This window comes from Chenopodium album, chromosome 15 (genome assembly GCF_948465745.1).
Source record: "Chenopodium album chromosome 15, dcCheAlbu1.1, whole genome shotgun sequence".
NCBI classification, from domain to species: Eukaryota; Viridiplantae; Streptophyta; class Magnoliopsida; order Caryophyllales; family Amaranthaceae; genus Chenopodium; species Chenopodium album.
Window position 1 is genome coordinate 49527797 of NC_137848.1, and position 125489 is coordinate 49653285.

Below are 125489 nucleotides of genomic sequence, written 5' to 3' on the forward strand. Positions count from 1 at the left end.
TTAAGTGGTCGTATAACATCCCATTGTTGATGAACTCGTACACCAATAGTGGTACTTCGGTCTCAAGACAACAACCTAGTAACCTCACCACATTTCTATTGTTGATTTGTGATAGAATAAGAATTTCATTGATGAATTGTTCTACTTGGTTTGGATCCACCTTTAGAGATTTTTTTATTGCCACAGCATTATTATTTGGAAAAATTCCCTTATAAACAACTCCGAAACCCCCTCTTCCAATTATGTTTTTGTCACTATAATTGTTGGAGGCAGCTTCAAGATCTTGTGTAGTAAAGATTTTTAATGTATCAACATGTCGTCCAGAGAGTTTTTCATGTAAAAGCACGCCACCATTTTGTCGAAAAAAATTTTCTCGCATTTTTCTAATTCGACTTTTCCCATGTTTATTGTGCAAAATAAATCCAAACAGAAGCAAAATTATCATGCCACCACCAACACCTAGGAGCGAGATAAAAAAAAAATGTCAGTAGCAACAAGTTTAGAGTAATTTGAAACTTGAAATAGGGGCCGGGGCAGGGGTATATGCCCCTACTTGCCATTTGCCATCCTAGAAGGCTAGGACCCAAAACTACACGTCCACACTATTTCTTTGTACCAATAACAAAAACCTTAAATAATTATGCTTTCTATGTCCGTCTTAAATAATATGGAGGTTTTATACGGATTATAAAATTTAGGCCCTCAAATTTTAATACATAATATTTTTTAAAAAAAACGAATTAATTACAATTACAATCTACTAATTTGGCATCATACAGAAGACAAAAATCAAACTCACAAAATCATAAAATTAGCAGTTTAGCATCAAAATTAATACTTGTAACAAACTAATTGGTTGACAAAAACACAAAAGATTTGTTAGTAAAAAAAAACCTTTTAGTTTGAATATACACATTACAGAATAGTGCCTACTCAATTTGCTAGGGATAGAGTTTATTAGACTCCCAAATAAATATAGTAGATCTAATGGGACCTAATATACTCATGTAAAATATAGTTATAAACTCAATTAAAAAGCTATAATAAGAGTATTAAGCTAATACTTCACACTCAAACACACAAATATAACCAATCACATATATATGTGCTTGACAAAGGCAGTATAAATAATCGCAGTAAATAAGATAATAATAGTACGGAATAAATTTAGGACATAAATTTGTATAAGCAGTTATAATTTGTTCCGGTATAAGCCAAGGCTTTATATTAGAAATGCAACCATGAGTTTTGGTTCCATTCCCATGGTAACCCCTTGGACATTTGCAATCATAACCTCCAACTGTGTTGCTACAATACTCTGCTTTCTCACAATCATTCTCTCCCTTGCACTCGTCAATGTCTAATAAAACAAAAAACAATCAACCTCAAAATCTTAAGTAACATTACTGTAGTTAGCCACTGTCTTCGCTTCTTATTATTTGCGAGACATAAAATATTATATTGTTGTAAAATAATAAGAAACGGAGATAGTAGTTAAAACAAATTTTGGTAAACAATAAGTTAATCTTATACCTGTGCATCCATTAGGAAGGTAAGGGTTGCCTGAATAACCATCTCTGCAGTTGCAACGATATCCATTTTCATGTACCGGATTATAACAAACTGCGTTTTCCTTACACAGGCAACTCCCATCTTTTATCGCTGCTGCACAATTGTTTCGTCCAATAGTCCAATTGAATACTATTGGAAAATGCAAGTTTTCGTAGTACTCCACAGATTGACTTAAATTTCGATAGTTAAATGTAAAAGCATCTTTAGCCACCGGAAATGCAACACTACATGGGTTAAAAGTATAAACAGATACATGGTTGTTAAAGCTTTTTAATACCACTTGAGTGTTTCTTATGCCACTGGGTATGGAGGCTTGACAGCACCCGATGCCAGAACATTCATCACCGATCGCATCTTCTAGCTCCACGCATTTAGTCATACATCCCGTTTCATATTTCTTACCACCTCGATCTCCCGTAAACCAGGCAGAGGTGTCACACCCTATAGCAACTAACATGTTTTTGGTGCTTGACAGTGTAAATGTTGACAAGTTGAACCCGACTTGACTGTGTTGAAGCCTCTCGCTATGGTTGTAACAATCGTAAGAAACATGACCAAGTTGAGTGCGGAGTTCTCCCTCTATTACTGATATGTTAAGTACCTCAAAGTTGGCACCTAAAATTGGTGTAGTAGTATTACATTTAATTCGGAAGGATGTATCGTTATTTGGTGGTTTATAGTAACAACCGTCTTCAATACCGAAGGGGTAAGGAATGCTCATATTTCCACACTTCTCTGAACAGTTTGGGGCGATTACGAGGGGTGACACTACTTTGTCTCCGCTGATGACTGGTGTCATCAACACCCAAACTGTGAGTAGAAGAGCATAACTTGAATAAGTCATGCCTACATATAAGGGTATTATCATGTAAAGGAGCTAGTTTTATCAATTTAAAAGGTAGAAAAGAGTGTTTTTTTGTAAAAGTTTTCAAAATATTAGAGGAGCTAGTTTAATCAATTTAAAGGGTAGAAAAGAGAGAATGTTTTTTTGTAAAGGTATTAGAATATTATAGGAGCTACTTTAATCAATTTAAAGGGCAGAGAATTGCATTGAGCGCAAAATATCAAAAGAACCGCAATAAATATTTAAAGAGGAGAAGTCACTTTAGAAAAAAAAGAATATTAAAACATATTCCTAGACCTCAATTATCAGATTAAGTTTTTTGTTCACTTGGTCCTTTAACATAATATCAAAGCCAGCGTGACACAAGGTCACAGGTTCGAAAGAAATATTTCGTGCTGGATATGCGGAGGACCTATGCTGCATCCACATTTAAGCCCAAAGGGCTTCATATGAAGAGTCGTGATAGTTTATTTAAAATATATTTCTGAACCCCAACCATCAGATTAAGCTTTTGGTTGAGTTGGTCCTCTAACAAAAAACGTTTTTGTGCTGGGTATAGCATTTCCAACTTTGATAAAATGTACGAATTAAATTTACACCAGTGAATTAAAGTAATTTACTTTACTTTAAAATCTGTAAAGCTAGTAGAGCCCATTTATACTCCTTAGCTTCCAATAATAATGCAATATAAATTAAAGGTGGTATTCAAGCTCGCTCCCTACAATATCCAAAGGGCAACTTTGATCCATGTTTCATTTTCTTTAAAATGTTGGGTTGTGCAAAAGACAGACAGTACAATAATGGAATTCAAAAAAGGAAATGCACCATTTATTCAATTATTATTAGGAAAATTTGACATGAATTGTCCCTACTTTTAGTGAACACAAAATAATCTAGCTCATTTTTTTTATTATATGTAATAATATAATCTCAACTTATATAGATATTTTCTTAATAAAACTCGAATTTCTATTTTTATTATGGATCTTGTTTACGAATGCCATTAGGGCGTTAGGTAAACATTTACTTGTAAAATAATTCTTAAAATGGTATTAATTTAGTAATGTATGCCAAACTTACGTGTCGATCGGTGCTATAAATTGTTCATTTTAATTCATTATCTCTATTTTTAGTTATCTTATCCAACGCCCTCGGGGCGTTCGTTAACTTTTGTCTTTTATCATATATAATTAATCAACTCCTTTTGCATGCCCCCGGTTTACAGTAATTTTATTGTACATCGAACATTTTTACGAAAAAGTGACCCTTTTTCTTTATAAAAGTGACCCTTTTTCTTTACAAAAGTGACCCTTTTTATTATAAAAGTGATTCATATTTTCACAAAAGTTACCCCTTTTTTACAAAAATGACCCTTTTTTTCCACAAAAGTGACCCTTTTTCTTCACAAAAGTGACCCTTTTTTTCACAAAAACAGAGTATTAAAATAAAAAAAATAAACACAAAATACAAAGGTTACCCCAATGGCTCTACTTTCATCCCGTATCTTTATCTCTCCTCAAAACTAAACATTTCCACCATTAACAAACCTTCAAATTCTCTCTCCTCCATCAAAACCTCAACCCCCTTCTCCCTCTCCGTTACCAACTGCAAGCCCTCATATTTTTCCCTTCATAGTTGTCGTCATCGTCACCTCTGCCGCCATAGTCATCACCACCTCCGCCGCTGCCATGTTTGCCACCATCAAAGTAGATGAGGCGAAATGATAAAAACCCACAATAAGGTATATATGCAATTGGGGTCGAGGTATTCGGAGTTGTTGTAATTCCGGACTTCAAACTCGACAAATCGGGGGATGGGGGGAGGTCAGAAGCGCAGGAATCAGGGGATTGGGATGGTTAGCAAGGTCGAAATCGGAGGGGGACGCCGGATTCTTAGGAGAAGCTAAGGGAGTGGCGACAGGAGTGGTGGTTTGGCAGTTGTTGGTTGTCCCAACTTCCGCCATTCACTAATTTACTGAACACCGGCTTTTTTTAAAAATTTGTGATAATTAATAGTCTCAAACGAGATCAACAAAAGCAACAAAAATAACACTTTGGATTATTTTAGGATGATACCTACTTAAGTTGGGATGATTATTCAAGAATAATTAATTTTTTTTTTTTTTGAAAAAATAATTAATAGTTATGATTATTTATAAAAAAAAAAAAGTAAAAAAAACAATCCTTATTATTATACAACTTCTAACCTTTATCTTATTTTGTTTGTCCTATTTGAAATTTATACGGAAATTCCAATGGAAATAGAATATTGTACTTTTAACGGTATTACATTATTGAAAACATAGCTATTTGAGATCCTGTTAGATTAGTCTTCAAGTTTAATTTTCAAATATTATGCAATTGTTAGAATATTTTGTATAACACAATTTGAGATATTTAATTTATTGTATTGAAAAACGTGTAGATATTGAATGGGACAAACATTTCGAAATAACTAGATGGAATAATATTTTGGAAGATCGTCAAAAACCTTGACGTGGGTGTGTGAGAACGAGGAGAAGCGATGAATAGGGGCTTTTTTTAAAGAGAGGAAAGTGCCCAAGTAGGTTGTTTTCGTTTTCTTCAGTGTGAGTGAAGATTTGAGATGGAGGACAAACTTTTAAATAAATCGGATGTACACTAAATATTGTATATCCGTTATAAAGTTATACCTAAAATGAGTAAAAGTTATCCTAATATAAATAAAAGTTATCGTGACATAAATAAAAGTTATGAAGTATTTATACTATATTGATAAAAGTTAATTAAAAAATTATAAAAGTGACCCTAAATTTAATAAAAAGTGACTCCGATCTATAATAAATTACTGTACACCAAATATATACAAAAGTTATTCCGGAGAAAGATGAAGGTGGGATGTTAGTAACATGGAAAAACGAGAAAGAAAAAGATAGTGGTTTATATTTTGGGATAAAGGATTAAAGTAACATCAATTGTTTTTTCGAAAGCTGAGAAAGTCAGTTACCTTTAATATTTTTGAAAGAGAAATTACTGTTACTATAAAATCTGCAGTTTTTTGGAAGAGAGATTACTTTTACAATACAAAATCTTTAATGTTTTTGGATAGTCATTATACTCCCTCCGCTTTATAATATAACTTTTTTTTTTTGGGGTAAATTAAAATACATTGTTTCTTTCTATTTAAAAGTTGTACTTTTTAACACTATTAACCTTTTTCGATAAATTTTTTTTTTTTTTAATTTTTAATTTTTTTTTATTTTTTTAACATCAATTTTCAATACTTTCTCTCTATCTATCTCTAACTCCACATGCACATATTAACTTATAATCATTAGTTTTAAAGGATTTACAACTTTCTTAATGACATTCCTGCGTAAAAATTCAAAGAGACATCGTATTATGAGTTGGAGGGAGTATTGTATTATTTTATCGCCTTGATAAACAAAAAAATTGTTTATTAAATGACAAAATTGTAATTAAATCAATAAAAATTGTCCAATTAACATGACATTTTCATAATTATAGCAACAGTTATGGGTCCATATTTAATTACAAAGTTGTAAAGGTGATAAAGTTGTATGTTTTCTTTCTTACCAAGGCCTTAGGATGCTAATTAAAGTTTCACTCATTGAATTTTCAAGTAAAATGGAGTTGTCATGAGCTAATTATTGTAAAATGTAATCTTTTGAATGATATAATTCCTAAAAATGACTTCATTAAAAAAAACTAGCCAACGCATAATTAAAAACATTTATGTACCTATACTAAAGTAAAGGTTTTAGGACGAAATTTTCTTCCTAAATCATTACAGATATAAAATATAATTAATATCGGAAAATATGTGTGTCATGTCACAACTGTACAAAGAAGAAATTCTTGAATAATCAAATACTTGTAAATGTATATCAAAGTCAAATGCATCGACAATATATGACCATAGTTACCGGATAGATCTAATAGTAATTAACACACACTAATAAAAGAAATTATGTTTGATTAGTGATGCCTCCAACAATTTGCTTGAATAGCCCCTTCGCCATGACTCTGTAGGCGTGTTGAGTCATATGCACTCCATCCCAACTCACTAACTTAGATGGATCGTGACAGACTGGAACTCCATTATTTCCACACATTCGAGTTATGTTAAATTTGTACTCGTTATCACCAATTCCACAGCAAGTCTTTTGTACTTCGTAGGGTGGGGGAAAGGGAGGAGGGTGGGTTCGCGCCGGCGCTGGCCGAAGTTATGGGCGCCGGCCGCCGGCGGGGGGAAGGGGTGGCTGTTTTTTTTTTTTTTTTGGAATAAACTTAACGGAACCTTAACGGATTCCGTTAAGTGGTAGTGAAATTTTAATTATTTGATTTTAGGTGGTAGCAAAATAAAATAAAAAATTAAACGGGTAGCAAATGTAACACAAGGTATTTTCGCCGATAGTAAATGTCAATTTTTCCAAAAAAAAAAAAAAAAACTACTACGTCCTTTTTCAGTTTTTTCTTTGTTTACCTAGTATTTTTTTTTCCCTTTACTTCTCTTCAATCTTTCTTCATTGTTTTCTTTGTCTTGAAGTGGATACAAATAATTTAATCTTCATTGTTCTTTTGCAAACCACTTGTCTACATTTGCAGTTAAAGTATTTTTAAAGACCAAAGTATATCTTTTCAATATTGCCGCATGTATCAAGTACCTGTAAATCTGTAATCAAGAAGAAAAAAAAATAAAGCAATCTTGAATTCAAGCAACTCTATATGAATGGTTGGACTTGGAGCCAATTGTTATCTATAATCAATATATATGGATCACTAACAAAGATCGAAGAGAAGTAATTAAAGAAGAAACTGATAAGAATGTGAATTTTTTTTTTGATTTTTTTTTTGTCAATTTTTTTAAAGATAAAATAAAAGTAAATCATATCAAAGATCCACATTAGTCAATAAAAATGAACGCTCGTGATTTGATTTAATACAATGGCCACAATTTTATTGTGGCCATCTGAAAACTGTCCGATATTTTAACATTTATAATTCGTAAATTTAATACAATGGCCACAATTTTATTGTGGCCACAATTTTATAATTCGTAATTTCATATATATTAACATTTGGCATGACTATATATAATTCGAATCTATTAGTTTTTTGATAAGCAACATACTCCTTGCATTCCAATTTGATTTTAATGGCTTAATTACACACGTGTTGGATCAATGCACAATTATCACCATCAATAATTCCATACTTGTTTGTATCTTTTCTTTAAAATATATTATCAAAACTATACATAAATAGTACAAAAAAAAAACAAATTATTACAATTATTTTGAAATAAAAGATTAATCTTAAAGATAAGCAAATGTTAATGATTATAAATACACATATAGGGCACGTACTTTCCTTAAAAAAAATAAAGGATAATTAGTACTCCTTAGATATACAAATAAAGTCACGTACCAAAAAATCCTTAAAAAAAAAAAAGTCACGTACCAAAAAAATCGATCATGAGAAGGTCATTGGAGCAACGACCAGTAGGCTTATGAAAGTAAGTTTGGCCATAAGGAAGTCTTGCAAAAGTTGTATGTTCTCCAATGGGGGATTCACGTATCAAGTTACCGGTGTCGGATATCGAATCACCAAATTGATAGATTGCATCTACTTTCGGAATTTGTTGAGATAGTGCATGAAGACGAAGAGGAAAGGAAGAGCAAAGAGCAACAACAACAAAGAATACTAGTTTCATGCTAGCCATGATAACCAAAGTCTTTAGTTACGTACTTTTTATCGGGGTTTTGTTGTGAATGAAATAATGAGTGGAAAGTGAACGTATTTATAGATTTTAATTTAACGATAGAAAATACAAGTCTTAGTCGGTTATTCGATTAAGGATTAAATTCTTTAGCCTTAGACCAAGGCCCTTGTAGAAGATTAGGTTTTACTAACTTGCATTATAAGAAACCCTATTGGTATTGTATTCGGATTAATATTTCCTAAATTAACGTGTTGTACTAAATTCTTAGATTATAACTAATTAAATTTCATTAAAAAGAAAAGCCCTAAAGATAAAGTTGCCTTAAAATTATTATTTTTCCCCAAGTATATATAGTGAAATCACCTATTTGTTATTGATAAAGTTGTTCTCTTTATTACAAATTTATAAGCTTACTTTATCTCTTGAAAATAAAAACATTTAAAATTTATTACGATAGCCATATTATCTTTAAAAAAATTTACACTTTACAAAACAAACTCACTTCTTAGTATATAAAGATATCATCAACACAAATTAAAAATCACCCTAAAACTAGCTTAATAAAGCAAGATACCTAAAATTGGAAGTTGTATAGTAAATTTACTTATAAAAATATTTCGCAAACTACTTGAAATAAAATTGTTAATTATGAAATTAAAGAGGAAAGTGGGATGATAGAGGAGATCGATAGATAAAGAAAGTGGGATGATAATCCAAAAGCGGATATATTACACATTACTTTTCTAACATGTATATTATTAAATTGCACATACATGACAAAATTATGTGTCGATCTAATGTTTAATTTATGTGTATTTTTTTTTTTTTTTTTTTTTAGCTTCTTGATCAAATGCAACCTTAAGACCACATTCCACACATATCAATTTCCTTAAAATTAGGCCGGCATTGAGGATTAATGGCTTTAATAAGCTATTATAATTTTTACATTCATTCTTGGATTGGAGATTATTACAAGGGAACGGATTTCATAAATTTGATGAACAAGTCATTGACTAACTTAATTTGTTTTATTGGTTCACAAAGCATGGCTAGAAGTATGCCTAAATTTTTTTAATTGGTATGGTACTACTCCACGATAACTTTTTGTTTTTGAGAGATACACTGTAATAACTTCGTTAACAAAAATATGGCATTAAAATCGATCATAAAATTGTTTTTCTACCCAATTTTTGGGCTATATCTACTCTTATATTGGGTTTAATTTCTATCTTTATAAGAGTTTGGGACTTTTTTTTATAGGGAAATTTGAATTTTTTTTTTTTTTAATGAAGATTTATACAATGTTGAAGTGAAGGTCAATTCTACATTTGCACTAATTGCATCAAGTATTGTTCGATTTCAAAACTATAATAGATCGAAAGACCCTGTAGTGTGGAAGGCTACATCAAACACCTATGTGAAAGAGAATATTCAACAATGTCATATATCATCTACAGCAATCGTGGTTATGATTATTTAATCCAATTGCTGTTGTATTTGCTAATTCTGATTAATATTGTAAATGTCGTATGACTTTTCTATCAATGAACTATTTTACTATTGATTTTTCCATAAAGGTTGATCATGTTCTTATTAAAATTTAAAATCTGCATTTGTTAGTTTATCTTTATTTCTGTATTTGGCCATTTTGGTGTATTAATCTTTTTAAAATACCAAACTGTGAATAAAATTCAATACTCCGCTCAATTTAATTTGATTGTGTTTGTGAAACTTTTAGCTCGGTTTTTTTTTTTTTTTTTTTTTTGAGGAAAACGGATGGCGTGCCATATGTTATTAATATTATTATTTAGCTCGGTAAATTGAACTTTATATTACTTGTTGATTTTTTTAATTGTGTTAAATGATTTGACTATATGGGTATATACTTCATGATGAGTAATGTAAGATTGTGATAACTTTTTTTACTCGCAAATCGTAACTTTTAGTATTTTTGGATTTTTTTACAAAAAAAAATTGTAATAAAGTTTCTCGTTTATGAAAAGGGATATACAAAGTAGTTTTTTTTTTTGTGTCATTTACAATACTTTGAAAATAAAATGTCGCAAATTAAATTAATCAGTAATAAAAATTACTTAAGAAAAATAATTTTGCTAAAATAATTATTACTATCTACAATATTTAAGACATTTTTAATATTCTAACTAGTAAATAAATTGTTCATAATAATATCATAAATTATGAAATTCTTACCTTTGTAATCTAAGAAACTAAAAATAGAAGATAATATAGATCATGCATGCATGATTTTACTATGTATTCTTAATTATATGCTTTAAGGGACATAATGCTTTATAATAAAGGAAAATTTGATTTAAATAATCCAACCTTTGACGTATTTATTTTTAATAATCCAACCTTTTGTTTATTTTACAATAATCTAAGCTTTGGGGAGTGTCTTAGATTATCAGGCCTAGCAGGTCATTTAACCTAAAAGTGCAGGTCACCTTCCATGTGTTGGATTGTCATTTGTCCAATAAATATTTTTAAATTTTTTTTTAAAAAAATTTTAATTTAAAAAAAAAAAATCCCCTTGTTTTCCCTCCTTCTTCTTCCCTTCAAACCTCCATGACAGCACTACCACCACTGCTTCCCCTCCAAAAATCGACCACCACCACTCCCTCCCCTCCAAAATCCGATCACCAGTCACCACCACTAGCTCCTTCCCCTCCAAAATCCGACCACCACCACGCACGACACCAGCCCTCCCCTCCAAAATCCGACCACCTACCGTCGGTCCCTCCAATTGCCGAGCACCCTACCTACTTCCTTCTCCTCCATAATTTCCGACAGCTCATTCCTTCCTCCTTCCTTCTTACTTCCTTTCTCTTTCCTTCCTCCCTCATTCCTATCTCTTTCCCTTCACTCTCCATTAATCTGATCCCCTCCACCTAGCCACCCACGACTGACCACGCACCGCCAACCTCCCTTTATCGTCCTCAATTTCTCTCTTCGTTCTCAATTTTCGGCCGCCGCCTACCCTCTCTCAACACCAAATAACAGAATACTTTTTCAATTTATAGGTTTTCGATGTTTTAGGTTCAGGGTTTTAGGGAATTGGGTTGGATTTCGAGGGTAGTCGGTAACTGGACAAGGGAGATAGAGGGGCAGCAGCTGCGTTGAGGTGAGGGGAGGGGGAGGGTCGGCAGGGGGGTAGGGGTGGTGGTGGTCGAAAACTGGAAAAGAGAGTGGGAAGGGCGGCAGAGAGGTGGGTGGCTAGGTTTTACCTTTTTTAAAAAAAAAAAAATTTTGTCAAAAAAATTTAAAATGAAAAAAAAAAAAAAATTACCTGAGAAACAGGTTGCAGGTCACCTTGGCCTGATTATCTAAAACACTCCCAAAGCTTGGATTATTGTGGAATAATTAAAAGGTTGAATTATTAAAAATACGTCAAAGGTTGGATTATTTAAATCAAATTTTCCTATAATAAATCCCTTTCTTTTCTCTCTCTCCTCTTTAATCTCATACTGTAATTGACAATTACAATAAATCAATGAAATACACCACTTTTTAATGAACGTAGCTATGGTGCCACTACATGATTTTAGAAATTCGAACATAAAATCTATTATCGGATTTCATGATATATTTTTTAAATTAAGTAGTTAATGTATAATCTATGAAATTAGTTTAGCACGGTAATTTAGGAAACATTAGTCCTATATACAATAGTCAATAGCTAGTTTTTCTTATGTTGTAAGTTAGTAAAACCTAGTTATAAACCGACTAGGATATTTATTTTTCGACCCTTAAATCCTAATCTTCTAAGACTTAACCTTAACCGAATTAAATAACCTATTAAGGCCCCGTTCTCTTCACCTTATTTTTGTTGAACTGAAATTATTTTTACTGAAACAAAATTATAATTGCTGAACTTAAATTAATTTTACTGAACTGAAATTATTTTTGCTAAACTGAAATTATTTTTACTAATTTTCTATTATAATTCTTCTTTAAAAAAACTGAATTTTACTGAACTGAACTTATTTTTACTGAACTAAATTATTTTTACTGAACTGAAATTAATTTTACTGAACTAAAATTATTTTTACTTAATATTATTTTTTTAAGGTGAAGAGGGCCTAAAACATCGATTTTTCTAACTTTAAATCCTATAAATACATACTCTTCCCCTCCCTATTTATTCATAACACAACCCAAACACACACACACACAAAAAAAAAAAAAAACAACAACAACAACGTAGTAACAAGAGAATCATGGCTAGCATGAAACTAGTATTCTTTATTGTTGTTGCTCTTTGCTCTTCCTTTCCTCTTCGTGCACTCTCTCAACAAATACCGAAAGTAGATGCGATCTATCAGTTCGGCGATTCGATATCCGACACCGGTAACTTGATACTTGTATGTCCTTATGCACAAACTTACTTTCATAAGCCTACTGGTCGTTGCTCCAATGGTCTTCTCATGATCGATTTTTTTGGTATGTCACCTTGCATTGTTAATAGAGTCACTAATCACCTTTTATGTTTATTTGTTATTTTTAACATTTTTTTTTTGTTGTTGTTGTTGTTGTTGTTCCAATATAATTGCACCAATTTAATTTTTGCATTATTCATATTAATTGACAACATATTTTTAAAAAAAATATACAAACAAATCAAATATTATTAAATTTATAAATGGTTTAATTATGCATTCATTTAACACGTATACAAATGTGATTGTTACATAATCCTGTATAATTAAATCGAATTTATTTGAGTGACAAAATATTCCAAAAAATCTATTATCTATAAATCACTAAAACCAATTTATAAATATATGTATGACTAATAAATTTTGTTTATTGTATAAATTGCAGCAAGATACTTGAATTTGCCCTTGCTTGATGCATATCTTAATGAAGCCGGTAACTTCACTCATGGTGTGAACTTTGTTGTTGCGGGATCGACGGCTCTCGACACTTCATGTTGACTCGAATGAACAATACAAGAGGGGGGTGAATTGTATTGTTGAGGAACTAGGGTAATTTTTTCGAATTTATCAAGGAACTCAAATAAAAACTAAAAGTGCAAAGAGAGATTTTAAACTCAACTCTTAATAATAATAGAGCAAACAATTATTACAAATTAAGACTCTAAACTCAAGTTCCTCAACGAACTTAAGCTCCCTTCAACTGATCCCTCAATCAGTTGATCTCTCTAACTCTCTCTTACTCCTTGCTTCACTCAAAGCACTAAAACACTCTTAGAGTTTCCCCAAACTCTATCCCAATACAACTCAAGATTAAACTCTAAATTGCTAAGTACAAATATACTCGAGGACTTAAGTGGATTATGACTCTTTTTAAAGTTAAAAGACTATGATGCTCAAGTACATCTTTCAACAGAAAACCGAAGCTATTTATAGAAAAATTAGGAAGTTAAAATAATCGTTGCCTCAATCACCACTCAACCACAATTCCCTTAAAACTAGGAAGTGCAAGGAGTGGGATCTTGGGCAGCAAGTAAAACAAAATACTAGGAAGTGGTTTTACTGCTTCCTAAATTATCTCAACTTCTTTTGACAAAGTAAAACACACGTTGAAGAGAATATTTTTCCAAAACAGATTTTTCAAAGAATAGGATAAAATCAAAACAGAAAATCTTTTTACAAAAGATATTTTTAAAAGATATTTTCGAAAATTAACAAGTTAAAATATGGAAAATAAAATCTTTATCATAAATAAATTTAAATCCACTTAAAGCCTAAATTATCATTGTACTTGGCATAAATACAAGAATCCTAAAATAAAGATAAAACACATTAGACTCCTTGAACTTCTGAGAAGCTCGACTCTGAAGCTTCAGTTCCTCACTAAAGGAACTTGCCTTCGAAACTTCAACTCTGGAGCTTCAGTTCCTTTCTAAAAGGAACAGGACTTGTGATTGACTTCTTTATCCTCCCAAAGCTGACTTAGATCTTGTTTCATACTCCCTTCTTACTCAAGAATTTCATAGCATAAACCTGTCATTAATCAAAGCTAAAAACGAAAGTTAAACTTATATAGGTTTGCTTGGGTTCTTTGAGTCATCATCAAAACTTAAGGTCAACAATATTCCCCCTTTTTTGATGAATGACAAACCTAAGCAAACTCAGTAAAATAAAGAAGTGACAATTAGAAGAAAAAAAACAGAACTAAAGTTAGGAAAAAAAAACCGAACTAGAAATATCAATTTAGAAAAGGAACTGAGACTAATGAAAAGGAACTGAGACTAATGATATACCTCAGCATGAAGATGGATGGAGAGCTTGTCAACAATTGAGTTTGCTGCTTTGCCTTTCTTTTCCCCCTTTTGGCTTTCATCAAAAGTAATGCACATATATATCTAAACGCAGCACCATTATAATGGTTTGTGTCCAAAGCACAAAACAAAGCACATATAGGCAGAAATAGTATGCAAATAGTCACAAAGCAATCAAGAAACATCCATAAAAACAAACTGATGTTCCTCCAGAACATCAAAACAAAAGAAAATACCCTGTTTAATTGTGTACAGACCAAAAGAAGCAAAATAAAACAAGTTCAATCCGGACCAAGTTCAAAGATAGAAAGTTTTTAGAGCTAAGACAGAAATAAAGAGATCACGCTTTAGGGGCTAAGGACTGGGTCTCTTCTTCAGCATCATTCACTGGCACCTCTTCAATGAGCAAGTCCTCTAGTTTCTTCAAAAGATCATCCTGCCCCTGAGAGAGAGTTGATGTGCTTTGTTGCATTGCTGAGGTAAGCTCTGTGGAAGCTTGCACCAAGTCTGACACTACCTTCTCAAGAGCTTCAATCCTCTAAACCAGAGCTGGTTGGACATCTACTAACTTTTGTACTGTCTCCTTGAGAGCTTTAAGTTCCAAGGTGGAACTCACAGTGCTGAAGGCAGCAAAGCCTGAACTTGTAGGAAATGACTTTTCAACAGAGGTTTGTTGAAGCATGCCCTGTTCCCTCTGAGAACCAGCTTTCTCTTCAGGGATCCCCTGATCCCCTGGTGCACTGTTTCTCTCCTCACTAAGATCAACAACTACGGCAGACTCAGCTTTATCCTTCCCTTTTGGCCTAAATGCCAACCTAGTACTCTTTCGCTTCCCAGAACTTTGAGTTCCTTTCTTGTTTGACACCACAATCACCTCTTTCTTTTTCTGTTCTCCTTCTCCCTCACTGTCTTCTTCCTCCAACCATTTATCTAACTCTACATCTTCCTTTTTCTTCACACTACTTTCATCCTGCTTAGGCTTAGGAAGGGATTTGGAAAGGAATTGGGTAGTCCCTTCAACAACAGTTAGGTTTCGGGCCTCAAGAGTTTTGGGTTGGACATAATGGTTAGTTTTAAGCTTGAGGCATTCATAGTTTGTCATGGAGATGCCACAGCTTTCAAGAAGAGTAATAAGCAAATTTGCATACCCGACCTTCAAATGATTAGCAAGACAGTGAGTGAGGTGCTGGATCATCAAGGATGGAAAATTTATCTGAATTTTGTTTTCAAGGCAATACATAAGCACATCATCAAGGTGATTAGCCTCATGTCTATGCTGGGTTCTTGGGATGATAGCTAGGTGTACAAAGATAAATAGCAACTTTTGAATAGGTGAAAACAGATTATGGTTGGTTCGAACTTTGGAAGCTTTACCCCCAATTGATTCAACAATTTTTTCAATTGATACACCATCAATACTCAATTCAGTTTCTCCTTTAAAATACTCATCAAACCCCTCATTCGGAGTTCCAAACACAGCACACAAGTCATCAGCATCAAAACTAATTTTCTTGTCCTAACTTTGCTAGTACACACACCATTCACATTCTTAAAATTCGCACAAAATTCCTTTAGGGGAGCATGAGCAATCACATTATCATAACATTCACTAAACAGCTTAATCCAATTTTGTGCTTCAAGTATATCAAGCAGTTCAGAGTACTTACTCGACTCGCACCACTTTAGGTTTATACAAAACCCAGGAATGAATCGTTCAGAACTAGCTTCAAGCCTTTTGACAGCAACTGACTTCGATTTTTCCCCCTGAATTGGTTCACCAAGTTCCTCATAGTCCAATTCTTTTTCAACCTCCATCTTTCTCTTTTTCGAATCACTGCGAGCCATGGGTTTGTTTTGGGGTTTTTCAATAGCTGCTTTGACTAAGGTTTCATTCTCTATGTCCACGGGTGATTCCTTTTAAGGTGAGGTTTGAATTTTGGGTGAGATTTCCATGGGAATTGGAGAAGAATCACTGAAGATGAGTGTGTATTTTACGGAGTGAGGTGGTGAGGAACAGTGGTTAGGGTTTGGTTTCATTATATAGTGGTGGAATTTAGAGAGGTGAATTAGGTCGATGGAATCGTGTAGAAGGTTAATTGAATGGGTTAGGTGTCGATTGATGAAGGATGGCAAAAATACTTCTCACTTGGTCAGATTTAACTTTTACTAAATGTGATTTGACAGGGAAAAGTCTAGAAGCAATGCTTGATCAGAAAATTTGAATTGAATGCAAAGAGTCACGGGTATTTGATCAACAATTTTGAAGGATGAATTTGAAAATTTAAAGATAAACATTGTAGAGTAATTCAAAATCAAAATAAAAAGATAAGATTTTTGAATAGATAAAATTAATTAACTAACTAGTTAATTAATTCACACGGAGATAGAACAAAATCTTATAGAATATTTCGGAGGAACTTGGAACAAATCAACAGAGTTTGTTATAACATAGACATGCCCAATGCAATTTGATTTCTTCACATACAGCCACAATCCCATATGCAATGCCATACATTCTAATGCTCGGGACTATGTTTTCACATATTCAGATTGTGTAGACATACATTGCATACATAATTGACTTATACCTTTGGGGGAAACTTGAGGTCTTCTTAACTCAATTGTATCATACCAAGTTCCATGTGCATCTTTTCAAATTTATCCCTGCTCAAAGGCTTAGTAAGAATGTCAGCAATTTGTTCTTCAGTATCACAAAAGTCCAACTTAATTAAACCTTTTTCAACATTATCCTTAAGAAAATGATGCCTTATGTGAATATGCTTCACACGAGAATGATGAACTGGATCTTTTGAAATACATATGGCACTTGTATTATCACAATAAATAGGAATATAATTATACTTCATACCATAATCTCTTATTTGTTGCTTTATCCAAAGAACTTGGGAACAACAAGCTGCAGCAGCCACGTACTCAGCTTCAGCAGTTAATAAGGCTACTGTATTTTGTTTCTTGGAGCCCCAAGAAACTAGACATGGTCCGAGGAACTGGACCATTCCGGAAGTAATTTTCTGTTCACCAAATCTCCTGCATAGTCAGCATCTGCAAAACCTTTTAAATCAAAAGTATCACTTCTAGGATAGAAGAGACCAAGATTGTCAGTTCCTTTGAGGTATCTTAGAATCCTCTTAACTGCTGTAAGGTGAGACTCTTTAGGATTAGATTGAAACCTAGCACACAAGCTAACACTAAAAGCAATATCAGGTCTACTAGCAGTTAAATAAAGAAGGGATCCGTTCATACCTCTATACTTGGTTTGATCTACACTAGTTCCTTGTAGATCTTCATCCAATCTTGTGCCAGTTCACATTGGTGTATGGTTGGTTTTTGCTTGATCAAGGTTGTATTTTTTCAGAAGTTCCTTGACATATTTTTGTAGGTGTTGCAATTCCTTTTTCAGTTTGTTTGATTTGAAGTCCAAGGAAGAATTTGAGTTCTCCCATCATACTCATCTCAAATTCACCACTCATTAAATCAGCAAAATACTTGCACAAGATTTCGTTAGTTGCTCCAAAGATAATATCATCAACATATATTTGAACAACTAATAAGTCAGTTCCTTCATATTTCAAAAACAAGGTTTTATCAATTTTTCCTCTTTTAAAATCATTTTGAAGAAGAAACTTGGAGAGCCTTTCATACCAGGCTCTAGGTGCCTGCTTCAGCCCATAAAGAGCTTTATCAAGCTTAAAAACATGATTAGGAAATTGGGGGTTTTCAAAACCAGGTGGTTGTTCCACAAAAACATTTTCTTCAAGAAAACCATTTAAGAAAGCACACTTGACATCCATTTGGTATAACTTAAAACCCATAAATGAAGCAAAAGCAATTAACATTTTAATAGCTTCTAATCTAGCAACAGGAGAAAAAGTTTCTCCAAAATCAATACCTTCTTGCTTATTATAGCCTTTCACAACAAGTTTGGCCTTGTTCCTTACAATGGTTCCATATTCATCTAGCTTGTTTCTGAAAACCCACTTGAGCCCTATTACCTTTTTGTTCTTGGGTTTCTCTTCAAGATGCCAGACCCTGTTCCTTTCAAATTCATTAAGTTCATCTTGCATGGCAATTATCCAGTCGGCATCTTTGAGAGCTTCTTCATGATTTCTTGGCTCAATTATGGATAGAAAGGCTTGGAAGGCACAGAAGTTCCTCATCTGTGATCTGGTTTGAGTTCCTCTACCAATGTCACTTATGATGAGATCAGTAGGATGAGAGCCTTGATATTTGAAGGGCTTTGGATGAAACTCTCTGGCTGGAACTCCTATTTGAGGCACTTCTTCTTCGGCTTCCTCCTGTTCCTCTTCGTTGCCTATTTCTTCATGACTTTGTTCCTCCTGAATTTCAGGTGAAGGAACATCAGCATTTTCTTGATGATCTTGTTCAGGCTCAATTTGCTTTTCCTTAGGATGACTAGTTACCTCTTCATCATCCTCCCTGTCTCTAACCATTCCAATTTCATAATCATTAGAGTCTTGTTCCTGCACATTCATAAACATATTAGATTCATCAAATATCACATGAATGCTTTCTTCGACACACATAGTATTTTTATTACAAACTTTGTAAGCCTTGCTATTAGATGCATAGCCAAGGAACACAGCTTCATCACTTCTTTCATCAATTTTTCCAATGTTCCTTTTACCATTATTATGGACAAAGCACCTGTATCTAAAAGCTCTAAAGTGAGAAATATTGGGTTTTCTCCCCTTAAACAGTTCATATAGAGTTTTATTGATGATTGGTCTCATCATAACTCGATTTATAATATAGCATGCCGTATTTATAGCTTCAGCCTAGAAGTTCCTTGGAAGTCCACTAGCTATAAGCATTGTCCTTGCCATGTCTTCTAGGGTCCTGTTCTTCCTTTCCACAATCCCATTTTGTTGAGGGGTTCTTGGGGCTGAGAAGTTATGATCCATGCCATTCTCTTTGCAGAATTCATCAAATCTTGTATTTTCAAACTCAGTTCCATGATCTGACCGAATGTGGATAATTTGATTTCCACTTGTTTTCTGCACTTTCTTGGCGAATGACACAAATTCATCAAAGGTTTCATCCTTGCTAGACAGAAAAATCATCCAGGTAAATCTAGAAAAATCATCAATTATAACTAGAACATATTTCTTCCCACTTCTACTTTGAACACGCATGGGACCGCACAAATCCATGTGAATGAGTTCCAATGGCTTTTTGGTGCTCACCATGTTTTTACTTTTAAAAGATGTCCTGACTTGCTTGCCTCTCACACATGCATCACAGATATGTTGTATGAGGAACTTAACTGAGGGAAGTCCTATGACCAAGTTCCTCGCTCTAAGTTTATCCATGAGTGAGAAACTAGCATGTCCAAAACGCTTATGCCATAATAAAGGATCATCCTTAATGGCACTCAGGCATGTAAGGTTGTTCCTTGGGATAGAATTTAGATCCACAATATATGTGTTCCCTTTTCTAGTTCCTTCAAGAACAACCCTTCCTGTTTTGTCATTAATGATATTGCATGAATCAGAAGTAAAACTTACAGAGTTTCCCTTATCACAAAATTGTGATATGCTCAGCAAATTGTGCATCAAACCCTCGACCAAAAGTACATTTTCAATTGAATGGGAACTTGACCTTCATACCTTTCCTTTTGTAATAACTTCTCCTTTCTTATTGTCTCCAAAGGTCACGGTTCCTCCAGAATAGGCCTCAAGTGAGAGGAATTTTGATTTGTCTCCTGTCATATGCTTTGAACAACCGCTGTCGAGGTACCACGTGTTGTTCCCCCTCACTAGGACCTGCAAAAGAACTCATTGATTAGTTTCAGGAACACAGGTTTCCTTAGGTTCCTTGGACGTTGAAGCAATGTCAGATTTCCTAACCCAAACTTGCTTAACATTCTTACTAACAGATTGTTCCTTCTTATAACAAGTATTCACTAAGTGACCTGTTTTTCCACAAAAGGAACAAACTTTATAGCTAGGTTAATCAACGTATTTCTTTTTACCTTTATGTTTAGATCGGATGTATCCTAGTCCTTCAGTTCTTTTGGTTTGAGCATTCTCAATCCACTTAGGTATGCCAAGTTGACCAGTGCTTCTCTCTTTTCTGATTGCAAGTTCCTTTTCTAAATTTGCCTTTTCAATTCTTAACTCATCAAGATTGTGTTTTAATTTTTCAAAATCTTCATTAAATTTAGGCAATGATTCAGAAGAGGAACTTGACGATTTAAAGTCAGCACTGGCTAGCTTGTATTGAGTCAGTTCTAAATTAACCATAATATTTTCATACTTGAGTTTTTCATTCATTTCTTTTAGAAGAAGATTCTTGTCAAAAAGATCAAAGAATCTGCCTTGAACATCAGTGCGCTGGTTCTCAATCCAGGTACTATGTTCCTTGCAGATTTTAAGAGCTTTTTCACACTTATTAAGCTTTTTAATATCAATTCTCCAGTCATCTTCCATTTCTAAAATGAAATCAATAAGTACTTCTTTAGGAAGAGTTCTAAGGTGATTGGGATCGACAAATACCTCTTTAGCCAGTTCTTCATTTTAAGCCTTTTCATCACGTTTGGCCATCAAACATAGATTGGCTGTTTCTTCTTCAGGTTGTTCCTCCTCATCTTCACTCTCAGAATCTCCCCAAGCAGCAATCATAGCCTTCCTAATGTCTGTTTTGTTGAAAGGAGTTTTGTTGCTCTTGTTTTGTTCCTTAGCCTTCCCTTTCCCTTTCTCAGTTTCCCACAGAGGGCATTCTCGAATGAAATGATCTAGAGACCCACATTTGTGACAACCGGAGTCAGCTTTTGAGGTAGAGGACTTTTTGATGAAGTTCCTTGTTCTATTATTTCGATTGAAAATTTTCTTGAATCTTCTCACCAACATGGCAGCCTCTTCTTCATCCACCTCAGAATCTTCTGGATCACCTGCTTTGAGAGCCAAGCCTTTTCCTTTGTTCCCTTCACTATTGCTAGTTCCTAAGTGCAACTCATGAGTCATGAGGGAACCAGCAAGTTGCTCAATGTTGAACTTCGTGAAGTCCTTAGTTTCCTATAAGGCAGTCACCTTGGCTCTCCATCTTTCATCTTGGGGAAGGCTTCTTAGAACTTTCCTGACCTGCTCATCAATAGGGATTTGTTTTCCAAGAGAAACAAGCTCATTAATAATGTTAGTAAACCTAGTTAACATTTCCTGGATTGTTTCTTTAGATTGCATTTCAAAGCGTTCATATCTAGACATAAGCAAATCAATTTTAGAGCGTTTTACCTCGTTAGTTCCTTCATGTGTTACTTGTAGTAAATCCCAAATTTCTTTAGCATTTTTACAGCCCATAACACGATTGTGTTCATGGGGACCAAGTCCACAGTGAAGTAATTTAACAGCAAGTGCATTGATTTCCATTTTTTCAAAATCTTCCTTATCAAATTCAGACATGGGTTTAGGTACTACGTTATTTTCACCAACGGTTTTGGTGATTTCGAAATCACCAACTTCAATAACTCTCCAAACTTGGTAGTTGTCAGCTTTGATAAAGATTTCCATCCTGTTCTTCCAATAGGTGTAGAACTTCCCATTGAACATAGGAGGACGCAGCGTAGAGTAACCTTCTTCCAGTTTCTCGTGATTGTTCATTTTGCTTCCAGGACCTTAACTCGTCAGGGTTTCCTGATTTCTTCGAGGAACCTGGCTCTGATACACTTCATGTTGACTCGAATGAACAATACAAGAGGGGGGGTGAATTGTATTGTTGAGGAACTAGGGTAATTTTTTCGAATTTATCAAGGAACTCAAATAAAAACTAAAAGTGCAAAGAGAGATTTTAAACTCAACTCTTAATAATAATAGAGCAAACAATATATTACAAATTAAGACTCTAAACTCAAGTTCCTCAACGAACTTAAGCTCCCTTCAACTGATCCCTCAATCAGTTGATCTCTCTAACTCTCTCTTACTTCTTGCTTCACTCAAAGCACTAAAACACTCTTAGAGTTTCCCCAAACTCTATCCCAATACAACTCAAGATTAAACTCTAAATTGCTAAGTACAAATATACTCGAGGACTTAAGTGGATTATGACTCTTTTTAAAGTTAAAAGACTATGATGCTCAAGTATATCTTTCAACAGAAAACCGAAGCTATTTACAGAAAAATTAGGAAGTTAAAATAATTGTTGCCTCAATCACCACTCAACCACAATTCCCTTAAAACTAGGAAGTGCAAGGAGTGGGATCTTGGGCAGCAAGTAAAACAAAATACTAGGAAGTGGTTTTACTGCTTCCTAAATTATCTCAACTTCTTTTGACAAAGTAAAACACACGTTGAAGAGAATATTTTTCCAAAACAGATTTTTCAAAGAGTAGGATAAAATCAGAACAGAAAATCTTTTTACAAAAGATATTTTTAAAAGATATTTTCGAAAATTAACAAGTTAAAATATGGAAAATAAAATCTTTATCATAAATAAATTTAAATCCACTTAAAGCCTAAATTATCATTGTACTTGGCATAAATACAAGAAACCTAAAGTAAAGATAAAACACATTAGACTCCTTGAACTTCTGAGAAGCTCGACTCTGAAGCTTCAGTTCCTCACTAAAGGAACTTGCCTTCGAAACTTCAACTCTGGAGCTTCAGTTCCTTTCTAAAAGGAACACGACTTGTGATTGACTTCTTTATCCTCCCAAAGCTGACTTAGATCTTGTTCCATACTCCCTTCTTACTCAAGAATTTCATAGCATAAACCTGTCATTAATCAAAGCTAAAAACGAAAGTTAAACTTATATAGGTTTGCTTGGGTTCTTTGAGTCATCATCAAAACTTAAGGTCAACATTTCAACCTTAGCTGCTAAAAACATTACATCGTCGGTTACCAACAGTTCATTATCTGTTCAAATGGCTTGGTTTAGGTCTCACCTTCATTCACTCTGCCCTAATCCTAAAGATAATTAAACTTCTAATTCCTATCCTTTTAAAAAGTTTGAGATAACTCTTTTGTATTAAATAATTAAAGATATTAATGATGATCGAGGAAATAGACAAATAGTTACTAATTTTTTTAATCAAATGTATGCAAATTGTAAGGCCAAACTCGCAAATGCATTATTTATCGTCGAAACCGGAGGCAACGACTTTAACTATGCATTTTTTGGACGAAAAACAATGGAAGAAGTTCAACAAATGGTGGATGAAGTACTTCAAGCCATTATTAGTGCTGTGAAGGTTGTTATTTTACTAACATATTATTAATGATTTTAAATAATTGTTCATTATATATAAGATATGCGAATTACTAGTTATAAATAATAATGGAAATACATTGCAGGAACTGATTGGTTTTGGTGCTACTAAAGTTGTAATTCCTGGTAATTTTGCCATCGGATGCATGCCTATTTATCTAAGCAATTTCAAGACGGATGACTCAACTATGTACGATGAGCTCCAATGTCTAAAGGGTTTAAATAATTTCGCAACGTTTCAAAACGATCGATTACAATCAGCTATTAAGGAGCTTCAAACACAGCATCCGAATGTTGCAATTGTCTATGCTGATTATTTCAACGCATTGAAGGGACTCCTTCAAAATGCTGCTTCAAATGGTTGGTAATATAGTTTTATTGTCATACTTTAATGTTTAATCTTGAAATTAATATTAAGCCTTTTGTGAACTCTTGAACTAATACATATAATTATCGATATGCAGGGTTTGAGAAGGATGCAGTACAAAAGACCTGCTGTGGAATTGGTGATAACGAGTACAAATTTAACATAACTCGAATGTGTGGAAATAATGGAGTTCCAGTCTGTCACGATCCATCTAAATTAGTGAGTTGGGATGGAGTGCATATGACTCAACACGCCTACAGAGTCATGGCGAAGGGGCTATTCAAGCAAATTGTTGGAGGCATCTCTAATTAAGTTTGATTTTTTTTTTTTTTTTTCATTAGTGTGTTAATTACTACTTAGATTATCCAGGAACTATATTTTGTATTTTCAATGCATTCAACTAAGATAAACATCTACAAGTATTAATATTTCTTCTTCTTAATTAAGCTTGTTACATTTTTTCTCAAGTTTTTTCCTTAAATTACTGTTGTAAGCTACTGATCATGAAAATAATGACGAAAAAAAAAAAAGAGTTCTACTAATGGCAGATCATTAGAGAGTTAAATATTACTTAATAACGTCATATATATTGGTAAAGGTACATTTTTTTATAAAAAAAAAAAAATGTAAAGGTATATTTTGAATTCTTGATGGAAAATTAATGATATTAATGGTCAAATTTGTTTGTCTCAAAAATAATTTTTTATAAAACAAGTTTCTTTCATTTTGCTCATTCAAAAAAAAAAAAAAAAAAAAAAAAAAAAAAAAAAAAAACCTATCATTTAAATACAAACAAAAATATGAAAAATAAACCTTCCATGGTTCATAATATATTAAAAACGCTACAACAAAAAATTTATTAATGGTTAATAGTACTTCATGGATGAGTAATTGAGTTTATCATCATTAATCAAACATGAAGTTACATACAGCCATACAGGATACAACCCAAGATAGCAGCAAACTGCGTCAAAATCAATCCCTCCCCGCCAAAATACTACATTCTTTGTTAATCCACTCCTAATAAATACATAAGCTGCATATATTTTTACAATTAATTCATACGTTAGCTCAATATGTTTTTAAACATATACTCCCTAAGAGATAATGATAATCACCTAAGTTTACAGGAATCCCCAATTTCGAACCACTTAAATATACAAATCACATGTGTTTCTCTTAACATATCTATACATGAAATGGTTAGCATGAATTTGCAGCAGCAAGTTGTTTCTTCAAATTAAGCACCTCTATACCGTAGGAAGCCAACCGTTCTTTCAACATAGTGGAAGCTTCCTCAAATTTCTTATGCATGAAATCCTGCTCATCTAAAGCCTCCTTGTACCTCTCCCGAAAGACATCCAATTTAGCTTGTGTAGATCGGAGTCTCATTCGTAGCTTTGCTGTCTCTTTGTTCTTCTTAACTTCATCCTGATTAAAAAAAAATTAAGAGTTTTTTTTTTTTTTATTAGATCATCTCAGAAGAGGAGAAACAGATAGCACTGACAGATCAGCATCAGAACAGGATTCCTCCAAAAGATGTTATATAAAAAGTTCAGTTCAAGAGAGAATAGTTGCTGCAACACCAACTCAATAAGCTTATTGATCAATTCAGCAAACAAATCGCCTCCTATCTTGGCTATCTACATTATGTATCCTCTATGCACAAGGACACTAATAATAGAAAATCCAACTCTACAAGTACTCACATCATGTATCTTTAATTCCAGTGCAGTTAATCTCTTTGAAAGATGTTCTGCTTCATGTTGAGCTGTCAACTGCAAATTAAACAAACTTAGTTTTTGATATCTTTAAGGTTATATACTTATCCAATAGTAGTTACCAGATACAGCAGATGGCAGTGCCAATAAACTATCAACTTTACCCTGTCATCATTGCATTGTACAATACCATCAATTTCAACCTTATTTCCTTGCAGCTCTTCAATTTGTGCCTTCAAGTTGTCCCTCTCTTCAGTCATATACTGGAGCTGGCTTTTGCTCATCTGTAAGAATGATAAGAGTTAAACAGGTCAACTGCCTTTATAAGGAGTCTAACTACAGGTGGTTTACTTTTTCGAGCAATGCATAGCTACCAACTGTCAGACTAATATTCTTGACAAATAGGACACATAAATGAGACCTGCAAGTCATTAGACAAATTTGATCCTTGTTCTTGTTTGATCCTACATAATAAATCTTTTTGCTCCGTTTTGAGAGTAGCTAACTCCGTCTGAAGCTTATCCACTTCTTTGCACGCGAGACTATGCTCTGAAGATAAACCGTCAAGCTTGGACTTCAATTGCTGTCAAGGAAAGAGAACAATGTAGCTAGTACCATGGAAAAGTAATTTATCCAACAGAATTTGAAATTTGAATAGAACAAGAAACAAACATGTTCACAATTCCTCTTCTCATTGTCCGCCACTTCAAGTGCATGTTTCAAGTGATCAATCTCGGATAACCTCTCCATGCTGCAGAAAATATTTGAAAAGCTCAAGGTGATTCTCTTTATACTAAAGAAAAATAGCTGAAAGTATCATAAGCTAAACGTTTGTCAAAATTGCCCTAAAAAAAAAAAAAATCTAAATTGCTTTTCTCCAATATAATAAAAAATTCAAAAGAACCTGACATGAGTTACAGAATATGCTGTATCTTTTCTGTTCAGCTCTTTCCCAACCCAATGCTCAACAATGTCTTTAATTAATTCAGTTAACAAATCTAGTCTAAGTTTATGAAACATAATAAGTAGATTACAATAGAAGAGAAAATCTTTATAAATAAATATAAAAGTAAAAATAATAAAAGAGAAATATTCAATTATGCCATCAGTGTCATCTTATACGGAGTATCCAAGTATATGAAGGCCATCAAAAGCACCAATTGCACAAAATACAATAATTTGTAGAAGAAACCACAGCTACAGTTCAGATAGCAGTATTCGTGCACCTGTGTGAATAATGGCTGCCTGGTTGATGCTATGGAAATTTACTAATACCTCTAGGCAAATGAACAAGTTAATCATATATTGTGTGATAGAGAATGAGAACATGCATAGACTAAGTTCTGTTAATGTCATTCTCGGATTCTCCCCAGTAACTTGTCATTTGAAAATAAACAAAGCTTACAGCTTTATGGACTATGGTTCATTTGATAGAGTCCAGGAACTAGTGTTCAGTGGTACAGTCATACAAATAATCATCAATAGCTTATAGAAAATATTCAAAGAATTCGATGAAGATTGTTCCATAAGCTATGTGCCTATGTTACTTCATTGGTACCCTCGTAGGATAATTAACAGCATGCTTACAGGCATTGGAGCTCAAGGGGAAAAAGCATACAAATTTTCTAGAATGAGGTCAGTCTGGAAAGTGGACATGTTATGTACCCATGAATCCATGATAGATACATGTAGGCTTGTAGCTGAGTCCATGTTGAAAAACATAGTATAAACTCGTTTTTTTAATAGGGAGTGTACCCATTTCACTATAGTAAATCCACAAGAAAAATGAATGGAAACTATTCCAAGTGAAATATTTTGCAGGAGTGGAAATGGACTATCCCTATTTGGGTTTATACTTCCCTAAAGAGCTATTTATTACTCTATCATAATACCTTACGCTCAAAAATACTTTTCTTGACCTATGTTTTCTGGAGAAAAGGCTGAGTTTAAACGTGAAACCTAGATTCCAAGTGAAGCTGTGCCCATGGATGTTTCAAAAATTTGGGATACAAACCCAAGTTCGATAAAGAAGTCAACTGCTCTAAACAAAAAGAAGCATGTCTAAGATGAATGTGCTTGTTGACACAATGCACTCATCTTTACTTGGTATCAATGGTTTCGTGATGGTGGTGAACAGGTAATGACAAGAAAATAAAATAACAATAGCAGGGTGATCAGACAATTGATGCAGACCTGCATTTCATCTTCAACTCTGCATGTTCCTCTGCACATTTCAATCTCTCCTGAAGGGCCTCATATTCCTTTTGGAAAGACATCATTTCACTTCTCACCTTCATATGAAAAACATACCGCTAGATTAAGCACATATTATCATTTACAAATCATTATAACTTCATGTCAAAGTTACTACATCTGAATCAAACATAAACAACCATCATACAATAAAAATAAACATTACAACAATTACGAATAATTTGCACAACTTGAATTCTCTGTTGGAAGACTTTGAACCAAGCAGTCAATTTAACAGAGAAAGGGAGTAAATCGTCACATGTTTCACATTCTCTCATCTTAATGTTTTCAATCAACTTTGCCACAACTACCCGATCTCACCCCTAAAAACCACTAAACCTCCCGGCAATTGAAATTTAAGCCCCGTTTTGGTTTGATGTAAAACATTTTTCATGAAAATTAGTTTTCATGGAAAGCATATTTTCAAGTAAAAGTACAATTGCAAATTAGTTTTCCTTTGTTTGGTTGCATACAAGAAAAGTAAAACATAGGAGTGAGAATGTGAGGATGGATGAGAGGAAAGTAAAAACTAAAAAGAAGGTAAGGAGGAGAGAGGAAAACGTGGCTTTCCTTGTTTTGTGAAGGAAAGTATTTTCCATCATTAAGGATGCAATTTCCCACCATGGGAAATATTGTTTTCCACCCTTGACAAACCAAACAAAGGAAAATGCGAAAAAATGGGAAAATTATTTTCCATGAAAACATCAAACCAAATGGGGCCTTAAGCTTAGTGCAAAAGCCATATCACATACGCAGTGCAAAAGCTTGATTAATGGGGAGGGGAAGAGTTACCAAGATGTAGAACATGCAAGGTTCAAAAACCAAAAAAATATTGATACGATTTTTACCTTTGATAATTCACTTGACAATGAAGTGAGCTCATCATTATGAGCATTTGCTTTTTCCTTAATGGCTTCAACAGAAGCCTTTTCCTTTGCTGACCACACTGCCTTTTCCTCCTCCAATTCTAAAAGGGTATTTGTGAGTTGCTGAAAATCAAGAAACAGAGTAGGTAAACACATAATGCAAAGAAAAGTAAATATAATTATTCTAAATTTAATCAGAGATCAAGATACCATTGCTAGCTCCTCCTTTTCCTCAACCAATAGATTAAGCTGGCTTTCCATTTTCTGGTGGGAGCTTTCAGATTTCTCAAGCTTCAATCTCTGATCAAAATAAGATAAATGCCTTTCAAAATCTTGGTGTAACAAAGGAGAAGGAAAAGTAATCCAAAATCTGCAAAACTGTAACACAAAACATATACGAAGTATAATAGTAAGGTTGAGAAGCTTACTAAATCCGAAAGCTCTTCTTGCAAAGCATTTAATTCATTGTTTGACGCGTCAAACTTGTCAGATAACATCTCAATTTCAAAACTCAAACTTTCATTTCTAGCAAGTGATTCTTCCTTTTCTTGCTTTGCAGCAGCAAGCTCCTCTTCAAGAGAAGCAATTGTTGTTTCCATTTCAAAAGCAAGAACTTCCAGCTTCTTATAATCATCCTAAATACCAAGTAAAGCCAACATTTTTCAGATATGGAAAACATTACAAAGCTGAAAGCTCATATTAATCTTGCACAAGAAGTTTTAAGCTACAAAAAAAATAACCTTAGTAAACCCACCAAAAGTTTAGTCTTAATTTGGAAGAAGCATGCAGTAATTAATTCATCAGATAGCATGTAAGACCAAGAAGGGAAAATGAGGCTATCATATACTACCTCCGTTTTTTTTCAGTTGACACCTTTGTATTATCATGCATTCACGCTTGCCAATGCATGTTTTTAACGCTTAATATCTCTAATTATCAAAAATTATAAAAAGTGGATATTAATAAAATATACATCAAGACGATTCAAACAAGATCTCACATGACTACATTTTATCGTATTTATAAATCACAAAAGCGAGTCAAAGTGTAGCATGTGAATAGTGTAAAAGTCAAACGGTGTCAACTAAAGAAAAACGGAGGTAGTATACTTTTCACTACCATTAATATGGAAATCTGCCTCCATTTTCTTATAGAAATTATGAATAATGCAAATTCGATTTTGACCTAGATTATTTACAATTAATATTAGCATAATTCAACTGCCAAGCCAGCAAGACTTCATTATACCTGCAGTGTCTGCTGCATAACGTTTTCTTGACCCCTCATCTTTTTGGAATCAGCTGCCCTGGGACGATCAACATAGGACTCACGTCTTCTACCAGCAAGCGAGTCTCGTTTGCAGATATCACGCTCAAGAAGAGCCTTCTGACTGTGCAATTTTTTAATCTCTCTTTCAGCATTAGCTCTCTCACCCTACTCATGACAAAGCACATCACCTCGACATTATAAAATTTAATCGTTATCTAAGATTTAATACAAGGAAATAGCTGAGTACCTCAAGTCTAGTTTTCTCTTGCATTAAATTCTTAAGCTTTGATTCGGTCTCTTTCAACTTATTTTTGGTTTTCTCAAGATCTTTCCTCATTGACTCCTTTTCTCTAGACAAGGAAGAAGATGACAAGGAATAGACTTCTTTCTCAAGAAAATCAATATGAGAAAATAGATCTGATTTTTCCATATCATACTGTTCTGAGAGATCCTGTAACATGAAGGATATGTGTTTACAAAGGAAGAAAACCAACATTCACAACAGAGATTACATGCGGAAAAGAAACTTACAGCCAAGGCTTTTTCAGTTTGACTATTGAATATAAGCTGCATCATTACAAAGAAATTGTATCTGTTAAAATAAGATGAAAACCATCATAATAACTTTCATCCTGCTGCTTATTAGTTATGTGATACCTCACCTTCTCATTCTCAAGTTCAACAATCCTGTTTTTCAAGCTATTGGTTAGCTTTTCATGATCTTTAGCAACTGATCTCAATAACACGGAGTTTTCACCCAAAAAGGATTTCAAATTCTGCACAAACTCAAAGCAAATCAACTTTGTCTACTCTTTCAGCACATACATTTTAACATTTGGAAAAGGATAAAAAAAAAACATACATGTAACTCGTCAAGTGCATTGGAATGGTTCAAAAGAAGTTCCTCATTGACTGATGAGATGCATCCAAATAAAGCACTCAGGCTTTGGACTTCTTCACATGTTTGTTGGACCACTAATTGAAGCTCCGACACTAAGTTTGAATTGCTTTCCTATTTGACCCAAGAATAATATGAAACCAAGAATAATTTACCATTCACTCAACTAATAATAAAGTAAAAGATAGAAGAAAAAGGCAAGCAAGAATTTCTATACTGCAAAAGATTAAACACTAAATTTATTGCAGGGATGCAAAAGCAGCAAGTTTTTACCTCCATTGCTTCAGCATATGTTTCACTCAATTCAGTACAAGCAACACCAGCCTCCTTTTTGGCATTCTGGAGCTCTTCATAGAGCTGAAAATTTAAAGGAACACAAACCATCAGCACACAAAGAGAGAAAATTATTGAACAGGGGAACAATCCAACTGAAAGATGGAAAGCTAAACAAACTAGCCGTCGTAGTGGGAAAGAGACAGAGTATGCAAGCATTCTAATCGGAAAATGAAAGGAAAAAAAAAGTTCATAGAAGTTCTATATAAGCACTAAGGCTGTTTCTAGTATATGTCACAAAGTTTGCAATGTCCATAACTTAAAACTACTGATCGATAAAACAATGTATATTATCAAGCATGAGTCATGACCATCCTTCTGATTCTGACTTTAGACTAGTGAGATTACCAACACTATGAGAAGCAAATCATGCCATTGAAAAGTAAATGAGCAGGTCAAGAAAAAATAGTTAGACAATCAGAAAAGCATATGTAAAGCCAGATGGAAATTCGAAAAAAGAATGACGCAAGCAATACAAAAACACATAACCAGATTAACCACGTAAAGCAATAACAAGCTGATCATCCAAGATAGGCCGCGATGGGTCTTTTTCTTTAAACTAACATGACCGTCTCCAGCCTCTGCTGTAACTAATTTTCCAAATCAGATACTTGGAATTGATTAGAATAAAGGAGACACAGACTTACAAGGGTTAATGGTTCTTAATCCCAATATCATATGTAGAATATTAAAATTAAAGCAGTTTCAGAACTTTTCCCCCAAGAGAAACAATGCCCATTTCATGGTGATATAAGGATATAAGTTTTGGTTGTTGTATACTTGTAGTAGAGAATTAACCCCAGGACGAGCAAATGAAAATTTGTAATCCAGATATAATGGGATTCACCAAGTGGAGATAAGAATACAGACACATGCACACATTATCAAACTATGAGGCTCTTGATTACTATGAATATCCACATATAAAAATACAAATTTCTCAGAGACAAGAATGTAATCAAATTTAACATTAAATCTGAAAAAATAAACTAAACATGAATACCTCTTCATATTTTTCCACTGCAAATGCTTTCTGCTTTTTCTCAAAATCAATTATACTTTTAAAATTCTGCTCACTTGATACTTTCTCCATTTCTAACACCTTAACCTGAAAGACAAACACGGCATAATCATAACAATACACATAAGTGCAAGGGGTGAAGATGGCAGAGGAGGGTAGAACAAACCAATATTAACAGAAAAATTACCTGCTCTTTTAGCTGTTCAATTAAAAGAGTAGCATCTGTATCTACTGAGAGCATATTGTTATCACCGGATAAAGAATTACTGTGTGGAGAATGAGTAGGGTAATCAAAGTTTTCTGCATAAGTTTTCGACATTCTATTTAAACAATCAAACTGTACTTCATACATGATCCTCTGCATTTGAAATAAAGAAGAATCAGGTATTATGTCACCTCCCTTCAGATTAATTTAACACAAAGGCAGAGAAAAAATTCAGACCTGAGTTTCAAATCTCAGGAAAAGGTCTTCATATTCTGCTTGCAATTCATGTAATTCATTGTTCTCCTGAGAGAGAATAAATCGAAGTATGTCAGAGATCACTGTAATAAAGGGTTGAAGGCAGTAACATACTTACAATAGGAAGTTTAGAAGGCTAAGCCGCTAAGCACAGCATAAAAACAGAGGTATTGATCGGAGAAAAAGGCAAAGAAATAATATACTAACCATAGGCAAGGTCTTTTTCTTTTGTGGCATTTTTCTCCTGCTAGTAACTTTGAGCAAGGTACATGGGTCTGGAAGCACACAGTCATCTGAATAACTGTCATCATGATCTTTCTTTTGTTTGCTAGAGACATCACGTGTAGCTTCACATTCAGTTACAAGGTCTTCAAAAGGAACAAGAGGTCCTTGATCACGCTCTTGTCTCACTTTCATACCAGAAGTTCTTAAATCCATCTTGTTAGATGCCTAAAATGAAAATACCATTCAAACTTTTCAGTAAACTTTGTTAGGAAACTCTGAAAAGTAAGTTCCTGGCACAAGGAAAAAGAGCAGTGACATGGCTATCAATCAATACGGTAGAAAAGATAACCAATTATATATAAAAAAAAAAATATGGGATCAAGTTCCCATTTTATCTGTCACTATTATCCACAAGTTATGAATCCTGGGACATTGAATCCAACCATAATTGCACATGCAGGTTTCCACTTAGATCAAGAAGTGTATCAAACTGAATTATACAAATAAAATTGATAGAAGAATTATGATATTGTTTTATCTCCAAATCTTTTTTTATTTTTTTTTTATCTAATCTATTGCAGGTGAGGGCTGTGAAGAATCAAATTTTTTTTTTTTTTTTTCAACCACCTCATGGTAATGTCATCAAAGACAGCTGTGATTTATAAAATAAATAAAATAAAACAATTAAAATAAAAAATAAACTTTGAAATGAAACTCTGCATTATAGCCCCAAGGCTCCCAATAAGTAATTGTCTCATGCAGTCATGCTCATCAGTCTTCTCTATCTTTATCCCTTTACACTAATCTTTTTTAATCTATAAATAAGGAATAACAATTTAGTCCTGTTATTAAATTGACTGAAGAGCACAAAGCACATCCACAATTGTTAATTATTCAATAATGAGAGCTCTTAAAATGAAAAGGAGAAAACGGATATGTTGATGTAAATTGTAAATATTAACATACACCCGCATTTATTATCTCATCATCTTAAAGACACTCAAAACCAATTATAACAGCAATAGAACCAGTATACAGTGGCACAGTGCACAAGTTCCTTCTATATCATGACAAAGGCACAGTAAATTCCTTACTTCTTTGAAAGCCTCCACTGTGAGTTTACCGGGGCACCATGTATCACGTCTCTTGTCCTATGTAATAAAAGAGATTAACAGTAAGAGTTATACAAAATTAGGTTGAAGAAAGAAGCTCCTCCAAAAGTAGCAGAAATGAGAATTAAGTTACAAAGATGTCAACACCACAGCAAAAGCAGATATGTACACAACAAGGATAGAAATATAAAATTCCAAATGTCATCTCTCGAATTCAGACTCCAACAGAAAGCATTTGATGTTGATAGCAGTAATTTCTTATACAATTTACATGCATAGCTTATGCTGACAGAACAGCTGGAGAAGAGGTAGAAGTCTTGAATCTAAATAAGATACTAACTCAAAATCATGCAGAATTAGAATAATTTTTTATGTAAACAATAACACTTTACCAGCATTGATTACCCATTACTGCACCTCATTTATCTTTAAAATTAAATGCTCTTAGACAATAATTTTCAATATTGCAAGAAATAAGTTGCTTCACTTGTTGCTACAACTTATGTATACTTCAAGTCCCATACTCCCAGTAGTAGCACTGTAAACTAGCATCTTTAGATAGAAAAGTGGAATGGAAAAGGATGGGGAACCTCAGGATTTATAGCTATGGAAAGTTAATAGATCGTGTAATAAGTATATGATAACTTCGCATAAATCAAGATTTCTACCTGGGATATAAAACGTCAAAAGCAATATCCTTTTTATACAAGCACATGTTTTCTATGAGCCACACCTTTTTAGGATGATCACGAATTTCCTCTCTATTCGAGTTCAATACCATAGAACTCAAGTTCTTTATCTTTTTTGCTTGTTGTTCTAGCATCCTCTCACGCTCCACCTGAGCTCTTTTCTCCTCCTCCAACTCCAGAGCAATTCGCTCTCTCTCTAACTCGGTCTACATGGCCAGGTAAAACAATTTCAGGACTTAGACAGCAGCAGTTGACAACTGTGCTTACACATAAAATAATCTCATACCTGTAATAATGTGTTCCTCAAGTTGAGGATTTCTTCTTCAAGATGATCCGATTGAGATGCCTAAAAACAAATCCATTCCTCTCTTAGAAAGACAGAGATTTAGACAAGAAAATGATAATTGCAATAAGGATACCAGTTTATGTAATGGCAACCTGCAATTTACCCCGAAGCTCCTCAATTTCTTTTTTCTGCCTCTTCAACAAGGCTGCATCAGTTAAGATCTGGAAACGAACATGATTAGCCATTAGGTCAAAAATGAAAACTTATGGTGTCCTTAAACATCAACACTATTGTATAAGCAGTTGAAGCGTCAACAATAGACTTAAGAGTCTGCAAATGTACAAAAAACTGAGTTAAGACCTCATTAACGCGTGCACAGTTAGTGACTCGTAAAGCTCTGCTTGCAAACTGAAGACTACTTTTTGTTTCATCTGCATGAATCTGCAAAAGCAACAACCACAATTCAGGGGAGAGCAGCTAAAACTCAAATAGTAATCTAAACAAAGATTTTCTAACCTGTGCAAGTGTAATGTTGCATATTATAGCTGTATTAGCATTCCCTCCAAGGGCAGGCTGCAGTATACGTGTAAGTTTACTGTCTCGGTAAGGAACATGACCCCTGCCTCACATGTAAAAAAGTAAGAAAATAATTAAAGACCATGATGTAACATGTAAGTAATATGTATAAGTCGTCCGACCAAAAGATTACAGAGCAATTAAGTGGATCCTACCCTTGACTCTCGGCACCTTCACTAAGTTTTTTTATAACAGTTCCAAGAGTCATCAAGCTTTTATTGATATGAGAACCTTCTTTCAAACGTACACCTTCTGCTCCAGTTTTTGCTGCACGTTCTGAGCCAGCAAGATCAACTAAGTTCTGGATTGAACCATGATATATAATTCGAATGCATACCAAGCAGTAGAAAAAGAAAGTCAGAGGCAGTAGTCTTCATGTAGCTATATAGTTACAAGTTGCTCAATCAAAAGTTTACAGTAGAGGATTGAGAAACAGATTGTGATTTAGAATAGTTTGGATTCCCCATACCAAAACAGAGACACGGACAGCATCACAGGAATCCCCAGACTCTTCATCTCCTGCTTTATCTCGGCTTTCAATTATCTGTGACAAGAACTAGTGAGACGGAACAGCTACACAAATTTAAAATGAAATATAAAAGAGTAGAGGCAATACCATGCGAAATATTGTATGAGACCTACTACTGTGCAAATTCATATTAGTTTCTCCAATGTGCCGATGAGCTGCAAAATAATATACTTAGATGTAAAGCCAGACAACACTCATACACTCTACTGTAGCTCAAAAATCGTTCTCAAAAGCAGCATAACACATTAACAGAAGGTGATTGGCAAGAGTCAAAATAGGTTTATTCCACTTTAAGCCTAGCCCCAACAATTACAGTTCAGACAATAATTCTTGAGTTAAAATTTGCAACAATCAGAAATAGAGGGAGGGGGGGAGGAATCTAAGAAAAGCCATACATTCTCCAAAATCCATAAATTCAAGGACTTGCTCAGGTGAGGCAACAATTTCTTCACGCAAACCAGCAACATATATGCCCCGCTGCAATAAAAGAAGTGAGCAAAGGATAGTGCAAATTTTGATCAGCTTATTTGATTAGTAAGAATATAAGTTATAGGTACCTCAAGGCTTTCATGAACTTGCAGTCTTCTGTGTTCAGGAACTAACAAGTCATTGACCTCCTCGTTATAAATCTCCAAATAGGACATTCGCAAAAGAAACTCCCGATCAGGAACCTTTAACAAAAAGAAGACATAAGATCAGAGGATGTTGACATTTGTAAGAAAAATCATGCAGAGGAACTTATATGTAAACAAGTAAAAGTATTGATGTGACAACTTGGCAGCAAGCATCTATGATCAATTATTTAAAAGAACACAACACCAACCAAAGCCTGTAGCAAAGAGGCTATTTCGATGAAGGATATACCTCTTGAATTATATCAAATAATTCCCTAACAGCTAGAGGAATGACTCCTGGTTCACAAGGGGATCCACGCATTGTATGTGTTTTCCCACTGTTTGTTTGTCCGTAAGCAAACACAGTACCTAAAAATCAGTGTAAGACATCAGTCATTTGCATATATCAAAGATCATTGTGAAACAAGAAACTAAAGCATAGAAACCAAATCACTACACCTTCAACTTTATACTATTTACCCATTTTACCTTCTTATTCCATGCTATTTCTCACTTTACAATAACAATGCAATATTATCATTCAGTTTTAAACTCCAACGGAAGCTTACTAGTCAGTTATGCGCATCCACGCAATAACTAACAAATCTTTTAATATGTATGCTTAAGCAATTATTAGTAGTTTAAATACTATCATCCTTCCAAAGTGATTACTTAAATAAGTTCCATTTCCACCTTCGCCCAATAGGCGCATACACGCATCCATCAACACATCTATAAACACTATTGTCATTTCCTATAGCACCAAACAAAACAACAATATTTAAAAAAAAAAAAAAAAAAATCAGCATCAATTCAACCCATTTTAACCATGTCACCAAAAAAAACCTGCAATCACACACACTTCCAGCACAATTAAGTATTTTTATCATTACTATCATTACAGCTTCACTCAAACATTCGATTATTCAATCAACCTTATGATCAATACAATTCCTCGACAATTATACCAATTTCATGTGATCCCCTAATTTCCCAACACCCAAAACACAACCCTAAAATGGGAGAGAAGAAAATACCGTTGAAGCCGCCGACAGCAGCTGAAACAATATCTTTAGTACGAGCTTCATATACCTCCTTAGTCTTACACTCTTCTCCGAAAATCCTATCTGCATAAAATTATCAGCCCAAAAAACAAATCAATCAAAACCCTACAAAAATTACTTAACTTTGAAATTAATTTCGACAAATGAAGGAGAAAGATACCAAATTCGAACTTAGAAGAAGAATTAGGGTAAAAGATTGAGTTGCCAGACAACTTCCAAGGGCTTGATTTCGCGTCTTCTGGAGAAAGAGGCCTTGCCCTAACTGTGACGTAAATCCTCTCCATTTTCAAATTGAATTAACCCTAATTTTGTGTTCGAATTTTCTGTTCAACAACAAATTAGGGGTTTTTTTTGGGGAAAATCTCGGGTTTCTCTGTTGAATTGAGTTTGAAGCTCAATTGCAACTGAAAAATGAAGTAGAAACTGAGAGTACGTATTTTTGTTGCATTTTCCCGCCTTTTCTTCTGTTTAAAAAGTTCTTACATTTTCATTTGAGTTGTGATCCATAATCTATATAACTAATATTAATGTAACAATCGCTGATGTCATCATTTTTTCAAAATTGTACACGTGGCGTTATCTCATAAAAATATTTCCGACTCAAATGCTTTTTTTTTTTGAAACAAAATGCTAATTAATTTTAAATAGGTACTCGTAATAACTATTATTTTGGTAATTAATTTAAAATAGGTACCTATTATTTTGGTAATTTATATTGATATTAGGTTGTTGGAGTCTTTATAGGAATTGTTAGCATAGTTAAGGTGAATTAAAGTGAACTTATGAACATTTTGAACTCAAAAAAATATGAAAACAAAATTTACAAAAATCCAAAGATAAATTACTGTGAAACTCGTGCATCAGCACGGGTGCTAACCTAGTTCCATACTAAGGCATTGTTCACTTCACCATAAAAAAGTAATATTACGTAAAAATAAATTCAGTTCAGTAAAAATAAGTTCAATTCACTAAAAATATTTCAGTTCAGTAAATATAAGTTCAGTTCAATAAAATTCAGTTATCTTAAAGAACAATTATAATAGAAAATCAGTAAAAATAATTTAAGTTCAACAAAAATAATTTAAGTTCAGCAAATATAATTTTGGTTCAGTAAAAATAATTTCAGTTCAACAAACATAAGGAGAAGTGAACGGGGCCTAATCAGGAAGTCAACGAGGAAGGTCTTTGGTGCTTCTCGTTTACAAGCTCCTCTAATTAAACGGAGATCGGAAGAGTATAAGTTTGACGAATAATGTAGATTTGAAAAGGTATCAACGTATTGTAGACAATAAATTTATATGGAGAGATAGGAGGTTAGAACTTAGAATAAATAGTTGGCTAATTCTGCGACTTTATAGACATCAAATTTTGATCCTACTTTCGTAATTATCACTATTATTATCTTTATTGTTTTTGCAAATAATTATCATTATTTTGCTAAATATTTTTATAAACTTAATGACTTTTTTTTTTAATTATTTAAAACAAAGAAAACGAATAATAATAACGATTTTTATTCATAATTTCCAAAATACATGTTACAATTTGTACTTCTAAGCTACTAAATTACAAAATATTGAAGTACAACTAACATCACATGTATTTTTACCTTGCTCCACTGAGTAATTTTCGGGCTTTACTTGTGGATTAGCAGGTAAACTAATACAGCCATTAGGAGGACCACTAGCCCCACAATGTACATGAAGTACACTCGTATCATCCTCATATCTTCCTCAAAGGTGAAGACAGGCTGATCTTCCTGGTTATCTTGAAACATGGTGGCCGAAATTAATGGTGATTTTTGTTTGGTTTTTTCGGGTAAGGAGGGAGATGAAAGAAGATAAAAAAAAAAGTGGTGAATGGAGATTTTGGATAAGGGTAATTTTCTTTTTATATAGTAAAAGTGGGTATTTTATATCGTATTTTTATATGTATATGTATAATAATCGTATAGTATAAAGTACAATATTTTTTGTCTCGCCAGAGGAATATGTCATTTTCTTTATAACCAAGAATCATTTACTCCTTTAGAGTATGATAAGTATATTCGTATGTTCACTTAGAGTGTTAGAGTACTTTTAGTGATTTTTACGATTTGTGTAACACTCCATTACATGGCCAGCTTACCTATAAAGTCCACTACTCCAAAGATTCATGCCCAACCAAGGTAGGGAAATGACAAATATTCCCTTTCCTGCAATAAGTTTGCCTTACCTATATAAAAGTACCATACATTGTAATATTAAAAGAGCCCTTTGATGTACACTTTTTACCACTATGAGCCACAGGCTAAGATGATTTTGTTTTTTTTAATTTTCCCTCAATTTATATCGGAGCCAGTAAATTCCAGATTGGCTATCTCCACTAATATTTAAGAGCATGGTGACAGTATGGATGTGAGTAATTCATGGATGGCCACGGAATGTGTTGTATGAATATAATGGCAAATAGTGCTCTCAATAGTGTTTCTTGTTATCAATAGTGTCCTAAATAGTTGTTATTGTTAGTATTCTCAATGGATGACCACGGAAGGCACTTTGGGTTTTTGTTCCTCCATGAGGATGAAGCATGAATTAGGGATCTTGCCTCTTTATCCTTGTCAGAAATGATTTATTTCCTGTCTCAAGCGATAACTAATTTGTGTAACTGTTATTTTTTATACAACCGTGAGAAGCATAAATTTGTGTTTTAGTAGAGTAAGGCAAGATAAGAGTTCACCTTTTTTTAAAAGGTCATTCGGGCAGGGGAATATATTTTACTCTTGACTACCTTAAATAATTTATGTCGTGTGACTTGATATTGTATGATTCATATGGTGTATTTTCACTTTGAACACGTCAATCTTATGACTTTATATGATTTACCTTACTTTATACTTTTAGTAAGAGTCATTTTTTGTAATGCTCGTATGTGTAAGATTTTGTCGTATGGTTAGATGTTCTTGGTAAATTTAAATGTATTGTCTAATAAGGGCAAGGGTTATTTTTTATGTTTATTTTTTTTTTATAAGCTCTGAAAATATTTTGTCCAACCCTACTAGTATTGTAACCTAATGTCTTTGCATAACTTTCAGAGGTGACATCTTAGGGAGATATTTATAAGTGTTGTTTTAGTACCTGGGTGAGTATAATGGTCACTAACTAAATTTAGGCACTCTGTTATACGTATACCATGTGAGTATTTTTTGAGTTGTGACATGACTTGGTTATATATATATATATATATATATATATATATATATTATTACATGAATATTAGAGTCTGATTTAATTACGGTTTTCTTTATTTTATCAGTTTAAGTGTTGCAAACAGATTAAGTAGTTTGTTACATATAAAACGAAAGAATTTAATCTCAAGATTCTCATTATTACCAAAATCTTGATATTTACAAAAATAATCCTTGAATTATATTTTATTTGCAATTTAACCCCTTTATTTTCCTATAAATACGCCCCTAATTTTCTCATTTTAAGACACCAAAAATTTCCTACAAATTCTCTCTCTAAAAATTCTCTCTAAAAAAATTCTCCTCTAATCTTTTGCTTTAGTTAAAATCTCTCTAATTTAGCTTTATTTTTAATTTATTAGCTTATAAAAAGCATTATATAATTAAGTTGTCATTTTATTTAAGTATTGTTATTATCTTTAATTCCTAAAAAAAACACACAAATATTTCAAGTTCAAGTATTGTTGTTATTTTCATCTTTGTTAAAAATATTAGTTTAATTGCTTAAGTATTCCTAGCCTATATTAAAAGCCAAAAAAAAAAAGTTTATTTCTCAAGATTTAGTTTTATTTTTCAAGTTTATTTTCTATAATAATAAAAAAAAAAGTTCATTAGCTTTATTTTGCACTAATTTCTTTTAATATCTCAAAATTCCAAAAAATATCACTTAGTCTCTTTTATTTCACTTTAATTAAGGAGTTATCATCTTTTAGCCCTTGATAAGCAAGAAGGGTTATCCAAAAAATTGCTACATGTAGCTCAAGGCATTATCTTTATTCCTTTCTTAATTTCCTTAATTATTATTATCATTATTATGCTAACTAATGTGTTTGTTTGCATGTGATGTTACCAATAGGGGTAATGACGATATTAGGTGCTAAATTAGCCCTAAATCTTTCATTACTCCGCATTAGAAAGCCAAGCCTATTGGTGAGGTGATAGGTTATAAAAGAGGGGGGTTAATTGCATTTTGCATGGCATCTCTTTTTAATGCATTTTAAATATGAAAGGTTAATACATTCATGTGTTTTTCTAAGATATATTTTTAAGAATAATTTCCTTCTTAAAGTGAGCTTAAAGACCTAAGGAATTAAAAGTTTGTGTAAAGGATGTTCAAGAGTAAAGAGTTATTTACTAGGTCCCAAAGATGGACTATGAAGCAACCCTTACACTACTAAAATTCGGCTAAATTGCGACCGTTTTTTTACGACCGTCTGAAAAACGGTCGCAAAATTCATATTTTGCGACTGTTTTTTATGCGGTCGCAATATTACGACTGCTTTGACAACGGTCGCAAATTTGCGACCGTTTTACGACCGTTTTTAGCCTTTTAGACGGTCGCTAGGATGTTTGAACAAATAAAAATAATTCCAAATTAAAATAAATCGTTTGCGACCGTCAAAGACAGTCGTAAATGTCATAATCTGCGACCGTCAAAGAGACGGTCGCAAATGTCAAAATCAGCGACCGTCTCTGACGGTCGTAAACTTCATAATCTGCGACCGTCAAAGAGACGGTCGTAAATAATCATAATCTGCGACCGGCAAAGACGGTCGTAAAAGACCCTTTTTTTTAATTAAAAAAATATGGTATAAAAGCATACCTTATTCACAAACCCTAATCTACTTCACACTCCCTCACGCGCGCTCACCCCTCCTCTTTCTTTTCTCTCTCCTGCTCTTTCCTTCTTACTTCTCTTTCTCACGCTCCTCCATCTCTTTCTTCTCTATCCTTACTTCTTTTATTTCCTTTCTTCTTCTTCTGACTTCTCCATTTTCGTTCGCTTCTCACGCCCCTCCATCTTCATTCTCTTTTTCTTCTTCATTTTTTTCAGAGCTGTAGTTTTGGTGTACGTATTTTCGTCGACAAACAAATTATGGTGTTCGGATTTCTTCAACAAACGAGTTATGGTTTTTCATGGTCAAATTCGACCTTAAAAATTCCAGATCTGGAGTTTTCTTGGTCGAATTTGACTATATAAACCTAAAGAGGAAGATATATTATGAAAGGTATGTTTATTTTTTTGAAAATTTTGTTTATTTTCGAATTTTTTGGTTGAAATTCGTTTTCCGTTCGAATATCCATGTTTGTTTGATTTTGTTATCGATTTTTAATTGCTTTTCTGTTCGAATTTCTTTGATTTTGGTTTTATTTCGAGTTTTTCATAATTTTGTTCGAATTTGTTCTATATTTGTTCGAATTTCATAGATTTTTTGTTTGATTTTTTTGTCAAATTTTTTGTTCGAATTGTGGGTTTAATTGTTGTGGGTTTAATTTTTTTTGGGTATAATTATTGGGCGATTTTTTTATTTAATTTTTGTTCGTTTTTTGGTTTAATTTTTGTGCATTTTTGTTCGATTTTTTTTATTTAATTTTTGTTCGATTTTTTTTATATAATTTTTATGCATTTTATTTGCTCGAATTTGTTCTTTATGTGTTCGAATTTCATAGATTGTTTAATGATGTTTTATTTCATTTTTGTTTGCTTTTTGTTCAAAATTATGTAGGTGATTTTTTTTTCTTTTTCTGTTTTTCTGGGTTAAAGGTGGGAAGTTGGTGGGAGTGGGTATTGGTGGTTGAAGGTGGGCGAAGGTGATGGTGGGTAGAGGGTGGCGGAGGCGGGTAGTGGTTGTTTAAGAAGGGTAGTGGTGGTGCGTGGTTTGGGTGGGTTCTGGTTTGGGTGGATGGGTGGGTCTTTTTCTTTTTTTTTTGTTTTTTTTAATACTTTTAGCGACGGCTTATGGCGGTCGCTAAATTCAATAATTGCGACCGTTTCATAAGGCGGTCGCAATTTTTAATATTTGCGACCGTTTTTTTAACGGCCGTTGAAAATAGGTAAAACGACCGTTAAAAATCTGCGACCGCCAAACGGTCGTAATATTTTGTTTTTGCGACCATGATAATAACGACCGCCATGTTGCGACCGTTGACGGTCGCAATTATGTATTGCGACCGTTTTAACTATTTTTTGCGACCGTTTGCGCCGGTCGCAATTTGGCCAATTTTTAGTAGTCTTACTTCCAGAAGAAGTTACATTTATTTAGCTCAAGTGATAAAACTTTTCAAGAGCTTTCCAACCGTATCTCACAATATTTTTTTCGATTTTTCTATGATTTTTAATGATTTTTTTAGTTCAAAATATCAAAGAGATGAAATAGGCACGTTTTTCTCTTAATTGTTTTTTTTTAATTGTATTAATTTATTTTTAAGAAACTAATGGTGTCCTGGAACCTATATTACACTATATCATGTATTTATACTTATAGAACTTTAATTATTAAGAGTTTTAAGTAACTTTAATTTTATCTAGAGATGACTTTAGAAATAAGAGTTTTTAACAATCTTTAATTCTAAAAGATGTTTTAAAAAATCTTTAATCTTATTTTAAAGATGACTTTAGAAATAAGAGTTTTTAACAAACTTTAATTCAAAATGTTGTTGTTTTAAAAAATCTTTAATGTTATTTAAAAAATGACTTTCGAAATAAGTGATGTCTTAAGGACTTTAATTTTATTTTAAGACGACTTCAGAAATAAAAGTTTTAACAAACTTTAAAATCTTTTATAATTTTGTGAACCTTCTTATTTCAAACCCTTTTGCGACACAAGAATGAATCATAACTTTGCTTGTTTGTTTTAATAATTAATGATAGTTAATATAAGGTTATGGCCTCATTTCCAAACATGAGGTTAAGATTAATTATTTAGTTGTATAAGGTTGTAACAATTATCCATCTCCATAAAAATAAGCTTATATCCCATTATAATTACCCGATGGATTAATTGACAATCGGATATGATTAAATAGTTTATTGTTCCCTTTTATTTGGAAGTAAGGCCTTGACAGGTGTCGTGTTTTATTTGGTCAATTCCATTAAGCCTAAACACATAGCCCTTAAAACCTTACAAAAATTACCCTTGAGTATTTTTAAACCTAAAGTGAGATTATACAATGAACCCTTACAGTTTCACTCCAAAATAATACCTTGACCCACTAAAAAGTCGTCTTGGGACGCATTTGTTGAATTTTCTTGTTCAAAAGACATTTTTGGTGATCACTAATCGAGGTGATTTTCTTCAACTAAGGTGGTTCATTTTACTTTTATGAGTGAATCCGTCAAAGACCACTAAAATCCCACTTACAAAAATGACGTTTATGTCAACTACCCAAATTAAAAACCTAATGGAATTGGTTATTTAAAACATGGCATCTGTCCGAACTACGAAGGTTTTGATCCGTGAGTGAATTCAAAATCTCATTATGATCGGTATATAGTGCAACTTTGGTGCTCAAACCTACCTTATATTAATTATTATATTATTTTTTTTGTGATTAACATGTCTTAAAACTTGATTTTTAACAACGCAATAGTAAGAGCCCGTTTCTTAGAACGAAAGGGAAGACGAGTTCTAGACGTTCGATTCTCTTAACCTAAACCCCGAACCCTGTGCCTTATTTATTTTTATAGAGTTAGCAGTTGATTTTTTTTTTAGTTTTATTTCTTAAAATTAACTGTTTTAAAATCCGTCCTTATTCGGATAAAAATAAGGTGGCAACTCTAAGTTTTGTTTATAAGTCTTATCAGACACTTAAGTGGAACCTTTAAAGACTAATCTTTGTCCACTAAAAACCAGGTACCACAAACTTTCATAGATAAAGTCAGTTGTTGAATATTAGCAAACTCATTTAGGATGGGTCTCCACCTTACCGTTTAAAAAAATAATAAAAATAAAAATAAAAAATATATAGAATATGTATTCTTGTCTATATCATGAAAATTGTTGTTTGACTAAAAAATTATTATTCGTTGAAATCATAGTTGCCATCCTCTACCTCAGGGAAATTGCCAAAAATTATGATCTTTTTCCCAAAAAGTTTTGAAAATTAAGGTTATTAGAAAGAGACTGTTATGGTGAACAGTGTTAAAAGAAAAGGGAAAAAAAAAGAAAAAAAAGTAGATATTGCTAGATTTATTTGGAAGTTAAGACTTTTCACCCTCTCCTTTTAACTACATTATAGGTTGTGTTTGGTGAAAAGCTGAAAAATACACTTAATTGTGTTAGCAGATCTTGGTTAACTGATTGTATTAACTGATTTAACTAACTTATTTTATTAACCGATTATATAAAGGTGTTTTATAAATAGTTGATTGTTTAAAGTTGTTTGAGTATGTGAAATGACCAACAAGCTAATTGTGAGGGTAGGTATTGTAGTTGGATTTTAATTTAAAAGGGGGTATAAGTGTTATTTCATCGTAAGATATTGAATAAGCTAATTGAAAAAGCTCTTAAAAGGAGCTTTTAGAAAAAGGGCTTATATAGTGGAATACCAAACACTTTTAAATAGCTTATTTAATAACCAATAAGCTAATGTTGATCAAATAAGCTAATTTTGCTCAAATAAGGTAGTTACCAAACACTACCAGATATGTTATTACTAGCTTCATTTAAACTATGAAAAATATTTTTTGAATGTAGTAATTTCTCCTTTAGGGCATGCTTGGATTGGGGGTAATATATTAAGGGGGTAATAGAAGTCAAACTAAGCAAAATGAATGTGAAAATAGGGAAGAAGGAGATAGTGATGGTGTGATTGTAAGAAGATTATGTAGTGATGGTATGGTGTGAGGTGAAGAAAGAGGAATTAATACCCTCATTTTGGGGGTAATAGTTACACTAGGGGGAGGGTGGGTAACTATTACCCTCATTATGAGAGTAATAATTCCTCCACCTCTCTCTTTTCCTCATGGCACAACTAGTTTATTTCATTTGTAAGCACCATGTCTCTCACAACAACACCTCTGATTACTTTTGTTTTTTCAAGTTTGACTTTTATTACCCCCTTAATGTTTTACCCCCAATCCAAGCATGCCCTTAGTATGGTTTGTTGACCTGTTAAGATCTCGAGTCAAATACGAACTCAAGTCGAGCTTGTTTAAGCCAAACTTTGAGTCTTTGACTAAGTCGAGCTTACTCAGCATCAAGCAGTTTGCGAGAAAGCTCGGCTCCACAAACAAACTCTCCCCTCATTTCCCTCCAAATTGAAATCAGAAACCCTAAGCTAGCTTTTCAATCTCATGGAAATTCTTCCAACAGACATAGTAATCAACATACTAACTCGATTACCAGTGAAATCTCTGCTACGATTCAAATGCGTTTGCAAATCATGGCGATCCCTAATCAACACCCCAACATTCACAAACCTTCATCTCTCAAACTCTCTCTCCTCCAACTCCAATCGTCTCCTGTCTTATAATATAATATATTCTAAAACTGAGGGTGATGTTTGGATGATTGTCTATGTCTGTTTGTGTTGACAAATGGGGTCAATCCTGAACTTGGTTCGTGTAATGTATCATGAAGGAGTACGGGGTGGTCAAGTCATGGGTTGAGCTATCGGGTATTCACAAAATTTTATAAAAATCTGGTGTACAATAATTAATTGTACATCAATTATAAAAATCTCTTAAAGTGATCTAAAGTTACCTTTAAAATGAATAAAAGTTGCATGAATACGGAGTATGTATAAAGGCAACCCAATTCAAATAAAAACAATCTATGCTTTATTGGTAAAGAATCACATTTTAAATGACTAACATTCAATTATTAGTGATTGAAAGTAATTTTATTACCCTTATAAAAAATTTTCTTGTTCTATTTATTAAAAAAAAACATATTATGTTCAAAATTACCAAAAAAAAGGGCAAAAAGTTACCCTAAATTGGCTTAAAATTACCCTTATACTACTCGATGTATACTAATATTAGCGTAAACCGGATGTATACAAAAGTTTTTGTCGGGTATTTTATTATTGGTTACGGTCCATAAAACCTAGATAACTAAAATAATGGTTAATGTTGTGCGTTAGGTAACATGAATGTCAAAAATCAAAATTATATAACCTGAAATAAAAACCAAGAAGGTAATAATTAGCAAATCCTTGATCTTGCTTTGTGTAAAATATATACTGTATCAAGTTTAATTCAATTATTTTCAGTTGTTAAAGATTTAAAGCTATATTGATAGTTATCTTCTAACAAAATTGCTGCCTACGATGAGATCGAGGGGCTTCATTTAAGCGTTTATTCGAACTAGAGTTATATCATAAAATAGCGCTTAGTATCTGGCTTATACATGGATCGAAATGTTGGTTGTAATCAAAAAAATTAATAGGTCAATTATAGGCTTGAAGTGCTACAATAAAAAATAAAAATTGGAGTACTAAATAAATTGCAACTTCTCATAAGTCAACCTGAACTGAGCACACGAGCAAGGCCCCTAAGTGTGGAAGGGAATAGAAGAAGAAGATAATTTCTTTTCCCAAGTTGCCTCTAATGAGGGTTAAGATTAATCCCATAACCTCATAGTTGCGAGATAATAATTCTTACTAGTAGATGAAGTACTACTTGATTTTACTTCGTGTATATACGTGAATGTCAACGAGCATGTCAAATCAATATGGGAAAAAAATAACACCTTCTATTTCTGTATTTAAAAAGGCCCATCAGAATTAATGAAACAATACTCATACAAGAAAAGAAAACTACAGGTACCAAAAGAAGGTGGTAACTCAACTCAGTGATAAACCACTTATTTTATAATAAAACACATCGTGTTTATTCCAATACATTTAATTATGCTCTAAAATATGAAAGTGAATAATTCCACAACCAACTACCAATCTTGAACATTGATTTTTTTTCCACTATAAAAGGATGGAATGTATTATCTTAATTAAACTACTCTAACCTTAAAAAAAAAAAAAAGTTGTTTAAACCTCATACTCTTCAACACAAAAATATGTCACCTAATACTAATATTATTATCTCTTATATCAGTGTTCTAGTTGTTGCTTCCTATGTTGCTTATGCAACTGATCCTAATCAGCTCCAAGATTTCTGCGTTGGGGTAAATAATCCTATTGATGGATGTAATGTTCTATCTCTTATTTTAAATTATTTTCATCATATTCAACACTAACTTTAAGTTTTAACACGCATATATGTCACCTAATTAATTACTAATCATAATACTTTCATGCTCTTTTGTTCCTAAAATATTGCACTTCTTGCATTTTCGATTCTTAGACACTCTCTTATTCAACCACATATGTATTATAATTTAGACGAAATGAAAAAACGTCTTATGAAATGCTGTTAGATTAATTGGTCTCAATATATATATATATAATATTAATTTCTTATAATTTTAAATTTTTAAGGTTGAAAGTTGAGTTGTGATAGATCTGTAAACCTTCCCCTGGTGCAATATTTGAAAAATAAAAGACCGAAAAAGTATAATAATCCTGATCTTTTCTTTCATTTTCTTTATTTACACAATTTTAAAAATATTAGTATATATATGTATGTAACAACAAAATTAATTTCATATCTATCTAATATTATTATATTCATATATTGGATGTCTAATTTAATTATTGTAGAATTATTATAACATATTTGTCTCTTCGGAGACATTTGATAAAATTGGAACAATACGGAAATTATTATATCAGATTTTGTAAAGCTTTTACTATTATATGATCAATGTTATTAAATTTACTTGGCAAAAACATGTCTATTGAGAACTAAAAAGGGGAATGTTACAAGTACAATAACATAAATAAATCTAGTGTATTGGGTTTTGATTTTGAATTGTTTATGGATGGCTTTTAACTGTTTTGATATTTTTGTACATTATAACTAATTCTTAACGTAAATACATGAAAGGGTGATTAACATGATTAAGTTAAGAGTACATTACACTCCGTTTTACATCTATTCCATTATTTTAGAGATAATATTATTTGATCCTTACTTCGTTTGGGGGTATGATTTTCTTAATTATTACAGTATTTGTGAACGGATTGTTTTGTAAGAATCCAATGGAGGTGACAGTGGACGACTTCCTTTTTCAAGGGCTAAATATACCAGGAAACACAGACAACCAAGTAGGCTCCAATGTCACACGAGTTACCGCGGAGAACCTTCCGGGTCTAAACACCCTTGGTATATCTCTGGCTAGGATTGATATCGCACCTTATGGTGTTAACACTCCCCACCATCATCCTCGCGCCACCGAGGTCCTTACAGTGCTTGAAGGAACCTTCTACGCTGGTTTCGTAACCTCCAACCAACCAAATGGTAATAACAAGTTATTCTCCAAGATACTTTACAAAGGAGATGTTTTTATGTTTCCTCAAGGCCTCATACATTTTGAAACCAATATTGGGCGTACTCCTGCTGTTGCCCTGTCTGCGTTCAGCAGCCAAAACCCGGGTGTCGTTACAACCGCCGCTTCTACATTTGGGGCCAGTCCACCCATCTCAGTTGACGTTCTAAGCAGGGCCTTCCAACTTAGTCCTGTTATCGTAAGGAACCTTCAGTCACGCAGATTTCAATGAGCCCCTAATTTTAAAAATTTGGAGCTCAGACTGATTTTATAATAAAACGTTTGTGTGTTTTGGTATATGCTTGTCCATGTATAATAGACAAGTGATGTAATGATCTTTGTTTCATATGTCGTTTGATGAAGCATATCCTACTAAACTACTCTTGTTTGAATAAAGTTGTAAAATTGCGAGTTTATGAAGTGGACTAATTAAGCACAACTCCTTTGGGCTCAGTAATATACATCACACTATGAGAGTGAGGGATAGGTCAAGTGGTTAGAGCTTCCCTCAACACTTTAGGAAATCTTAGGATCGATTCTCATCCCCCGCCCTTGTAGCTCACTCAACGCTAATATATATAACAATAAAGTGCAACATTTTCCAAAAAAGAAAACTACACTTTATGTGCAACAAAACCAAAATTTCTACACTTAGTACTTTCTCTGTCCCTTATTTATATGTCTATTTCAAACATTTATAACACATATAACAAAGAGAAATAGACATATAAATAAGGGACGGAGAGAGTAAAATTTTTGTGTGAAATTACAAAAATACCCTAACTTAAACTCAATTAGCACATTAAAATAAATGTTTTTAAATTATTATTGTTATGAAATATTGGGTGGATGCCTATTATCCTTCTTGTATCATCCAGAATATTTTAGATCTAGGGTTTATTGTTATCCAAGCAAACCCTAGTTATATTATATGTATATATACCCCCATCGTATTGAATAAAGATATACATAGGCTAATTGTATTTCAATCTCTCATGTTTCTTCTTATTTCATAACACGTTATCAGCACCAGTCTAGCCAATTGAGCAAACGAAATTAGCATCATTAAGGTTAGTGTATATTTTAATTCTATATTTATATTTGTTAGATTATGACTCGAAATCTAGTAGGGTAGACTTTGAATGCAGATATCTCTCAAACTACAAGTGATTTTGAGCCGATTCAAGTTGGAGGTGATAGCTTGGTTCAAGAGATTTCCAACGATAGGTCATATGCCCAATTCCGATAATAAGAAACGAGAAAGATATAGTCGTTTTAGGAAAACCTAACGAAGCTGGAAATTTGCCACAAAGGTTGTGAGCTATAGCTCTATGCGAGTGAGCTATAGCTCGGCCCTATGAGGACTTGCGGCAGGCATGAGCTAGCTGTTGAGCTATAGCTCGGTAGTTCGGTTTTTCTAGGATAATTTATGGAATATTTTCTAAAATTATATCTTTTCTATGACGGCTATTTGAATAAACTTGGGAAACAATTTAGGGTTTTTATTAGGGTTTCTTTGTGTTAAAAAAGTATCCTTTAGTTGATCAATTAGATCATACCTTGTGAGCCATTACATTTAGGACTCCTTGTATTATTCTCTCGCTCTTTCTCCATTATAGTGAAGAAACTCTCGAATCCCCACCCATGGATATAGGTCTATTTTGACTGAACCACGTAAATCCTTGTACTGTGTTCTTTCTTTATCTTTTTTTTTATTGCTTTTCTCATTCTTATTTTTCATTAATTTGTTCCACATTAATCAAACACAATTACACCCTTATTTCCTATCAATATTATAGATCATATACGCATTGTCATCATTAAAGTTGGTGCTTAGGGAGCCACAAAGGGCAGGTGATAGAGAAAACGATCACGTAATATATTATAGATCATATATGATTGTTTTTCGTGAAGGTGTTTCATCATTAAGTATTTATATTTTATGCCTTGACTTGTCAATTGTGTGCGTTGGCTCTAGATGATGGGCAATAGGTTGATTAAGTTAATTTATTTATTTTTGTGAATGTATTTTCGTAAAATTTTTCTATACAATACACCATATCAATCCATATTACGGAGAATACATGGCTTGTGATCATGCATGTGATTTTTCTAGGTTCTTTATATTGGTTATTTAAAAGTCTTTCGTTTAGTTTTTTTTCTACTTTTATTTATACTCTACAAGTCTACGTCGATCTTTTGCATCTGTTTTGTTTTTCTTTCACTATACTGAAAATATTTACAACTCATGTTTTGACAAGCGCTAATTTATTTACACGTGGTTTGAAAATTTTTCCATGGTGGCATCATGCATGTGATTTTTCTAGGTTCTTTATATTGGTTATTTGAAAGTCTTTGGTTTAATTTTTTTTTCTACTTCTATTTATACTCTACAAGTCTACGTCGATCTTTTGCATCTGTTTTGTTTTTCTTTCACTATATTGAAAATATTTACAACTCATGTTTTGGCAAGCGCTAATTTATTTACACGTGGGTTGAAAATTTTTTCATGGAGGCGAATGCACGATGCTCCGTGCATCCGTTTTTTTTTTAAAAAAGGTGGATTAAACATTTAGTTGTTCAGTAAAGAACTTATAGTTATTTTGTAAAGAATATCTAGCTATTTTATAAAGAATATCACCTATAGTTGTATTGTAATGAACATATAGTTGTTTTGTAAAGAACATATAGCTATTTTATAAAGAACATCCATTTTTTTTTAAAAATTCTAAAGAACATTTGTAATATTAATAATTAATGTCTTCTTTATCCAGGCATGTTTTATGAATTACTGGTATTTTTCATGTAAGACAGAGGCATGAGTGGCTGACTAATGACTTTTACAATTGCTATTGTTTTTTATTTTAATGTGATTTTTATTTATAAGCTAGTTAATGTTTCATATGTGGTCTTTTTTGTTGGTTACTTGGTTAATAATTTTTATGTGGCCTTATAAATTGGTTAATGTTTCTTGTAATCTTAAGGCATAAATTCTTGAGAAAAATTGTAATTTTTTTTTTCTTTCTATGTACTATGCAGGGACTATAATTAATTACATCAAGCAATGGGCTAAAGGAGGAGAATAATAAACTTTCAACTAATGTCAAAATTATGTGTTTAGTGAACACACGTTTAGCTATAAGTAATGATTGAAGTTGTAAATTTTTTTAAGTGCAACATTATGTATATGTACTATTGATTTTTTAATATCAATGAAATTTCCATTTATTTTGTCATTAACATGTGGATTCATATATATATTTAGTTTTGCTAATAATAATTCATATATTATTATTATTATTATTATTATTATTATTATTATTATTGGCATTAGGTATAGGGAGCCGTGACATTAGGGTATATGCAATGTGGCATTAAGTATAGGAAACCGTGGCATTAGGTATTATAGATATTGCCACGACAATAATGTTGTTGTTGCATCAGCTATTAATCTAACGCAATGGATCATTGATGTCGTGGCATTAATATGTCGTTGCATTAGACCTCTTGCAACGCCAGCAGATGTCATGGTACATAGCCGTTGCATTAGGCCTAATGTCACGGATTTTGACGCCTAATGCAACGGATTTGGGGGTTACAATAGGTCAAAAATGTAGTAGTGAATAAAGAACATGATAATATTAAAGAACATTATTCATATAGTAATAATGTACATTTGATATAAATGATCATGTAAGTATATGAAAAAAAAAACATTTTACTGTATTATAATATACATTGTATTATATTCTAATGAACATATGTGTTATAATGTTGCTTACAGGTTTAATGTACATTGTATTATTTGGATCATGCAAGTATATGAAAAAGAACATTTTATTGTATTTTAATGTACATTGTATTATTTGGATCTACAAATTATTTTGAATTTGTCTATTTGCTTGCTTTCTTCTTCCAAAATGTATTAATTGGTCGATCTTCTTCAAGACCTTCATTTTGTTTCTCATTGCAACAACAAAACCACATAAATCGCAAATTAATTCCTAATAAAACCAAAAATTACAATTTTCAGCCAAATTTATAAAAAATAAACACTCAAATTCAAAATAAACAAGTATGAATGTCGAATCTGGTCTTACCTTTCGTTTTTATCTGTCATGTTTTGTTTGGAGAGAGAAAGTGAACTTTTGGTTTAAAAAAAATGATTTGTAATTAATGTATGGTAAAAAGAATAATTACAGTACTATTTATCTATTCCTTATATAAAAAATTTCTTTAAAAAAAATATACAAAATTGTTGCACAAAAATCTCGTGTACATTATAAATGAACATTATGTTCTTTTATACGAAGTATATGTCCATGTACATTATAAATGAACATTATGTTATTTTTATATACCCATGTACATTAGAATATAACTGCATGTACATTCTGCCTTTTTATAATTTTGGAGCGGATGCACCATACGGATCATGCATCCGCCTGCACGAACCACCCATTGCACATGGTTGAGTTTCCCACAATTAAATAAAGTAGGTGTTTGAATTACATCCATTAATAAATATTATTATAATCTCTTATTTGTGATTTATTTTGTGTGAATTTGTTATGGTTTTTTGTATGCGCGCTCCCCAATTTTGTAAAACGTATTTAGTGGAAAACATTTTGTAGGGCATGTTCACATTTACTGAACTGAACTGAACTGATTGGAGCTGAACTGAATAGAGCTGAAATGAATATTTTATGAGAGAAGGAAATTAGGAGCTGAACTGAACTAAACTGAACTGATTAGAGCTGAAGTGAACTGAAATTAAGCTGAAGTGAACAGGCTCTTAATGTATACGGGTTAAGCAGTATGTTTATGATAATTTCAAATTATTTTTACTAAACAAATATTTTTAAGGTTGATCTCAAACTTGCATAAATATATTGTTCTCGTGCCCTTTAATTTAATGAAAGGGTTCTTAGGGAATTCACCAGTATAGATAGTAAGTTCAATTCTAATTTGGTTGGTTAGCTAAATATGTTTTTTTTTTTCTTCTAAGAATACTATGTGGACTTATTAATATAGAATAATGTATGACAATGCGTTTTCTTTCTATAATGACCACTCATTCATTTTATATAGTTTTTCAAATTTTCGTTCCTTATGTCTTCATCATCTCCTTATTCTACTTGCTATTAAAATATTCAAGTAATGTTGCAACTATTTGTCTTTCTTTAACTTTCTTTAGTTCCACTATCCCTTTTTCCTCTTTAAAATAGTTCACTCCTCCCACATAACTATGTTTTAAAACATGTAATTGATAAAGTACAAACATTAGTCAAAAGTAAAAACATTTCAACTAATATGAAATGAAAACAATATATTGATTATGTTGGATATGGCCCAAATTTTATAAGATCATTATTTTGGTGGAGTATTGTGCATATTTTAGAGGCTTACGGAATAATCAAGTAAGGTCATTACTTGCTCTTGATTTCTCTAGAATAATATCCTACTTGAATGTTCTAGAGCATTATTGACATTGGAAGCTATTAGCTAGAATATAATACATGGTTCGTGAATTTTCTAGAACATTATGGATACAAGAATGATGGAGGAATTTCTAGAATATTCCGGCCATTTCTTCCAAGCTCCATTTACACCTATAAATATAGGTCATGGACATTCAATTATTGAATACAACACAACACAAGAAGACATATCATACACAAGCCTTTCTACATATTACACCTCCTTGTACTATTTACCTTCTTTAAGAATCCACTATTCCCACTTTGTAATACTCCTTAGAGAGTAATATAGAGAGAGTCATATGTAATATAAACCCTTAAAGGGATACTTGTACTCTCCTATTTTAAAATAATGGAATAAAAGTGCTCGTCATTACATAAAATCGTGTGTTCATTTATATTAATTATCTTGCCAATTATCAATTCAATATATACTTCTCATTTTAACACATCTTCACTTCCGCAGTGCACTCACCAAACCTAACGGATTAAAGTATGCTTAGTGATGCTATATTTCCCTAGGTTAAAAGTAAAAAAGTATCAAGTAATATGGAACGAAAACACACTCTTGAAATGGACAAAAACAGATTCTAATCACCCTCTCTAGATTAAAAGTTAAACTCAAAATTATTTCTAAATGATTAGGCGGGAAGTCATGAAAACTCCACAGCCCCATTGGATTAACAGCTCCGTTAGATGCATCACCTCCAAAAAAAGTGTCAATAGCCCAGTTCTCATCAAGGTAAGGCATCTTCAACTGGGATTCGAGATCAGCATCAGGCAGCTCCGACAGCTCTTTTCGTTGTTCTCAACAGGCACAACATCTCTTGATGTCTATTTCATTTTCTTGGTTGCATTTGCGCTGTCATCACTTTAGAGAGCAGCTGAAAAATACAAGTATCTCTTGGATTTTCGAGCGGTTCTCTCTTTAATTAAGGTCAGAACAATCAAAGGAGTTACTACCTTCATCTGAATTGATCCCAAAAAGGGAGTTAAACGGGTTGACTGCTACCTCTTCCAGAGTAGGCATTGGGTTAAACTACTCAATCTGATTAACTTGCAGCTTCTCCTCCACAAGAGCAAAATTATTGTAATACACATTCTGATAGTTGTTCATGATGTTGTGTGTTAGCTAACATGAATGTCAAAATTATATAACCTGAAATAAAAACCAAGGACGAAGTATAATTAGCAAATCCTTAATCTTGCTTTGTGTAAAATATACATTGTATCAAGTTTAAGTTCAATTATTTTCAGTCGTTAAAGGCTTAAAGCTATATTGATAGCCATCCTCTTACAAAATTACTGCCTAGGGTGACACTTGGGTGGGTGTTGTTATTATTCCACCCGGAGTCTGAGACTTGAATGTTAGTGCCAAAGAAGTGGTCACTTGTATTGATATCCTACTATAGACTTTGTTTTAAAGTAACAAGCTAAGTAAAGGTACTAGAATCTAAGTGCACTCTGATATGGAGCTAGACATGTATTGTTTTGTGACTTGTGAGTCATAACCTCATAAGCTTATATCTGTTTATAAGAATGATGATAATAAACTTGTTATAATCATACTAGGAAAGATGGAGCCAGTTGGGGCTTGGGGGTGTCTTACAAGCTACAACAACATAGGTGAATAATCAATAATGGTGTTTGTTTACCTTTGCTCTCTTGTTTTGGTCCGCTTGTTATTTGTTATTTTAAACTGCCATCGTATCTTATGGATTTTCCGTTGTAAATTTTGAGAATAAGGTCTCCAGCAACTTGGGTTCTGCTACTGACAGCTCTCTTTTTGAATTTGCAGTGATCAACCATCAACCAGCAATGCCAAAAATCTTATTGGTATGTGAATCTTAATTTGAGTATGTAGTCTAGATCTGATTGTGTGTGAAGCTTGATTTGAGTTATGCGATCTGGATGTACACGTAATTAAGACATTTCGCAAGTACTAAGCTGGTGCAACTTTTTGTCAGTGGCTGGACACCTAAGTATCCTTCTAGCGTTCATCTACTAACAAGATATGTTTTTGCTTTCTCCTAATTTCTGTCGTTAACATGTAAGAAATTAAAATGAGCTCAGTTTTTATGCGACGGACTCTGTCTACGGGAAAAAATAAGTGGAGGATTCGTGGATGAGTCCCAGCTTGTAGTTGGTGCAACATGAGTATTCCGATTTCAGTTAGCTTGCAGAAGCTTTTTATTTTGAATGGAAATTAAAGATGTAAATCTGTTGTGTTATTTTGTAGATGTATATATAATACGAAAATTCATTAAGATTAACTAGTACTGTACTTTATCTTGCTGATTCTCTGCCAAGTAGTTCTGCAAATTGCAGTGAGTTGAAGTGTTGAACCATGCAATACATTCTAGATCCAACAAAAGTCCTGCACATTGCTAACATGCAGTTTCTGTGCAGATTATTATCAAACTATAATACAACAGACCTCTCCTGACAATGGATCATTAGTGAAGCTTCGAAGCTGATCACGCTTGTCAATCCATTTAAACTGCGCTCTTATGTTACATTAGCAAAGATTTGACCAATTTTCTCAGATAACTTCACGATTCTTCAATCCTTCCCTTCGAATTGATGACACTCATTACATACAACTTAGAAGCTATACAAAATCCTTTTTACAGGTTATTTGGTAACATAAACATAGTCTCCTCTGAAGTCCTGTTACCAGGTATATAACACCAATCGTACAGCTCCTAAACAAGGGAGAGCGTAAGAGGTTGCATCTTTTCCAGATGCCCGAAAGAGTTGCAGCAGAAAAAAAACATCAGTTTGCTTAGATGTGGACGCCAATTCTTTGAGCAACCTGAATCCAAAAAAGTCGGTTTTAGAAGCAACATACTGTATGTGGATTTCATTGCTCGTCTATTTCCCTATCATATGGTCCATATGAATAAATTTTCTCTACCTTTTCTTTTCTAAGCTTTTCCCAAAGTTAACCCTTTAATTAAAGGAAAGCATACCCTCCACAAGTGATATGTCTTTATCAGATTGCAAAGTCTTGCTTGAACATATTGAATAATTGATAACTTATCAAAGTCCAATAGCATTTTAAATTCATTTTTTGTTCTCCTTAAAAATCTAAAATCTTATGGATATAATATAGTCTTGCGTTCATGTGGATGGAACGATACGCCGCACCATAACTATCCTTAACCACAAACAATGGAATTTGTAAATTATTAAAGATATTGTTTTGTCCGTTTTAAAATACGGGAGAAAAGATAATTGTACAAGCGACTAAATTAGCATATTGAATTTTTTTAGTAAGGTTATTCTTTGAAATTGGGACCCATACCCTACCTGTCTATATTCTTTTATTTTCTATACATGTTTAACCTCCCTAATCTCCGCGTTAATCTCCTATGTTATTACACCGTTATGCTTTCTAGGACTGAAGTAGTACTAGATATGGAATTAGTGACACATTAGAAGAGCAAATACCTCTTGGAAAGAATGGACCTCGCTTCCCCAAAGCCACGCGTCACAGCCTGCATCTCTAGCACCCCATATATCGTTTCTACGATCATCACCAACATGAACAGCATCCTCTGGGTTTACACCCAGAAGATCACAGGCCTTCAGAAATATTGTTGGATTTGGCTTCTCAGCAGCAACCTGTTTTCAATATTTCACAGAGATGCACTTCTATCAGTTACAGTAAAATAACAGTTAAGTGAACATTAAAAGGCAAACTAATAAGCCTTCTTACTTCAGCTGACACAGCCATAGCATCAAACCAATGCTCACAATCCAGAGCCCTCAGTAGAGGCCTTAACCGAGTATCAAAGTTTGAGACAACGGCCACTTTTACACCCGCATTCCTCAGAGCCTGAAATACTTTCCCTGCATTCGGATCACAAAGCTGCCATGCCTGAAATTAAATACATAACATCAGCATTGATCCCAAATACGCGTGTAAGTTATACTATATACGGTTAGACATAGAACAAAAGAGCACTAAACTGATTAGTGCCCTTAACCCACCTTCTCAGTCATAAAGTAGTTGTATAGCTCTTCAAAGTACTGAGCATTCGAGCAGCCTGTGGAAGACGAAACAATGTATTGCCAGAATGGTCTGCCATCATCAACGTATCTGCACAGAGAAGGTTCATTATGATTAATCCCCGTACTTCAAATGGTTAAACATACTATTTCATCTTTAGTTAATGCAATCATTGTAAACATCCATCACTGTCATAAAGTGGGATATCAGGACCACAATGCATAGTGTTGTAGCCATCAAAATCCACTTATAATGTAACTTTTGTCAAATTAATTAGAGTTGTTTAATTATCAAAGAAGTTTCTTCCTTTTATGTATTTTAATCTTAAAATCATGAAAAACTTGAATTATAAAATAGATAAGAACGACAATAATTCCACTTTTAGTTGAATTTTAGAGGTTCGGGATAAAATGACATCTGACATGTACAATTACAATTCAAGGGACATAATAAAAGCCTTCTTTTTACCATGTAATCAAGCTTTCATCTATTAGTAGTATATGAAAGTAAATTGACTAATGAACTATTGAATTACATCCAATGTCCAAACTTAGGATAGATTACACTCCATATTATCTCAAATTGGAACTTAACTTAAAACTTTTTTCTTTTTTCAAACAAAAGGGATGGCAAGAGGGGGCTACCGGGATCAGATTCAAGAATAGGGAGGTAATGGAAAGCTTCCGTGGTATCTCCTTCCTAGATCTAGTGAATTTTATTCACACTCGTAGTGTTTAAACAACGGTGTCTAAACACTACGAGTGTAAATTTTATTCGAATATAGCAAAATCAGAATCAAAATCGAATGGGTGACAACTTTTCGAATATGTACCCTAGATCGTATAGAATAAAGTTATCCAAGGTCTATCTAGTAGTGTGACAAAGGAATCAATCAACATTATTAACACTTGAAAGATTCCTCTTTCTTATAATTAGTAACAAAGGAATCAAAACCATCCATTAATAAGAAGTACTCCGCAACAAAAGGAAAACAAGTTCAACTGTCAACATGTGGCATCAAAAAAATTAATTAAGTACACTGCTAGTCTGCTACCGTGAATCTTGCAGAAGAACTTGTTACGGGGTCTACTTTATTCTTTTTAGCCAGTTTCACATCTTTCCAACTACATTTTGGATAAGGTTTCACGAACGCGAAAACCGATGATAAAATGATAAATAAACTACGGAGTACCAATTAACATTAGACATTGATACATACCATGACCGAACGTGTTTGAGTGTTAGTAACCCTCACACTTCCGCAATTTTTAAAAATTCGTGACTTGTTCTCTTCCATTATTAGTAAGGGAGGTTAGCAGTGTCGTATTTTAAGGATCAACCAAACATTTTCCGAAAATATAAAAATTTGTGTATACGTACTGTATTGTTTATTAGCACACAGAATTCAGATATACAGGTGATACCGTAATACTATATATGGACCACATAACAGAAATATAGAAACTACCACAAATACAATACTGCTAGTCTGCAATTCATGACTCTCATGACACATAAACTCAAACAATGAACAACAAAAATTGTAAAATTAAGAAGAAATATTTCCAAATATAAATGTAATGAAAAGTAAATCATATAAATCCATTATAATTAAAAGGAAAAAAACAAAAAAAGGGAAATACCTGAGACGTGATCTTCCCCAAGGTTGACCATAAGCCCATCTGTATCTATTCAATATTTCATCCTCTGAATATTTCACTCCATACTTTTCTCCCATCTGCCTGTATATCTGCATCCCAATTAACAATATTTAATAAACTCAAATACATCTAGAAAATTAATATAGATAATTTTTAAAAACTATCAGACGATTTGTCACCTCTTCTTAGTTATTATCAAAATGTAATAAATCAAAAATTACTAATTAATGATAAACATTAATCTGATTTGTACCTAATAATACAACACCTAATTATTTCTTTAGTCCAATTTCAATAAAATAGTCACTAATAATGCAGCACACTAATTATAAAAAATATGCTACTCATATCTCATGACCAATAATTTAGACTGTTTCAATTTTTTTAAATGCAAATAACATTTGTTAATCATTATGTCTAATAAAAATCTTATTTCACTTCATGTGTTAACAATGATTTGATTGCTTTAGCTTTGTGACTAGTGTGAAACCCATATATTATAATGCTTAAAATTGTGCCAAATGTTATGGTCAAGTAAATAAAAACAGAAAAAGTATAATTAATTTAATAAAGAAAATCAGAGTACTATAGCAAGATTGTATAGCACAATCAATGGAATTGTAGTTCTAGTACATCTAGGCCAGGGCGCAGACCCTGGCCTAGTTGGAAGTAAAACTTGATGAATAGACTACGACGAATGGCGAAAACATAGTACAGTATTAGAAAAACACCTGAGCAGTGGGTTGAGCAGGGACAAGGAGAGTGCCAACAGCATCAACAAAAAGAGCTTTATGAGTAATATTTCCACCATACAATGACTTCCTATAATCTTCATAATCTTTCAACCAAAACCCCATTGATTTTGATCCCACCTCCGTCGCTGTCGCCGCCGCTGTTGATCCCCAGCATTTTTGTTGGCCTAAACTGGTGTTGATGATGCTTTTGCTGCGGCTTCTTTGTAGTATTTGTGAGATTATTTTGTTTCTTACAACCATTTTTTTTTTTTTTTTTTTTTTGAAGAATTTGGTTGAAGTTTTCAGAGAATTATATGTATCTCTCTGTTTTTTTTTTGTGCTAAGAGTTATTATGGTTGTTTTCGAGATAGAAAGCTAAGGGAAGAAAAACAAATGGTGATCTAAGGAACAATAATATAGGCTGTTAGAAAATTAAATGGCCTTACAAGTGCAGTGGTATTACGAAAATGCCCTCGGGATTGAAGTGGATAAGTCGTCTATTCCGTTATTTTTACTTAGCTCAATTGACTTTTGTACTAGTCACATATCCTTCTTTGACCGACTTTTTTTGATTTATATACTCTGTATGAGAAATAACATAATGCTATGAGATCTTGTTAGGATTGTCTGAATAAAAATTATCATGACTAATATCCAATTTTTGTACTCCATAACTTTTATCTATTAAAAGCTTAATATATTAATGGTTAAAGTTGTGTATTATTGACAAACAAGATAAGTAAAATAATTGAAGAGAAGTATATATTATTAAAACTTAATGCATGACATTAAATGTTATTTTAATTGCATAAAATAAGGATTTTTGTGGAGAACTACCTTAAATAACACAAGTTTTGCAAATAAGGTAGTTCCCTACAAATTTTGACCATAGTATAACAATTGTTAGCATCAGTAGTGTTTGAACAATGAACATGTAACTTCATATTCATTAAAACTTAACTTATACTAATATTCTAATGATACAACTTAAATTTTTTTTTGTTAAAAACCACATTATAAAATCATACTAATGTGAGAAGCCATCTTTTTAAAAACGTTGTAGTAAATCACTTAATAAAAAAAAAAAGTGATATTGACCATTAACTTCGACATTGACTATCCAAAGCAACTTACTAGAGCCACTACCACCACCGTACAAATTAAAAACAACCAACGGTCGGTGAACACTGCCTACACTGGAGTTTATGGTCTACATCACATATTGCAGCCATAGTCTAGAATCTACATCACACCGGCCGGAGTTTATATTGTACGAGTAGCATTTTAATTCATTTTCAAACCCATTTGTTCGATTTTGGTTTAAATCAGGTCGAGTTTTAAGATTTTCTTCACTATTAACGGCTTAACACCCAACAGATTTAATTATTGAGGGTAATTTGGTAAAATAAGAATTACATTCATTGACGGCCTTTAAAACCGTGAAAAGGGGGAATCAAAAATAGGAAAACAATTATGTGGCAACCAACGAGCTAGTTATAAAAATCCTTGTCATCAATTATCACACATGCTGTACAAATATTGTATACTTGTAATACAATATATTTCCTTAGTGGCCAGATTACCCATTATAAGCCTATTGCCCTATTGGGAATCTGCTGGCTGCTTTTCTTCGCATTCCCGCTTCTCATTTGGATTGTAGTACGAACTGTGAACTGTGAACTGTGAACTGTGAACTATGAACTATAAGTATATGATTAATATTCATTAAACTGTTGGAACAATTATAGATAAATGTGCTTATGAGTTCATAAATGAGGTATGCTAGAAGTTGAGGAGGATTAGTATAATGATTATACTTAGATGTCTAAAAGTGACAATAAAAGGCAAAATTGACTAATTTGTGTTTCGCCATGGTTGACAGGGGCACTCTGTAAGGCAAGCACCAGTGACAATAATGAAAGGCAAAAATGCTGAATTGCTTTTAAGTTTCTATTGCTGCACAATGTAAAATCATGTATGTTTGATTTTTGTTATCAGATTTGTGGGTGTTGGTAACTTTGTTTATATAAGTTATTTTTGCTGTATTTTGAGTAGAAATGAAGAATAATGATTTGTTATGGTATTTTTAATTTTCATTAAATATATTGTTTATTCTTGCAACTTATGTAATTTTTTTTTTTTTTGCTAGCATTGATATCAGAGGGTGATGGCTCCGTGCTGATCAGTGTGCTACAATGGTCTGTATTATTTGAAGCTCGTCGTATCTACGAGTATTTGATTACTGTTTAGATATTGGGTATTCATAAGGATAATAAAGATAAAGGAAAAATAGGGAATATATTTTTAATTTATTTAGGTCTTTGGTATTTGGGCTTTGACATCGCTTTTAAATTATTAGATAAAAAGTATAATATTTCCTTTCATGGTTATTTATGGTTGCTACTTGCTAGGGTGGGGTTCAATTTTTATTGTTTTTTTTCTAAAAAGTAAACACATGTAAAAAAAATAATAATAATAATAATAAAAAAAAAGTAAATAAATAAAATCACCCAAGTAGGGTCATTTAGACATTTACCCCCCCCCCCCCTCCCACCTATAGCATCCGCCCCTGCTCCACTCACGGCTCATTTGGTGAATATAAGTGAAAATAATAGTAATACATCAATTTGTATGGGAAAAGTTTCATGTCAATGTCTAGTGTATTAATTTCATCCTCAAACATATGTTAATCTTCTTTATTTATTACAGTAGTTTATTTTTAGTAGTATTTGTAATCAAATTTTCTAAGGCTACACCTGGGTGCATGATGCACCTATAACTATTTTGTTCTCATTTTGATGATTGTTATTCATTTAATCGTCAAATGAAGAGCAAAAACTAACATTAGGTTAATTGGGTGCACGATATATCTTGATGTATATAACAATTTTTATTCTAAGACTGCATTCAATGTTTTGCAAATAGTAGAACTATTAAATAATAGATCGAAGGTAAAGGGTATAATTTATTTTATTTACGTAATAAAGCAGAAGTATAAAAAAATAAGAACACGCCCAAACGTAAAGAAGGAAGCAAATTCAAAGTGAAATTGTAAGGAGTATATCAAGTATGATTTGATAATTTAATCTAATAATCAAAGAATTATGAATAATGGCCCTCTACATATTTAAAATACTATATATTCAAATTCTCTATCATAGTAACCTAATAATTACTAATTAACCAATCAAATTGAAAAACAAAAATCAATTGATTGAAACATCAAATTTGTAAATAAACTTTATCTAACTAGACATCCAATAAGATCAATCTTCAAAAAATTCAAGTAGTCGTTTAGTGAATAAGTACTTGAAGGATAGTGATTAGTGGCTCTTAGGTGTAGATGGGAAGATCAAAAGTCATACATGCTTAAAGTCAAGCATCACCACAAATAATTTTTGGAAATTTTAAACTTTTTTTAAAAGATATACTATACTTATGTGTGTACAACCATACATGTAACGATTATTACCCAAGGATCACACGTCTACTCCCCAAGACTTATTACGAGACTAATTAAACTCACTCTTATTGTCATCACTTGAGTCTTAAACTAAGGTTATCACATGGGATTTTTGGATGGAATCGATCGATCTCAGACTTATTCAACAATAATTTCATGTGATGGCGTTGTTCAATATTGATGAATATGTATTTAAATAAATCAACGTGTTTTGTTAACTAAATTAACGTGTTGTGTAATGTATTCATATGCCTTTTGAACATCTCTTGAGTAAGTTGAGTCCCTTTCATTCTCGATCTTGAGAAAATTGAATTTTTCCTTTGTTAATTTTTCCTTTGTTTAGTTGTACTATTTTGGTTTTTATGTTGGCTAATACACGCATAATTTTAAATTTTATATCTTTAATCATGAATAACGTACATAATGAATATGTATGTGATACGTTACAAATTTAGCGATTGATAATATGCATGAATACGAGTCCAACATTGATTGCAAAATAAAACCTGTGGACAAGATTAGCTAGACCACCATCGGAGGCAACCACCATCTACTAAAGTCAAGTAGCTAGGCGTTTAGTGCCAAAAATCAAATATACTACGTGAATGTGTATGTGGTTCCTAGTATAGAGAAAAAAATGGGTTGGACACACTTAAGCATCACCACAAATTATATATGAAAACTACTTTAAAAAAAATTTGAACTTAGTTATGTTACACATTTGACATGACAATGATATATCTTGCTTAATGTTGTCAAGGGACCTTTCTCTATCCCAATTAGTGCACTGAAACATTCATTTGTTATTATACTTGGTACTCCGTATATGTAACCCATGTAACATGTTAATAAATTAAACCTAATTAAGATATCAATTACTATGCTCAATTAATGATTATAATTGGACTATGATATCATGTGAAGGGTGATAAAACCCTTACGTACTTCACTAAATTAGCAATCTCACTATGATCCAAAATTAAACTATATGTCACTATAAGAAAAAAGATTAAATAGGACGACATAAATCGATCAAGGAGGGCGAGTTGTAATTTGCCTTGTTAGTTTCTATCAAGGAGGGCGAACTTATAATCGCTCTTTATTACAAAGCAAAGAGGGCGAAATTTACTTTCGTCTTTCTATTTCAAAGCAAAGAGGGCGAATTTAATTTTCGTCCTCTATTTCAAAGCAAAGAGGACGAATTCCATTTTCGCCCTCGTTGGTCAATAGCAAAGAGGGCGAATTCCATTTTTACCCTCGTTGTTCAATAAACATTGTACGAGTAATAAAATAAAACAAAGGTTTTTAAACGTTTTCTACTTTTCTCTATCAAAACAAAAAGGCATGAAAAATTAAACGTTTTCTCTCTGAACTTATTCACCGGCAAAAATGTATGAACCCTAATTTTTTTTTCCTACTCAAATTCTACTCAAATTGCTACCTAATTCTCCGCTCTGATTCTCACAAATTGCTACTCTAATTCTTCGCTCTAAATAGACGTTCAGATTTCACACATTGTTGCTCCAAATCATTGGTCTAAGGGCCTATTCTCATAAGTTGAATTTCAGTTAAGTTAAGTTAAGTTAAGTTCAGTTTATTTTCAGTTCAGTTCAGTTCAGTTTATGTCTAATGATATTGCTAATGATATAAAACCAAATTTCATTCTTTTAATCTCTTATTACAACGACAATAATAATAATAATAATAATAATAATAAAATTAATCTTTAACAATAATAATTTCGTTTTAGCTTTTACTTTTTTTTTTTTTAATTGTGTTAATTTTTTACAAAGTGTTTTGTATTCTTTTGTCATAATAATATTTTATTTTTTAATTAAATAGTATATGTTTTTAAAATGTTTTGGGGTTTCATGTTTTTAATATATTTTCCATAAATATTATAATTATATAGTATATTTTTCTTAAATATTTTAATATGTATATTTGTATATACACATATGTATAATATTAAATAATCAAAGATCACTAATCCGTAGTTAAAAATCACTAATTGATAAGTTCAGTCCAGTTCAGTTTATTTTCAGTTCAGTTCAGTTCACTCCAGTTTATTTTCAGTTCACTCCAGTTCAGTTCAGTTCAGTTCATCTGAGTTTAACGTATGAGAACAGGCCCTAAGTCGGTCAGATTGCAAGTCATTCAGGTATCTCAAAATTTTGGTAAATTTTGGCTCAAAACTATGTGATTAAGCTTTTGATTTTGTAGGAATTTGTTGATTCTCGAAATCCTTGCTCTAAATTTGTTGATTTTTTGGTCATTTGGTTGATTTTTTTGTCAATTTGTTCCTGCATGTTAGTATTGCTCTAAATTTGTCAATTTTTTTTGTCAATTTGTTGATTTTTTTTGTCAATTTGTTCCTGCATGTTAGTATTGCTCTAAATTTGTCAATTTTTTTGTCAATTTGTTGATTCTGCAAGTTTTTGGGAGTTGTTATTTATGCAAGTAATGTAAGATAGATTATGGAGAAGCAAATGAGGATTATTTGTATTTTATCAGCGGTTTATCGAATCAATTGCTTAATTGATTGTATGAGCTATTGATTACTGTGAATTGTGATAATCGTATTTTATCAGGATTATTCGTATTATATTTCTTTCTGAAAAATCAATTGCTTAATCGTAATTTCCCCTAGGAACTTTTTTAGTACCTCAACTCAATGCCTTTGCACTTGCTGTTTAACTCCGCTCTTTATACCAGTGACTAGAGGTCATGAAAACATAGAAATTATGGATGAGGTATAAGTTATCACATTAAAATTTAGCAGAATGGGGAAAATATAGATGGAAAAAATGTCATAGTGCCCGTGATATAGTTAAAATTTATGTTTTGTGGAAAAGTTGAAAATAAAAATTCAAAATCTTGTTGAATAAGTGTTATATACAACTCTTTCTTTGACCATATTGTTATATGCTGTATTTTTCCATGTTCTTTAAGACATTTTCTTAACAATCACGTCATTTGAGAGGATTTTCTATTTTTACGTGGAGTGATAGATACTATGATTTGATTTTGCAAGGAATATTAAACCAAAGTTGCAGAATTAGAAAACTTAACATTGTGGACAATCTGTAGCGCCAGAATTTGGGCATTTACATACTATTATAGTGTGCTAGAGTTAGAATCTTAGTTTAAACCTCTTTAACTTTTTTGTATGCTTGATGCATTATTTCATGTAATTTCGTGACCCCAGAACTAATAAGAAGTAATTGGAAGTTGCCATATAAGTGTACAACTCTGAAATCTCATTAACAAAATTTATATCACTTATTGCTCCCCAAATCCTCTGTTCAAATTTGCTCAAGCTTTTATAACTCCAACTAACCTTTCATTATAAAGTAGACATATATAGTAATGTTCTGCTTAATATAAAAATATTTACTTTTCATTATAAACTTTGTGTTCGTGAAGAATTTGTATAAATAGAACCTTACTTTATTGAGCTGCTTGACCTGTGTTCAGTTCTAGTTTTCATACTGTTAGAAGGAGTATTGCTATTTTGCTAAGGGCATAGGGCCCTCTGTTTTTTTAAGTATATAAGATCAAGGCTGCAGATTTGTCAATTCTGCCATGACTTGACAAAGAACAATGTAATCTGATTATTTGTCAATTCTTGTAGTCAAAGTACGAATTGGGTGCCCGTCAAAAAAAAAAAAAAAAAAAAAAAGTACGAATTGGGTGAAGGTGCACACATTCGCAAAGCAATAAAGATTCAATGCTCCACCCTACCAATGGAAGTGGCTTGTTTATAACTATTGGAGCTCTCCTAAACAGAAGGTAAGTAATGGGAATGCTCTTGTAATCAAAATTCTGCAATTGGCATTTCTTCCCCTTTACTAATCCTATATGCTATTTTGTAACCTTTTGGAAAGGAGTGAGAAGAATCGGGCAAATGCTCTTGCAAAGAAGATCAAGTCGGCATGTGGTGCGAGATCAACAGCTCGCATGATTTATGAGTTGGTGAGTATAAATGTTAAAATTAATAAGTGTATGTATGTGATTTGATTTATGTGACTCCATACCCAAAAGTTTATTATACATGGCGTTTGATTATTGTCTGTTATTTGATGAACTGCTGCTTAAATAATTTATGTGACTCCATAACAAAAGCTTTATCGTGTCTTGATCATGATTTTACTATCACTGTAATATGCATAGAAGATGTAAACCATTTCATACTCAGACAATAGATTCTACTACGTAATAGTTGGGGTTTTTTTTAGTCAAAGTCACAATTCCACACTGGAAACATATCCTGTAGAATTTTCAAACAGATACTTTGCTTATTCTGTTCTTCAAGGCCAAATAACGAGTCTGGCAGACCGACTTTTCAGTATGTGTTAGTCACAAACTTAAGCAGACTATCTGTATAGAATTGAATGTCTGGTACATACCAAGCTGTTATTCAGCAGTTGTGCCCCCTTTGATTGTTAATATTGATGCTTTTAATAGAAAATCTTATTGTCTTTATGCTGAACTAGCAGATTTCTTATTGATCTTGCTAAAATTAATAAGTGTATGTATGTGATTTGATAGGAACTTGAGGCACAAGCTTGTGAAAATGAGAATGAGGTTACTGAAATCAATGGTTTTAGTTCAAATGTAACCACCTCATCCCAAGCTAATGATGATCCCATGTATTTAAAGTTATGGGAGAAGTCAAAGAGGTATATTGAATAGTTGTCTAATGCACCAACACTTTGTTTTTCTTTATTTTAAAATTCTGACTTTGTTTTAACTTGTAAGGCATAAAAATGGGAAGTTTGACGATAAGGCCGAGGAGAAGTTCAAGGAATTAAGGGAGTTGCATGAGAAGGAAATTGGTGAAAAGGGGGTTGATAATCTTACTCTTGAAGAAGCTTATGTGAAGGTTCTTGGACATCGTTCAGGTTATGCCTGAGGTTTAGGCAAAGGGCACCCGGTGTCGTCTAAAGATGGAAAGATAGGAAGAGCTGAGCTGGAACAAAATGTTGAAAAACTACAAAATGAAAATAATATGATGCGAGCTGAATTGGAAGCGTCTAAGAAGAAACAAGAAGACCTAGAACAAAAGCTTCGGTTAGTCATGGAGAAGATTGGCCTTGATGCTTGATAGAGGTAATATTTTCTAGCTCACTCTTTGCATAAAATTGCCTTGTGGATGCATTTTCAATCCATGGTTAACTTGATTAGGGTGTGGTCTTATAGGTCCTACCAAGAACTTAGTTTTTTGTATTGAAAAGAGAATTGGAACAAGGGAAAGAGTTAGAGAGGAAAAGGTTCAAGATACCACATTAGTTGTTATAGTTCGAGCATAAAAAAGACAAAAACTGAAATAGAGGGGATTTTAAAGTTTTTAACCTTTGTTTTGACATACTAATTTTAGCAATTTGTACTACTATTGCTTTTACTGGTTGGAACAAAGAAACTGGCATTTGACCTGTTATGTATTATGCAGCTTCAGTTGTGTTAAGTTGTTTTTACTTTTGTTTCAGTTGTGTTCTGTTAGCACATAATTTTCTGCTATGTATTATGCAGCTTAAGTATTCTGTGGTGGCTGCTACATGCATTCCACCTGACTTATACAATAGGTAGAGACTAGTCAGACTACTACTCTAATATTTCGGACCCTTAACAATATACATCAGATAAAGACAAGCAAGAAAACCATTGATCATGTGACAGCATTACAAGGAAAGAATGTCGTATGATCCTAGGAGAATCAAGTTAATTTCCTACAGACTAGTGCACCATATTAAGGTGTATACTGAGATATGTACTATATACTAATATGTTTCTTTATTAATTTACATTAGTCCTGTTTCTGTCAAGTTTGCAGTTAGGGGATCAAGTCAATGTGCTGATGTTTTGGGGATGGAGGACACCAAAAGGCTAGTTGCATTCCTTGGAAAAATGATCAGATGGAAAAAAGGGGATGCTTGAAGCTGCAAGGATGAGAAGATTGCTTGATAGTACATGTCCTAGAATTATTAAATATTTGCTATTTAGGAAAACTTGGTTAACACTTTTGTTATAATGACAAAATTAGAGTTTATGCCTATTAGCACCTTTTTTTTTAAAATGTAATCCTTCCTAGAATTATTTTTTTAAAAAACTAAAAATTGAACAAAGAGGGCGACTTTGATTTTGCCCTTTAAAATTTGATCAATTTGGGCGAATTTTGAGCAAGGAGGGCAATTTGAATTGACTTATTTGAGATGTTTACACAAGGCAAAAAAAACTTTTCGTCTTGCTTGATTCAATCAAAGAGGGCGAAAATTTTGCCCTATTTGATTTTTATCAAAGCGGGCAAAAATTTTTGCCTTCTTTGATATTTAACAAAGAGGGCGAAAATTTTATATGCCTTTTGAAACTAATAGGGCGACTTGGGGGCGATTTTAAAATCGCCCTCTTTGCCTAATAGTGTGTACAATATGCAAGTAGCGCCTTTTTTTGTACCCAAATAACCGAATGAATTAACTACTCAGATCCACTTATATAGTATATACCTATGAAAGAAAAATATAATATTAGAATGTCTTTAATCAGTTTGTCAGATCAATTCGAATGATCCAATATGCCTAAACCAATCTATCCCCAAGTAACCTAGCAGGCTAGCACCAAGGAAGATTTCCCTAAACTGACTAAAAGTTTTTGTTTCCCTTTTATAAACTCAATCCTTTTATTTAGCTAGAAGTATAATATTCAAATTTTAATATTGATTTTGTTGAATCCCATTGTAATCCACTTATGAGTGTCCCACATTGGAGAAAGAGGAGATAAGGTTTCACTTTATAAGGTAGAGGAGTACCTCCTACTATTGCCAATTGGTTTTAGTATGGAAGCTCCAAAGCCTTGTTTGTGGCCCAAACTCTCCTCCTCCTTGTTCGGGTTGCCCAGGCCCATTTCATATTGTTTCGAAATTTAACAGATTTTCATTTATATTAACTTAAATACACTACTGCTAGTAAATAATTAATTTAAGTACATACACTCAAATTCTTTGTGTGCAAACATGAAACATCCTTATATCATCTATATTATTTCAATTAACTTTGTGCATCATAATTCTTGTACAAACTAGCAAAGGGCAAAATAACAGAACCAAACCACAAATTCCCATCTTTTTCCACCACTTCACTAACAAACTTCAACTTACCACTAGTATCTTCCAACACTTGCACTACATTCCCATTTTCATCCATCTTCACAGCCAAACCAATTGCTCTCAATCTTACAAAAATCTTAGCCAATTCGACGGCATTAAACGGAAGTTTAACAATGGTTTGTCCAATCCAAGGAAATGAAAGAAGCCACTTCAAAACTTTACTTCTCTTTGAATAAACTCCCACCCAATATTCTCCTTTGGAGTTTCTATTTATGTTGTCTGGATAGCCTTGGAGTTCAGCTAACACTTCAGTTGTACCGCCTTTCGGGGTGTTTTCGAGCCAATGCCTTAACAGTTTACAAGTAGTAGTCTCAATTAGTAGAAGAAATTTCCCATCCTTGCTCAAGGATACTCCATTTGGAAAGGTTAGATTGTCGAGAAGCTTCGTTACTTGTTTTTTATGTGGGTTGTATTTTAGCAATCTTCCTGTCTTATCATTGCTAAGAATCAATGACATATACTTCCTGCAAGAGTGTACAACACTATATCTTTCAGGAACACCTATATTTAACGTCATGCAAGTATCACACCTACGACAACCAACTAACATGCTGGAAGGACTGTCACGTTTTGATTTTCACACATGTCAATCAATAGTGCACATCTTCGGCCATTATATAAAGAGTATTTAATCTCTATGTGTTAAAAATTATTAAAATTTGTTATTGTGAAGTTGTGTGATATGAATCTAACAAAATCGTATATGACTACTGTTTTCTACTCAAGTATAAATCACCAAAGATATTTAAAGTCAAGTCTATGAGTAGTGTAATAGTTAGAAGTATTACAACTACACAAAACAAAAGAAGTGCTTTATATAAAGTGATGGTCAAAGTTATACATTGACAGACTACATTTTATTGAAAAATTTCATTCAAAGAAACAAAAAGATATAAAGAGGGATGGACTAACCTTCTTGGATAATTAGTACTGCTAGAAGTAAAGTAGACAACCCCAGTAGATTGATCAATATCAAGCCCATTAGTAAAACCAAGTGGTACACCTTCAACTTCTGTTACAACTCTACTAGCAAGCCCACCATTTGGGCCCACAACAAGCAGGCCCAAATAAGCATCAGCTATGAAAAGCTCTCCTGTCTGCTCATTGAATCGTAGGCCCAATGGTCTCCCACATTTATGTTCCATATTTTCATGATTAGTTTGATTTTCACAAAATTCCCTGTTAAAAGACAACAACCAACCAACCCAATAAAACGGGTCAACGCTTCGGCCTTACATCACACTGTAATTTATCACACACATAATATTAAATTTAATGTTGTACTGTTCTAAAACATCAAAGAGTAGCTTTCTTACATGCGGAAATATTGCAACCATACAATGAGACTATGAGATAGTGTTATCATTAAACTTGCCTAAATATTGACATTAATATAGACATCAACAACATAAAAAATATAACACGTATATCAAAGTTGGAGTCATCAGCTGAGCATAAAAGAATTTAAATGTATAATATATAAAATCTTTGACATGTAATCTTTAAAAAAAGACTTATAATTTACTTTGTAGTTGTTACTACTTAATATAGCCAACTTGTTTGTAACTGACTAAACTCAGAGGTGTCAAAAGCACACCCGACATGATCCGATCCGAAACTGATCTGAAAAATATTTGATTCAGATTTGGGCTCACGTGAACATAACACTTAAGTATGAAATAACTTTAAAAATTGACCCGACTCGACCCGACTATATTAGACCCGATTCGATCATCCGAATTAACACCCCTAATTAGACTTATAATTTACTTTGTAGTTCGTACTACTTAATACAACCAACTTGTTTGTAACTTACTAGACTTAAAATTTACTTAGTTCGTACTACTTAATACAGCCAACTTGTTTGTGACTGACCAGACCATAACTAGGTTCAGGGTGAAAATTAAGCATAGGTAATTTACAATTAAATTTAGTTCTAAGCTCGATTAGAGAAAATTTTGAAAGGGTGAGAGTGAAAAGGAGGTGATTATAATAAAGGATATCTCTATGAACAAACTATTCACTACCAAAGAAGTTATTTCCACGACTCTTCAACCCTAGTGGGTGAAGATGCAAAATAGTAATTAATATCCTTGAAAGCAAAACATCCTTAAGTCTTAAGAGATTAGTGTAAATGTGTAATGTTTGTGTGAGTGTGACACTAGCTATCAACTAATTCTTATCAAAAGCCCAATCAAAAAGGAAAGATTTTCAATTAACTGTTAGCCAAACACCAGATTAAGCAAATTAGCTAGACATCTCATTCATGATGGCATAGATATTAATGGTTAGTTGAGTTTTCTTGAATTTTTGATATCCTTATGTTTTGTCGTCAATTTTTACACTACTGTATTATTTTGGAAAGAAACTCCTACTTATGATCATAATACTCGTAATATTACGGAGTATGTATGTATATCTCTCTGTCCACTACCAAAATGCAATATTTCTATTTTTTTCACATTCAATCAATAAAAACATCACTAAATTCTATCACATCTACTTTTATTTAATAAAGGAAATTTTGTCTATAACTACCCTAAAAATAGGGTCATTTGTGAACAACTACCCGTTTTTTTTTATTTGTTAAAAACTACCCAAAAGTTAAGAAAAGTTTGGGTAACACTATCTATTAACGTTTTCCGTAAAAAAAAACGTTAATGGGGTCCACTTTTTCACTTTTTCCACTTAATTAACTCCCCTAATTACTTTCTCTCTCTTCTGTAATTAACTTCCTCTAAACCCTAGAAATTAAAACCCCCAAATTTAGACATCCTATCAATTACAATGGCCAATTAGACATCCTATCAATTACAATGGCCAATTAGTATTTAAAATGCAATTGAATTCAATCTCAAAGTCAAAATAACCGAAACCTAGAACTCAATTGAACCCCTAAACCCTAGAAATCAAAAACCCCAAATTTATTTGAACCCATAAACCCTAATCCGAATCCCTAATTTACACTCTAATTATGTTAATTGCGTTCAATTAAAACCTTTAAACAAATACAATAAACAATGAATTAAAAGGAAAGTGTGAAACATTACTTGAATAATTGAGAATTTGTGTTCAATTGATTGAGTATTTTTTTTTGGATTTTTGAGTGAGAATGGAGGGGAAGTTAATTAGGGAGGAGAAAGAAGGTAATTAGGGGAGTTAATTAAGTGGAAAAAGTGAAAAAGAGGGCCCAATAACGTCTTAATTGGACGGAAAATGTTAATGGGTAGTGCTACCCAAACGTTTTGTAACTTGTGGGTAGTTCTAAACAAATAAAAAAAAATGGGTAGTTCTTCACAAATGACCCTATTTTTAGGGTAGTTCTAGACAAAATTTCCTTTAATAAATACTTGTAATAATCTAACATCTCCTTTTACGTCTATGTAAGTGTCATATCTATGATAAAACAAAGAAAGTACTCCGTAATAATATAGCCAGCGACAAAGAAGGAAATAGATCAAACATTCTAGTTAAAACATCATTTTACGCATTTCTCAAAGTGTTATTACCTAGAAATTTATTTACTACATTCTTATAGATAATAAACCAACAAGCCATAGAAAGGTAGGTAATTACGTACGCCAAAATTGTGCTATTACTTGTTGCCTAGGGAAAAAAAAAAGCCTCTAAATGAGGATGATTCTATATTTGTTAGAATTCAAAACATTTTTAGTATTCTCTATTCCATACTATCTTGAGAGACTCCATTTTTATTTATCGCTTTACGCTATTTAATGAAAGACTCTTTGTTCCTAATAAATATACCACATTTTTTTAGCTTATGTTATTAATTAGATACTTCGTATATATTATGAAACAAAAATACTCCGTATGCCTTTTGAGTAACTCCTAATATAAATATGAAAAGATTAGTAACTTTCACCTAATAGCTGAGAATAATTTTGAACCAAACTTATGTAATTTATATTTTTTTTATCACTACTAGCTAAAGTTAAGTACAACCATTATGCTATTACGGAGTTAGGTTGTAAGAAATATGTTATATATCAATCAATTTTTACTAATATTATATACTACCTCCGTTTCATATAATTTACAACGATTAGACATTTTTTCTCTCTACTTTATATCAAATCATTGCAAATAATATAAAATGGAGGTAGTAATATTTTTGTTAGTGTTTGACACCACGACACCAAAGTAATAATGCGACCTGTTATACTAATACGGAGCTAAGTTAAGTTGTACGCAGTATGTTATCTGTTAATTTAAATCACTGATTTAAAAAAAAAAAAAAAAAAAAAAAAAAAAAAAAAAAACGAAGTATTTGTTAGTGTGTTCGACAAAAAAGTAATGGCAGTAGGCTTGATTCTTAATGCTCCTATGTATACTAAACTTTAAAAACACCTACTTGGTATTAATAAAAGAGGACGTAGTGTCCCATACATTATATAAGCCATGTCCAACAAGATAGAGATTAAAGTCTCATATTTTGTACGAGTAGATTACCAGAAATTTTGGTAATAAATAAGTAAATAATGAATGGACAAAAAACACCTAGATTAAAAGACTGAGCTGTCTATTGTTTAGCTATTAGCAATGTCTATCAATGTAACAGAACACTCATGACCACGTACGGATAGTGTAGATGGCGGTTATTTGGTTGCTGGTTAGGCATATGCGCTGAGACTAGGGATGTCGGTGGGGCGGGTTAAGTAGGAGACCCGTTCCAGTGGGGCGGAGATGGGTCTCGATTTGGCGGGTGGTAGGGCGGGGATGGGGATAAAAACCATACCCGCCATGGGTTATGGGGCGGGGGTGGATTTTAAGTTGTACCCGCCCCACCTGTCCCACTTCGTACTCACCCCATCTCCACCTTATACCCACATCTATATATCTTTAAAAGCAAATTATATACTTTATACTAGTTTATAAAATAATTACGTGAAATAAAATATTAATTATAATACTTTGTACTACACTTATATTATAAACAAAAATATGTGTAATATTAAGAATTTTTTTTATTATTATAATCCGTATTAATTATGTAAGATTGTATATTTGAGAGGCAGAGATTAGGTGGGCTTTGGGTGGGGATTAGGCGGGTCTTGGTGGGGATGGATATCCAAGTGGGGGGGTGGGGCGGGGATTGTTTTGGAGTTGTACCAGCCGGCGCGGGGATGGGGATGAATATTGGACCCGTCACTGGGGTAGGGATAGGGATAAAAATGTTAGGTGGGGATGGGGATGGGAAAACCAACATCTGCCCCGCCCCGCCCCATTGACATCCCTAGTCGAGAGCCTATTATATACATCCGGGTGTACCGGGGTCATTTGCTTATTCAATCAACAAATGCGCAAAAATATTATCTTCCCATTTGTTGATTAAATGAGCAAATGACCCTGGGTATACAGTAAACCCGGATATATATAACAAATTCAAATATACACCTTAGGGTATCAAAAGTTTACCCGATCTGAAAGAGTTACTTCAAATAAAATTGTAATTTGTAGTTCGGATTTCCATTTATTCAACTCATTGAGGTTTTTCAATAGAGTTTGTGTTTGGATTGAAGTTAAAAATAACATGTTATTTGTGTCTTATTAGAATACGAGTCTACCATGTCACATACTTTTAACGGATATTTTAGCAATCCAACAAACAAAACATTGTCATTGTGGGCCAGGCTAAATGTTAAGTTGAATTGAACTTGAATCAGCATTAATTATTTATTATCTACATTAGTTTTTGTTAGCAAAAATTTCAACCATTATGTGGTGAAATGACTAATGAACATGATATGCCTATTATACGTGTATGAGCATTTTAGGAATTGAGGAAAATTAAGAAACATTTTGAAGATTATAATAACTAAAAAAGTTCACATATTTTTTTAATTAAAATCTTGCTAACGAACTCCTATATGTCCTAAAATAGTACTCCGTTTTAATTTGGAAATGCATGCATGACATGCCAAAATCAAGCATCGATTAGTGTAATTAATATTATTTTGATTTAATATTTATAATTCTAGTCATCTTATCCAAAATTTCGAAACATTTGTTAGCTTTCGTTTTTTTAGGAGTAAATAACATGTTTTTATCTATTCATGCATATTCAAAAATTTGTTTGCATTACCATTAACAAGCAATTAAATTAATTAATCATTTCAACAATTTCCCATGATGCTAGCTATTGGATTATCAGCATTGATTTTAGCAATTTTAATAAAATAATAAACAGAAAAGAGGAAACATAACGAATCTTAATAACATGCACTAATCTTAATTAACGAATAAGTTATAAAATATGATGCAGGAAAACACACACCTTAGAGGAGAAGTGAAGGCAAAGTCCACCCAACGCCGTTGATGTGGGACCCATTTTATAATCCGGCCATCGGATACGCCAGCATACGGTCCGTCTCCGGCAGGGTCAAACGTGAGACTTTCGGGCCCGAAAGCGTCTTCTATAGGTAGAAACTCTAGCTCCGAAAATTTTGAATCAGAACGAAAATATGTGGTTATTAGAAAGGCGCATAAAAGAACAATTGTAGAAGATATCAAAAACTTTAATGGCTTCATTTTTTGTATAAATAAATTATTTACTACTATATCATAGTAAAATTATGAATTTATTTTGATAGTTTTGGTTGAAGAATATATAGAAGAGAGAAAAGAAGAGAAAGGTGGAGGTCGAGTATGAATATATAATAAGGTTTATTTGGGGTAATGAAAATAAGATATGTGAGGGAATATGTTTGATATTTTTGTGATAAGATTTGGTGTAACAAACGGATACTACCAAATACAAGAATTTGGATACTCAAGTAAAGCCATAATTCTTTCAACCTTATTAGGAAATTGTGGGTCCTTAAGTATGCATGTAATGATATAACATACCATCAAAAAAAACAAAATTGTAAGGTTATTGAAAGTGTACTTTATCTCAATGTTTCAAAACTTAAGAGTTATGTTTCAAAATTTATTTAGATATCATTAAAAATGTCATATTTTATCAAATGTTAGATAGGAATGGCAATGCATGCGTAAGGTTCAATCAGGTTTTAATAATACATACTAGTATACTACGTATATTCCGACCCTAATGTCTTAATCTATACCTTGTACCCGTATCCTAGTGGCCAACCAGGTTACTTACCCGATGCTATATAAGCCCTTGTCCTTCTTAAAACTGATATAATTTAAAAAAACTAGGACTCGTAGTCTCAAACCCTTATTTTATGGTAGAGTCATTAAAGATATTTCGTCTTGGATTTTTTTTTTTTTTTCAATCATATTTACTCCAACTTGAAAATATGTCACGCATAGATTGGTAAAATAAAGATAAGGGCTATTAAGTTCAAATAAAGATATAATAAATTTTATTAAATTTAAATAAGGTTTAATAACACCAATTTATTCTCTCGACTAATCAATCAAATAAGACCCGGATCCGATGAATTCAAGTCTGGGTCCCAAAGTCTTTAGACCCAAACTCTAGCAAGGTTTAGCATAATATTCATAGTTTATACAAAGCATAGCTGTATAGGGTTTAGACCACACCCATAATTAAGAAAGAAAGTTTACTTTACAAGTCCAAATGAAGTTTTATCCCAAAATCATATGATAATAAGAGTAGTCTATTAGGTTTATAAAGTGTTTAACTCTCTCTTCTTTTCTCAATATGGGACACTTACATGTGTTGTTTGGAAAGTTATATTTCAACATTATGTGATCAGTGATTGTTCCATACATAAAATTAATACTTATCAACTGTGTTATCTAGGTTCTGCATTTAATCTCAAGTACTCGTGTCGAATCCTCAACACTCACACATACAGTAGATAAGAACCCCTTTGACGTTTCACTTTAAACCAAAATCTTAGAAATAGAAAGTCACAAAATAATTGAGTTCGAGCACTTAGACACATACCCATATCGAACATGGATAAGGTAGCTATAATCCGAGCAACATAGCTGTGTTCAATTTCACTCTCTGGTTACTTCAATTAATTACCATACCTGAATTTCCATGTCTGCTATTTCCTTCGATTTAGGCATCTTCTTTATAGAACAGTAACATCTTATACTTCTTGATCAGCTGACCTAGTTATAACTCAGCATTAATTTAATATCATCTCATAATAGCATAATTTGAACTAATAATATGATCACTAAATCCGACAGAAGTACAACATTTAAGAATAAGGATACACAAGTGATGATCCTGGCACTCTTTATTATTACTGGTACTGTCTCCTAATCTCTACATCATATGCACAGAAACAGTAATTCGGTTAATTCGTTAATCCAAATCGTAAATCCAAGCAGAAGGTGTAATAGGAGAACCAATCCATAACTTTCCATCTCTTTCCTCAACTTCACTAGCATACCTCACTTGCTTCCCTTGAGTATCTTCCAAAACCTCGACAACTTGTCCTTCTTCACTCAGCTTCACAATAATACCATGGTGCCCTCCCACGAACAAAGCATGCAGTCGTTGTACAAACCTAAGCGGGATCTTAAGCAATGTATTTCCAACCCAAGTGTTCCTAAGAAGCCAATCAGCCAAAGGAGTTTTCTTGGCATGTAAACCAACCCAAAACTCACCCTTTGAGTTTCTTCTTATATTGTCAGGATATCCAGGCAAATCTGTGAAAGTTTCAACTTGTCCTGCTTTTGGACCCTGAAGCCAGTACCTTAAGATCTTGCAGGTGCCAGTTTCAGCTACTAGCACAAATGAACTGTCTTTGCTCAAAGAAACTCCATTTGCAAAGGCGATGTCACGTAGTAGGACAGTTACTTCTTTGGATAATATGTTGTACTTGATGAATCTGCCTGTCTTGTCTCCACTTAGTATTGATGGTATGAAATGCCTAAAAAACAAAGACCAGTCTGTAATAATTCTCATACAATGAAGCTATAAGGCTGATTTCTAGCTTAATATGAAGTTTAATCAACTTTCCCATATTTCCCTTTCACATTGGTATAGTGAAAAAAGGTGTTTTGGCTAAATTCCAAACTTAAAACTGACCCCAAATCATGTGTGGCCTATTAATTTGGAATAGAGAGAACATTTTAGTGACAGACTATACTGCATTCATGGGGGTGATAAAATGATTACTCGTAATACTCAATTACACAGTGGTTATATACAACTAACTGAAATTCTGGTCATATTAACAGAAACAAAGGGATGGGATGATATGTCTGAATATGGAACAATACCGCACACTTAATCACTTATACAATATACACCATTTTAGATGCGAGTATGTGACAAATGACCCGAAAGTTCTCATAAATGCAGAAAGAAGCTTAAGAAAAAGAGCAAGCCAAACAATGATCCCTCTCCCCGGAGGTTTTCATTTAGGTTATCTTTGGATAAAAGGTTTACCTTTTCCACAAAACCAATTTTCCAATATTCCCCTGTTTTGTTAGTTGGGGGATGGAAACAAAAAAATTTGGGGGTTGAAAATAGTTTTGTCATTTTCAACAACCACCTCCCTGTCCCTTAATTTCCTCCTCTCCTCTACTCAATTTCTCTTCTTTATTTCATTCGAATTTTGTGAGCAAGGACCCAATAATAGAGATATCTAGTTTGAATCAGATTTCCATCACAATGTACCATAATTTTGTTCAAAATGTTTCCCTCCTAATCAAACACAAGTACACAACCTAAGTGAACGAGGAGAGTTAAAGACTTAAGGCTATAAGGCTAATGAAATCAGCAGGTTTCAAATCCCATGTCTTAGGAAACATCCTAACAACTCTACATCTCTACCAACTGAGTTAGCTATTACCATTCTTCACTGAACGGCACTTTGAAAGGCAATATCAGAGATGTTGGAATTGGGATTTCTCCAAATATCTCCATAACACTTTACAAGAACAAGGATTAGCAGACACGATATAATGAACAGTCAAGAACAGAAAATGAAGTGAAATAATGCAACCCAAAAAATTGTTCACTCTTAGTCACTTTAAAACAACTATATCCCCAAGTCCCGAGTAACATAATTGGCAATACAAAATATTGCATGATCTACGAAAATACATACCTTCTGCGGAATTTTGTGCTCGAATCAGTGAAGTAGATGATATCATCTTCTCCATCAATGTCCATGTCATTGGTGAAATACAAGGGAATGCCTTCAACCTCAGTTACCACCTTCGAGGCCAACCCTCCTTCAGGCCCAACTCTTAGAAGGCCAAAGTATGCATCAGCAATATAAAGATCTCCAGTTTTCTGCTCAAACCTCAGACCTAATGGCCTTCCACATACATGCTCCAACTCTGGTGCAAACGGCTGTGTGCAATCCTTTCTTCATACATACAAACATCAAAGAAGACTGGATTAATTAGCTGAGATTCTTCACAAACAGATTGAAAGAGTTGAGTTCAACATCATAGTTTAAGCACGAGTACTAATTTGCAGTATTTCTTAACAACTGGCTCGATGTACAAAATTGTACGAGTTGAATTCAACATCATAGGTTAAGCACAGGTACAAATTTGAAGCATTTCTTAACGACTGGCTCAATACGGCACCTATATCTCTTCATTGGTACATCAGCTTGAATAAATTTACAAACTCTTTCATTCTGAAACCTGGGAACAGGAAAACTATTTTACTAACATTTTCAACATTCACGAACATGCTTGCCAAGCCAAGTGCAGCTCCATCCCCAAAAACAATTTATGGACTAGCTCAATTACTTTATACTCATACATGCTCATGCCCATTGATTCTTACCAAGCCAACTGCTATGTTGCTCACACTTCCATAATCTTAAACTACATTCCAACTCTTACAAGTCCGATAATAATAACCAAGTATTTTTCTGCTCAGTACTATTATGTTCATACTCAAGTCAGTTGCTTTAAGTTATCAACTTTGCAATATAATTAGTTACACAGACCATAAAATTTCATCAGCTTTAACGAATATGTATAAAATTTGCCTTTGATGAATACTCAAATCGTGCCATTAACAAACATTAGTAGACCTTGGTCATAAGCACAATTTTATACAGGAAAGGCCTTATTAAGACTTTAATTGATCAAGGTCAAATTCGCCAGCACCACCATATACGAGATCAACTCCTGATCTATGTAGAATCAACTTCGCAAAGGAGTGACTTTCATTTGATTTGTGTTTATAAAACATGTTATATACCATACACGATACACCCACCGTGTCATATAACAGTCATTTTAAAAATATTACTCCCTCGGGCCTCACCTGATAATAAATTGTCACTACCGTATTATAACTCAAACTAGTAATGTGACAACTATATATCTTAATCTATGAGTTCATATCTTAATGCATGATTGGTCTGAGTACCTTAAAAATGGGAAGTTTGTCATAATTTTTTCTCAACAACACATCACGGATTCATTTACTTCTCATAATAAATTAAATTTTCATAAATTTGTTACATCTAGTACAAACTTCAGCCAATAAAAAATAAATCATAATAATACTCGGACAAAGTAAATAAATACATAACCCTTAAGACTGCATATATTAAAACCGATTAACGAACATCATTGGAAACAGCATACTACGTATACAATACAGAATAATACCTGGAGGAAGAGGTGAAAGCAAAATCGACCCAAGAAGTAGAATTAGTAGAATTAGGGTCCCACTTAAGGATCCGACCATCAGCAACACTAGTGTAAGGGCCCGAACCAGATGGGTCAAAGGCCAGGCTCTCAGGCCCAAAAGCACCTGGGACTTCAATGGGCCGGGCCCGATAAAGAAGGTCAAGAGAAGGGGTAGAGAGAGAAAGAGATGGAGGAGAGAGAAAACGAGGAAGAAAGAGAACTAAAAGGGTTGAAAGAGCTGCAATTGTTGATGCAGTAAGTACCATGTCTGACGCTTTCACCATTTTTGGTGGATGTGAAGTTTATTTCAGGCCCAAATTGAAAGTGATTTGAGTTGTTTGTAGAAGAATTGGTGTGTGGGATCACTGGGGCTTTGGGATAACTGGGAGATTTTAAAGATTGATGTATTTGCTTTTGCTTATTAATGGTCCAAATTGGCAACTATGATTGTACTAATAAAAGATATTGTACATAGTCACGGGTACTGTGAAAATTTTAAGGTAATGGAGGATGTACTGAGGGTCTGTTTCGGTTTATTGAAAACAAATGAATTGAACTGATTGGGGCTGGATTTGAACTGAATTGAATAGAGTTTAAATAAATTGTTTATGAGAGAATGAAATTAGAAACTGAACTGAATTGATTGAAGGTAAATTGAACTTAAATTAAGCTGAAGAGAACAGGCACAGACCCTTAAGTTTGGTATATTAAGCCTTTCAATTCAAATAAAATTAATAAAAATAACTATCATGTTACAAGAGTTTAATACTTGAATAAAAACACCCACGTTCATATGAATATATTAGTTTTAAACTAGATATGGTAACAAATCCAACAAGGTCTCTTATATATATATATATATATATATATATATATATATATATATATATATATATATATATATATATATATATATATATATATATATATATATATATATATATAGTTTAGTAACGATTTGTGGTCATAGTTTTTAAATTTAACCCCAAAACATGTCATAGGACAAATAAATACAGACAGAGAGATAATTTCTCTACTCCTAAACACACAAGGTTTAAAGAAAATAAAATGAGAAAATTAGAGGAGCAATAAAGAATAGTACATGTGGGATTAGTGAGAGAGACCATAAAAAAATAGTGGTCTTGTACAAAAATTATTCAAACACAAGTGAAAGAATCAAATGTTACAGGTATTCAAAGAACATAAGAACATGTAATCTGATCAAAGTGGTTGGACGATACCTAAACTTAGGGTTAATTATAGTCTATCTTTTTTTTTTTTGAATACATTATAGTCTATCTCTTTGTGCACAATATTGAGTGAGTTTGTTTCCCAAATAGCCCACCCACCCAAATACTGATATGTATGTCCAATAACTTGCAAGAAATGTAAAAAAAACTGATATAAAAAGCCAACAAACTTGCATTTAAATTTCTAAAGTCGAGTGGTTCAAATTTTTTATAAAATGTCTGATTAACATACTACGTATATTTGTTTCACCGTGAGTTCGACTGTTCGAGTCCAAGTTCACATACATTCTCTTGTCTTCAATTAGATAACATTATGTGATGGAATTTAGAGCCATTTTGTAACGCTAGTATATTGAACAATTAATGGCAAAATTTTAATTGGTATTGGGCCATGTCGTTTGAGATTCAACAAAATTTGGCCCAATCAATTGGATCGCATAATTGGGCTAAGTGGCTGTGAATTGTGTGATCTTGCAATTTTCATAATAAACAGCTTCAAATTGTAGGATGGGGAAAGCCATTTTTGTTAATGCTCAATTGCTCAAAATATTCATGCAATAACGAAAATATTTTATTTTTTCTGAATAACATGTTCAAAATATAGTTAATTAAGCTTAACAACTAAATTGTTTTATTTAAAAGAAATTAAGAAAATATTTACGATGTGGATTTTTGAAACCAAGTGGAAGTAGAAGGTTTTGGAGGAGATTTGAAATCATATTGTTATATTGATGAGGAATTTGGCCTATCATGCTAATTCCTTTGATATGAAAAGCATGCACCCATTGATCTAAAATAGAGAAAGTTGTTGAAATGTAAACTCCTTAAACCAAACATGTAAGTTTGCCATACACTAAGGAAAGAAAAGAGAATTAACCACTTAAGGGGTGAAATTTTTTTCATAGAGGCGGATGCACGATGCTCCGTGCATCCGTTTTTTTTTTAATAAAAAAGGCGGAATGAATATTTAGTTGTTCAGGTTATTTTGTAAAGAACATGTTGCTATTTTACAAAGAACATCACATATAGTTGTATTGTAATACATATAGCTATTTTGTAAAAAAAAAAAAAAAAAAAACATCTAACTTTATGTTCTTTATATATATCTAAAGAAAATCTGTAATGTTAATAAAGAACATGATAATTAGATGTGATCAACTTCGACCCGATCCGAAAATAGGGTGGGTTTGGACAAGCCTAAAATGCATTTTTAGTTAAAAATCCAAACCCGACCCAAAAAAGCCCGAAAAGCCCGCTACATTTTTTCAAGTTTGAGCACGGGATATTATGTTAAGGTTCAGGCCAACCTGAATTTTTTTATCACCTCTAATGATAATATAATGCGATGAACATTATTTTTATTCAATCATCATAATCTAAAGACAAAATATTTCAAAATAAACATTATGTCACAAATAAAAGTACATTATATTGACAATCAAAGAACATGAAGATAAAGAACATTATTTAACAGCATGTATGTTCTTTACAATTCTATAACATGTTCTTTTCACTTTAACTAAATGTTCTTTAGATATAATTCACAATAACACCTAAGTTAATTTTCAATGTTAGATATCATGTATTTACTATCTAGGGCTTGTTCACATTTACTTAATTTCAGTTCAATTCAATTCAGTTCAGTTCAGCTCCAATCAGTTCAGTTCAGTTCAGCTCCTAATTTCTCTCTCTCATAAAATATTCATTTCAGCTCAGTTCAGTTCAGCTCCAATTAGTTCAGTTCAGTTCAGTAAATGTGAACATGTTCTTAGCCATTTTAGTAGCTCTAAAATCTTTTTTTAAAAAATAAAATAAAATAAAGTGGGAGGGATTAGGAAGTCCAATCAAATCAGAGAGGACAGATACAGTTGGATCACTGTTGAGCCTTTTTTGGAATAGAAAGCCCATAAACATAAATGGTAGAAATTGAGATTTTTAGAAAGGAATTTTCGCAAGTCTTGATTTCTTTCTTAAATTTTGAAAACCATTAGTCTAGCTTCGAAGACGGGAAAATGTTTTGTCATTCAAGTTTTTCTCGTACATAATATAGTGCATTGTCTAGTAAACTTTTATAGTCGCAAAAGTGTCGATTGACTTAGCTTGAAACTTCTACAAATTATATAAACATTATTAGAGTTTCTTGTAAAATATTTTAAGGTCTCGATAATATTATGTTTAATGAGTGATTTAATCTCCATTGCTAGTAATGATATCATTTCAAGTAGGTAAATTTACATTGCTAGCAAAGGTGCCTAATAATAATACAAGTATATTAATGTTATAGTACAAAATTTCATGTATATAAATTATAGCAACATTATTGTATCAAATGATGAAATAATATATTACTTCTGCTTCATATTATTTGTAACGAATTAAAAGTGTGAGTAAAAAATGTTTAAGCGTTGCAAATAATATAAAACGAAGTTAGTAATATGTTGATACTATTCTTTGTTACGCTACTTCTTGCTAATATATCCTGATAATTCTAGGATAAAAGTAACATTATCATGCTAATTATTATGAATAACTACTTAACTGATAACACGATATTATACATGATTTATATGTGATATTTGGTCATATTTTATTGTGTTTTCTTCATTTTCCTAATCTTTTAGAGTTATTATTCTTCCTATTTCGATATTGCTCTTCTCGGTTTGTTTTTTGTTTTTATAGGAATAGGGCTCGATTTGCGTGGAATTCAACTTGGACGCGGGATATTCTTCATATGGAGTGTTTCTAGCATCCAAGAAGCTTCAAGGCAGCCTAGGCCGCATCTTAATTGCGGTTTTCATGGCTTACCGCAGCTTGCCTGCGGCGAACTTCACAAAGGAGCAACAAACTCATGTTTGGCAGCCTACTCCGCTGCCTCACTGCGGCTCGCGGCCTTGTACTGCAGCCTAGCTGCGGCCTCTTGATTAAGTGGCGAAATTAGCCCTATTTTTGGGATTTTAGGAGTCCTAATCCTAAGTAAAGACTACTACTATTTTCCTAGCATATAAATAGGTTTTAGATAGTATTTTATTAATCACTTTTATACATTATTTGAGAGCTTTTTGGTACTACGTTCTTCTACAATACTTTCTAGAGTTTTGTTTTGAAGATTGAAGATTTCATATTAAATTTCAAGTATTGATTTCTTTTCCTTATTCTCTTTAATTTCTATTGTTTTTATGTTTTCTTTAATTAATTGTTTTGTTATTTCTATTATCATGTGTGAGTAGTTTCATAATCTAGGGTTAAGTTGAACTCTAATATGGATTGATGTGTCAATTAATTCCCAATTCCCAATTTAATTAATTTATAATTCCTCTTTGTTAGGGTTGGTTTTATTATCAATGATTAACTAGAAATAGTATTATTGAATGTAATTAGGTTTACAACGAAAGTTGATTCTTTATTGATTTAGAACCCTAATTAAAAGTAAGAGCTTTTATGCATGAAAATAGCTAATTGTTCTTGCTAGGAGTTATAGGATGTCGTTCTTAATGTCTTTAATATGTATGATTCCATGAAAATAGGTATGATTGCATGTCAGGGAAGCTATTAGTTGATCGAAAGAAACTCTTAGTATTGTTTTAGGGAGCATTTGTCTTGTGGAATATTTATTGATTTAATTGAGGGAAAGGGATTGTTCTATTGCATTGATTCATATTAGTGGGAATACTTAATCTTAGATGTCTTTAGTTCTTGATTAATTCATTATTATAATTTTTGCTACTCGATAGTTCGTAGTTGTTCTAGTATAGATTTCTTGATATTGATTGGTTACTTGCTTAGTATTAATTTGAGTCTGTTTAATTAGTTAGTCCTTAGTCTCTTGGGATTCGACCCCTACTTGCTCAACTACATAGTAGAGTTAGTTCGGTTATTTTTGTTAGGTACGCGACACGCCTATCATTAACACTCCATAAAATAATTCTAAAACGATGTAGTCATCAACAACGATAAAATTTAGTCTCAAAAAAACCAATGTATTTCATAATTTGTGGTTATTAATATTTAAATAATTTATATTTTATATACTACCTTAAAACCTTACAAAAAAAAAAATGGCCAAAACATAATAATTAGATGGAAGAAAATAATAAAAACATGTGAAAACAAATTAATTGGAAGAGAGAGATTTAAGAAAGATTTGATGCCCTTAAAAAGGGTCATATGCTAAAGGACACCCCTACTAAACGTGGTGACCCGACAAGGTATGCTAAAGCCACAGTTCTTTGTTTGGTGAAGTGGGTTTACACTTTGCTTTCATCTTCTACAACAAATGCATCTTCCTTCTAATTAATTAATTAATTAACTATTTAATTAATTATTTATGAACAAGGATAATCTACCTTAATTTATAAATACGGCAATAATTAGAAGAGTTAAGCGACAAAAACTGCCACAAATATTTAAATTCTCATACAAGATATGCGTATCTTGACAACTTTGTATTATGATTTACAAAATCATATTAGCACGTACACTACCAAACCGTATGTGCTGTATTATTAGCTTATTAATACCTTAATTAGTTCACTTGCTTAGCTTAATTAGTTTTGACTTCTTTAAAAGTTTATATTAGTAATTGATTATAATTATACTCAGCTTGTATTTGTTGGTTTGGAGTTTGGACATTGAAGTCTTCTATATTCCTGATTTTGTAGCTAATTCAAAGTATGGTATATCTTCATTTTGGCAATTTTGAAAAAGTTGAATGCTTTACTTGTTTTTATTTTTTACTTACAACACTTCTTATTTCACGCTTATTAATGCATCATTTCAATCACTTATATAATTGAATTTGAGAGACCATGAATCTTATTAGATTTTACTTTACTATATAATTATCAAATCTAGTCAAATTGCAGTATATAAATAGTGTATAATTCAATGAGTTGTTATTAAAAAAAAAAAAATTAAAAAAAAAAAAAAGGAGGAAGTACTAGTTCAATTCATATGGAAAATTAGAGAGATGTTATTGTTTTGGTGAAAATATGGATGTAAATAGCACATGATTTTGAACTTTAAACCAAACAAAGATGTCAATCTTGTAGATATAATTGAATTTGCAAAAATTAATAGGAATATAAATAAAGATTAACGACAATAACACAAATGATATGATAAGAGAATATTAAAATAAGTGTAAAGTGATAATACATAATCAATAATTGTATTTCAATCGGATGAACCTGAATCAACACACATAGAACAAGATCAATTTCAGATAATCTTGTATTGATTAACATGGCCTAATCAATTGGATGATATCGACCTCTCGTTCTTAAGAAAATATCGTGTGCATTTTTTTTTTTTGGGTTAAAATATGTAACAATTGATGATAGTGTGTAATGTTATTAAAATTGTAAATTATTAAAAGTGTTGGCAAACGTTAGTGAAAAGTTAATATGGCAAAATATAAATTCCAGGTAAAATAATCTGATATGTTTATAAGGGTTATGACGCGTGTATAAATTAAATTAAATACCAATGTACTAAACTCATTATGTGGATTGTGGTCTATCCCATGGATATAAAGAAATTGATTGCAATAATGTAACATCTTTGTATCCAATAATTTCAAAGGGCAGAAGATTCTGTTTAAAAAACACATTATTAAGTTATCTCAAGCAAATAGCAATGAAACATTTTTCCCAAACATATGTGGTTCAAGAGGCATGATATAGATCAATATACTCTACTGAAATTTGGTCAATTTTGAGCCATATAGTTTACATTATTTCTATAATATCTTTTCTCTCACATTTATCATCTTGCCTAAACATAGCTACACAATATCTACTAATTAAGAAGCAAGTTGATCAATCTTCAAATTTTGTGTTAATTAGGTATAAATGCATATATAAGGAGCTGATTAAAATTAAAAAAAATAAAATCTTAACATAATTAGTTGGTTAGTTAGAGATACAAGCTAAGCTCAAAGTGTAGCTTCATCTACAATCATTTCATCATCATTATATTCATTCCTCCTAACCACCCTTACATACATCAAGTTGAGTCTTGGACCAGGAATGAGGCTGTAAGGATTATTATTAAGGTGCCAAGGTTAAGCTTGTAGTACCACTAGGTTATGGTTATGCCCACTTAACTGTTGAAAATAAGACTACCAAGTCAAGTTAGTTGAGCATAATTATACGAGATTATTCTTTATTATCTTTGTTATTCCTTATTTATCTAGGTTTAACGTATAACTCTGTAGGTTAGTTGTTATAACTTGTATATATACATACTTTGTATATTGTAAACTTTAAGCTAATCACTATACTCTTGATTATTCTTTAATATTCATATAATATAACGATTTATTGGTCTAATTTATAAAGACATGGGTGCTACATATATGACCCGCTTAATTAATGAAGTAGGGTTTATCAAAGTTAGCCTAATTTCAAGCGCGGTGTATGTGGAAGGGAAGCTCAACATTAAGATCAAATTCAAGGTATGATTACCCAGAGCCAGAGGCAGGCTAGGAGTTGGCCCGCTACGGACCAACTCCTAACCCCTTTGCTTTCTAAAGCTTGCCCCAAGAGAAAACTTGTAGACAAATACCAATTATAATTGGTAGCTCACTAGCTCGGTTAGTAGAAGCATAGAATCCGATAACATGATCAATTCCTCCAAGTGTTTTATTTAATTTTTATGATGGTACGTTATTATTCTTTTGATTATTCAATGGGCATGAATGTGAATCGTTTTCTCTACGATAACTCTTACGTGAGTTTATTTAGGTTGTAAACATTGTTCCATCCTAAGTAGTGTAATACTGTTATACAAGTTTTTTTTTTCCTTTCTATGAAAAATGTCAAAATAGGAAAAAAGAACCTGCACTAGAGTTCAATGTTGGAGTTTTTCAATATTTCTTTTTTTAATTCAAGTACCAGTGAGAGTCTTGAATGGAGATATCATATCATTCAAAAGATAACGAACCCGTGACAATACCATAAACACTTGGCCTCAAAGTTCGGGTTGGAAGAAATAAGGTAATCCAAGATGCATTTTCCTTGGAACTTTCTTTAAAGTGATAATATAATTTTTTTTTTCCAAAAAAACATTTTACTTAATATATCTCTCTCTACTGTGATCCTCGACTAGTATAGTACTACAATTTAATTATTTCTTTCTCCTTGACCCCCATGTACTTCTTTATTATTTATCTCATCTATCTCACATATGAATAATTAATTTTACAACAATTCACATTAGTTATGCACCCTAATTCTTAAACCTAATCAAAATTTGTTGGACCTGAAATTTACCCGGGTTTGATTAGGTTCTTTTGTATTTCAAGTTTACTTAGTCCGAAAATTGTCCAAAATAGCAGTTTGTGCATTTTTTGACACAATCTTGGACAGGGCCGAAGGCTTGGTCCGTTATAGGCCAACCTTTTGCCTAGGTTCAACCTTGTCCCCGCCCGTTCATAATTACCTCAAATAATTCTCCAAAAACACCGAATAATAGCTAATCTACTAATGTGTCACTTAAACAATTATGGAGGAAATACTAAGCCAAATCTATTTTTGCGATCGCAAACGCTCATATATATGAAGCATGTTTCTTTTTTAATTAATGTGGATTACCCAATGAAGTGGTTCATTTAATTTTCCCTTTGGCCTTTGCATTTAGTGCACTATTTTTAATTTTCTTTTCCTGCTTCGAGAATTCCATAAGATTTGGTCATCACAAAATCTTTTGTTTCTTTGAATCCTTTGATTGTTCCTTTACCCAGTAAACACGAATACATGATAGACATTGCATATGACCTAAGTCGTGACGGAAGTGCTCCCTTTTTTTTTCCCTTACTAATTGCTACTGAGGTTTGACCTTACCCAAAGTCAAATGATTTATTTTATCAGTGAAGAATTGATTGACTTTTCCACTATTGTTAATTTAATGCTGCAAAATTCAAATGAGGTGGACATCTAAACCGCTACTCCATTCGTCCTACAATACTTGATACAATTTTTAATTTCGTTTCTCCCACAATATTTGACACGTTACTGGAATTACTAATAATAATAAAATAAAATAAAAAATCATATTTTTACTCTCCTCACCTACTCCACTCTCATCTCACTTGTTTTTTTGTAACATAAAAATACAAAAGAGAATTTTTTATACAATATACAAATATTTTTAATGAATCCACTTGTAATTTTCTTAAAGTACGTGTTCATCCGGATATGTCAAGTCAATAAGCTCCATATTATGGTACAACAAAAAAAAAAAAAAAGCCACTTGGTAGTTTAAAAGAACAAAATTGCAGGTATTTTATTACCATTAGCTACTAATAATCGTCCTAATAGTATGACTTAGTAAACCATAAATGTCACTTTCGAAAGATTTGGTGATGCCCACAATATCAAGTCACGATTTATTAATTTCTAAGTAGTCACATTGCCGTTGACTGACTAAACAACCTTCTTCTTTGCTGGTCAAATAATATACTACGTATTAAAACATACAAGTAATGCAACTAATTTTATGCGTCAATAAAAGAATGCAAACATTATTTATATTTATTACCTTCACGATTTCTCATTCCATTGCACAACTTTAAAATATACGTACTTCTTAGTCCGATCCGTACTTCATATAACAGTATAGTTGAAACATTTTAATTTGTTACTCGTATTATTTTATCGTTTGCACTTGACACAATCGAGTTAAAATTAGGGAGTATTCTTTAACAATACATTATAATTTATACTTTCACACGTAAGGGAAAATACAATGGATCAGCTAGTCAAATTATATAATTCTTGATTTATAAGTTTATAATACATAGATTAAAATTTAAATTTAAAAAATTAAGATTTTGCATGTTTGTGCTTTTAACGTGATTTTATTTACTTTTTGAACAATTTCATTTACTTTTACTATTTATTCTTTTACTTTTGAAATTAAATTAATGAAAAACTTATCTAATATAATTTTGTCATCAATCAAGAGATTGAAAAGCTTATTGACAAAGCTACTACTTGTTTATTATAATGTGAATTCTTCATTAAAAGTTACAAGTAATAATTTTTTTTAAAAAAAATGTGTTTTAAGAATATGTCTTATAAATTTACTTTTGAATTAATATGGATTACTTTAGTGTTATTTTGCCTCACACATACACCTGTGTGAGGAATAAGAGACAACTCTTAGACCCCGTTCACTTCACCTTATTTTTGCTGAATTGAAATTATTTTTACTGAACTGAAATTATTTTACTGATTTTCTATTATATTTCTTTTTTAAGTTATCAATTTTTACTGAACTGAAATTATTTAATCTGAACTGAAATTAACTTTATTGAACTAATTTTTACTGAACTGGAATTATTTTTACTGAATATTATTTTCTTAAGGTGAAGTGAATAGGGCCTTACAAGAAAACTTATGATATATCTTATTGACAAGAATTCATGGGAGGATAAAGCTTGATGCATAGTTAAATTTTTATGATGATAACTTTTTTAAATATATACTTCCTCCGCAAATTTTGACTGCGCTTGTCAATGTATAATTTTTTATCAATAATATCTTTAATTTCTTTTTAGTGAAATTTAAAATATTTATTATTTTTTTAAAGTTTAAATTAATATGAATTTAGCATGACTCCCCCAAATGATTATATTTTTCCTAACCTATAAATCATGGGGTAAGTCTTGTATGTGGCTAGCCACACGGTGTGGCCACATTGATTTATAAGGGTAATCTTTATTTATATGTATGAGTAATCTCATTTTTTCATAAGAGTAATCCCATGTTGTCTATAAAAGTAACTCAAATTCATTATACGAGTGAAATCAAGTAATTTAGAAATAAGTAGCCCCATTTGTTCATTCGAGTAACCCCTATTCTTTTATTTTAAATTAAAAAATGAAAGAATAATTCTACTTATTTAAGAGAGTAACTCCTTTTTCTCATTTAAATAACTTACATATGTTAAGGTAATCTCATTTGCTCATCAACGTAACCCCCTATTATTTAATTAATTGCCTTATATGTGATTATGTAAAGTGGCCACACCATGTGGCTAGCCACATGCATATAAGACTTTGTGTAAATGATAAAAGACCGTTAATGAAAAGATTGTGTGAATAATGCAAATTCTCAAACGTTGTGATTAAAAAGGGTAGGAAATATAAAAGAGAGATCGAGGGATAAACATTATTAGACAAACCTCAATTATTACCAACTTTCATGTATCAACCTCAGCTCGAGTGGTTAGAGCTTCCCTTTTAGATCCATGATATTCTGGGATCGATTCCCACCCCTGTCCTTGTGGCTCTCTAAACACACACACACAAAAAAAAAAAAAAAAAAAAAAAATATGTATCAACCTCTACGTTCCTTAATCCCTCAATTTGTATACTTCTTTTGTTTCGAAATACTAGTATATTTTAGTTGTGACATCTTAGCTAGGTTGGTTTGTAAAAAGTTACATTTTACTTTTCAGTTTAAGACATAGGATTCATATATAATTAAATATTACTCCGTAGTTATATACTTCGTATTATATTACTTGTTTTAATCAATTTTTGTTACGTCGAATTGTTTCTACACGTACAATAGAGGCTGCGGTTTTACTATAGTTTTCTTATTTTTATTTTTTTTTTCCAATTTTTAAAAGTTTCATCTAAGACGTGTTCGGCAACGCGTGTATTTATTATCTGTGGTAGTAGTTGTTAGCTGCATGTGTAATTGTTACTTTTTAGCTGCCAACTAGCTATTAGCCGTGAAAATAAATAATTAAGTATGAGTGTTTGGTAAATAGCTATTGATTAGGTATTAGCTGTAAAATTTTAAAAATGTAGAGAAAAATTCCACCAACTATCTAGCTTTTCACAAAAGTAAAACTCCGTAATATTAACTTTTACAAAAGCTACTTTAACTACTAAACTCTACTCTAAGTCTCTAACCACTAAGCTACCTTACCAAACACTCATGTTTTTTTTTTACTAAATAATGGTTTGAATAAGTCAAACCACTATAATCTACTGCCGAACATGCTATTACTTCACATTTCTTATACTTTTTGATTATTTTTTTGGTCATGGTAAAAGATGCAATGTAACTATCTTTATCTGATCCCGAAACGAAGAAAGTAATTATGAAATTAAGGCTAGTTATCTATCATTACTAATGGAGACAAGATCCTAACAAAGATTTGTTGGTCCATTAGGTTAATTGGTAGGGTGCAACGATTATGAATTCAAAAGAAAGAAAGTCGTAGTACACCGTGCGAGATTCTTTTTTCTATTGCTTAGTTTGTTCTTGCGTTGTTTGCACCTTTGCCTAACGTGCATTATATATTTATATGGGGCTTGATTAAGTATGATTTAATTTAAATAAGTTTGATCATCACCTACTTCCTTTTCATAACATATATATTGGCTTCATTTTTCAATAATGCAATTTGATTCCTACAAATATATATACACACAACTAATATAATTAAGCTAATTGATGCTCAATTTTGAAATAGTTGATCTAATTTACATGTTGATGTTATTAGAGCAAAATGGAAACTTTAGAAGCCATTGCTACAAGTTTATTCGAGTGTTCAACAAAGTATTGTGTAACTTCTATGTACAACTTTTAGGATATATAGTACATATAAGTTTTTTTTTTTATATGACTATTGCTTTGTAGTAAAATTGTTACTTCGTATATTTATACGACTAAAACAACTATTGGAAAAAAAAAAGATTAGAATTGACATCAATTTATATATAAATTGAGACTACATAGCGTACGTAGGGTTTAAAGTCTCACTTTTATATATATATATATATATATATTGTAAATTAAAGTTGAATCATAACAATAGATTGAGGTTGAGCTGATGAAGGTCGGAATCCGTTTAAATAATTGTTGGTTATAAAAATAACCTGAGAATAATTAAATCGCCAAAAAGAATAATAAGAGAAGATGTATATACATGTTTTTATTTCCCCTTATTTTCTATGTTTTTTTTTTTTGGTGTTTAGAGAGCCACAAGGGCGGGGGTGAGAATCGATCCCAGGATCTCATGAAATCGGGAGGAAAGCTCTAACCACTTGAGTTATCCCTCACTCTCCCTTATTTTCTATGTAGTATTACAAGATAAAGAAAATATTCCAAAGAATGAAATCTTAATTAAGAATCCTTTTACATACAAAAACTATTGAGCATTCTTGCGATTATGCCGGTTATTTATTAGATCATACAATTAGTTTAATTAGTTGGTAAAATTTTGATAGGCTATCTGTTATACATACTCAAAATCTTAGATTAAGTCGCATCGATAAAATTACGATAGATGACTTTACGGAATCCATTATACCAAAAAAAGATAATGTTGCCATATATAGAGCCATAGTAGTCAATAGTAATAATTGGGTTTCCTTTGAAGGCAACGGATTCTCATCAATCTTGAACAGGTGAAGCACGAGATTGATGAACTTGCACTCTAAGCAGGACCATAACATAACATAAAGATTTTATCTTTAATAATGAAAAGGACTTCCAAGTCAGTCTTCACGATTGGTTAATTTTAAGCCTTTTCTTTCCAAATCCTCTAAAGATTTTGTTTTGATTGAACGTATGGAATTTGGATGATCACTGTGAAAAAAAAAAGCCCATGAATTCATTTTGCTATGGTCAATGATAATCATGTGATATACATTAATTATGATGATCCCACTCAATTTTTGTCACTCATATAAATTAAACTGTTCACATTTCTATTCATTAGTACTAATTAATTGACTTTTGATCATGTATGATACTTTAAAATAAATTCACTCATATATGTTGTGAAGAAAGAAAGAATTGAAAAAAATTAAATGAATAAAACTCGATATATACACAATACTAAGGCCCGTTCACTTCAACTTAATTTCAGTTCAGCTCCAATCAGTTCAATTCAGTTCAATTCAGTTCAGCTCCTAATTTCCTTCTCTCATAAAATATTCATTTCAGCTCAGTTCAGTTCAATTTAATTCACTTCAATTCAGCTCCACTCAGTTCAATTCAACTTACTTCAGTAAATTTGAACAGACCCTAAGTATTACATTAACAACATTAGCATATACACCATTTTTAAGAGCTTAAAAGGTGAGAATCAAATCAAACAAGCTAATTAAAAATAAGGGTGTTTTGTTAGATGAATTTGACTTGTCTAAATCTATCTTAATTCATTGGAAGTTATGTGATGATTAAATGTAATTGACTAGTTGTGAATTTTTAGAATGTAATGGAATATTTCAATATATATACTTCATTTATTATTATTTTTTTTTTTTTACAAAAAAAAAATCACGTTTCAATGCACAATATTTTTAATTATCGATATCATTAATAATTTCTTTATTCCTTATCCTCGTATACCCTTAATTATTTATCAAAAATTCTCTCTTTTATTAAGACATATTGAACATGCAAGAACATACCTTTTTAGAAACGAAGGGAATATGACTTATCTAAGCTTATTAAAACTAATAAAACTTATCTACGTTACCTTATCTTGAGCTTTTAGAATACTTGTTTAAGCTTATCTTGGCTTAAATTATGCAACAAATTTGCACCGAAAAAGAATTTATACGACCAAATTGGAAGAGCTAGCTACCTAACAATTTGTTGGGGGGTAATACATAATTATATAAAGACAACAAGTATGGAATTAAAAATATATGCAAATTGCACAACAAATATTTTTCCTAAAAGAAGTTTATTTTTGAGTTGGGATTTGGGCTTCTTCAACCTTTTGAGCTTATAATGATAACCAAGTGCATTGAACATAGCCAAGCGTGTATGTATCATGTGTTAGTAATTTAATTAAATAATCCGTATGTCATGTGTTGTAGTACTTGTCGAGGATCATTAAACTAATTTTGTGTTTTATTCCGATATAAATTGTTAATAATTATGTGATATGGTATCATTACTTTCATAGTAAATTCCCTGAGATTGGGTTTTATAGTACGGAGTATGTTTTTTTTACTCTGTATTTAGAAACGGTTTAATAATAATTATTATAGATGGTACAAAATAACTTGTAAATCTAAGGGTTCGTTTGGCATTGCTGTGGTTTTCTGTTTTCTGTTTTTTGGTTTTTTGTTTTTTAAAAATATATGATATATGTCCCATAATGAATCAAACATTATTTAAACTTATTAAAATTATGATAATTTTGAAAACTGACAACAGAAAAGTGGAAACACCTTTTTTTTATTTTCTGTTTTTGATTTTTAGTTTTCAAAAAAACAGGAAACTGAAAACCAAAAATGATGTCAAACAAGTCCTAAATTTTTTATTTAAATTTTCAGGATCAGTACTTTGTTTTTGTGAATTTTGATGACATTTTTCTTTTCCTTGGGTATTTGGTATGTGTATATAAGTTAATTATACATTAAATTAAGCAGAGTTTACCTTTAACTAATTGTTGAAGAATGGTAACAATTTTAAAAAGTTTAATTCATTAAAAATGTTGAAACATCTCTAACTTTTCTACTAATCTATATATAATTCCGTATATCTTATTGTAATCGAGTATATATTTTGGTAGAAAAATGAATTGAACATAATACTAGCCCAACAGAAGATAATGTTTGACTTGCAAATTGTACTCAATACGAAAAATTAAATAATGATAGAAAATAAATAAATTGTAGTCAGTAGTCATACTCTTGTACGGACCAGGTTCTAATAGCATTAGCAATTTAGCACACAAGATGCGAGTCTTTAGCATTTGTCATGTGGGTCGGGTTAATGGTATTCAAGGATTTCTACAACTCTAAAAAAGACCATAACTAGTTGCCTAGTTGGTTGAATTTAATTTCTTATGATTTTTTTTTTTAATCGTTGTTTTTCTTAAGGTAAGGATTTGGGTGATATATGAATACTTCATATTTAATGATTTTTCAATAGGTTGAAGTTAATTTAGTCTATGTAAGAGAAAGATTATGTTCAATCACGGCACATGAACTTAATAAATTTTCAAGTTAAAATCAATTGATGATGGGCTAATGACGACATGATGTAGCCCATCAGACTTATCTGTTGGTTATTCTTTTTTCTCTTTTTTTAAAGTAATAAGGGGAAAAAAAAAATTCAATTGTACCACGACCACCATCCCTAAGGGCATTAATAGTAGCCACCACAACTACACTTGCCCCTCTGCCTACGAAATCAATATGACTTTCTTATATCCCACCATCATATGCCACCCTCATTATCAAGATTGAATTGGAATCATGTATGGGTTATATGAGTTTGATGCAAAACCCCCAAGCAACCCATACCTTAAAAGTATTGGTAATTGAACAAAATGTATTGTTAATTCCAAACCTATTAGTTTATTGAGTTTGGCTCTTAAAATTAATTGTTGTGTTATACTTCAGATTATCAAAAATTTTGTTAAAGGGGATTAGTTATTTACTCTAGTCCTGTTATCTTCAGCTCAGCTCCATCAGTTCAGTTCAGTTCAGTTCAGTTCAGCTCCAATCAGTTTAGTTCATTAAATGAGAACAAACCCTAATTCATATATACATATCCATGTGAAAATTCAAACTAAACCAATTATCAATAGGTTAATCATTAATACTTACATGTTCCTTGGCTAGTGAATAATTTGCAATTAATCTCATGTAAGTTAATAAAAGCTGGTTTAGTTTTTTTTTTTTTTTTTTTTTTTTTTTTTTTTTTTTTTTTTTGATGTCGCAATTAAACTATTGTTAAGAGGCACTTTCTTTGTTTCTTTAGTTGTTCCATTTTGATTTGACATATTTGCTAGTGTACAACTTAAATCATTAATATCTTTGATTAATACGGAGTAAGGATGTGATGATCATGCACAAATTAAAAGACATGAATGGTAATATTATGTATTATGTATGCAATTATATATGCATGAAATGAGTGGTATAGTGACCTATGGAGATGGGCATGGGAAACAAATCTTAAAAAAGAATCAAAAGAAAATGGCCTCTCTATGTTTGCACCTGCTCAAGATATGGTAAAGCAGCCCTTCAATTTCCCATTATTTCACACCTTAGCTAAAAGGCACCATTGCTTACATCACCTGTATCCTTTTCAGGATTTTCGTGGACCCCTTCTTCCATAGAGCTGGCAAAAAGTCGTGTCGTGTCGTATTCGTGTTTGGTCTCGTGTCAATTTCGTGTTGTTCATAAAATCTATCAAAAACTATGTAGAATGCAAGATAAATGCATAATTTGACCACTTTATCTAAACGGGTCGTGTTCGGGATGATTTCGTGTCGTGTCGTGTTGACTTCGTGTTTTCTCTCAGTAACTTCGTGTTCGTGTCGTGCCGGTTTCGGTCGTGTTGTCGTGTCGTGTCAAAGATTGCCAGCTCTATTCTTCCACCATTCTTTTCTCACTCCATCAAATTTTCTGTGTTTTTTTTTCCTTTTATTTCTTCCATTGTTTCACTTCTCTTTGGCTCTTCCCTTTTTTTTCACTAATTTTTTTTGTTTATTATGTGGTCAATTAAATAAGGAAATGTTCCATTCATGCAATTGATCTGATTTTCTAAATTGACTGAATTATACATGCTGTATAATAATTAATTTATTGTAGAATTTAAGAAATTTAATGATGATCAAATTCATTTAAAAAGATAAGGTCAATTAACTCCAATTAAATATAGCTATTTTGATCTTATCATTTCTTATATAGGTTTGGTTTTTCAACTCATTTATTATTACTTATTCTTATTAACATCGGACTAGACTAGACTAGACTAGAAAATTTCAGATGAAATTAGATTAAATCTTATTTTTGCTTGCTTATTGCCATATATTATTAATTTCATATTTGTTAAATTTATGAAAATTAGATGTTTGACAAACACACATGAATCTAGCAAGATTATATTTGAATATGTTTTTTCTTACATTAATGTGCAATTAAGGTTAAAGTTCAGTCAAATCAGATCAAACTAGACTAGACCAAATTTTAGAAATTCAGACCACGCCAGTTATTAGATTACCTTATTTTAAACGAAAAGAACAAAACCTTAGAAAACTATTTGTTTGAATAAACTAAACTGAATATACCTAAATAAATTCCCTCGTTACAATTATTATTTACCCACAACTACTTTAGACACCGTTCTCTCTACCTTACAAAAAAAAAAAAAAAAAATTCAATAAAAACAAGTTAAATTCATAAGTTATTGTTTAAATTTAGTAAAAAATAAAAAATTATATACACTCTACGGTAATTAATTAAGTTGAATAAATATCAGGTGAAGAGAATAAGACTTTAAAACGAGCAATTATGTTGGGGGTTTTGTTTAATAGCATTCTATTGCTTAGCCTGTAATTCAAAAAACCCACTTGGAAAATCCTGTTACCCAAATCTGGTCAGATCTTACTTTGTGGGATTTTGGTGTTTATTTTTATTTTCTTTGGTTTTGTGGGTGGGTCTTATATGAACAGAAAACCCAATATTCCTCTTTCTTCTATTCCCCCCCACTCTTTTCTCCCCCTTTCTTTGTATACCCAAATCCCACCACCATTCTCAGTTTCCCACCAACAAAAACATCAACAATTTTACAAACTTTTTTGTGTTTCTTTCAACTAAACTTTTAAAAGTAGATAAATTCTTTCTATAGGTTGGTCCAAAAATGGGAATGGCAGCTGAACCTCAGTTTCATGTTTTAGCTGTTGATGACAGCTTAATTGATAGAAAACTCATTGAGCGTCTCTTAAAAACCTCGTCTTATCAAGGTACTGGTTTTATATGCACGCGATGCGTTAGTCTTTTTTATTTTTTTATGCTGGTCTATTTTTGTTACATGACAAAGTAACAAAGGGGTAATAGATTTTGTAACATTTTTATTGGTTATATCTTTTTGGAACAGTTACAACAGTGGATTCTGGCAGTAAAGCATTAGAATTCCTGGGTTGGCAAGAGCAACAACAAGAACTACCTTCAATTTCACCTGATAATCAGCAGGTTTAGTTTCTTATTTATTTTGTAAAAAAGGGTTAATTTTGCATATTATTTTCTTGACATTTTCATCTAATTAATTTCTATAATTTCAATTTTCTTTTTCAGGAAGTAGTAGAAGTGAATCTAATTATTACAGATTATTGTATGCCTGGAATGACTGGCTATGATTTGTTAAAAAAAGTCAAGGTATTCTTTTCTCTTTTTCAACTTTTCTTCTTCTTCTTTTTATTAGGACTTAATTTGTTGTTATCTTTTATTTAGTGCCTTTTTGACTGTCTTTTTTACTGCCATAATCTAAAATAAGTCTCTGAAAAAATTCCTTTTAGATGGGATTTTCTGTTTTTTTTTTCTTTTTTAAAGGATAAATTTATTAATTATATTTGTGTTCTGTTTCTTCTAGAATCAACAAGAGGGAAATTTAATTTTGGGAAATAAAATTTTTATTTTATTTTTGGGTTAAATTTGAGATAAATCTTCTTATATTTGCATCCACACAAAATTTGATTTTGGATATTTTAAAATGTTTTTTTTTTTTTTTTTTTGTTAGAATTATTCTGTCCACTTCTCTAACGTTGTCCTGCTGTTTTTGTATTGGTGGTGCTGCTAATAATGAATTTCCTAGGATTTTGTAATTCCAAAAAAAAAAAAAAATGATCAAGAAAAAATCAAAAAAAGAGAAAATTTTGGGGGGTAGAAGAAGGGTTGAATTTTGGAAATTATAAAATCAATTAAATAAGGTATAGTAAATTAGTAATAATTTTAGGAGTTTAGGGTCTCTCTCTGATGGATTTCTTTTGTTTTTGTGAGTGAAAATTTATGCGGCTGATTTGCTAATTACAGTAGCTTTTTTAACTTTTGAAGAAAATGGGGTAATATGGATGTACTCACATTACTATGACTAATAACATAATGAAGATCTTTATGACCAATTTACACACAAATTCATTTTCATCTGTGTTATTTATGACCACTTACCAAATGGACTTAAAGGTGTAAATAAAAGGAATTGGCTGAACTGTTGGTTTAATGTTTTTTGTATGAATAAATGACATAACTAATCATAGCTAAGTGATAACTCTAATAAGCGAGTAGTGCAAAACGTTGAGTTGGTGAAAATTTATGTTGGTGAATTGTGTAGTACATTATGGTTTAAATGAAATTTTCAAATGAGCTCGGATATATGGTCCAGAAATCTGACATTCAGTGTTCATTTCTGCAGGAATCCTCTTCACTGAGAAACATACCTGTAGTTATAATGTCATCTGAGAATGTCCCTTCTAGAATTACCAGGTAAAAACCAACAAATGACATAAAGTTGTAAGAACATTGCGTAGTTTTGACATTCCTTAAAAGGAAATTGTGTTGTTACTCTTTTGTTTGGAAATTGTTGCGACAATGTCACTATATTTACTCTGTTGGAAATAGAAATATTGACCAAATAGGAATTATATCTAATGTATCAGATGTTTAGAGGAAGGAGCAGAAGAATTCTTCCTTAAACCAGTGCGATTGTCGGATGTAAATAGGCTTAAACCCCATATGTTAAGAGCCAAATATGGGCAGCAACAGCAAGACATGCTTGAAGTTGAAGCCTGTCAAATACCCGAGATCAAATCTATTCATCAACCACACCACGAACAACGAATACAAGATCCGCAACCACAGCCACAATCACAACTGCAACAAGAGCAAGAAACAGAACAAAAAACTGAAGAACAACAACAATCACAGCAACAAGTACATCAACAACAGAACAATAATAGCAAGAGAAAGTCCATTGAACTGATGGAAGATGGACTTTCACAAGATAGAACAAGACCTAGATTCAGTGGTCTGACTACTGTGATCTGATTAGTAAAACTTTCCCTTTATTTTTTTCTTGGGTAGTTTAATCAAATTAGATCTTGGTTAATTTTTTTTATTTGCCCCGTAATTTTTTTATAATCGCCTTTTCGTTTGTTTTTCCTTATATACCCTCAGAGGGTTTGTAGAGATGATAAGGAGAGATGTATATTATGAAGGGTTGGGGGGATAGAAAGAGAGTTTTAATTAATTAATCTCATGGTTAAACCTGTATACATCATCTTACACTGAACATAAATGTAGTTTTCCAATTTTGTTTTACATATTAATAGAAGAATTATTGACAGGATTAACAGGGTTATAACAGTTAATTCACACTTAATCCAAGAATTTGCTGTTATCTATAGGAGACAATTAGCATAAACCCACCTGGATTAATGTTATTATATAGTGCTAATATGAATAATTATTTTATAATTTAGAGTGCAGATTTCTGACACTTTTTATGAGTTGGATAGAAGTCATGTTTAGGTTGTCAAAAACTATGTTAAACAAAATCAAATCTTTTAATATTTTCACAACCTGGAAATTGCAAACTTTGCTCCTAAAGTTATGGTTATATGAAAATCATGCCATGTTTGTGGCAAAGCACAATTTTAACATCTGAAAATCACATAAATTAATTTTTTTTATAAGAATATTCTCATGTTACTTGCTGATGCCCTTGTCCTTTTTCCACCTAATTGAGATTTTGCTTTGATCTACGACTAATGAACTTCTGTATTTAGTCAATGTTGCAATTTTGAACTTTTCATACTTCCAGAGGGCAGAGTTTTAGACACCCCAATTATACAGTGTAGCCGGTTGGATATACTCGTAATAGTTTACGTGGTGTAACCAACCGGATAATATTGACTTCAAAAATATTTTATATTTCAGGGGTTGTGAGAGGGTTGCATCGCTGGCATGGTGTCAGCTGTTGTTTAGAAAATCTTTGCATTGGAATGTGTACTTAGACGTTCAAATAGGTATCTTTGTACGATTGGTTTGCAGTCTTTAATAGCCAATAACAAAACTAATCAAATCCAATTTGTGAAGTAAATTGGTCATTGGGCTAGAGTGTAGAATAATTTAAGAATAATATCAGATTTTGTTATTTCTTTAACCCTCTCATTTTGACCTTGCCACCTTGTTTGAAATATTATTGGCTGTTACAATTATTTATGGAGTAATTACTTTTATGATACAAAACATTAAGATTAGTACAATTTGCAGTTCTTTAACATCTGTTATTTATAGTCAATGAAACAATGAGAGCAACAAGCTATTTTAATTTTCAGCAAATGTATTATATGTCAAATCTTCATGTTACTCTGTATTTTGAGATCAATTTCTACAAATTTTTAAATAAGACCGCATTAACTGTATATGTTTTGCAAATAACATTAGTTAGATATAATTAAGACTCCATAATAACTTAATGCTTTAATTTCAAATATAAGAGGAAAATGTTAAAGGATTTGCTTTAAACTTCAATAGTAGTTTAATACCCATAAATCCAAAAACTACTTTTAAGTAATTTAATCAGACTTAACAAATAATATTTGATAAAGAACGTACAACTAGAAAAGCACTATGCATCCTACAGAACTCTGTTTCCTTGATATACTTGGTATGAAATAATTAAGTCCTTGCTTTGGTGATGCTAGGAACAATATTGTGCTTCAATAACCAGTTTGCCATAACACTGTAAGCATGTTGAGTCATATGGATTCCGTCCCAACTTACACTCTTGTCGGGCTGCTCACACACGGGAACTCCTGTTCCACACATTCGAGTTCCATCGTAGTTGTACACATTATTACCCATCCCACAACAAGCCCTTTGCGTTTCATGCCTATCGAATCCTGCAAAAACATCGACAACAATGATTTATTTAGTAATTAGTCAAAAACATGTAACAATACGACGAATAATGAATCAAATATACCAACCAAGAGAGGCGGCGTTTTGAAGGAGTTCTCTAAGGGCTGTGAAGTAGTCTCCATAGATGATTGTGACCGTCGGGTTTTCCCTTTGAAGTTCTCTAATAGTTTGTTGCAGGAAATTGTTTTGGTACGTGGCAAACTCGTTCATTTCTCTTAGACAATGGAGTTCATCATACATACTTGCGTTGTTTGTTTGATAAGTTGTAAGATATATTGGCAAGCATCCGATTGGGAAATTTCCAGGAATCACTACTCGTGTGGCACCCAAACTAATTAATTGCTGCATAATTAAACAATATATGTTCGTTAGTATATACGTACTTCATAAATTGTAACATATTGTATATATATGAAAAACAAACTAGTTCATTAACATCATGTAATTAATATAGTAACCCTTAGCTTAAAAAAAAAAAAAAGGAAAAACACAGACGACTCACCTCCACGGCTCTTCTAATAGTCCCAATAACATCGGGCACCATCCCATGTACTTCTTTCATACTTTTCCCTCCAAAGAAAGCATAATTGAAGTCATTGCCACCAGATTCGACAATAAAGAGTGCATTGGCAAATTTACGCTTGCAATCTACAAAAATAAATTATACAAGTTAGTGTACAAGTTAAATCAATAACATTTAACAAGAAATGTTTGATATATTAAATAGCTAGAAGTTATGTTTTAGATAATTTACCTGATGGATTGGGACATATAGAACGAATATGAGACCTAAACCATGATAGTTGCACGGGTAATAAAGAACTACGGGTGGTCCGTGACACGATTCTTCTTGCAGCTAATTCGTATGTGCTAAGCGCTGTTGAGCCAGCAACCGCGAAGTTCACTCCATGATTGAAATTTCCATTCCGGTTAAGGTAGGCGTCAAGGTATGGCAAATTGAAGTGTTCAGCTGAAATTTAAGAAGAAAACGCACATGAAGAACAGGTTAGTGTATACGTTATATATTTTTCATTGGATCGGTAGATATAATTCTATTGAAAATTTCTACATACCACGTATTTAGTGTAATTAATTTATTGTCTTATATATCGTACTCCGTATATAGATGTAACAAAATGTTGTACTATATGCAACTTCAATTCAACACCATTATTTTTGTAATTAAACTTCTACTTTACAGCTAAATACAAAAGAGAATTTATAAATTAAACTTTATCTACTTTTATTTTTGTAATACAAAATCTTTTTGTAAAATTATAAAACCCTAGATGAACACACAAACACAAACAAAAAAAAAAAAAAATCTAGATAATACTTCTTTCGTACCCTAAAAAAAATTAAAAATACTATTTTTTTTTCACTCTATTATTAAATCCAACACTTTAACTTTTGCATTATTGCTGACATACATATATACTCTACTACCAACTCTATATTTCTTGAATCATAAAGGAAAATATAGTCAAATCTTGTTAAATTTTCTTTAATGAATATTTCTTGAAAATATCAACTTTAAGCATAAGAAGTACTTCGTATATGTTTTCAAAAAAAAAAAAAAAAAAGTACTTCCTATATCAATAAGTACGTACAGTAAATGTGATGTAATATGAGATATAATAGGTACTTGTAATATTAGAATTCTAACAAGTAATAACCTCAAAATAACAAAGAAAAGAATCATTAGACGAAGTGCATACCAAAAAAATCGACCATAAGACGTCCATTAGAGCAACGTCCAGTAGGACGTCCGAGGAAGAAGTTTTGTCCATAAGGAAGTCTACCGCAGCCTAAACGTGCTCCAATGGGATTTTCGCGTATTAGATTACCAGTATCAGAGATCGAGTCTCCAAATTGATAGATAGCATCAACTCGGGGACGAATTTGATCATGGCGTGCATGGATTGGTAAGGCAATAGTAAAGAGAAAGGCAAGAACTAATAAAACAGGTTTTGTATTGTAAGCCATTGCGATGATGGATGAAACTAACAACTTTGATCGATTGATTGATTTATTTTGTCATGAGTTACCAATATTTATAGCAATGCAAGTATCCTTATTCATGTATGTACGTGTACTAATAGAATTATCACTGTTACGTATGCAACAAGAAGTAGTATTTTAGGAAACTCCTTTAATTTTGGAGACTTGCCGCTTGACTATTACACAATCTATATAATCTAATCTAAGTTATTTTATCTAATCTAATTTAATAAACTTAAGGCAAGTTATTAGTATAAAGATTGTAATATAATTATGGTTTTGTTAGATATAGTACAATAGATTTTTTTTTTTAAAAATATATTTGTTTAACTATTTAAGTGAATACATGTATTGGATAACTAAATACTCGTAACTTGTGTGTCACTCATGGTTACAATCTTTGAATTTTCTTTTCCTACGTAAATTATTGTAGATAATCAATAATCAAATTTTATTTATTTTTTTAATTTCATATTTTCGCTATTTTTTTTTAAGATTCCCCTTGCCCTTTTCAACCTCTATGATGTTAAACACTGAACAATCATGATTATTGTTCTATCAACTCATTGGGTTTGGAAACCAAGCATAAATTGGTCTAGTGGTCAAGTGTGTATCTTACAACCATAACCAAGAGGTTGTGGGATCAAATCTCACTACAGACACTTTGAGGGTGGGGATTCCCTTATCCTTCCCCTCACTTTCAAAGTGTCTAACCCGCTAACTTGGGTCGGAAAGACCTGTGAGAGGTTCCGACTCGATAGGACAATTCTCCTTACCAACCAAAAAAACAAAAAAAAACTCATTGGGTTTGGAGTTATGTAATCAAAATAATGGGCTTGACTTACTTTGTATTTTGGGCCGTGTAATACCCCTGAGAGACTGAGCGCTATTTGCCTATTACCTAGTTGGTGGGCACTACTGAGAGACTGAGCGCTAGTAGTTGGGCCACAATGCTAAAGATTGCTTTTTACCTAACTATTTTAACGACCTAACTGTTTTTTTTTTTTTTTTTTTTTGAAGGAAATTAATGACCTAACTTAGACCCAGACTATAGTTGAAATTGTGAAGTTGTAGGACACACCCCTAAAGCCCTCACACTCAAAATGATCCTGCCCAAACATTAATATATTTTTGTTGTCGAGAGTTGGGGTGATGGGATTTCCAACTATCCACTATATCGTTGCTGCCTGAGGGAAAGAAAACAACCATCTACTAAAAGTTGGGATTGAAGAAAAAAAACAACATCCAAAAATTGGATTACTCTAAAGAAAAATCTAAAGTTGGGATTATTAAAAAAAATCGGGCAAAGTTGAGATTATTAAAACCAATCTATATCTATATCTATATATATACTAAAATACCAACTGCTGATGTCATCATTGTCTACATGTCACTTTTTTAGTTAATTTTATCCCTCCAAAATGCAAGGATGATGTCATATATTTTTTTTCTTTTTAAGCTACCCTATTTAACATAGATTTGAAAATATATTCCATTTGAATTTTTAAATTTTAAATTTTGGGTTTTCTACACATATTATGCTATTTAGTTATTTACGAGTTGTTAACAATAGTTAATAATATAATTTAATTGAAATTTCTTAATTAAATATAAAAATTATGCACTTTCGGGAATTGTATATTCATATTTAATTAGAAATTAGGTAAGGAAAAATGAGTAAGTTATTTTCTTTTATGACGTGTTAAAAGTTTATAATTCAATTCTTATTTTGGTTAATCTAGTTTTTCCATTATATTATTAGTCACATTGGTAACCATATTCGGATATTTCTATCCATTTTTTGTAACACTCCAATAATTCTCTCTTTAAACCTGTAAATACCTTTAATAAAATGCAAGAGAATTACTGACGTGCTACTGCCACATGTTCAAACGTTAAGGCTAATTCAGAATTTAGTAGCGGAAAAACTAACTCGGTTTTAAATAAGTTTTAAAACCAACAAACGAAACCAAATTAAGTCTTACAAGTCGGAACCATTAAGGCCTTTATTCAAAACCCAGCAAAAGTAGTAAATAAATCAAATCAAAGTTTAAATAAATTCAAACTTATGTAATGAAATAAACTGCGTACAATAACCAACTCTCCACTCAAATCCCTCCACCTTGATGCAAGTCCAAACTATGTAAACGCCTATGATAAATCTGCTCCCCAACATTACAAATGTAAAGATTGGATTATTACAGGGTCATTGAAAGGCGAAGGTCATGACCAATAAAAGACACACAAAAGCACGTAATTAGCAACGCTGAGTACATACAAGCTACAGAATATAATAAAGAATTCTTAACATGCTACTAATAATCAATCAACATACACAATTTAATTATTGACTCAAATACATGTCTAAACTGTTAACTTTACTAAGACTTCAATAATTAATAATAAATAATTCATTTCATTTTATTCATTGGATGAAGCAATAGACAAGGTTGTCTCCCCATGCTCCAATTTGAAACATCAATAATAGAAAAACCCCATGCCTCCTTTCGGAAACATCAATAAACATCAAATGGCAACGGGCGCGACTCTGTGGCTATAGCTAGTGTTTGGGTACTATAATGGGTAGGCCCCATTATAGCCTCATAAGACCAAAGGGCCTAAAAGGTCCAAATAAGTCTTACATTGCTTGGGTCCAAAAGCCCACTCATAACCTCTATATATACCCTACTTAGGGCAAAGGTAAAAGGGTTGGTCACTCTTACATTAAGATGACCATGAAACACCTCTCTCTCCTAAAAAACCTCTCTCAAAAATATCCATTGTTTGGCACTAACTTGAGCGTCGGAGGCTCTGCCCCGGGGTCCACCCCCGGGGCTCGGAGTTCATTTTGCAGGTCCGACAAAGGCCCACATCCGAGGCACATCAGCAGCCCGCTGGGGCCCGGTTAGCCATTTTTTGCCGAAACAATTTGGCGCCGTCTGTGGGGATACGAGTACTACAACCCATGAAGATCCATAATTTCATGGTCATCGTTCTCTACCGTGAGAAGCAAACCAAATAATATGGGTAGCTTAGAGGATTTACTTCTAACATCTTCACAAAAAAGCTACTACCAATTACTCAAAGCATGACTCTTGCTTTCCTTTCCATTAGTTTGCCTTTAACAAACTAATGAAACCACCGTCAAAAGAAAAAGTTCAACCCCCTACTTTTTACTACTCACTATTTCTTTATAAAGAATAGAAAAGTTGGTCCCACATCTTCTCATCATTCTCACTTCCTAGTTCCTAGTAGCAATTTAAAGAAAGTGTTTCTTCTTTATAAAAAAAAAAAAAAAAAAAAAAGCTGCAAAAAATCGGAAGCCGAGACAGATGAAAAGAGCCATGGCCAAACAAATAAGTCAGACGGCAAAGCTCATTGAACTCACAGATCAAGGGTAAAATTCACCCTTGATTAAATTGAGTTTTGAGCTATTAAGCCAATAATTCTTGACATAAGCCGAAGCAAAATGACGATGTTCATCTGAGCCAAAGCTCATTACAGCCAAAGCAAATGTTCATGTCTGCCGAGGCTTTTACCGCTAAGGTTTTGGCTCCGTATCGAAGTTGTCCTTGCCAAAGGTTGCAGCACCCAGCCGAAGCAAATGGCCCGGGGAAAACTCTGATTACATTGGTGTTCAATTCGAACTCCGAGAATTTAGTAGCCGAAGTTCGAGCTTCCAGCCGAGGTTCATCCCCGCCGAAGTTCGAGCTCCTAGCCGAGGCTAGCCATCGCCGAAGCTTGAGCTCCCAGCCGAGGTGGATCCTCGCCGAAGCTTGAGCTCCTACCCGAAGCTCATCTGAGCCGAAGTCGGTTCATCCTCGCCGAAGCTCATCTGAGCCGAAGGTGGTTCAAATGACCCGAAGCAAATAACTTGGGTAAATTTGTTTTCAAGTCAAAAACTTATCGGCCCCCTTATCTTCTTCATCAAGCTCACCAAAAAGTTGGCTGAGATTATTAGCTCAGCTTCTCTAGCCGAGCCGAGGTTTCCGAGGCCGAAGAGAGCTCTTCAGCCGACCGAAGGTCGCGAGTCTTGCTGAAGTTTCGGATAAGCCGAAATTCCTAAAATCACACCGAGGCGGCCACACCGAAGGTGGGGTCGAGCTGAAGGTGGGGTGTCGGACTGAAGGTAAATTCGAGCCGAAGCTTGACTCCTAGCCGAGGCCCATCTAGGTTCAGCCGAGCCAAAGCCGGTTCATGCCAAGCCAAAGGTGATATGAGCCGAAGGGGTCGCTGAAGAGCCACCAAGCTGAATCCCTGAGGCCGAGGGTACTGCTCTTAGCCTCAAAATCGAAACCTTTTCAAAAGTTTCGTAGTAATCCGGATGAAGCAAACAATTTGAAGCAAATATCTTTGGTAATTTCATCCGAACCAAAAAAAAAAAACATCATTAATTATCCTTACGAAATTGATGATAAAAATAATAATCATCAGTCACCCTCACGATGATGATGATAAAAATGCCCATCATTCTAACGATGACAAGAAATACCTCTCTAGCTCAACTAGAAACACGGTTTAACCGAAGTACTTCGAATAAACCAGTTTCTGGGGGGCAAGGGGTTATACCCTAAAAGAGTTGGAAATTTTTAAACTCAGTCCTCGGATCAAGAGTAGCTCTTTCAGTCCTCGGATCAAGAGTAGCTCTTTCAGTCCGCGGATCAAGAGTGATAAGCTCTTTCAGTCCTTGGATCAAGAGTAGCTCTTTCAGTCCTCGGATCAAGAGTGATAAGCTCTTTCAGTCCTCGGATCAAGAGTAAGAGCTCTTTCAGTCCTCGGATCAAGAGTAATAACTCTTTCAATCCTTGGATATTATGATCTTCGGATCAAAGAGTGTTGCCTTTGATAAAAAAAAAAAAAAAACCCTTCAGATCCACGTATCTGAAGGCTCGAGAGTACCCTTTGGACCCACGTATCCGAAGGGTCGAAAAAACTCTTATGATCTTCGGATCTAAGAATGTCGCCTTTGTTAAGCTCTTATGATCCTCAGATCAAGAGTGATCGCCTCTTATGATCTTCAGATCTAAGAATGTCGCCTTTGTTAAGCTCTTATGATCCTCGGATCAAGAGTGATCGCCTCTCATGATCTTCGGATCTGAGAAAGTTGCCTTTGTTAAACTCTTAATATCCTTGGATCAAGAGTGAGGGATAGGATGAAGTTCAAAGATTGACACACTTCTAAAATCCGAAAAATATCTCTAGCTACCCTCGACGTTTTTAACGGTTCGCGGATCAAGAGTGAGGGATAGGATGAGGTAGTGTCAAAATTGACCACCTCGAAAAAATCCGAAAAATATCTCTAGCAACACTCTACGTTTTTAACGGTCCCCGGATTAAGAGTGAGGGATAGGATGAAGGTAAAAAATTGACGCACTTCTAAAATCCGAAAAATATCTCTAGCAACACTCTAATGATCCTCGGATAAAGAGTGATCGACTCTTATGATCTTCGGTTCTAAGAAAGCTGCCTTTGTTAAACTCTTATTATCCTCGGATAAAGAGTGATTGCATTTGTTAAACTCCTAGTATCCTCAGATCAAGAGTGAGGGATAGGATGAAGGTCAAAAAATTGACAAACTTCTAAATCCGAAAAATATCTCTAGCAACACTCTAATGATCCTTGGATAAGGAGTAATCGTCTCTTACGATCTTCGGATCTAAGAGAGTAGCACCGGCTACAATCCATAAATCCAAACAGACAAAATCCTCCGGCCCAATTTCTATTGAATGACTTATTTGGGAATGAAATAAAACCCAACTCATTTTTCAAATAGAATTGGGTCTGGGGGGCTAGTTGTTTGGGTACTATAATGGGTAGGCCCCATTATAGCCTCATAAGACCAAAGGGCCTAAAAGGTCCAAATAAGTCTTACATTGCTTGGGTCCAAAAGCCCACTCATAACCTCTATATATACCCTACTTAGGGCAAAGGTAAAAGGGTTGGTCACTCTTACATTAAGATGACCATGAAACACCTCTCTCTCCTAAAAAACCTCTCTCAAAAATATCCATTGTTTGGCACTAACTTGAGCGTCGGAGGCTCCGCCCCGGGGTCCACCCCTGGGGCTCGGAGTTCATTTTGCAGGTCCGACAAAGGCCCACATCCGAGGCACATCAGCAGCCCGCTGGGGCCCGGTTAGCCATTTTTTGCCGAAACAGCTAGTATGAGATCTCATCTAACTCCTTATAATTTTTAAAAGCATTTGAAAACAAGAGACTCGTAGATCAGACTACCTCTAAAAAGTACATGACTAATACCCCGTGAACCCAAAACCCCTGATTGTCAATACTCTAGATATGCACAGATCCACAGTTTTATTGCTCATCCATCTTGCACTTCACGTGATTTACAAGTTTAGAATTGGTGAAGACTCATATGCAGAACAATACAATCAATCAAATATCACATCATCCAAACAATCCAAGTTTTCAATTCAATTCTTGATTTATTAGTGACAAGCAATATTTATTATTGATTCCCTTAACTACCTCGGTGCATAAACACCTTATAAAGCACCCCAAACCTTAACCTCGTCTTTTAAGACTTCAATTCTTCCTTTACTCATTCTATTTCAATAATCATGAACGAGTAATTAAATAATTCATTCCACATACTCACATACCTTTGTCTCTAAACACATCTTGCAAAATAACGCATAAACAATACATACAAGGTAAATTAATACACAACATACGGAAATTCACAATGTATAACCAAACAATTGATCCCAGTCATCTCTATACATGATACTAAGTTCTCGATACATCCCTAAACATGCTTCTAAAGGCAAGGTTTCGTAACTTGTACGTACCTTGAATAAACGAGTTGGTTGGCCACTTTACTAACTAGAAATCACCTTCTATAAAGTCCTCTCCTAAACCAAACAACAATAATTCAATCAATACCCAAACAATTAAATTTACAGCAATACTAACTTACTTTAAATCCTTCAAAATCCAATTAAACAACACTTTAAAACCTTCCCTTTAATTAAAATCAAAAGCTTATATATAGTTCTTTAAGTTTCCTTCATAAAAACCTTAAAACACACCCTTGTACATAAAATTTCAGCATGTTTAAAGTTTAATAAAAATCTGAAATTTTATTACGCACATGAAATCTCAAAATTATAGTAATATCCAAAACCTTTGCTTAATGAAATTAGAGACTTTGAAACACATTAAATCAACACAATTTAAACCCAAGATTAAAACTTTAATAATCTAAAAATTAGTTTTAACCATCAAAATTATAATTTTAACATAATATAATTACTATATATTTAAGTAACTTGACTAACAAGTTTTTAAGTCCTAAAATCATGAAAACCAAGATTTAAACCCTTATTTCTCAATCAAATGAAATCTGAAATTTTTTTATTTTTTTATTTTTTTTTGTCATTAAATTAAATATAGCAAAATTCCAAAATTTATAATCTTTTGCAACTCATATACATAATCAAATCATAATAATAAAATTTAATAACAAAATTTAATAAAGATTAAAACTTGAATTAAATTAACAAAAGAAAAGAAAAATAAAGAAAGAAAGGAGAGAGAAGGGGGACGAATTGGTGTTGTACGGTGGTGGTGCAGGGCGGCGGGGCAGCAGGGATGTAATACCCCGTATTTTTATACGTATTTTATCTAAAATAAGTATTTTGTGAAGTATTTAAATAATTTGAAATGTTTTATTTATAGTATTTTAATTATTTATTTTAATAAGTTTGGAAATATTTTATAAAAGGAAAGTTTATTTAATTAATTATTCTATTTAAGTTGGAATTTAATTTAAGAAAGTTTTATTTTAGTAAAGTTTATTAGGAAAGGGATTAGGAAAGATTAAAAAGGGAAAGTTTAGGAAGAAGGGTTTCTAAAGAAAGAGTATAAATATTCAACACTTGGGGCAAATCAAACTTTGCCCAGAGTGGAGAAAATCCAAGGTAAACTTTCTCTCTCTTCTCCTTTATTTTTCTTTTCTTTTTTCTTTCTTTTTCCCCTTCCCCTTTTTCGGCATTCACCACCACCGGCCACCAGCAGCACAGCTGGCAGTAGCGGCAGCCACCAGAAGCTGGTGTAGACACCAAATTTTGATCCCCTATTTTCCATATTTTTTTTTTACTTTCAATTCACTAATAAATTTTGTGTAATTTCATAATTATAATAATAAGATCTGATTTTGCTAACGACAACCGTAATAATTAGACATAAGAGACAAATTCAAGTAGTGTTTATTTATGATTTTGGAGTATACAAAACTCTTACAATTTGTACTCTTAATTTATGAACAAAATACGAGATTAATTCGAAGCATAACTCGAACCTTGTACACTCCGTGCCGGGAACTTCAAGTCGTCATTTATTCATGATTATGAAAATCATTAACGCCATTAGTAGCACCACTAACGCCATAATCAAAGCTAAATATAAATTTAGCACTCGAAAATGCTCGTCGAACGGAGATGGAGCTTGACGATTTTGGTTGCCAGGAGCCATGGAAACCGAAGAGGAAAAGGCAAGGGGTGTGTTTTTTGGGTAAAGGTGATTTCGGATAAGGGAAATCTCCCTTTTATAAGGGATAAATCTTATCCGTATTTTTGTCGTATCCCAATTGTATAATCGTTTAGTCTAATAATAGTAGTAAGTGTATCTTTTAAAAATAACATAAAATAAAAACAATGTTGTTACCAGTGACATATGTAATAATCATGTCGTTTGACATATCCTGGTCAATAGTATCAAATTTTGACCCTTTAATCTGTACATTTTTTAAAACCGTGACCATTTCTAAAGTATCACTTTCTAACCCCAAATAAATTTTTAGTACTACTGATTCTTTTTTATCCTATTGTTATTATAATTATTCTACTATTTTTATATTATAAGTGGGTTCATCATATGTTATGTAAATAATTGTTACATTGTTGTTGGATTTTGTTTGACGATATGCCTAACCCATTAACATATTCATGGCTTTTGTTCCTTTATGATTGTTTTATTTTCTTTTTTTTGAAAAAAAAAAGAGGAAAAATACAAATCATAAAAAACAAAATAGCATATATTGATAAGTACAAAATCATGCAAAGCATGCATGAAAATATGCATGCATATCAATTACCAAAGTCACGGCTCCCCTTTTTTTTTTATTATTATTTTTTTTTGTTCAACTTATTTAATTTTAACTTGTTTTAATCCTACCATTTTACTTTGCTAATAACTTACTACTACTTCATATTTCATCTTCTTCCTTCCTTTCAACTTCCCACCAAAACACCATTACCACAATGCCTTCATGACTCACCCTTTTTTTTTTCTCTATTTTATACACTCAAAAACAACAAAATGTAAGGTATGCATGTTATTTTCTTCCCGATTAATGCAATGACGACAATATTTAACAGTGAAAGAGTGGTTATGAGTAAAGATACCTCTGCCATAACCACTCATTTGATATGTCAAATCCATGCAAAAGAAGAAAATGGTAAGTCATGGTTGTAATTTAGCAACGAGAATCAGAAAATGGTGTGATATGACAATACGTTGTATCACTGAGCTGTGTTTCTTCCCAAACGGTAAGGTGATATGACCATCCACAATCAATGGCAAGCAACATTTTTTTTCTCCTTGTTATTTTCTGATAAGTGGGTTTTGTAATAATCTTGTTTAGCTATGGTAAGTTTGAAATACGAAGAGTAAATACACTCTTCGAAGGAAAGTAGTACTAATTAACAATTGTGTTAAAAGTATATTAGTACTTTTAATTATTTTTAGTCATTATAATATTGTCATTTGTTCAGTCAAATTAATTAAGTTTTGCATGAAGTAGTAAGCTAATTCTATTTGTCCTCTACTTCATTAAGATGAATTTTGGTTACAATTTTTACCTAACTCTTGTATTTGTACGTATTTATTTCATATAATAGTACATTCTTTGTATTTTGTATTTTAGCTTTCATTTGCTCCCATATATATACCACCCCACTCTTCACGAAGAGGGGAGAAAAAAAAAGATCGAGGAGAATAGTAAAAAAAAAAACCATAAAAGAAGTATAAATTATTTCAGTATTATTATTAGACTTAAAAAAAAAAAAAGAAATCAAAATTTTTATCTTCCGTAAAAAAATAAAAAAAATATTGTAGAAAGACTTGGCCTAATTTAATTCGATCGTATTGACACTATCACGCTACTCTTACTAACTCCTCAAGATAGCTACTCAAAGTCAAAGGTAATATTTTCTTTCTTTTTATTTGTGATTTCATATTATTTTTACATACATTTACTAACGTTTCTACTTTTGTGTGTTCCATAACCTCCTAGGGCACTATACGTGCCGGTTTCCTAATTTGGAAACCAAGTAGAATTTGACCGACCACGAGCGAGTTTGAGAGTGAGTATACATGGTTTGTTTGATTTTTCTTTTCTTGTATGTATCATCATTATGTAGAGTATGAAATGGAAGCAATGATAATTGTACAAAATGCATAAGGAAGCTCCAAAGAATGAATGATGGAATTCTAGCAAGATAGCATTTAGGAGTGTATGAGACTTGGAATTTCATAAAAATAAATTTTAACCAATCCACAAAAAATCATACATGAAGACATAGTAAGACCACAAATTTTTTACTACAGGTCTGTCTATTTGCCAATTTTCGACCAATATCCTTTTTAATAATAAAATTTGAATTGACTATCTAGAAATAAGATTCCTTAATCTTTGTAAATTGGGGTCACACGTTCCCATAGGATAAATACTCTATTTTTTATGATTTTTACAAAACAAGGTAACAAAATGATAAACTGATTTGAGGCTGTCTTCCCCAACCAAGCATACTCTTTTTATTTGGCATATCAAATGACTTCTTAAAAGGGATAATTTTCTACAGAGAATTTATATGCTTGTCCTTAACATACCATTAAAAGGATCATGCCAATTTCGAAGTATTTTGACCATTATCACCCAATTCCCCATGAACGTCTCAAACTGGAGTGTTTTTAAAGAAAATTCATTATTTTTCAATTCAACCGTTGGATGAATTCCAATTTTTGATATGTTATAGAAGACTGATAGACCTTTCTAGGAATATATCATATGCTCAAATCCGACCGTTAAAACTTGAGTTATGGTGTCCGAAATATTAAGGAAATTTTTTTAAACCCTTAAGTTCTTTTTTTTTTAAGAAAGAATGAATTTTATTATATAATTTGTGTCACCCTATTATATACACCTCTGGTAATTTTTTTTTTTAAAAGATTTAAATTTAAGTCATTTGAGGAAGCTATAAATTACTCATGTCTCAAGTTGATATTAATCCAAAAAAAGAGACACATATGTATCACTTTAAGACTAACACTCTTTTTTCTTAAAAAAAAGGGTTTCTTCCTCCTATGGCTATATGAAAGGAGCGGTATAAATAATTCATTTATTTCGGAATAGAATGTCTTACTTTTTTTATATATATAAATCTTGTTTAAGTTTTAATTCCATCACCGTTCGGAGGAGCGAAATTTCCTTATGCATTTCTTAATAAAGAGACAACTAATTTTTAATTAAGTGAAATATGGCTTTGCATGCTTGTATCATTTTATTAATAAAATAAACCTTTCGAGTTGTGGTTTATGGCCTATATTTAAATAATAGGGTAAAATTGAATATTCAATCATGATAGGTTATGAGATGATCTTTTGCCACAGAGAACTATAATTTTAAAGTTTTATTATCTCTGATAGATCGTTTACGTAATCTGACATGATCAAGGTTTTCAATTCACTACCTATCATTTAGATTTAAGCCATATGGAATGTCCATTTTGCATAAGTCAATTTCCTACAATCCAAATACATTTCCTTTGTATTCTTCTCGATTCATACCAAGTAAAATACCCCTTTTTAGACTCCAATAAAGCCCATACAATCTCTTTTCAGAAGTTGGTCAACCCTAAGTAAAGCCGTTGATTTGAAACGCATTTTCCAAATAAAAAAGCATTCTCCTCAAAGAAACTCCTATGGTGTCGCTAATTCTAGTGACTTCCTCAACCTTGATAAATTGACCTCCATCTTGAAAGCAAGATTGCTCAGCCTCATTCAAATAACCCCATACGGATCGACCACCCTTCCCAAAAAAAAAATATAAACCTTCTTGAAACCTCGTATGGAATCTTTGACCATGTACAAATGGACGTTCGTAAGAACTACGTAGGGTTTTGATCCAGGAGTGGATTCAAATCCCACAATGAACGGTACGTAGGGCAACTTTAATGCTCAAACCCACCATATATCGTAAGGTTTAATTCACTTTTATTTTACATTTGAGTGTGATTGACAATGTGGAAATTTTCGTGTTTTTATGCATTAGTTTAAGGCAAAGTATGTGAATAACCATAACCAATTAGCAACGTACTAGTAAGAGTCTGTTCATTAGAACAGAGGAAGAGACGAGTTCCAAACGTTCGATCTTCCTAACTTATACCCCGTACCTAGATCTCTAATTTTCCTAAGACCATACTTATATAGTGCCTCACCTAATGGAGTCAATGTCGTTTTCTATTTGAAAACGATCATAAACAAAAAGACCGTCTCTATTCGGGCAAAAATAGAGTGGCGACTCTAATTTCTTTTTTTAGTCATATTATCGACTAACGTGGGATTTTGACTTCTAATTCTAATTAGTCAAAAATGGGGTACCACAGCTGGCGACAGCCGGTAGTGGTGGCCGGCCAGCTGCCCGGTTTTCCGAAAAAAAAATTAATCTTTTGTTTTAAAAATTGATTTAAAACTAGATCTAATTATTAATTATGGGTTTTGTGATTAATATTATGATGTTTGATTATAAGTAGTATGTAATTTAATTTTCAGATTTTAATTCTAATTGAAAAGCCCCAATTTTGAAACCCTAGATTCATAAATTATTAATTATTGAAGGATTATGATATAGGATGGGTTAAACCTTTGATTTAAGTGTTTTAAAGCCTAATTACAGCAAGTTTTCATTAAAATATAATGTTGGAATTTTTGGTAGTGCATTAAAAATCAAGTTTCTTTAAGGAATTTTAATTACCCATTAATTGGGATTAAAGTATGATGTTTTAAATATAATTTCAACTTATTTTAATTAAATTATGGGGGGTTTAATAATAGTATATATTGCTGGAAATTTGTGTAGAGAGGATTTTAATACTCTTCTATTATTTTAAATTATAGGAGATTTTGAAGTGAGTGATTTCTATTAGTCGTGGCGATATTAAGATTGTATTCAAGGTACGTACGCGTACTTAGAAAATTATTAAGCGTGTAGAAACATGCTAGGATTTACTTAATTGATTCCAAGTTAGTGTCATGCTAGGAATTGATTGGAATGGTTGAATTGAAATGAGATTGGTGATTTGAATTGGATTAATCGAATTGAGAATGGTTTTGGTGAATTATTTGTGAAGCATGATTGGTTGAAATAAATTATTTATTGGAATTGATGATATTGGAATATTGTCATTGAACCATATTTTTTATTATTGGCACCTTTGAAGGTTTATTTAATTAAACTAAATGCTTAATTTGGTTTGGAATATTGAAAAAGAATTTTATTATGGTTCATATAATTTTTATTGATGCTATAAGCATGAGGAACGAGCTATTTAAGTGTCTTTGTACACGAGGAATAAATTATATATTGGTGCCTTAGTGCACTTAAGGTGTTTCAAACACCGAGGGATAGGAATTGTGGCGCATTATGCGTTTAAGGTGTCCTTGACACCGAGGTAGATTAAAAAGAGTTCAACATTTAATATTATGTGGTCACTAATCATTCAAGAATTAAATTGGTATATTTAATTGTTTGATAATTGTTGTGATTGATTGTATTATGGTTTGAGAGTCATCACCAAGTTTAATAACATGTAAATAACGTAAAGTGAAAGAGATTATGCACCAAAACTTTTGGAACGTATATACCTTGAGTATGAACATATAGGGGGAGTTATGGGGTTTTATATTTAACCATAACTTCTACTGGCGTACAGGACGCTGTACATTCCTTTTATTATTATTATGCGCAGGAATTCCGCCACTTACGAGTGGATATTGATGCTGACACGGTTAGCTCCCGTGTCAATAACCTCATTTATTGGGAGAGGTTAGTTGGGAAACCTGTTCGATGCGTAATCAACGCTAAACAAATTATGTAATTGTCTAGTTGAAAGGTTTTGTTGAATGTTGTGTGCTTGAAAAACAGGTGCAACAAGGTAAGTTGTGTGCTGATAGGTAAATTAGTGTGGTAAATACGCTTATGTACTCAGCTTTGCTGATTGTGTGTTTTGTGTGTTTGTTGGCCTTGTCTTTACCTTGGCCCTATGATGATCCATTTTTAATGGAGAGAAGTGGAAACAAGTAGAGAGAAGCTTTTCAGGTGATGAAGCATATTCATGATGGGCATGAGTGAAGAGCGAATCATGCTAGTTTCCATAAGTATATGATGTGTTATTGTTTTATTTATATTATGATATTTCTATTGCGAGACTAACGTAAAAGTTTTAAGTTGAATTGATTTGGTTTTAATAAGGGCCTACAGTGGTTCCAAGTTGTAGGTTGATTTTATTTTACTTCGTTTGACTTTCGTTTTGACTTTACTTTTGTTGGTTGACCTTTCAAGTTGACTTGTTTTGAATGATTTTGAAATTAGTCTTCCGCTGCGTGTCTTTGATAGTTGCCTTAGCCGTTTTCACAGTGGCGATAATATCTTAGATGTTTCTATTTAAAGTTTTAAACAGGGCAAAACAGGTATTTTAAAAGGAAGGAATTTCTAGGGTGTTACAAGAGACGCCGGTTGTGGGCTGTCGTCGGTGCAGTATAACAGTTTTTTTTTTTTTTGGCTAATCGTGATTGCAGGGGAAAGTAGCAACAACTATATGGGGGAAAAAAGGGGTTTATATGTGGGTTTATGGTAGAGAAATAAGGAGTGAGGTTTGCTTTAATTAAAATTAAATAAGGATATGGGCTAAGGGTTTGTTGTTTCCTAGTATTAGTATAATTAGGATGATGGTAATGGGCCCAAAGTGGGTAAGGCCCTATTCTTTTGAGCTTCTGGCAGAGCATATCAGATTTCAACGGAGCAGAGCAGATTGAAGCAAAGTAGAGCAGAGCAGTTCTAAAGAACAGGGCCTAACTATGCTATTGAAATCCTTTTTACTATAGGAAAAGTTTTAAAATATAATAGTGAAGTAGAATTACTATTAAAATACAAGTTATTGTTCTTATTTGTCAAATCTTTCCAAAAATGTTTATATAAGTATAAAATTATTATAAAATATTTGTATACATTAAAAAAATATTTGTAATTATAATTTACTTTAAAATATGGGGGATTACATTTTTCTTAACTATAATATGCTTGCATGTGATGATAATATATAGAACAACATACAAAATTTTGAAGTTATCCATGAATAGGTGTGCATCAAATTTTGTATGCTGTTCTATATATTATCATCACATGCAAGCATATTATAGTTGATACAACATAGCCTATATTCTTGATTCATTGCATTATTAAACTTTACAAATGAAACCGTCGTTTCATAATTTTGAGATAATGAAATTTTTTATAATAACTTCGTAACCATAATCCATGCAACCAATCAATTAAAGTGTTAAAAACTTTCACAAAAAGAGAACAAACCCACATATGGATGGGAAAAAACATCTCATAAAAAGGGAGAAAGAAAAAAAAAGTAAAAGAAATTGAGGCTCACCATCCTAATAATGCTGGATGGTAGCGCTTGAAGGAATCCAACTATAGGGTTTTATTGAGGGTCAGGTTGGAATATTCTTTTTGTTAATCATTAATATATGATTCATGAGCACCCTGATTGATATGGTAATTTTTTTTTATTGAATTAGTATATTATAAATGAATGAACTGATTATCTAAATTTGATCCAAACATGCATGCATCCTAGGGTTTTTTCCAAAGGCGTCATAATGGACATTAATAGTCGCCTGGAACTGTATTAATATATTCATATGTGTACAGTGTATAATTATATAATTAATGATATTGATATCCATATCCTTATCATGTAACATTTAACTATGCCATATCCTACAAATGATACACATTGATTATGAAAT

The 125489-nt window shown here is 32.4% G+C and overlaps 8 protein-coding genes, 1 long non-coding RNA gene and 2 pseudogenes across 10 annotated transcripts in view; 4 read left to right on the forward strand and 7 right to left on the reverse strand.

Moving 5' to 3' along the window:
- The window catches only part of LOC145582453 (wall-associated receptor kinase 2-like), a 3549-nt pseudogene extending 1076 nt beyond the window's left edge, over positions 1 to 2473 (reverse strand). The window contains exons 1-3 of the transcript XR_014099878.1: positions 1534 to 2473; positions 1205 to 1360; positions 1 to 474 (exon numbers count right to left, since the gene is read on the reverse strand). The exon at positions 1 to 474 is cut by the window's left edge and continues 1076 nt beyond it. The product of XR_014099878.1 is annotated as a wall-associated receptor kinase 2-like (transcript). The remainder of the gene's footprint in view (positions 475 to 1204; positions 1361 to 1533) is intronic.
- A 9905-nt stretch (positions 2474 to 12378) lies between these two features.
- On the forward strand, positions 12379 to 24493 carry LOC145582454 (acetylajmalan esterase-like). Its single transcript, XM_081639450.1, has 6 exons — positions 12379 to 12601; positions 12983 to 13085; positions 23242 to 23351; positions 23484 to 23629; positions 23733 to 24006; positions 24111 to 24493. Exons 1-6 carry the CDS (start codon positions 12379 to 12381, stop codon positions 24323 to 24325), a joined length of 1071 nt encoding a protein of 356 aa, XP_081495576.1. The 3' UTR covers positions 24326 to 24493.
- Positions 24494 to 24857: 364 nt separating this feature from the next.
- On the reverse strand, positions 24858 to 38213 carry LOC145582455 (kinesin-like protein KIN-7O). Its single transcript, XM_081639451.1, has 33 exons — positions 38090 to 38213; positions 37903 to 37992; positions 37116 to 37234; positions 36809 to 36922; positions 36647 to 36728; positions 36339 to 36406; positions 36192 to 36266; positions 35885 to 36023; positions 35663 to 35769; positions 35507 to 35587; positions 35299 to 35367; positions 35147 to 35206; positions 34905 to 35066; positions 34154 to 34210; positions 33042 to 33284; positions 32817 to 32882; positions 32562 to 32732; positions 32357 to 32461; positions 31294 to 31377; positions 30985 to 31134; positions 30785 to 30898; positions 30654 to 30689; positions 30370 to 30573; positions 30102 to 30287; positions 29282 to 29488; positions 29064 to 29153; positions 28836 to 28976; positions 27928 to 28025; positions 26407 to 26485; positions 26156 to 26317; positions 25899 to 26018; positions 25723 to 25791; positions 24858 to 25444 (listed from the first exon to the last, which is right to left on the reverse strand). Exons 1-33 carry the CDS (start codon positions 38211 to 38213, stop codon positions 25217 to 25219), a joined length of 3900 nt encoding a protein of 1299 aa, XP_081495577.1. The 3' UTR covers positions 24858 to 25216.
- Positions 38214 to 48954: 10741 nt separating this feature from the next.
- LOC145582457 (germin-like protein) lies at positions 48955 to 50557 on the forward strand. Its single transcript, XM_081639452.1, has 2 exons — positions 48955 to 49084; positions 50007 to 50557. Exons 1-2 carry the CDS (start codon positions 48955 to 48957, stop codon positions 50555 to 50557), a joined length of 681 nt encoding a protein of 226 aa, XP_081495578.1.
- Positions 50558 to 56328: 5771 nt separating this feature from the next.
- LOC145581360 (uncharacterized) lies at positions 56329 to 57511 on the reverse strand (annotated as a pseudogene).
- A 536-nt stretch (positions 57512 to 58047) lies between these two features.
- Positions 58048 to 62597, reverse strand: LOC145583275 (uncharacterized). The gene is made up of 6 exons (XM_081640487.1): positions 62213 to 62597; positions 61464 to 61570; positions 59802 to 59910; positions 59527 to 59688; positions 59259 to 59432; positions 58048 to 58620 (listed from the first exon to the last, which is right to left on the reverse strand). The coding sequence occupies exons 1-6, from the start codon at positions 62474 to 62476 to the stop codon at positions 58591 to 58593; spliced, it is 846 nt and encodes a 281-aa protein (XP_081496613.1). The 5' UTR covers positions 62477 to 62597; the 3' UTR covers positions 58048 to 58590.
- Positions 62598 to 70228: 7631 nt separating this feature from the next.
- Positions 70229 to 71639, forward strand: LOC145582458 (uncharacterized). Its single transcript, XR_014099879.1, has 3 exons — positions 70229 to 70360; positions 70440 to 70790; positions 71512 to 71639. It is a non-coding gene; the product is annotated as an uncharacterized LOC145582458 (long non-coding RNA).
- Positions 71640 to 72695: 1056 nt separating this feature from the next.
- LOC145582459 (protein STRICTOSIDINE SYNTHASE-LIKE 10-like) lies at positions 72696 to 79404 on the reverse strand. Its single transcript, XM_081639453.1, has 3 exons — positions 79136 to 79404; positions 73753 to 74019; positions 72696 to 73304 (listed from the first exon to the last, which is right to left on the reverse strand). Exons 1-3 carry the CDS (start codon positions 79387 to 79389, stop codon positions 72722 to 72724), a joined length of 1104 nt encoding a protein of 367 aa, XP_081495579.1. The 5' UTR covers positions 79390 to 79404; the 3' UTR covers positions 72696 to 72721.
- Positions 79405 to 80957: 1553 nt separating this feature from the next.
- Positions 80958 to 84825, reverse strand: LOC145582460 (protein STRICTOSIDINE SYNTHASE-LIKE 10-like). Its single transcript, XM_081639455.1, has 3 exons — positions 84403 to 84825; positions 82869 to 83132; positions 80958 to 81683 (listed from the first exon to the last, which is right to left on the reverse strand). Exons 1-3 carry the CDS (start codon positions 84705 to 84707, stop codon positions 81113 to 81115), a joined length of 1140 nt encoding a protein of 379 aa, XP_081495581.1. The 5' UTR covers positions 84708 to 84825; the 3' UTR covers positions 80958 to 81112.
- An 18254-nt stretch (positions 84826 to 103079) lies between these two features.
- On the forward strand, positions 103080 to 105762 carry LOC145582461 (two-component response regulator ARR17-like). Its single transcript, XM_081639456.1, has 5 exons — positions 103080 to 103412; positions 103547 to 103641; positions 103744 to 103824; positions 104858 to 104928; positions 105102 to 105762. The coding sequence occupies exons 1-5, from the start codon at positions 103310 to 103312 to the stop codon at positions 105487 to 105489; spliced, it is 738 nt and encodes a 245-aa protein (XP_081495582.1). The 5' UTR covers positions 103080 to 103309; the 3' UTR covers positions 105490 to 105762.
- A 1362-nt stretch (positions 105763 to 107124) lies between these two features.
- Positions 107125 to 109353, reverse strand: LOC145581361 (acetylajmalan esterase 1-like). The gene is made up of 6 exons (XM_081638381.1): positions 109086 to 109353; positions 108122 to 108337; positions 107870 to 108015; positions 107436 to 107709; positions 107307 to 107348; positions 107125 to 107261 (listed from the first exon to the last, which is right to left on the reverse strand). The coding sequence occupies exons 1-6, from the start codon at positions 109351 to 109353 to the stop codon at positions 107125 to 107127; spliced, it is 1083 nt and encodes a 360-aa protein (XP_081494507.1).
- Between the last annotated feature and the right edge of the window lie 16136 nt (positions 109354 to 125489).

Excerpts from the sequence above, each read along its gene's own strand:
- LOC145582454 (XM_081639450.1), top strand. The coding sequence starts at position 12,379 with ATGGCTAGCATGAAACTAGTATTCTTTATTGTTGTTGCTCTTTGCTCT. Across the intron at positions 13,086-23,241 it reads GGATCGACGGCTCTCGACAC|TTCAACCTTAGCTGCTAAAA; the intron begins TTCATGTTGACT and ends TAAGGTCAACAT. Across the intron at positions 24,007-24,110 it reads TCAAAATGCTGCTTCAAATG|GGTTTGAGAAGGATGCAGTA; the intron begins GTTGGTAATATA and ends ATCGATATGCAG.
- LOC145582455 (XM_081639451.1), bottom strand. The coding sequence starts at position 38,213 with ATGGAGAGGATTTACGTCACAGTTAGGGCAAGGCCTCTTTCTCCAGAA. Across the intron at positions 35,207-35,298 it reads AGCTTCGGGGTAAATTGCAG|GCATCTCAATCGGATCATCT; the intron begins GTTGCCATTACA and ends ATTTGTTTTTAG. Across the intron at positions 26,318-26,406 it reads AGAAGAGGAATTGTGAACAT|CAATTGAAGTCCAAGCTTGA; the intron begins GTTTGTTTCTTG and ends TTTCCTTGACAG.
- LOC145582457 (XM_081639452.1), top strand. The coding sequence starts at position 48,955 with ATGTCACCTAATACTAATATTATTATCTCTTATATCAGTGTTCTAGTT. Across the intron at positions 49,085-50,006 it reads AAATAATCCTATTGATGGAT|TATTTGTGAACGGATTGTTT; the intron begins GTAATGTTCTAT and ends TAATTATTACAG.
- LOC145583275 (XM_081640487.1), bottom strand. The coding sequence starts at position 62,476 with ATGGTTGTAAGAAACAAAATAATCTCACAAATACTACAAAGAAGCCGC. Across the intron at positions 61,571-62,212 it reads CTGCTCAACCCACTGCTCAG|ATATACAGGCAGATGGGAGA; the intron begins GTGTTTTTCTAA and ends ATTGGGATGCAG. Across the intron at positions 58,621-59,258 it reads AGGTCCATTCTTTCCAAGAG|GTTGCTCAAAGAATTGGCGT; the intron begins GTATTTGCTCTT and ends TTTTGGATTCAG.
- LOC145582459 (XM_081639453.1), bottom strand. The coding sequence starts at position 79,389 with ATGAAGCCATTAAAGTTTTTGATATCTTCTACAATTGTTCTTTTATGC. Across the intron at positions 74,020-79,135 it reads GCCTTCACTTCTCCTCTAAG|GGAATTTTGTGAAAATCAAA; the intron begins GTGTGTGTTTTC and ends GTCTTTTAACAG. Across the intron at positions 73,305-73,752 it reads AGTACTAATTATCCAAGAAG|GAAGTATATGTCATTGATTC; the intron begins GTTAGTCCATCC and ends ACACTCTTGCAG.
- LOC145582460 (XM_081639455.1), bottom strand. The coding sequence starts at position 84,707 with ATGGTGAAAGCGTCAGACATGGTACTTACTGCATCAACAATTGCAGCT. Across the intron at positions 83,133-84,402 it reads GCTTTCACCTCTTCCTCCAG|AAAGGATTGCACACAGCCGT; the intron begins GTATTATTCTGT and ends GTATGTATGAAG. Across the intron at positions 81,684-82,868 it reads AGCACAAAATTCCGCAGAAG|GCATTTCATACCATCAATAC; the intron begins GTATGTATTTTC and ends TTTGTTTTTTAG.
- LOC145582461 (XM_081639456.1), top strand. The coding sequence starts at position 103,310 with ATGGGAATGGCAGCTGAACCTCAGTTTCATGTTTTAGCTGTTGATGAC. Across the intron at positions 103,413-103,546 it reads AAAAACCTCGTCTTATCAAG|TTACAACAGTGGATTCTGGC; the intron begins GTACTGGTTTTA and ends TTTTTGGAACAG. Across the intron at positions 104,929-105,101 it reads GTCCCTTCTAGAATTACCAG|ATGTTTAGAGGAAGGAGCAG; the intron begins GTAAAAACCAAC and ends CTAATGTATCAG.
- LOC145581361 (XM_081638381.1), bottom strand. The coding sequence starts at position 109,353 with ATGGCTTACAATACAAAACCTGTTTTATTAGTTCTTGCCTTTCTCTTT. Across the intron at positions 108,338-109,085 it reads TCTTATGGTCGATTTTTTTG|CTGAACACTTCAATTTGCCA; the intron begins GTATGCACTTCG and ends CTTAAATTTCAG. Across the intron at positions 108,016-108,121 it reads TATATGTCCCAATCCATCAG|ATTGCAAGCGTAAATTTGCC; the intron begins GTAAATTATCTA and ends TTATTTTTGTAG.